Source organism: Melopsittacus undulatus, chromosome 4 (assembly GCF_012275295.1).
Source record: "Melopsittacus undulatus isolate bMelUnd1 chromosome 4, bMelUnd1.mat.Z, whole genome shotgun sequence".
Taxonomy (NCBI): Eukaryota; Metazoa; Chordata; class Aves; order Psittaciformes; family Psittaculidae; genus Melopsittacus; species Melopsittacus undulatus.
Window position 1 is genome coordinate 61401422 of NC_047530.1, and position 144179 is coordinate 61545600.

At 40.2% G+C, this 144179-nt stretch overlaps 6 protein-coding genes across 10 annotated transcripts in view; 2 read left to right on the forward strand and 4 right to left on the reverse strand.

The window, feature by feature from the left end:
• Positions 1-7933: 7933 nt before the first annotated feature.
• On the reverse strand, positions 7934-35750 carry GPRIN2 (G protein regulated inducer of neurite outgrowth 2). 2 transcript variants are annotated; one of them, XM_031053488.2, is made up of 3 exons: positions 35662-35750; positions 33031-33115; positions 7934-10540 (listed from the first exon to the last, which is right to left on the reverse strand). In XM_031053488.2, the coding sequence occupies exon 3, from the start codon at positions 10522-10524 to the stop codon at positions 8731-8733; it is 1794 nt and encodes a 597-aa protein (XP_030909348.2). In that variant the 5' UTR covers positions 10525-10540; positions 33031-33115; positions 35662-35750; the 3' UTR covers positions 7934-8730. The 2 variants fall into 2 exon arrangements, with proteins under 2 accessions (XP_030909348.2, XP_030909349.2); XM_031053489.2 differs by lacking the exons at positions 33031-33115; positions 35662-35750 and adding an exon at positions 21529-21552.
• On the forward strand, positions 35565-45567 carry SYT15 (synaptotagmin 15). Its single transcript, XM_031053490.1, has 9 exons — positions 35565-35642; positions 36064-36190; positions 38845-39037; positions 39706-39848; positions 40396-40694; positions 41626-41796; positions 42310-42430; positions 43816-43995; positions 45261-45567. The coding sequence occupies exons 2-9, from the start codon at positions 36184-36186 to the stop codon at positions 45395-45397; spliced, it is 1251 nt and encodes a 416-aa protein (XP_030909350.1). The 5' UTR covers positions 35565-35642; positions 36064-36183; the 3' UTR covers positions 45398-45567.
• A 2077-nt stretch (positions 45568-47644) lies between these two features.
• Positions 47645-80416, reverse strand: SHLD2 (shieldin complex subunit 2). Of its 4 annotated transcripts, XR_004081215.2 has the most exons (12): positions 78238-78305; positions 76456-76535; positions 65288-65421; positions 60370-62854; positions 59248-59355; positions 58163-58357; positions 56151-56285; positions 53315-53521; positions 52067-52301; positions 50301-50380; positions 48591-48706; positions 47967-47985 (listed from the first exon to the last, which is right to left on the reverse strand). XR_004081215.2 is itself a non-coding variant. In XM_031053283.2 (11 exons), exons 4-11 carry the CDS (start codon positions 61874-61876, stop codon positions 47813-47815), a joined length of 2676 nt encoding a protein of 891 aa, XP_030909143.2. In that variant the 5' UTR covers positions 61877-62854; positions 65288-65421; positions 76456-76535; positions 78238-78305; the 3' UTR covers positions 47645-47812. The 4 variants fall into 4 exon arrangements, 3 of the variants coding, with proteins under 3 accessions (XP_030909143.2, XP_030909144.2, XP_005153697.2); XM_031053283.2 differs by lacking the exon at positions 50301-50380 and having other exon boundaries at positions 47645-47985; XM_031053284.2 differs by lacking the exons at positions 50301-50380; positions 76456-76535; positions 78238-78305 and adding an exon at positions 80392-80416 and having other exon boundaries at positions 47645-47985.
• Positions 80417-80641: 225 nt separating this feature from the next.
• On the forward strand, positions 80642-113480 carry GLUD1 (glutamate dehydrogenase 1). Its single transcript, XM_031053349.2, has 13 exons — positions 80642-81186; positions 92965-93045; positions 93868-93923; positions 94803-94866; positions 96542-96636; positions 103204-103383; positions 105003-105140; positions 106239-106376; positions 106487-106567; positions 107427-107550; positions 108813-108904; positions 111340-111402; positions 112052-113480. The coding sequence occupies exons 1-13, from the start codon at positions 80775-80777 to the stop codon at positions 112169-112171; spliced, it is 1644 nt and encodes a 547-aa protein (XP_030909209.2). The 5' UTR covers positions 80642-80774; the 3' UTR covers positions 112172-113480.
• Positions 113481-126005: 12525 nt separating this feature from the next.
• Positions 126006-128983, reverse strand: LOC101871470 (adipogenesis regulatory factor). The gene is made up of 3 exons (XM_005153642.2): positions 128865-128983; positions 126986-127048; positions 126006-126491 (listed from the first exon to the last, which is right to left on the reverse strand). Exons 1-3 carry the CDS (start codon positions 128923-128925, stop codon positions 126385-126387), a joined length of 231 nt encoding a protein of 76 aa, XP_005153699.1. The 5' UTR covers positions 128926-128983; the 3' UTR covers positions 126006-126384.
• Positions 128984-136832: 7849 nt separating this feature from the next.
• The window catches only part of SNCG (synuclein gamma), a 16136-nt gene continuing 8789 nt past the window's right edge, over positions 136833-144179 (reverse strand). Inside the window, exons 4-5 of the mRNA XM_005153643.2 lie at positions 138313-138387; positions 136833-137205 (exon numbers count right to left, since the gene is read on the reverse strand). Of these exons, the coding sequence (XP_005153700.1) occupies positions 137185-137205; positions 138313-138387 (96 nt within the window). The 3' untranslated portion in view covers positions 136833-137184. The remainder of the gene's footprint in view (positions 137206-138312; positions 138388-144179) is intronic.

The window sequence follows — 144179 nt, forward strand, 5'->3', positions numbered from 1 at the left end:
CAGCACATAAAGAAATACAGCACACTGATGTCAGTGCAGTGAGCATCGCTCAGCTGGAGGTGAAGCCAGATGCTGAGGCAGACTAACAAGCTGAAGCCTCTCCTGCCATGGTAGGAATCATGCATCCATGCAGCTCTTGGAGGCATCACCAGTTGCATCAATCTCCACCGCTGGAAGCCGGCTGTTTTCTCTTTGTTCCTTCCAGCCCGGATGCATGGCTCTCCCTTGCACATATCCTCTCTGACATGTGTCCTTGGTCCCCTTCCAGGCAGGCTGTGACCTGGCACTCGGTCCCACAGCTGCACACCAGATCCGTCCCTGCGCAGCTCGTCCTGCCCATAGCCGGAGGCCGACCTTGCAGCCACCAACCAGCACAAGAAGCAGAGTGGGGCAGCAGTCGGTGATGCTTTAAGTCCACCTTAAGTCCCTGCAGGGCTTTATTTCCCCGCAGGGAATATTCAAAACTCTATGCACTGTATTTACTCACCTCAAATCTTTGCTTTTTGTGTTGAGCAACCCTAGTGCCAGAGATAAACTAAGTATTTTTTAACTCCTTCACAAACTGTTTCATACATAGACTACAGATGTTTTAATAACCTTTTCCTTCATGCCACACTTGGCCTTTTCCCTTCCCCTAGCTTAAGGAATAGGTACTGCAACTCACACATGCTTAACAAATGTATGTCCATGTGTGGTTTTGGGGTTACAATAGGCTTGACCATATCTTCAATGACAGCAGGAATGCCCCGATAGCTACACAAAAATGTGCCAACATGAAGTGCTGTTCATCAGTGTGTAACTGACCTTAGCAGCAACCTCTTCCAAGACAGTGCTATTCATGTCACTGACAATATTGTCATGAAGGATGTGCATACCTGTAACAAGAATTGTCAAGGCTAGGACTGGGGTTTGGCTGAAAATAGCCTCTGCCACAGTTTGCCAGCCAGTCTGCAGTACACAGAGAAACATTCAATAAGCAAAGTCACATCCCCACCGTAGTTTATTGATCGTAGGCTTGGTGGCTCCTACAACTTGAAATACTGAGAAAGGAAATACATATTAAACATGAAACCTTAGTCATGTTCCTCATACACCACACAGTCACTTTTTGAATAGCTGCCAGGCACAGCGGGGATGTTAAAAATGCTGTAAATGCAAGAGATCAGAACATCCATGCAACAGTTTCCCATGGAAGTGTAGAGCTCATTGTTAAAGTTTCAGGGACTTCTAGTTTCCCAAAGAAATGAGTTTTTTGGTTAAAAGCTGCATGCCTCTCAGCCTGCAAGTAACTGGCTTTTGGGACAGGGCAAGTGCTTTGCCTTTGGCTACTTGCAGGATAGCTCAGATACAGGCTAATGGAGAGCATCAATAACTGGTCATGGAACTAAGTTTGAGTTGATTTTGAGACACTATCTGTGAAAAAACTGTTTATTCCTAGGGCCTCACTTTGCATTTTAATTAGAAAACAAGGTCTTTGATCCTGCTAAATCTATTTCTCCAGATTGTTCATTGCCTCCTGCTTATTGGGGCAGGGTTGAGGAGATGAGCTCTATGAAAGGTTATTATTAATCACCTTTGGCAAAAGACAGCTGGCTTCTCCAACACTAGAAAGGTGGGAAAGGGAGACAGGAAAAAACTGGTGTTCGGTGCAGCATAGGAACTTCCAAATTCAACATCCCCAATAGAGAGAAGTACTTTATTTCATTAAAAGGCACAGAATACCCAGGTATTCTATGAGGAAAATAATAAACAACTTTACTAACAGCCTAATGAGGAGAAAATGCCCAGGGAAGGCACAGACCTGGTGACCCAAGTGGGGCTCTGGCCCCGTCACAAACACCTGTACTGTCTCATGTCAGCACTGGGGCACAGCACAGGTCTCACACTAGGAGGGAGGCAGACATGTACACAGTGTATAATTGCAAACAATTGTAATTAAAGCCAGTTTTACAAAGCTTCAGCCTACTTCAAAAATATTATATTATCCCAAGGAGCTGCAGTTAAACAGCTGTGTGATTTTGGTTACTGAACACTGAACTGGTTTTCCCCTATATCTACATATACACGCACACAATTCCAGTCAAAATTGGAGCAAGAAGGGACTCTCAGTGCAGGCTTACTGCACAAGGGCTGTTTTATTTGACAACTATGCTGTGTTAGGGCTCTCCTGATTGCTCTCATGTAAGTGAAGTGGGTTGTTGAGCAACAGGTTTCACACAATCAAACCAGGTTTCTTTTAACTTTCTTAGAAACACTTGTCTTTTTCCAAGGCCCTTTTAAAGAAAGCAGCTCCAGCAGCATGACACTAAATTAACCCTAATTCTACTGTTAGAGTGAGGTCAATGCTGAAAAAAAGGTGTGAAATTGCACAAACACACATCACTATGAAAACAAGGAAGAAATTACAGCATAAGCCATCACACCATGAATTCAAATTAATGCACAGGCTTTCCTGAAACTAGATTATCCGAAGCATTGGCTTTTGGTGTGTGTTCCAGCATTTAATTTACCCAGATGCAGGAATTTCTGCTCAATCCCAGTCTGGGGTGAAGCCATTTGCTCTACAGCCAACACAAATTACCTATAACCATTGCAAAAAGCAATTAGAAGAGATGAAAGGACTGACTTCTTATGCATGTGTCATTCCTGAGGGTGTTGTGTCTGTGGCAGGGGAAGGACCAGAAGCTCCATGTCCTGATGTGGTTTAAGCCCAGCAGTCACTTGGTACCCCGCAGCCACTTTCCCACCTCCTCTCCAGGCATGGCAGGGAAGAGAATCAAAAGAACGTAAACCCCATGGGTTGAGATGAGAACAGTCCAGTAACTAAGGTATAATACAAAACTACTACTAATAATAATCATAAGGGAAATAACAAGGGGAGAGAATATAAAACTAAAAGGAGAAAGGGAAAAAAACCAATAAACGCCAGTGATACCCCATACAATTGCTCCCCACCCACCGACTGATACCCAGCCCAACCTGAGCACTGATTAGTCCCTTCTAGGTGACTCCCTCCAGTTTATATGCTGGGCATGATGTGCTGTGGTATGGAATACCTCTTTGGCTAGTTCAAGTCAGGTGTCCTGTCTCTGCTTCCTCCTGACTTCTTGTGCCCCTCCTCACTAGCAGAGCATGAGAAACTGAAAAGTCCTTGATCAGGGTAAGCGCTACTGAGCAACAGCTGAAAACATCAATGTGTTATCAGCACTGTTCTCAGACTGAAGCTAAACCACAGCACTGCACCAGCTCCTAGGAAGAAAATTAACAGTACAGCCAAAACCAGGATACTGATGTTGCTACCAAGGCAGCACAGTGCAGACCAGATGACGGTGCCAAAGAGTGGATGGTGTTTCCTGCACTGGGAAGAGCTGCCCAGCAGCAGCTGTGTGATAGAAAGCACAAACAAAAGGGTGTTTTGGAAATGGTCACTGTGCAGGAAGCTGTGACCCCATCTCAGCTTTACAGTACAAACTGCAGGAGGGAGCAGGGACCAGAAGATGCTGGGGGGAAAGAGCAGGTCTGTACTGTCAGTCTGTGCTGTGCACCAGGCGCTGAGCACCAGGTGGAGCCAGGAGATGGGATCCTGGCCAGGGAAGTGCACAGGTTCATCATGTTACACTACCTTTAACACCAGGCAGACAAAATCTCTCCTTGGTCACACCACTGAGCCACCACCAACACCGTTGTTGCTGGAGTTGTCTTTTCTGCCCATAGGTTAGCAGGAAGGAGGTGGCTGGAACAGCAATGGAGGTCCACAGTGTCATCTCCTTGCTTATGATTCTCCCCTTTGTTTTCTAAGTTTCCTTCATATGTCATCTGAGTGGCATAGACACTTTCAGATATACTGTAGCCCACAGTATATTGAAAGGCTGATAATAAGATAGATGACATCTGTTTAGGTAGTAGATAGGACTGATGCTTCTAAACACAAGCTACAGCTTAGTTCTTTGCTATCGGAACACATTGGCCCTTGTACATATGGTGGCAGTCAGCTCAAGACTCGGCACTTCCACAGCTTGAGAAAGATGGAAACCAGCTATCCAAGTGACCACTGCACCATTCCCTTCACTGATGCAGGCCGGCAGTAAAGGCCACAAGCAACCATGTGCTAGGTCTTGTGAAGGACCTCCTGGAGGAAGAACCAATGCCACAGCACTGGTTTTGCCTGGGACAGGGGTTCTGCACCACAGAAAATAGATACACTCATTCCAGCTTGCAGAGGTGAAAAAGGAGCACACCGGTTTTATACTGGGCAGAGTTTCTGGTTGCAGGTTTTGAGTGAGAAGAGGAACTAAGTTCTCACTTACCCACACATCACCTACAAAGCCTACTGAGTGGCACTGCAGAGCTACCCCTGGTAGAAGAGCAGGGGAGCGAGATGCCCTGGACCCTAACATCAGCAGAAAGCACACAGGACCTGCAGACATGAGCAGCCCAGGGCTTTACACACAGGCTCAGAGGCATTAGATTCTCCTTATTTGCAGAGGGTCAGCTGGATCCTGTGACCTGTGTAAATAACAAGGCTTTGGAAAGAAGCTCAAGAGGCACCTTATGTTCTTCATTTCAGAGCCATAGTTCGGGATGAAGGGAAAAGAAATACACTTAGAAATCAAACTTGCTTCACTCTTGAGAGTCTCAAAGTCCCCTGAAAGGGAAAGACACAAGTCACTGACGCAGCAAGTCCCACCAAGTTATTTAACTGGTACTGTGGGAGCTGATAGAATTATTTGTTCCCAACTCACAGACCCACATTGCCTCTTTCCTCTTGCCAATTAACAGTATTACTTAGCATTAATAGACTGCTTTCATTTTCAAGGGGCTTAAGAACACAAATTAATCACCTCAACATGTCTGAAGGGAACAGATGGCGATGGAGTATTAACATTGCAATTTCACAGTTGGAGCAGCTCCGCAGGGACGGGGCTATAGCAGTGTCTGGGGGGCACATGGCCCTGTTTGCAGTCAGGGTTCCTGGGTCTCACCTCTGCACCAAGATCCTGCTTTATCCCAATCTCCATTAATTTTCCTGAGCAAAGCTGTACATTTTCCTTATTCCATCTTTAACAGAGTGTAACATCTTTCCAGAAGGTTTCTTATCCCAGCACGTCTCCAGACAGGTCATCACTGCTTTGGATTTAAAAGACTAAATGTCTATCCAATAATGTCATTAGTCTAGCTTGCCACTGTTTCTTACTGGCCATAAGCAGAGAAGTGACCAGGGAGAAACACATTCCCCTGTCCGTACAGTGGAGATGCTTTTACCCTGGAACACCTTTGGTTACAGCTGGGTACAGAACAAGAGTGTTTTCCACCTCAGTTACCCCTGTCCCAGAGGGCTATGGGCATGGAGCAGTGTTGCTCCATGGGGCCTTCTGGCTCAGCTGCACAACACACCATTTCTTAAGCTGCATGTGGAAAGATGAGCTTACTCTAGAGCAGGGGTTCCTACACCAAAACTTGTGTATGAAGGGTGAAATCTGTGGCCATCCTTAGGAGAACCAGCTCAGGATCCAGGCTGTAGCAACTAAAACATGAATGAAGCCAAAGGCAAGTGATCTGCAAACACACTGCAGACTGAACCAGGGGTGAGAGAGAGCCTACAGCACCCATTATGGGGCTGCCAGCTTCGGAGACCCCCTCAGCTGCACACCCCACCTCTGCTGCTGTCTCCTCATCGCCCTGGGGCTGCAGGAGCCACTGGGAAGTTTGTTATGGGAGCACCCATGTTTCTGAACCTGGAATGTATTTGGTTAGGTGGCTTAACGCAGCCATCAAGCACCTGCCACCACCACCACTGCAGAAAGCCATCTCTCAGAGCATGCTGACATTTGCAGGAGAAGACCAAACAAATAAACACAATTATTATAGAACTAACTGATATGACACTGGCCAAGCAACTTTTCAGTGTTTTTTTCCTTTAAAAATTGACCTATCTATGGAAGCTTTTATTTACAACATAGAGATAATATTGTCTGTCTCGGTATTTAACCCTGCAGTCAGAGAGCATCTCAAAGTAAAACTGTGCAATCAAAATAGTCAGTCAATGTCAAATGTCTGACAGGTTTTGGCCTCTCCTCCCCCTTCTTCCCCCCCCCCCCCCCCCCCTTTTTTAGGCACCCATCATATAAGTGATGCTAGTATTCACATGAGTATTTTTTCAGCTCCCCATTAATACACCTTGTATTTTAATTCTTTCCAAAAGCATAGAAAATCCTCAAACACAAACACTATTTGCATTACCAGCAGCAACTCCAATGAGTATTCTAAAGACTCACAATGCCTGTAATGAGTGAACATCTATTTTCTTGGTTAGTAAACCATTAGTGTCCTTTCTCCTTGCATTTCCTCACCCAGGAATGATAATCAGTGTTTAGTGCAAATCCATACCAATGCATAAACCATAAGCAATTCACAACAGGGTGGTATGAAATCTAAGACTTGTTCTAGCTTTTCTAGTATGCAACAGCCAAAGCACCCAACAGACTTTGCCATATGGTTGCAGTCCCTTCTGCAGACTCTGAGCAGTTTGATACCAGTCCTATTTTATCATCTTCCTATAGTTGGGGACTTTACTTTGGAGGGATGCTCGGTGTGGCAGGGATATGGGAAGGAGAATCAAGATTATTCCGCATGTCAAATAGCTTAAAAGCGTGGATTGTGATGGTCATGGGAGCAAGGTACACTTACTATTTTAAAGCTTTAGTGTGACTGTTCAAACCTTTCATTCTCCTGCACAGCTGAGAACAAGCTAACAGACAACACAAGGTTTTAGGCCATTATACTGCTTAGCATTTGTAAAGTGTACTGTTTAAAAAAAGGAACAAATCAATGTTTCATACTATTTATGACACTCCAGACCATAAAATAACCCCCTGTAGAAACTGTTTAGATAAATGCTAAATAACATCAGAAGTGCCTTTTGTCAGTTACTTCTTCTCTTCCAGTACAGCTTTAATAAAAGGAACTTTAACATCTAGGCTTATTATCAAAACTTGGATACTTAAAGCTATCAAGGCATCCCAAATAAGGCATCATATTCCAGTGGTTTCAGGCTTGGTTTGCATAAAACTCGTATTGACTTCAGACTGTGTTGAGGCCAAAGCCCCAGGGCCTGAGTAAAGCTTCCTGAACTCACAGTGAGTTTCACAGGAGCAATCTTTGTTTAACTTCACTTTGTCCAGCAATGAACATTTGATCTTGAACTGCTCTATGTTACTGAACCATGCACCACAGCACGTTCCAGACAGCAGGTCCTACATTCAGGGATGTTCTAGATGAGATTTTAAAGCTGTTCTGGTCACCAGGGCCTCCTGTCCATATACAAAGTTCAGCTGAACATGATGTAGACAGCCTGCTAACTTACTGGGATGACAAACAACTCGACAAAGCACACACATTTAAAGCAGGAATGGGTAATTCCGCAGCAGTAAGTCCTCTGCCACTGCAGGTTTTCCTTTTGAGACAGAAATGAGTGATGTTCCTCTCTCTGCACCAAAAAACATCCCTAGTTTCCTGAAGAATCTCAGACCAAATGCCACATGACACTGGAAGTGACAGTCTCACGTTCCTTGGCAAACTGCTCACTTCAGACAGGCCCTGCACTACAGCTGCATTGCAGTATCATTAAAGGCTTCTCACTGGGAAACTGTGTGCAAAGTTGGTTTGTGGGATAAAGAAAGATTTAAGCTGCCCATAGGACCAAGGTACTGGGGACAAATAACCTTAGAGCTGTACCCTGGTGAAGAAGCAGGGCCTCAGGTTCAGCAGATGCTTGACATCAGGCCAGAGAGGGAAAACAAGATGAGCAAAGGTTACATGCAAACAGTCACCTTTGGTTTATGCAACAACAAAACAACCACTGCTCAGGACAGACACACATAGAAAACAACTCACTGGAAATCACTTTTAATATAGGCAAACCAAGACTGCTTATGATCTGTGGGGTATGGTAGTGTGACACTAATCTGAACAGCTTTTGTTTCATGTCTCTAAAACAAGCATTCACATTACATGAGTCATCTTTGGTAATACTGTACATTTCTGTCAATCACTTTGTAAACATCAGTTCTTAGTGTCATTCATCATACCTACAAACTAGTTTGAGAGTTGCAGGAGGATCCTCCACCTGTACATCAGCTTGCAAAGGGAAGAGTTCAGACTAGCAATACAGACATTACTTCACAGAGTTATGTAGCAAAAGTTACAATTCTTCGTCATAAAGCATTACACTAGTTTGTCATTTTGTCTACAGTTAAAGTGGGCTTATCCTCAGCACTATTATAAATTAACAACAAAGTAACTCCTGAAGCAAATTGAGGGAGTAGGATTGAAAGCAAAGGACTTTGATGAAAGCATAATTTTCTAACTTTGGTTTCTAACTCTAAATTATTAAAATCCAGAAAAAAAGTCATCATTATTTAAAAAAAGATGCATCATTTAGAAAAGAAGTCTCATTCCTTACAAAACGATTTAAAATTAACATAGAAGAATGAAACATTGCTACAATACAGTTAAGAGCATTCCGATGGCATGATGTAGGTACACACCTGTGTGTCCTCTGTTCCATGGCACAACCATGGGTTTTAACTTGCTTTGATGTGTATTTGACAGTCAATGACCCTTTCTCACTTATGTTGATGTGGGCTGTCTGCACGTACTGTGTTAACACTTGACTTAGCATTTCTTTACAGTTTAAAAGCAGCACAGCTGTGCCACCTCCTACAGCTGCGCTCACTCCACTGTGGTACTGGAACGAGCACAGCAGCTCGGGTATCTCAGGGAATGTATCATTGTCCTGAATTGCCTTTTTTTCCCTGTTTTATCAGAAGGTGGCTCCTCATTGTTTTTCTCAGCCAGCTGTGCAGGCTCTGTTTGGAATTGTTCTATTTGAATCTCCAGATGTTTTTGAATGGCTAACCCAAGGACTTCCGGATCCACAGATGCCCCATATACTTCCCATGTCATTCCTTCATCATCCCATCTCACTTCACGCACTGGAGATTTGGGGGGCTCCATGTTTTGCTCTAGGTTCACCTCTGGGAACATATGTGAATGGCTGTCTGCTGCAGCTGCTGGGCTTGTTGCCACAGATTTGCACTCCATGATTGGAAGAGTTTGTACCTCGGCATCTCTACACTCAAGAGCTGCTTTCAGTCCTTTGGTTAAATCATTCATAGAGGTCATAGTCCACATATCCTTAGTTGTCATTACCATGTTTGCACCCTGCTGGCTACTAACAGCAACACAGACAGCATTTGTTTCTGGAGGAGCCTTCTGCTGAGGACAGTGCTGAGCATGTTGCGGTTGTTCTCCAGGAATGCTACAGCACTTCAGGACTCTTTTGGCATCCAGGCCTGATTCACTTACTGAAGACACCAGCTTAGGATATGTCAGAATGTCTGAAGTCAAAAAGGAATGAAAATAGCCAGGTGCTGCCTGCTCTTTTCCTGACTCACTAACTGAGCATACCATCTGCGGAACAAGTTGTATAGATGGTATAGGCAAAGAATGGCAATAGGCAGGGACGGTGGCATCTACCTTCATACAAGGGTCCTTCCTTACATTACAGGGCCCTGCAGAATTGTTATGAATTGTCATCACCATGGGGGAATATGCAGAGTTTGGAATATTACTGTAAATCAGACCACTATGAATAACCCCAGTGGCTTGATTGAACACTGTCCTGTTGGAGAAACCATTTCCAGGCACGTGGGGTCCTAGGACAGCGGTGTGAAATGTTCCAGGATCTGTGTAAACAGTAGTGTTATGTGGCATACCACTGCTGTCAAAGCTGTTTGTGGGTACTTGCTGGTCTCTTGGTAGAACTGGAGTCACAAAGTTTTGATAGCGAGGTGCATTTTCATTTGTTTCTGATCCATATCTCTGTGCTTGGAAAGACATCCTAGCCACAGGTGGACCATGCCTGCAGCTAGAAGAGCTTAGGCTGGAGTAAGTAGCACTGGGTTCTATGTGAGTGACACAAGTCTGGTGTTTGCAACTGCAGGTCAGGTCTGAGTGGCTTCTCTGAAAGACAGTTCCCAGTTCTTCCATTTTACACATGCTCTGCTGATGGACAACACAGGCTGAGGAAATATTCTCAACAGTGCTGCTTTTTACATACATTTTAGTGTCCCCCACTCCCCAGGATGCTGGGGACTGTTCAGTGATAAGAAAATGATTTGTAGTCTTAGTTTTGCTCTGTGAATTGTCATTGACTAACTGGTCGCTTCTGGTTTGGACCACTGATCCAAGTCCCATCATCCGGGTCTGTGAGGACCATCCAGGACTCTGCACACTCCTTGTATCACTCTTGTTTCCCAGAGTATGACAGACGGTGCTACTATGGCTTTTCTTCAGCTCCTGCTTGTTGCTTTGTCTTTCCTCTAAACTTGATTGCCCAGTACAGGCCAGACTCGAGGAGCTCTTTGACAGGGGGTGACTGTTGACGTTCAAGAGACCATGACAAGTAGAACTCAGTGAGTCCTGGTAGGAATGAGTGTGGAGCTGGTGCCTGTCAACTGACATGGCAAAGGAGAGAGATCTGCAAGAAATGGTGGAGAAGAAAAGAGAGAACTTCAGTAAAACATAAATGCACTGGAAACTGTATTCTCTATTGACCTCCTGCCTGGGCTTCTTGCTTTTCACAGTTCACAAGTACTTCTAAAAAGCAGTCTCTGTGTACTCAGACCAGCCAGTTTCCATTTTCAGTTTCCACAGTGGGTTTTCCCTGGATTAGATTCAGAACTATTGAAATTCTGGGTGGTTTTCATTTCATGAAACACACAGTTGTTAACATTCATGTTAGCACTTCCACACTTAAGAGAAGCTGTCATTGAAGATTTTTAATCTAACCGGATTTAGTGATCCATTTTTGTTGATCAAATCAGAGCTTCCATTGTTTGACTACACACATTCCCTTGGTGTCACAGAGGTGGTGCAACATTTGTATAACGAAGTTATTTTAATATGCTCATATATCTGTATCTATCAACACATACACAAATAACCCTTTCCTAAAAGAACCCATTCTGTTGAACAGAAAAATGTAGAGCACTTATTCATTGCTTCCAGCTCAAGTACTACAGGGTATGTTGTGCAGTGCAGTGGAAGCCACAGTTCCCTGTTTTAGAGAGCCTTCCTTCAGGTGCATTCTGTCTCCCTAGCAGGACTCACACAGAAACCTTCACAATTCCTTGTGAACCGGATCACTAAACTAAAAGTGAATGTGTGGAACCAGAAAGGTGTGTACATGTGGTGGACAAAAGCACTCTGTAAACATGAGTGTTCACTCATAACACCAAGAGACCAGTGACTGCAGGGGCTCACATCCAAACCTACGAGTGAGAAGCTTTTAGTATGTGATACTTTTAATATGATGCTTACAGGCTCAAAGAGTCATCTACCCACATAACCAATAACCAGCATGCCTTTTACTTCATCCACCAACCAAGCAGCTCGACTGCTGAGCCTTGCAGTTATCAATGCTTACACTTGTAATTTCATTTTCATTGGTAACTTTGGCAAGCCAATAGTTCAGGTTGCAATCTTCGTATCACCTAAAACCCATTTGTGTTGACTGTGTTCCATAATTAAGCTAAATTGAGCAAGACGATATAAAAACAACAATCTTTGCAATCACTTCTTTGAGAAGCTTCTCACTGTGGCTGTGTACCAGGGACTTGGTATTGGCAGAAATATCCTCCAGCATTAGAGTTTGCAGAAAGAGGCAGTTTCCCCTCTTTCATATGTGCTGATTCAATTAGGAGTTAAACTCATTACAGACTCCTCACCAAGCCTGCTCTGTAAACCACGCAGCCTCTCTGGCCCATAGGACTCCACTGTGGTGGCATCTAAGGACAACACAAAAGCATCTTTTCTTGCAGGAATGGTATTTCAAATTCCTGGGTGAGAGACACTGCTGAGTGCAGCTGCAGTCAAAAGCAACCACTTTTTGCCATGTATTTCTGCATGGTTTTCAGAAGCCCTTATAAAATCTCACTCAACATTCTGAAGAGAAGCAAAAATTGGGAAAGTGACAGTTTTAAAACACTTCACTCATCTCCTCCAGTGTTATCTATCCTGCAGCTACTTACGCGTACGGGTATAGTCTGCCACATACGAGTCAGTGGGATTAAACACCAGAGCATAGCTGTCTGCAAGGTGAAGATCTTAAATTTAATCTCTTTAGAAGATAATACCTACAAAGGCTCTCACAGATTGGGATGAAACAACATTTACTAATGGAAACCCTCAGCCACAAATGCTGAGTCTCAGCTGAAAGGAAGCTTCAAACAGATGGCATAAGGCTGCAAAAACTGAAGAGTTCTCTCACAAAGTTTACAAGATTCAAATATGTGTGTATACACAGATACCAGGGCCTCTATTTGCTTTCTTTATGTAGCATTGCTGCAGAAAGCTCTGTAACTGGAAGAAGTGATGCAATTTGAGATTGATCCATCACCTGAATGTGAAGAAACATATTCAGATAAATGACACGTCCAAATATGTTGACATAACAGAAAACAACTTGCATTGTAATGTTTGCAATGAAACCTTCAGAGGGAGTTCTGAAGAGATTTATTTTTGCCCCACTCACATAGACTCCAACTGCAGCTGAAATCAAGACCAAACATGGACCAATGCCACATGTATATGACACATGTACTAATACATATACAACATTATAACCAGCAACTATGAACAGCATTTGAACATCTTTACTCAGACCAGTGTTCCATGGTAGCATAATTGTAACAATTACCCTGTGACTTCTGGGCTTTAAAACCAATGGGAACAATTATCAGTTAACAGCATCTCACCTGACACTTTAGGACATAGTTAAAGATGGGGGAAGTAAAAAATGCTGCAGCCAAATGTCACCACAGCATTTCACAGTAGCATAAGTGAGCACACGGGTCTGCCACACACACTGCATCAGCCTGTTGGTTGGTTGGCTGTTTCTCAACTGGTTCAGCTCCTGCGCACTACATCAAACCATCAGTCCAGCCACACCAATCACTAATGTCAGCACAGGGAGGAAACAGAACACCAGTCCCCTCTGCAGAGCCACGAATTCAGTAGTGCACATAAACCCAGAGCAAACCTGCACACACAGTGTCTTTCTTCCTAAGACTTTGGAAACAGCTTGTAATCCCATACTCACCTTCCCAAACTCTACATTTCACACATGCAATGTTGGCACTGATTCCCAAGGTACACAAATAATCTTACACATACATAGACACCCCTATAGAAGTCACGACACTGCATGAACACATGCTAGAGGTGCTGTACTTCCTACATGAGCTCATGCAGACTGCATCCAGCTAATGACTTCTGAGCAGGGGCAGAAAGCAGAAGTGTCTGGGGGGTTATACCAATACATATATACCACAGAGGGGCTGGGGGCAGGTACCGAGAATGGTGTGACAATCTTCTTAAGAAACAACCATAAAACCTAAATCCAGCCACAAGATATGGAACCTGTGTGATTGCAGAGCTGTGCAATGCCACTGCAGTTTGTGAATCAGCTAATCAGGAACCTGGGTACAACAAACACAGCTAACTCAGGTGGTACTTAGGGACCTGAAACAACTCTTTCTCTCATGTTGAGGGGAGAAGACTGCTTTGCTTAAACTTTGCTTTTTAAAAAGTAAAGAGCTAATTTATAGGAAAGTAATATGGATATTTTATTAAAAATTAAAAAATAAAATTAAAAAATGAAAATTTAAAAATATTTTAAAAAATATTCAGATTGATATTTTATTCAAAAATACCCATTGTAGATTTTGAGTTGATCTGAGAGATTTTCATTTGGAAATCCAAAGGGAATCTACACTTGAATACACAAACCAGAAAGCATGAACTTTGAGGTAGATACCCTGCTATGAGTACGTAGAAAACTGTTAGTCAAGCAGAGAAAGGATTAGGATAGAAATGGAATTAACATCCACTATTTTTGGCTTAGCTTCAGATAGCTTATGAGGGGATCTAGGCCGCTTTCACTAATTCCACTGAACTACTTTAAAGCAACAAATGTGTATTTTGCTATGACTTATGATTAAAGTTGCGACCTATTTAACGCAGTAGTAAATTTAGTCTCAAAATATTAAATGTCATGTGTGTTGTCAACTGAAAGACATTTACTGGTAAATTAATGATGATTCCAAAATTCTTCAGTATTTTTGTTTTCTATGCACGTACTTTTGATTACAATTTTGGCAACAAACACAAATGGATATTAAATGGAGTAAGTCCTTGCAATCATATCAATATACAGAACAAGTTTTCATATAATATAAAATACCACATGATATTTCAATATGATCGCACTTAGTTCCTCCTTCATGTATTTGCTAGTGATTGCTTTCTTCCCTGCATAGCCAGGCTTCAAAGAGTGGCATGATAAACATGATATTCACAAAAGAACTCATAGTTTTCATAATGAGGACAGTAATATGGGATACTAACATAAGACAATGTGTTAATAACAGAACAGGTACAGCCACACTTGCATTTCCTCCAAGTAAAGAAAACACAAAATGCCATAAAAGTAACACAGCTGATGCATCCTTTATCCCAGGAAAGGGCTTTTTAAGTACTAACTCAAGCAAAAATCTGCACCATAACATAGCAATCACGCTGCACCGCGTGTGCTCTTTTGTAAGCACTCTGTGCCTACAGTAACTAACCAGATTATGATGCATTGTGAATTACCTAACACATCAAACAGTACAAATTAGTTGCAAAATTTGGGAAGAGACAAAGAGAAATTGAAAGTAATAAGTAAGTTATTTAATTAATATAATATATTAATAATATATAATTATTTATTACAAGTTTCACTTGAATAGAAGGCTACTACTATATGTGGGTTCTTAACTTTATTTAATAAATACCTTATTACAAATGCAATGGTTATAAATTTGAACAGGCAAGAGCAGTTTCTGATTAAAATGACAGAACTTTAATTACAACCCAAGGGGCAGCTGTCACTTACCATAAACACCGCTGACACCTGCCTGGGACACAAGGTGGCACACACAGAAATAGCTGAGTTGCTGCCTAAACAGCCAAGTTATCTTGTGTACCAGAAGCAGTGCAGCATATTCACACTGTGCTCTCTTCAGGCACGTCTTTTTAAGCAACGTGTGCTCCTTACTGGCATCTACAACTGAACTGCATTATGAGACCCTATGGCCTGTCCCTAACTACACTCCACTGAAAGAAATAGTCCATTAACAGTAATCGCTAACATCTACTGTTGGGCAGGGGAGTCAAGCCACTTGAAAGGCACTGGCAAAACAGGATTAGCCATGGTAAAAGGCTTAGAGATTCAAGGCTCTGGGATTAGGAGGGTTTTGGTGGTTTTAATTGTTGTTTTATTTTGGTGAGCTATAAGGGAAAGGAAGAAACAGAGGAGCTACAGTAGGGGAAAAGGTATCACTCATCAGGGAACATCAAGGGATTTCTCTAAATTCTGTAAATACAACTATATCAATGCAACTAGATTAGTATGGAATCAGGTTGAGACCCCAGTTACTTAACCTGTAATCCATCATCTTCCTTGAGGCTTTCCATTTGGGAATAGCAGTATACATTGACTATGCCTTGGTTTAGTTCAATCTGCTAATGCCTTCTTGTAAATATTTTGGGTCATCTTGTATATCCAAGTATCAGACAGATCTACAGGGCAGACTGATCTGGACATCTACAAACACCACCAGACACACACAGCAGACAAGAGCACACTGTGTATGCGAATGAATGGAACAGATTTTCAGTTCTGCACCATTAGAAGCACTGGGGACAGTGGTGCTTATCACTGGGATCATAATTCACTTGTAGGAAGAGAAGGTCATTTGAGAAGCTAGAAAATATGAGAGAAGTTATGACGCTCAGTGTGCAGCACAGCAAAAGCATAAATCGTGTGTGGTTTATGTCACTTGTCACAGCTTTTCTTCATTTCTGTTACTTATAACTTTGTCCATCAGGCTTTTCTAAAGGACTTTGTCTTTCCCCTATCTGAAGCTGAGCATTCTAGACAGACATCTCTTTGCATTGATTGGCAACAAAATGAAAAACAGCAAGTCTCCTTTTTATTGAGCATTAATGAACCTCAGCTATCTCCTTACTGAGGACCCAAGCAGAGACCTCTTCCCCCAAATGCTGAAGTTACCATGGGTAGCCTGGTTATCAGTCATCTTACCAGGGGATAATATAATAGTAGCCATGTCAGAAAGTGAATAGATTCAAATATTTGCCGATACATTCACCTCAAGGCTAAATGATTGGGCCATTGTGCCCACAATTATCCCAACAGTATAAAGAGTCATACAAAAGGATGAACATTCAGGTTCAACAAACAGCAGGGGCAGCCCACAGCTGTGTTAGAGCCTGAGCCAGGAAAGAGGAGCTGGGAACTCTACATTCTGAAATGGAAAAGGCTAAAATGAGAGTCTCAGAAGAGAAGAGCCTGAGAAGGATGAACCAAAGGAGGTTATTTTAATGACAACTCTAATTGAATTCCCAGAAAGGAGAATTCACGTGGGGCTGTAAATTGTTGAGAAACCAGAGAATGTATTGGGAGGTAGTCCTGACACCACCACGTTATGCACTGTGCAACTAGGTGTCCTCTTCACCACACTTCTGTATTTAATCATCAGTCCCAGAAATAACTTCAAAGATCTCTTAGGAGTTTGATCTTTTGTTAGAAGAAGATTGTAAGCAAAACATTACTACCACTAAATCTCCATGTGGAGACATAGACCTGCCTCAGTGTACAAATGGCCTGACAATATAACCAACAGAGCTAAAAGATGAGATATTGCACAGTCACATTTGATGCTCACTGCTAGTATTTGACAGCTCACTTTAAAGCTCATCTCTTCAGCCAGAAGACTGGCCATTTAATCAGCTGTCTTCAGCAGCTGGGGCAACGCTGACCTAGAATCATACTTATGGTGAACAGTGTGTGCCTACAGAAGTGGTACATTAATATAATTGCCTTTCTGGTTTCAGCAGAGCAGAATTATGCAAAATGAAACTGTTAATTCAGCTGCCCTGTTTATGTCATTAGGAACTGCTGGCTTAACTGCTTAAGAATCCACTGGCAGCACAGAAGTCCTGTGAGAAAAACATGTCATAATTCTGGAGGAATTAAGCTTCAATGCACAAAATTTCCAGTGACTTATATACATTTGGGTTTATTTCAGAGAGCAAACCCTTTCCTTTTCAAAGCAGAGGGTCAAATCCTGTTCCATCACATGTACCAATTTGGAGGGGACAGGGTCACTCATGTACTGAACAACTCACCCCCCTCAGAGCTCCCTTTCTGGGTCCACTCCAGTTCTGAACAGACTGCTCCCAGAGCAAACCTACTGATGTGGAGCTCCACAAAAACACATAGTCGTAGTTCACTCAGCAGAGGCCAGAGCTTGCAAATGTATGAATCACAGAACTTAAAATCATACAGAAACCCAAAAGCTGGCTTAGGGCTTGCTTCCCATCTCACAGCGAGGGCAAACAACTGCATGTTAATGCAATCTTCACAAGAGAGCAGCAGTTTGCACATCCAACAAACTTCACCCAAACCAGCTAAGTGATTAAAATATCCATGTGCAAATACATATGATTTAGTAGAAAATATTCAAATCATTGTTTTTGCTGTTTGCTTGAAAGCTTAATAGCAAGAGTTAGAGGGAAGATACGAACTCAGCTTGGCTTAGCCTCCCTGCCCTATGGATACCCTAGCTTTAACTTCAGGATTCAGCACTCTAGTTAGTTACTTTTGAATACAAGGGCAAGGAGATACTCCACCCTGACAAGTGAATGGGTATCTGACACCTAAAGCTCTGTCACACTGGCTGTGTGAGCCGATGGACAGTTAGCATGCATGCACTCTGTGCTGACTGGAAGGAGGTGACCAAAACAGCAGAGCCAAGCCTCAGCCTGATGCAACCAGCCTCCCAGAAACACTCACTCCCTTAGGCTGTTAACACCAACCCAGAGCAAAGCTTTATAACCAGTTACAGTAGCAGACAAAGCTAAAACAGTACTTATATTTTTCCTTGACAACATTTCAGGATGTACTTATCTGCCCTGTTCAGTCAGAAACACTGAGCTTTCCAGCAGATTCTATGCAGAAGGAAATTGTTTTAAAAGTCAGTAAAAAAACCCATAAAATCCAGTTTTGAATAGTTAGGGTGGCTTTGTGCATTCATCAGCTCTCCAATTTGCAAGTCAGGTTTGCTTAGTTTGAACTGAAAAGGAAATCAAATCTTTCTATTCAGCTCAGATGAACTGGGTTCTGTCACCTACATGCACTGTTGACAACAGTAAAGCTCTGCAGTCTTACAACAGCTCAATCCCATTAAACTTCATTTGCACACTCAGGTGTGCCCTTGCTAAAGCTTAATTAGTAAATTTCTGTAGATGGAGAAATACTGCTGCTCCTTCCTCTATTTCGTACCAAATCCGCACTACACAAGAGTTTAGCCATCATTGTGGGAGACTTACTACTTTAAAGATGCACACAGGAACAGGCCAGTTGAAAGGTGATCTTTCTTATGATGGTTCTCTGGTGCAAAATGATGCTTGGATATAATTTGTGTGATTAAGGCTTATACTCAACACCAGGCTAGCAAAGACCTGACTGATACCAACTTAATTTAGTTAGCTTGTTCCTATTCCCGTGTTTTTAGTATCTGTATCTATGCAGCACCAAAGTGACTTATTTTGTGGTTTCTTTCAATAAAGATAATTTCTCTAGAGTGGAACTTTATTCTGAAGAACTTCAACAGCTGTTGTAAAGGAAACAGACCACCTTCTTCCCTACCATCCACTAATCAGACAACACTCCTGAAGGACAGTCCTTAAAATACATAAAAACTATCAGCTCTATAGCTTTAGATTCATTCGCTAGTTAAAATGCAGACATAAGAAATATCACATCAAATGCTGTTAACCAGAGAATGGCTCATTTAATATGTCTCACTGCATTGCACTGCAAACCTTCCCGACCACTGTTCTCCAACACGTATTTTCATTCCCCCTTTCTGCTTTCACACAAAAGGTATATCCCTCACCACTGGAAAAATGACTTTTAAGAGTTTGGATGATTCAGACCTTCCAGAATGTTAACAGCCCAAAAGAGGAGAGTTTTCACATAGGACACTGTACCTGCATACAGCTTCACAGTTCACACCAGTTAAAAACATCATTCCTGTATAACAAAACCTCAAGAATTAACGAAACACCAGTGCCCATGAACATTATGGTGCTGCCCAGTCACTTACACCAGAAGCGTTTGGGACCACAAGCAATGAAATGTCACATACATCAGCCAAAGATACAAACTTGTTTCTTTTAGGAAATGAGAGAATTGCCCAATGACTTGAGGGACATCTGCAACACTATAGCTATGGCGTGTAACAACAAAAGTTCTATTTTTCCTGATTCACTGAAGAAAATACTTGTAGAACAAAGAAAATTAATAAATAACATTAGCAACTCTCTGACTAGTTCTTGAGCCTCTGAAAACATCTTTCCTAGGCTGTATTCTCCTGCAAATTGTTTAACAGCCTGCAATATCCAAATAGAAGGGACCAATCAAGTATACTCCATCCTCATTATAAAACATTAACTATAGGAGGAAGGAATGGAGAATTCAGCCTCTTCGCTACCCAGAGAGTTGCTGAAGAAGGAAGAGGATTTTGCAGCACTAAACAGCTGCAGACAGGTATAATGTTACCTCACTGGTACAGCAAATACCTCTGCTCATCTGCAGTGTTTCAAAGCTACCAGGATACTCTTAGTCATTGCCCTTGAAAACTTGATAAGTACAATGATCATCAATAACAATTTGTGCCTGTTCCACCTTCCCTAATACAGTCATATTTTTCAAGTGCACTTTGAATACGAATAATTTACTATGGAAGGAAAAATGTGGATTTGGGATGGTTATCTAATGGGGAATTATCACATCTGGTATTATAAACCAGCTCAGATATCACAGAGCTATATGCAGTTTATTGCCCTTCTTGTTTATGCAGCCCTATTTAATTGTCAGTTAAACTAAACAGCAATTGCAGCTCTCTCTGGAGTACAGTTAAGATAAAATTACTGGATGGTAAAAATCAACAGAAGCCCATAGGCAGAGAATAGTGTTCTACAGAGTAACTGAGCCATGACATGCAAACATGAAGCCCTCATCTAATCCACCCTCACAAATGAAACCTTCCCTAAACCTAATTCTTTTACACAAAGACTCCAAGCAGAGGTCTTTGTACTTGGATCTTACTGCAATCTAGGTCCTGCAAACATTCAGACAAATGCTTAACCTTAAACATGCAAACAACTATTTGTGAGGTTTAATCAATGTCTTGGTGCAAGGAAATCACCAATGTTTTTGTATCTGATGATTACTTTGAAGCATGAGTCACTGGAAAAGAGGTACATTTTGATTTTCATATGGTACATTTTATTTATGCACAAAATCAACAACTTACAAAATATATTCACCCAATGGCTATCTTTTCAGTCACCTTTCATGCTTGGAATGCTCTAAACAAAAATAATTGCTTGCTCTCCACCTCCTTTTTAAAGCTCTTCCCCTAAAATCCAGGAGTGCAACAGCACAAATTCTTACTTTTGATCATAGGAGGTTATAAGCTACAATATATGCACAAAACACTCTTCTACTGTGGTCTCGGATTTAAAACATTTATTCTAATGACAATAAAAAGCCAAACCAAAGCAAATATTTGACTTTACAAAAGACATGTTTTTGTTCAAGAGAACATTTTGTCAGTCACTAAATAGTGCTCATTTATCTAGGAAACACGGGTGTAAAACTAAGCTGATATGCAGAGGGCACTGAAATATCCCTAATTTTTCTCTAGTGTTGGATATTAACTTCTTAGGAATTTAAAAACCATGGTACAGGTGATATTAAAAACAAGGAAACCCATTCTCTGGCAGGTAAGTACTAAAAGGTGACAGTTTGAAGCAATAGGTAACAGTTTGAAGCAATACAATTTATTCTCTTTTTTCCAATACCAAAAATCCAACATACACACGAAAGATAATTGAAAAGCATCTTCATAAGCTTGCATGTGTGCAGATAAATAAAGCCAAATGGGATTAAGGGGGTTTTTCTCCTCCAGAGAAACAATGACAAATATATTCTAGGAACACTTGCTAAAAGACAAATACACATTTAAGTGAAAGACACCAGCATAAAACCACCACCTTCTGCAGAACTACATTAAATTCCATTTAAGCTCACAGCCATAGCTCCTACCATTTCCTAAAAGAGAAAACTACAATTTCCTGGGCTTTTCAGCCCAGCTATCAACCCCCTGCTGCCAATACAGCACTTACAGAAGCCTGGGTCTGCCTCTGTGCGGCTCCTCTCCCTTCCCCTCATCTGCTTTGTTACCCTCAAAGACCTGCTGGCAAAACGGAGAGAGCTCGGTGTCCTTACAGGAGATGAGAGAACGGGCAATACATGCCTTCCGTGGTCCTTACCTTCCCCCTATTCAGAGACTGCACATCCAGCTTCCCTGTCCAAGTTACTTGGAGGGTATTTAAAACAGATGCTCAGAAATCTGAGGAGAATGAAAGCCAAAAGCGTTCGGATTCCTTCTGGAGACTGGGATTCCTGATCAGCCCGATGCTGTTGACACCAAGGTGAACATATGATAAGGGGAAGGAGGAGGGATTGTTAGAAAGCATCGAAGGCAGGGAATGGGAGATGGGTCTTTCTCTGCCTAGACGTGACGCCCCTTCCTGCCTCCTGCCTTGGCTGGAAGGGGAATGAAATGGAGCCTAGGAGGGAGGGAGAGAGATAATCCTGTGGCTTCATCTAATTAGAGAAACTGGGCCTGTGTGAGCTGGCGATGCTGCCAGGGAGGCAGAGGAAGGGGAGGCAAAGAGGGGCAGGAAGAGGAGGAGCAGAGGGGGAGGAATACAAATTATAAGGGAAAAGGGAGAATTATAAAAGGCATACAAAGGAACTGATGCCTGGGCCAAGCCACCCTGGATGAGCTCAGTTTCTAACCTCATATAAAGGTGAAATCAGTAGGAAACACTCATTGCTTCTGGCAATCGGGAGGGACCAGGAAAAATAAACAATAACACCTCCCCTCCCACCTCCAAAACCAAACCAAAGCAGAGTGCATCAGCTGTATAGGCATGGACTGGGAACATGGATATCCCAAAGGACTGGAAAGAGTGAGACTGTTCTAAGCAGGGAGCAATGAAATAAACCCCAGTACACTGCAGGTAGCTGTCTAGTGTGTCACGGAGAGGACACAATTTAGAACATATTTTTCTCTTGGCAAATCATTTTCCAGAACCTGTTTCTGCTTACTGAAACACATCTTAGTTGAACCAAAGTGACATTAAGTACATAGCAGCACACACATCTGTGTCTGCAGCTGTGGCCTTGGTTGCCCTCCCATGGGTCCTACACTCTGGCCACAGCCCCACAGTCATTCCCACCCTCCTAAAGCCTGGCACAGGCACTCCTGGGCTCACAGCCCCCCACCTAAGTGTGACCACCTGCACCACTGTGCTACTGTGCCCCATGGGGGATCCTCAATGTGCAGTCAGTCTGGCCCTCACTGCACACAAGTGTGAGGGCAGCTCCATGCCCTTGCCCTCAGAATGACATGGGAGCTCACGCGAGCTGCACTGGCAGGGTCTCAAGGGTACTGGTGTTGAGCATTCAGGTCCCTCTAAGCCACCTTGAGATCTATGGTGCACTGGGGACATTAAGGACAGATGTGGCCAACGGAATCTTGTCCCCATTCATGATGACCCATTTCTGTAAGAAATCTCCCCTTCTACTCACCTTCATCACCTACTACACCAAGTTCTTTCCCAAGTACCACTTCTTGCCTCTGCATTTTGAGCTGGTTTTATGTCTGTCTGGCCTATTCCCCTCAATTTAAAGCTTCACACAAGGCAGGCTGGCTAGATCTCCGATGGGGCAAGCAGAAGGATGCTAAAGCATCAGAAATAAACACCTTCAAGTCCTCTTTCTTTCTGTTCAGGAAGGAATTAATATTTTTTCCCAAGTAAAACACTTAGAACACATTCTCACTTTGCTCCTAAGTCTTCCCTCCTACCCTCCCATCACACCTAGGTCAGCTGGGAGATGGGGACCAAAACCCCCTTCCTGATGCTTTTAGGGACACAATATTGTTCCCCAAGTCTTCAAAATGGGCTACAAAACCAGTTATTTTCTATGTGTTCCCAGGCTTTGCTCCTAAGAGGAGCATCCCCACACACTCACTGAGCAATTACTCCCTCAGGCTACAGGTCAAGAAGTATTTCAGGGGTTAACAACCATGCATGCATCATCAGCAGCTTTCTGGCTGCTTTATTTTACTTGCTGTGTTCATTATAGCAATGAAGCAGAGCAGGGACTTGAAATCAGCTGTTTGTGTTGACCTTGTGTATCCTTTCTGCAAGGCCTTGTTTCTTATTCCAGCAAAAGACCTTTGGCTGATGTGCTCAGACACAGCTCTTGCACTTGTAGCTATTACAGCATCATTCTATGGGTGCCAGTGGCCACCCATGCGACAACTCAGTGTACAACTCTTCCAGTCAAATGCATCTTCCAAATTTGTCCCAGGTTGCCCAAAGAACATACAAAAGACACAATGTAAGAATAATGGATTTCTCTTTTTCTTTAAACCCTCTACAGGAGGAAGTTCCACAGCTCTCTTGTTCTGGATCCATTATGTCTAGCAAGGTTGACTGTTTTCACTAGAAGTATCAAGATGTGCTTACACATGTCCTGGTTTGAGCAGTAATTTTTCTGCTTCTTGGTAGCTGGTGCAGTGCTGTGGTTTGACTTTCGGGCTGTGAACAGTGCTGATAGCAAATATGTTTTGAGTTACTGCTCAAATGTTTGGTTTGTCCAAGGCCTTTTCTGAGCTCATGCTCTGCCAGGGAGGAGGGGAGGCCGGGAGGAAGGAGAGACAGGACACCTGACCCAGGCTAGCCAAAGAGGTATTCCATACCATAACATGTCATACCCAGGAGGTAACCGGGAGAGAGCCGGAAGGGCTGGAGCTCTGGGGGGATGGAGGAGGTATCGGTTGGTGCTCAGTCGGGCATGGTGGGGTGAGTTATGGGTCAGTGGCTGGTGAGGTGAGGTGTTGTATTCTCTTCACTTGTTATTGGCTGTATCATTATTATTGGTAGTATCAATAGTGATTTATGTTATACCTTAGTTATTAAACCGTTCTTATCTCAGCCCATGGGAGCTACATTCTTTGGATTCTCCTCCCCAACTCTCTGGGAGTTGGGGGAGGAAGGATGGGAGTGAGTGAACGAGCTGAGTGTCTGGGTTTAAACCACAACAACACATCATCCCTGGAAGTGTTCAAAAACCACAGAGATGAGGCCCTCAGTGACACGGCTTAGTGGTGGACTTGGCAGTCCTGAGATAGTGTCTGGACTTGATGATCTTAAAGGTCTTTTCCAGCCTAGTTCATTCTATGATACTGGTGACCAGCTCACACCTCAACAGGTGGTGTAAGCACAGCTCATCTGAGCATCCATAACAATGATTGCCGTACAGCTTTTTCATTTTACATTTAATGAGAAAAGGTGTAAAGATGTTTCAAATCCAAATTCGAAGGATTTATCATGTATTTTTCTTTAACAAAGTTGACAGTTAAAGGAAACTGTAAAGTCAGTAGCCTACAGATACATTAGGCTAAATCCAAACAATGTTGATGAATTTCTGTTGGGAAGAAGGGACACACTGTTTTTCAACAGCGTTTTTGCAGAACAGTTCTGCCACTGTTCCTCAGCCTGACTATCACTCATGTTTCCCATGAACTCCACCAGGGTTTAAACATGTGAGAATGTGTTTAGTTTAATGACATTATAGTCCTATGGCCAGCCATGGAAACAAGATTTCAAAATGACTATTTACTGATTTGGGTGCTTGAAGAGCAGAAGCAAGCAAGCAAGCCACCAGCCCCATGACTTTGAGTCACATCATGTGAGAAAGGGCAGTTGGCTCCACTGATGCCGAGGGGCATCGCTGCACAGAGCTGCCATACCCACAGGCCAGTTTTTGGCACCACAGCCTCCATCCAGGCAACCAGGGCTTCCACATTCAAGAGAAGAGAAACCCAATCCAAGCCCAGACACTCACTGTCTAATCTAAAACTCACTGGCCACATGTTGACCAGCTACCCCACTTCAGAAGAGGGTAGGGGGTGGGAAAACCATCCTGATCTCTTGGTTCCTCCCTGTGGACCTAAAAACTTGTACTGAAGGCCTCCTCTCACCCCTTCCCATTTATAACCCTGTTCTTAGATTGCGTGAACTGCTGTCATTCATTCACAGTAACATTTTCATGCCAGGTGAGGGGATTTGGACCTGTCCAGACTGTGCTTGCTGAGCTCCTGCATCAGCCTCAAACCTCCCAAGCTCTTGGAGGAGGCAGGTTCAAGTGCCCCCAGTGAGAATGTGCTCTGCTGCAAGTGCACATTTCTTTCTGAGTTGACTCAATAAAACGCTGCTTGCAATTAGCTCATACGTCTCTCTCTGGGGGCTCTGTATGCACACCCTGGCAGGCTGGTATTTGCTGTCTGTTGATTCAAAGCCACTTAAGGCAGTGAAACTGCACCTGCAACCAGGCCGATTTTAACTTAATGCATTTCTGGAATAGGTTCTAGTCTACCACAATAATGTAGCCCTCCAGGAACAATATCCTGTCTTCTGGGTAACACTGCTCACTTGCCTGAATGGTATCTGCCATAAGCAATTTGGATCAGGTCTTGGATATCACCACTGTAAATGACTTTTGAGTGTTTCTGAAGAGTAACATCACTTTAGTGCAGTCTGAGAGAGGCTGTAAGATACCAACTAATGCACCAGAGCCAAACTTCTACTACTCCTATAACGAGTCAGAAGCTCTCCACCCTAGACACAGCTAGCTCCTTATTGAAACTGGCATCCTGTATGCAGTGGCAGGTTTGCAGTTTTTGCCTGTGCTCAGGTACCCGAAATAATTCCAGTCAGCCCAATATAGGAGTTAGTTTTCACACATGCTTCGGGCAAGTCAAATGCATTTAAGATTGTTTGAAAACATAAAACTGATCATCACCTTCCATTTGACATAAAAATCATAGAATGGTTTGGGTAGGAAAGGACCTTAAGGTCATCTGGTTCCAATCCCCCTGCCATGGGCAGCGACACCTCACACTAAACCATGTCACCCAAGAGTCCATCCAACCTGGCCTTGAACACTGCCAGAGATGGAGCATTCACTACTTTTTTGGGCAACCCATTCCAGTGCCTCACCAGCCTCACAGTAAAGAACTTCTTCCTTATTTCCAGCCCAGACTTCCCCTGTTCACTACCATCTTTCCTGCTTTTTGATACATACATAGATATCATTCCCTGCCATCCCTCTAAGATGTCTGTTGAACTCATTTGTTTATAAACACTCTGTAGAGGGGGTTTATATATAGCAAGTGGCATGACAACTTCTGCTTCTTCTGCCTGGGAGAAGATAACTGCTGGTTAGACAGCCCAATTATAGCAAGTACAGTCTATGACCAAGCCTCTGTTCTGCAATTTTGTTTTCCTGTGGAAAGGAAGATGATTTATTTGGGTTTATCTCATCTGTTCATTTCATAAAGTTATGAAATCTACATCCACCTTTCCAGGGAATAATGCCATAACACCACTGACATGACTTTCTTCAAGGAGCAACACAGATGTAGTACTCTGTGGGATTAATCTTTTTGAAAGCTGTCAGGCTTTTTAGCACTGTGAAAGCGGGTGGTTTGGAGCTGTGTCATCTCCCCTCTTTTTCATCTTGGATTTAAGAGCAGCTTGCTCAACAGAGCAGGCCAGATCTTTTGCCTTTATTTTGCCGTGGCAGCTTGAAAGGCAGCACGCTGACATGAGCAATCTCATACATTTCAAAGACTTAGCAAATCTCTACACAGCACCAATTCTTTTTGTTCTATTCATTTGATAACCAAACAACAGCTGATTATGGAAAAGGCAAACAAGGTCCCTCTTATGAGCATTTTTTGTTATAAACCAAAGATTTCATGACATGAAACCTTAAATCCCATTTTAAATCAAGGGACTATCACATGGGCACTCTGCTCTCACTTCTCCTTTCCCAGATCTCATTTCCTCCCATGCACAATCACCAGAATGTCTCCCCTGTTCTCTACTGTTGCTCAATACCCAGTAGCAAAAAGCAATAAGTAATTGCACCCAAAAAAAACCCAAAACAACAAAACAAAACAACCCTTCAAGCCAGTTTTGGGGTAGCTGTAATGTGCCTTTCATGGAATAAGGTCTTTGGCCCTTTAATCCCATGTTTAGCTTCACTCTGCATTTCATTGCTAGTGTTTCATTACTCTCAAGTGGAAAGGATGCAATCCAGCAGGGCTCCCAGAAAGCACACAAAAAACCCCAACAAACCCCCCCCAACAAAACCAAGCAAACCAAAACCAGTACAAAGTGTTACACTTCAGGAAGCCACCAGTAATTCTGTCCTACGTGGCTTACCCACCAGCAAATTTGGATCTGAACTCTACAAAACCACATTCATGTATACACTAAACCTCCTTAGTTTATGCTTGCAAATTCTGTGATTCAAAGAAGTGATTTGGTCTATGGATAACAAATGGAAACAAAAGTAGTGGAGTCTCCTCTAGCCTATAGCTGCGCCTAGGTCAGAGTGCGATGAACAAAGCCTGCTGTAGAGCTAGCATCACTTAATGGGAGTCAAGCAGCTAAACAAAGACTTAAGTTTTGTGCTGCCTCAATTCAAGGATGTAAAATGAGGAAATGTTATCAGCGAGAAGCTGGGAAAAGAACAAGGAAAACACTGTACAAGAGGAAAGTACTGCAGCCTGGGAGCATGATTCTGACCCTGATGCACTTGCAAAAAGCACAGCTCTGCGGTTCCAATAAAGTTTTGTTTTGCCGTATGACCTGGATAATTTCCAAACAATTTAGACCACAAACATCATAATGTAATTGCCCATTAGCCCCATGGGCCTGTGGACTGACTCCAGCACACACAGCATTCCTAATCCAGCCTCCCTTTCCCTGGACAAATGCTTTGGCAGTATATCCATTCCCATTTCTGCCCCATGCCTACACTGGAATCTGACTTCTCTCAGATGAGCTGGGAGGCTCGTCCAGGATATGCTGGGCAGAGAGTATGGTGGAAGAAAGAGAGACAATGTTCAGAGGCTTCGGAAAAGTTGGGAGAATTTGAGGATCTGGATTTAGTCCCTGTGGCTGACCATATAGGACCACTCTCATAAGAGGCATAACCTTTGGTTAAATGAAACAGAGACAAAATTATTATGCAACCAATATACTAGGGTGACATTCCAAATTAGACACAAGCTGAGAGCACCAGCACTATGTATTAAATAAGGCTCACATAAATAAGACCAAAAAAGTAGTACACAGATTTCGGAGCAGCCCCACAGCAAAGGAATAATGCTATTTCAAGTGTATCCACTGCCAGAGGCAGTGCAGTGAGATGGACTGTAAGCCCCAGGCTAGCTCTGCCTGCAGTAATCTGCAGGGTTGACTCTGTGACAGATTGAAAAGCACTAACAGTGTTTATGCAACTAAATCTTGTTCTAATCTATTAGTTTATATAACTTTTGCTCATGGACATACTGACTCATAGGTCTCAGGAATCTAAAGAAAAGTCTCCCCTTTTTAACTCTCTCCCATCTTTAAACCGCAGGTTGGCAAATAAACAGATTGTCAGAGGTCTCATTCAGACTCTTTAAAGAAAAATTAAGTTAGTAGATGAAAATAAAGAAAAAGGTATCAACTAAAGTCCTAAAATCCAGTTCTCTGCACATTCAACCAAAGTTATATGATAAGATAGCTAATAGCAGGCAGGTAGCCTTCAGGGTAGCATTTTCAACCACAGAATGCATCATTTGACCCCCAGGCTGGGAAAAGGACAGAAATTGCTTAGCTAGTTCCTAGGATAAAAACCTTGCTTTCTAGCATTCAGATGCTACCTTCCTGAGTAAAGCAAGGCAACAACATCTGAGGGAGTTACACTGATGTTTCTTAGGTCAAAATGTTTCCTTTCACCCTTGCCACATTTCTTGTATCTCCTAGAGCATTTTCACACATATCTCAAGTGAGGAGCTAGCAAGAACAGGGTGCAGCATTCTTCCTGCAGCGCTCTTAGTTCTAGTGATTACTACATGCAGCATGTCCACATCAGCATATTTGGCCCTTCCTGGCTAGGCTTTAACCTAGATTTGTGATAGGATTTGAGTTAAGATGAACCTTCTGGGGGTTTTGGGACCGTGGGGGTTTGCTTTGTTTATTTTCCTACCAACTGAATAGTTCACATAGCTGTTGCCAGTGTAACACTGGTTATCTACCCTATACCTGATCTAATTTCTAACCTTTGGTATTGAGGATTCATGCACAGGCAAAAGCTGATCAGTATCACTTGGAATTAATGTATTTAGAGCCAAATCCCACTGTATTACGTGTATTCAGGAAAGGTTATTATGCATTTCTGATGCACACTGTCACTGTCAGTACTAAACAGATATTCTGTAAATGGATCAGATGTTCCTTATTAGTAATTTCAAAAGCAGCAGAAGAGGCATAGTGCCTGTTTCTGCTAAGTCCTTTTACATATTAGGATGGTCTCCTAGTGGGTTCTGTGATCATATTGAACGGTTTACTGTGGCAGAGCCAGAAGCTGGGCCTAGATAACACCAGTCATAGCTTTGTTCTGTGTGGCAATTCCCAAAGGAAAGCCCCCAGAGGGAGCCCAAGGATGGCACCTGCCCTGCCATCTCCTGCCTGCTTTGAAAAGAGAAAGGGAGATGAAATAGGACGTAATTATATGAAAAGTTTACTGTTTTTCCCTACACTCAGGATTCAAATTTCTTTTCTTACATCCTTGACCCCCAAGATCTCACTACATTCTTGCCCAAAGCCACTAAAACATACAAAAATATATGGGGTGGCATCTGTAAACCTGTTGCTACAGATGGAGGAGGTTGAGGTGTATGTGCCTGCAGAAACAACCATAAGTTAAAGCAAACAGATCTTCAGCTTTTAGTATCTCATTCCAGCTGTATATACTCCCAAAACCAAACACAATTTTGCTTTCAATTAGAAGTTTGCATCCCTTATGGGCTACAGATTTAGGGCTATATTACATACAGGGTAATATATACATTTTTGCACGTTCCTGCACTTCATTCAAATCTTCAGATGCATTTCTGTCTACAGATCCATCTGCCTGCTCAGCAGTCCCTTCATGTTTGTCTTATAGTGCTCATACCTTACTTAACATTGTGTCTGGATTAAATCCATTATCTGTTTCAGAGGGAGGGAAAGTTAGGAAATACTGCCTAAAATACAAACTGGTCTTGCCTTAGAGCGACATTTGTTTTCCATGGCTACAGCTGTGCAAACGCTCACTTTGCATGTGTACATAAGTAATCTTGCAAGGCCTTGGCAAACTAACAGAGTTCAGATTACCATTGCCAAGGCTAGGTGATGTGCAAAGCCAGAACAAAAAGTCAGATAGTGCTCCTACAACACTTTAAAGCCATGAAGGCCAGAGCTTTGCAAGTAATTACCTCTGCAACAATCTCTTGTGCTTTGCCTTATGCAAATCATCGTGAACACTGAGCTTATTAATAAAAGTCATTTGAGAGGAACATTTTGTGCTGTTTTTCCTTGAAGCAGCACCAGCTGCTAACTTTCTTAATGCAATTTACATTAGCAAAAACCCCATGAGAACATTATCCTGTTCAAACAGACTTGGTATTTCTGAAATTCCTATTGTAAAACACAGGGAGAAAAAGTCAACTGAAAGGAATAAAAGTTCGCATCCTCTGCGTTCTGTTTCATAAAGAAAAATGAAACACTTTTAAGAGAACTCAGCCTACTCTGTTGATTCTTAACAAAGCCCAACTTTGGACAGGAGGTGGTGCTATAGCTCGCATACATTTTATTATCCAGCAACACCAACAGTTACAGTGTCCTGAAAGCAAAGGTAAAAACCCAAACATTTTGAGGTCTGCAGAAATGCTGATATGCAGACTACCCATGTATACTTTCATGGCAGTAGATATACTATAACAGTGCTGAAACGATTTGTAAGAAGGCCCTAAAGAGAAAGCAAATGCTTCATGCGTTCAAGTCTGTCAGGGATTTCCAATACCGAGCAAAAGATGAGTACCAAAGCATGGAGGGGGGAATCCATCTTGCACAACATGCTCCGTGCAAGCTGTCACAGTTTTCTGTGTGCTCAATGCTCCGTGGACCAGTTCTGTGCCAGAAGAAAACTGATGGGACAGATACCCACAGGTTTGCACAGGTCCAAAAGCATTCTCCCTATCTTTCCTTGAGGAGTATAACAGACACAAACAGTGTCAGGGGTTTTACTGGCCTAGAATGAAATACCAAAGCAGGAAACCAAACCCCTTAACTAGGTTAAAGTTATCTTCCCCTTCCCCCCTTTTCTTTCTTTTTGCCATCTTTCTCCCTAGGCCCTTTGAAGAGGCACCAAACATGGCAGCTTTTGAAGGTTTTTTTCCTGTTGTCCACATTGGCTCTGTCTCTATTCCATTTCATACCTGTAATTTTAGCAGGAGAATTGTTCTGGATTGTAGCCCTAGGCACTCAGAGTGGTTAAGGGCAACTACCATCAACAGTAAAGCTGAGAGAAAACAGTTCTAGCAGACTCATTCCCTACTGGATGCACTTACTCTCCCATTCCCATCTCTTTGTTTGAAAGGAAACTAACAAACAACACCCAAAATGAATCCAAAGGATATTTCATGACAGAGTAGATATTTCTTTCACATTTTCTTTTCTGAAACAGTCAATTATCCATAACCTGCTCAAGCTAAGAACTGTATGTTAGTCCAAGGCCAACAGTAGATTGTGGGAGAAATTCTTATCTCAGCTACACAAGTGTGACTCTGGAGGAATTCCAGCTATTAAACAATCTATAAAATGAGGATAACAATAACTATTATTTCAAAAAGCTTTTGTGATGGTTAACTACCAGTAATTAATGCTGGTCCAGAAATCAGGAGCATGGGAATGAAAGGCTTTACAGAACTTCTGAGAACTCATTATTTCTGCCATTCACAATCACACTTCTTAATGTAATCTATTTGTTGTAGTTAGGGCACCCATCAGTGCTCCCTGCAAACCTTAATCTCTAATGTCCCTGGCAGATTCACCAGCCTCAATAAAACTGGCCATGTTTTAACTGGGGAAGAAAAGAATCTACCTCTTTTTAAATGACATTCTAGCTGAAGGTACCACCAATGTGAAAGTCAAAATTCACAAACACAAGGAAGTGGGATGAAGGCAGAAGAACTTGAATACATTTCACTTACAATACCTGAATTTAAAGATCATTCTAGGGCTGCTTAAAACAAACTCCTTTTATCAAAGGAGATCCATTGTATCTTCAAGATTATTAATAAAGTACAGTAAGAATTAGTCTTTAGAGGGAAACTGTCAACTGGATAAAAATAAGATTACTTAAGGATCTACTGATGCTTATAATTCTGCAGCTGTATCTTAAGTATTTCTCTATCCTCTGTCATGGGGTGCTCCTAAAAAGCATTACTAAATTACTGATTACTAAACAGCATTAAGTAATTACATGCTTTCAACTTGATTGTGAAATGTTTGCTTGTCACCACTTATTCTGTTTATAAAGATATCCCATTTAAAAAATACATGCATTAAATTTCATTCATGCTAGTGGAAATTATGAGAATATCATATGATAAATGATGAAACATATTACTTAACTTGGTGTCTCACAAGCAATGTGACAGCAGTGTTCTTACATTAACTGCTTTGTGACAGAATATTCTTTATCTTGAGTGTTCTGACTTTTAAATAAATTCATTCAGAGCCTATAATCCATTTCAAACTGTTTCTATTTTTCAGAGATTTTAAAGAAACATTACAGAGTATTTTCAGTCTTACCTTTTCTATACGTCTCTTCCAGAGACCACATCTGCCTTTTCAGCATCAGTTTCAGCTTTGCCAAAGCAAGAAGAAAGCCTCCCACCTGAGCAACCATAAAATGGTATGAACATTTCAGCATTCAAAATGAGATTACTACCACAAAAGCAAGGAAATGGCCTATAAGCAGAGATGTGTCAGACATATACAGTAAAAACTATACTATTCTGTATCTCCACGTATGATCATCTATGTAATTTCATGAGAATGTATGTTTTAGAAAACATGATAGGAATGTGCCACCAGAATTAGAAAAACAGACCACTGAGAAAAACATAATCAAGAAATATACATTACTGTTCGGGGCCCAACTCTTTACTTTCATACTACAAAAATCATTTTGGTGAGAATCACACTGGTGATCCAAAGAACTGCAATAGTGAATCAAAGTGGTGAGAATGCAGCATCCTTTAGCCTGTATTCTAAACTAGGATATCTTGGTAATTATCTTGAAATATAGCAAATATTATTTTGTAGTTATAAGGGAATTTTTATGTGGTCTTTTAAAGGCCAAGGTTTTACTGTAAGAAGCAAGACCTGGATATGCACACTAAAGAATGTATATGTTAATGCTACAAAAGAAATTAACCAAAAACTTCAAATACTTATAGTACAATATCTATGTCCACAAAACATAAAACTCTCAGCTTGCTCTCAGCTGAGAATTTACTAAATCCAGATATTTAAGCTAGAAAGCAGGTTAGTAATGAGAAATAAAGAAGGGTAAAATTGAGTTCCTCACATCCTGTATTTTGATTTCCAACCAGTGCAAAAACTCAGCACAGAAAGACTAGAGAGCAGAAAGTTTGTGGATGCAGCACAGAATCAAAATTAAAGCTCCCAGCTTAGCAGCTTTGTCATTAACTCCTTTCATCCTTGGAGAGGGTGAAATCTGCTCCTCCAAGCTCAACCCATCTCATCTACTGACACACTGAAACAAGCTGAATCAGCAGATGGTTAATGCTTCCCAGAGGTAAGTGCTTCACAAACAGCACAGCTTGTATGGGAGACGGTGCATCTGACTAGGATCATTTTAACTGTTCAGCAGCACTCTATAAATCTGTCAGATGTTTAAAGAACATTATCACTCCTCACACAGCCATGAAGGTGTGCTCAAGTGAAAACACTGTCATAGAAAGCAGACAGTTGTTGGTCTTGCCACACAACACAAAACTTCAGTTGTCTCAAACAGACATTATCCTTGCAAGTGCAAAACTACTGAGCAAAAAATCTAGACTGCAATACTGATACTAATTCAATGTAGAAATAAGAATAACAAAAGTGCTGAGTATTCAGTACTTACTTAATAGGTACCTATGTTAAAGTGCAAAACTGAAATATATGTAGCTTTTTATTTTAAGACTAAAAATTTGCTCAATACTTTTGTACTTATGGAGAACTCAAAAATGAATAGAAAAATAATAGAAAGAGCTAAACCATACCACATCAACATTTTAAATTAAAAGAATTCAGATTCCACACAAATGGGGGCTATTCCATTAGACTCTCACTAGTTTAATTCCTATGCATTTCTTTGGCTTTTAGATTAAATCACACCATGTAAATGCATGCAATAGCTGTGAACAGAACAAGCATGTATAATACAAACAACTATTAAGTGTTAGGTGTATATTCTTGTCACACTGGCTGAGAAAGAAGCAAGCATTAGCAAACAAGAAGTGAAGATGAATAATTTAGTTTCTGAAGTATATGTAATTTTGTTAGTTAAGATCTGTTTGGTTATATTTACTACACACACATGAGACTGAAAATCATTACATTAATACACATAAATAGGAAAAGCTGTAATTGCAGTTTTCTAAGTAAACTTTCCGTGTTTCTTTGTGCTTATGCATTTTGGTTTGAACAAAGCGCATGCTCACTTCTTGCTCACCTGAATTTCAAGAACTAAGCTACTACTATCAAAGTCACTTTCTGAGCACAGTCATACTTTAAAAAACTATCTCGTGTAGGTGGTTAGAGCTGGAAGGGACCTTAAAGCTCGTTCAGTTCCAACCCCCTGCCATGGGCAGAGACACTTACTAGATAGACCAGGCTGCTCAAAGCCCTTGAACACTGCCGGGACGGGGCATCCAAAGCTCCTCTCCGCCACCTGTTCCAGTGCCTCACCACCCTCATAGTGAAATACTTCTTTCTAACGTCTAATCCGAATCTACCCTCTGCCAGTTTAAAGCCATTCCCCCCTGTCCTATACGTTGCAGAGGGCTTTTTAGGGCTGACAGAAGATTTGCTCGGCACAGCAAACTACTACTTCCCTGCCTATTTGCACAGCTCGCTCGCAGGCAGGACGGCTGACGAGCTGTCTGAAGCCTGCAGTGCCTGTCCCCGCTCCCCAGCTGGCCCTGCACAAAGACCCTAGGTAAGGCTGCACTTCCGAACGTGCCCCTCGCCCTTCCTACACAGCCCGAGTGTCGGAGGGCCGGGGAGGAGCCGGGCAGACACCCGCAGGGCTGCCGGCAGCCCCAGACCGGCACGGGCAGGGGGGAGCTGCCGCCCGTTACCGAGGCCGTGACTGCAGAGGTCCGAGCACCCGTGAGCATCGGTGAGGTCAGGTAAGGAACGGACTCAAACCTGTCTCTGAGCTCCACGGGCTGTAGCGCTGCTCCACCTTCCGAGGGGGCCGCAGGAGGAAGGGCAGCCCGCAACCTGCGGCTCGGGTGCGCACCGCCGGTCTGCATGCCGTGCCCGCAGCACTGGGATGTCGGAGGACGAGCTGGCTCTGCGAGACAGACACAGCAAGTGCCAAGGCTTAACCCCACCCCGGGTAATTTGGGTTTTACTGTACTTACACTGTAACTGCTGGTAAATCTGAGGACATGTGGATTAAAGCTTTTGATGGATAAGTGACTGGTCACAACTCCCAAAGGCATGCTGCAAAGTGTAAGAAAAGCTTATTAAAAGCATGTCATTGGACATTAAGCAAAGTGGGACCCAACACCAAAGGTAATGACTGTCACTATTTCTCTGTGCTAGGATAAACGTGATACCTGTTAACAGAGGACACCTGGAGATTAAGTGATCCAACACGTCTCATCCATCTCCAGCTGCCATGATCCTGGATCACAGAACAATACAATACATCAATTCCTCACAATGACAGGTACCTATTTTAAAAGATACATATTTTTCTCCCTGCAGACTCAACTCATTTCAGTGGTTGATTTTGTGACTAGTACTACGTCATGCGCTAAGCTACTGGTTCTGCTGCTTATCCGATCAGGTAAGATGAGCTAGAGGTGTGCCAAATTTTCCACATCTCCTGAAATCATAGGTAGCTTTGCTGAAATGAGTAAAACTTTACCTTCTATATACCACTGTGTAAAAATACATAAACAGAATTCGAGACAATGGCAGTAGGTGGGTCATAAATAGCTGACAATTTCCAGTAGACAAATTCAATACATTAAACTCATTTAATCATGAGATTGGAAACTCATTATCTTACTCCAAAAATCAATGCACAGCTGTTGTACTGTTCATTGCTTTACAGTGCACCTCAGCTTACTGTCCTTAATGGGAAATGGTGACAAACTGGTTTGGGGGGGGAGGGGAGAGGGAGCACAGGGTTGCTGCTGAGAGCATTAAAGACTTTGGAATGGAAAGGACAAGTTAAATAGGCTGTTGAGCTTGCTTGAAATGTTAACCTTTAAGATACTTATGTCAGACAGTAAAACCACCGGCCATACAAACATTTGTATTGTTGATAGTGCACCTGCATGAAGTGAACCATTAATTTCTATTATGTTCATGGGCATTAAATTAAAACAGTTTTCTGCATCTGGCCTTCTAAACTGCAATAAGATGGGAATCTGACTGAAGACACAGTCAAGCATGCCCTAAATAGTAAGAAACTAAGTAAGACTAAGAGGAGCACACATTTTCCATGCTCAGGACTGCATCTATTAATGCATTTCCTCATACTGTGCATTCTTATAAAACAAAACTAAATGACCAGTAATAGTACAGACTTTTCTTTGCATTAATATTAACCCATACCAAATAGGTACTTGTTTCATGTTCCTCAGAACAAGTCTTGTACTGATACTGTTATACCAATAGCCTGACTAAATGCTGAAACCTTTTCAGTCTACCTTCCAGTTGCAAGGATAGCAAAGTGCCTGTTGCATGAGCAGGGTGGTTGCTCCATGGTGCTGGGAGACATGAGTGATTATATGACTCATGGGGAAGCAGCCAGCCAGGTCCTGCAGAGAGCAAAGGCAATACACCTGGAGCAGAACTGCGAAAATAAGTTGGCTCCTGTGACTGTACCAAATGCAGGATAATGAGATAGGATCACATAAGGCCTTTGAGGCACTGCAGCCAGGTTAATTTTCTAGAACAAGGTATTTACAGAAGTGTTCTGTAGCTGCTGGACACTTCACATCACTTACAGGAACATGGCAACCATGAAAAAGATCAATAATACACATATTTGCAACTCACTTCCTATATATTTATAGCTCTAATCAACAAGCTAAACTGTAGAAAAATACTCCCGAATTCTTAATCAAGACTGTTACTAGTGTCGATTGATTATTTTGTGCTTGTATTGATTTTACTTACACCATTATATAGAGGTGGCTAACTGCAAGGTATCTACCAAGCAGAGGCAGATAAAAAGGAGAAAGGAATAAAGCATAACCACAGTTACCTCTACCTAAAAGCAGAGAAGAAAAGAGTAGCAGTTATGAGAGAACAGCAGGTCACTTTTCTGCTTCAATTTCAGGGGAGACCCCCAGAAACGGCAGTACATAAGAACCCAGCTGATGGTAGACTGCCTCACATAGCTGCAGTGAGTAGTAGTTCTGCAGTTTGGGCTCAGACAGACTGATATTCTGTTAAGACCAGTTCTCAGTTGAGGCCTAATCATGTCTCAATGCACCAGTACTAGTTAGTGGTAGGCCAAGACGGGCTAGGTATCAAGTATGTTGCAGAAGTGGCTTTTCCAGACTTTTACTCTAGCATACTCAGCAAACATGAGAAAACAACAAACTGAACCCACTATCAATCATTTATCTTTCATCTAGGGAGAAATTTTCATAACAGCATTCCTATTAATTCCTATTATTCATATTAAATACATTTATTAAGTTTTATTAGTGTGAAAAAAAGTCCCAAACCCCAAATTATACAAGATCTGTTTTTATCTGAAGTAATCAAGATTCAGGAAACAGTGTTTAATGGATACTTAAGTTTGATGTTACAGATCAGGAAACACATGCATCCTTAGAAAACAACAGAGCTTTGCTTTGTTTCTTGTGCCAGGATCTAGTTCCAATTCAACATAGATGAATAGTTGAAAGAACAAACCAAACAAAAATAACGGTATCTTTTGTGTTAGGTACTTGGTATCTTTTGTGTTAGGTACTCCCGTGTTTTCTTTTTCTTCTGTTATAAAAGCTCTAGCTCTTCTGCCATGATAAGGTAAATGTTTATGCTAACGTAAAATAAGAGCCTAAACAGCTCTTTGGGTTTGGTCCCATGTTGTGTCCCCCCAACATCTATAGCCTTCTACACTGCCACCATTGCCTGCATATCTGAACAGTTTCTTATCTCTGTTGATGTCATATATCTTCAAGTGTTGCATCATGCTATAACCAAAGACAAACAATGTGCACATGAAGAGAATGTTTCACTTAAAAATCATTTTGGAATTTAAATCAAATAAATATTCCAGTTTTAATATCCCTGTCTATCCTCAAACCATATGTAACTTTGATCCTCCTATGCTTTATATACTCTGTGTTTGAACAGAACAAGCAGTTGCTGTTGCTGGAGGTATAATAGGAGGGATCCTTTTATTTGTTCTCATTGGAATAACTGCATACCTGCTCTGGAAGAAATTGTGTTGGTTCCATTCTTATGAAAAGCTCACCGGTGCTGTCAAAATGACAAATGCAAATGCTATTTTTCAGGATCAGCCTGAAATTCAGCTAAAAAGCACAAGGTATATATTTTTGGTTTTTAAAGCATACACTAATGGTACTTTATATAAACTTGTAAAATCCCAAATGAGGGGGTCATCTAAATATATTTATGTTCATAAGTAAATGAGACCCCCTAAATTGTATAAAAACATCAGTCATGCTCTGTTTTGTTCCTGCAGGAAAACAGTACTTTCTTTATCTATGCATGCAATTATTATTTCTGATTTATGTAAGAGACAACAGATTCAAGTGTAACTGGTGCATGGATAGCTTTATCTGTTACCTAGACAGATTCATCGTGTTTTCCAGTCTTTCCTGGTGGTCTCATAATGAAGCATCTGAAAGCTAAACAATAGGACATTGGTTCAGAAAGGAGACTCTCCTAGAAAGTTAGTCAGTGCAGAGCTTTGGGGCTCTAAAACAGGCAGCTGCAGTTAATTCATCTTTTCCTTTGAAAGATCAGTTCTAAAGAAGATTTAAAGGCAAAAGTGAGGGATCTGTCTGAAGAATTAAGATCAGATGGACCTTTAGGCATTATACAAATAAAATTAGTTGCAAAGCAATATCTTTTCTACCTGTGCATCTCCATATAACTCTTACAAGATTATGAAATAAGAACAGTAAACTTATTTTGGTTACCAAGTTTGGTTTCCAAGCAGAAGTCAGTAGCTGTTGTTGTCTTGAGCAGATCCAGAAGCATTCCATTTATCATTCCACCAACACTGCATGAGCAAGACTGGATTAATCTGACGAATGAAGAACACATTCAGGAAGACAGTGACCCCCACATGATTCCTCAGTCTGGGCCCCGGTCATCATTTCATTCTTTGGGTATGGCACTGCAAAACCAGGACTCTTTTTAGTGGTACTCTTATAAAGAGTAACTTTATTATTGTGAAACATGCTTACTGGGAGCATAACAGACACCATTAGACAGTACAAGCCCTAAACACAGTACGCATATGTATTTTTTTATACATGTAGAAAATGGGCCAGGGTATAGCCATTCTGGCTACATCCCACAGCCATGTGCTGTGGGTCTTTGTGTGTATGGCAGACAAAGCAATCTCTCCTGTGTTTTGTAAAGGCATAAGATGAGTGTAGCTCAGAAATTGCCTGTTGACCCCAGAAACAGTAGTGACCAGCTGCAGACTGCAAAAAACTATCAAGGTACAGTCACGTGAATAGGAAAAAGAAATGTGTCACAGCCTACAATTACTCCTCCAAATTTGAGGGAAAAGGAATTAAAATACCAGGTTGATGGGAAATTTGTTAATATAGAAATTAATGTGATTTCCCCAAATACAGCAGTGGCTATAAAAATGCCTACTGTGGTCTTGAGACTAATCTGAGTGTTCTTGCTTTTTATCTCTTGAAGCTGGAGCTTACGTTGTAGGGACCATTAACCCAGAGCTGTACAAATTTCCTGAAGACCAAAGTGAGACAGATTTTCCTGAAGGGAACATTGGCCGCCTCTGGTTCTCCATAGAGTATGATCAAGAGTCAGAAAGACTTCTCGTCTCCTTGATCAAAGTCAGGAAACTGCAGCCTCCTGCTGCTGATTCCTGTAGTCCGTTTGTGAAGATCTACCTGCTGCCTGATGAAAGAAGCTACTTGCAGTCCAAAATGAAACGCAAAACCCTTAACCCGCAGTTTGATGAAAACTTTGTTTTTCAGGTACTTTTCCTTTTGATGAAACACATTTTTGTTTGCAAATACTTGTACTTGTCAAAGTACATGTTTTGTGAAAATTAGATTTCTACAAACTTCTACCAAGATACCAGTCATTCCTACTGGAGATAAGAGTTATTACTGGGGCTTCTGGAGATCCTGTGGCTCCAGCAAAGATCTTGCTTGTTGTCTACACCAAAGTTGAGGATTCTAGAACTTGCTCTGGGAGAATGCTCCATCCCTGGCTGGACCAGACTGGATGAAGCCTTGGGTGATATGGTTTAGTGTGAGGTGTCCCTGCCCATGGCAGGGGGGTTGGAACTAGATGATCCTTTCCAATCCTAACTATCCTATGATTCTATGATAAAAGCTCCAGTCTGAACTATGTCTGAGTAGTTCAGCTGAGCAGCTCTAAAGTCCAGAACCAACCAATAGTGAACTAATGCTTTCATGGCTTTTAGTTTCTTTGCTGTAGAAGTAGGCTAGAAACTAGAACTCATGAGCTATATGGTATGCTACTTGTATAGAGCTATAAAGCTAGGAGCTTGGCTCCCTAAGCTAAGAGGCTTTCACAGCAGGTGTCACAAGACAAAAGCTTTAAAACAAAAACAGTTTGTGTTTCAGACCAACTGAAAAATGAGTGTTTACAGATTTCTGCACATTTGCATCTGGAAGCAAATGCATTGTATGCCACTAGGTCTCTACGAGTTACAAAACACCAGTTAATTGCACGTTTTTCAAGACAACTCATTCTATGTTAGCTTGTATCCTTAGACTTAGCATAGCTAAAACTTTAGGGACATTAAGAAAGTCGACTTCAAATAATCAAAGGAAATCTCCACCTACCTTTAGCTCACTTTGAAAAGTTCTTCCTCTGAAGTCATGGTAGTGTTAGATGGTTTATAATTATTAATATATTCTTCCTTTTCCCATACAGGTTTCCAGTAAAATGTTGTTCCAACGGACTCTGAAGTTTTTGGTTTATCATGTTGATAAACAGAAGAAACATCATCTCCTAGGCCAAGTTATCTTCCCACTGAAAAATGAAATACTAACTGATGACAACAAGCTAATCATATGGAGAGATCTGGAGAAGGAAAGCTTGGAGGTATGTGATGGCAGGATGCTTGGCACTGTGGAACTTCTGCCATCTTACAAGTACTAGAGAGGCACAGCTGAAGTACTTGATACAACATATGCCTACATCAAATGCAGAAGTATTTGATAAGCATTTGGAATCAAGATTCCAACCTGCAGATCCATAGCTGTTGCATAGGGATTACCCAACTGCCCAGAAACAGTCACACAAGCTAGGAAATAGTTAAGAACACACTTCTTGTTCTTTGCTTCTGTTCTGAATTTGTGAGAACAGAAAAAAAGGCAGAAAAAGCATGGAAACAGGCATCACCTGGAAGAGATAGTAGTTCAGAGGTTCCAGAAAGCTGATTAATTTGTTCAATGTCACAACAGAATAAAGCCATTACAATTTATTACTCATGTGAATTGAGCCCTAAGTGTGGCAGAAACCACTAGTACAAAGGACAATGTCCCCCCTTCCCCATTTGTCTGTGTGAAGAGAAAGTCTGAGATATATTTGACAAGTGTTGTTCTGCTTCCAAAGCCTCCTTCAGAGTATGGTGATATCCAGTTCTCCCTCAGCTACAATGACTACCTAGGCCGTCTCACTGTAGTGGTTCTGAGGGCAAGAGGGTTAAAGTTCCAGGAGGAGAGCCATGCTATCAGTAAGTACGATTTCCTCTCTGCTATCAGCTCCAGAATTCCTGTTTTAATTTGCTCCTTCCTCATCTGTCCACCCAGGCTTGCACTGAGTGACTCTGAAAAGAAAAAATAAACATATGAGTGATTTAATTTGTGTGGAAACAACCCATGCTTTATTACTGGGGTAATTAGATTTTGATAGCTTGGTTCTGTTATGGTTTGATTTTGTTTCATAATAAGTGGTTTGTCTCATGCCATCAGAAGCATTTTTTTTCTCCTGCTTTAATACAGTGAGCAACTACCCTGCTACAGAGAAGGCAGCATTTCAGGGGATGCTGACTTTAACTGAGTTGCTTCAAGGCAAAAGCCCAGAGGTAACAGCTGCAGGACAACTGCTGACACTGAACAGCTGTCCTGGGTAGCACTGAACTGGGAAAAGAAAACCCATTTTAGGACAGCCTGGCCATTTTCCAAAGGACCATAGCATGGACCCACAGCTTTTCTCCCTTACTGCAGTGGGCATTTTCCTGGTCCACCATGCTCTTGTGTCCCTGGCCTCAGAGTAATAAACACAGTAGCAGCATGGAATCTCTTACCGCTTCACTGGAAAACAGCAAATCTTTAGCAGTCAATTAAAATGAATTTTCTACATGCTTGTCTCTAAATTTTGTAGAAGGGCAGAGAAGAATGGAAGATTTCAGGCTGCTTTGGATCTTATTGCCAGAGACCCCCTGGATAAGATCACAATGCAATACACGTCCCCTTCAGGAAGCAAAGCATTTTGTTGTTGTTGTTCTTCTTCTTCTTGTTCCTACACTCACATACCAATTTTCATAGTATTTCCTAGAAGAAAGAGCAGAGATCATTGATCTCTTCCTCATTTTCTTCCTCAAATTTTCTACCAACCCTCTTACCACAGGGCTAGAAGTTACAGTGAAACCTTTTGTCTAAGGTTTCTTCTTCGACCAAGAGACTCTACTCCCCTGAATTTATCCCAACACAGTCTGCAGCATTATGATGTGGCTCTTCCCTCACAGCCTCTCTGTATGGATCAAACAATCATGTGATCAAATATATGAAATTAACTACTGACCAAACAAACTAAGCCTTCAGAAAAGTCTCCATCAGATGAAGGGAAGGACTAGAATATAAGATCAAGGATGCAGGGTAAAAACATGACTGCTCCTTTTAACAGCCCTTAAATTGGAAAATACACTGCAAAAGTGGCCCTTAAGTACTTTGCGTACTCCTGCTTAACGTTCTGCATTGCTGTGCTGCTATATATGTTTCACAAATCAGTCATGATCTAATGTTATACTTAATATTGTCACCTGAAAGCAAGAAATTTCTTAAGCCTTCTCCCAGCTGCCTCTGATTTATGTTCCTCTTATATACCTTTTTCTCCAAGGTGTGTATGTCAAAGTCTCGCTAATGAACCATAATAAATTCATCAAAAGCAAAAAGACAGCAGCTGTCCTGGGATCTCCCAATCCAGTGTATAATGAAACCTTCAGTTTCAAGGCAGATCAGACAGAGCTGGATACAGCAAGCCTAAATCTATCTGTGCTCCAGAGTATCAAGGGTGAAAGTAAGCAATATAAATTATTACAGTTAAGATATCACATATCTCTTAAATACTGTAGAGATACTTAAACCTGGGAGGAATTCCATTTCAGCAATACTCATAAAACATACAAAAGGTTTGGGGTATATCATAGGGTGTTTCTTTAAAGAGCAGAACAAAACTTATTGTTAGCAGTAAGTGTACGTGTCTCTTTCAGAGGCCAAAGATAAATTTAATGGAAGACAGGAATAAAACAACTGTAGGCTAGTCACTATCAGTACAAGGGGCTGTACTTTTGTTCCATCCTGGTATCCTATGAAAACAAGCTTTTGCAATTATGTTCCCTTCATGTGCTTTTCCCAACCTTCAAAATTTTGACGCTATTCACTGTTCCTAACCAACTCTGAAAGAAGAATAGCAATTTTAATTATCACAGCAGTTGATGCAGTAAGAAAGATTACAAACATCCCCATTCCCTGAAAGAAAACCGATGCTTGAAGTTGCCTCTCACTATGTCAGAGAATTCATGAAGAAGTTCTGCTTGAAGAAGTGAATTAGAATTTCCTATTTCCACTGTTCACAAGAAAACACCTTCCCTGCATTGCAGATATGATCTTAATAGTGAAGCATTAATACCCTCATTTGGATTCATATACTTCTTTAAAACCTCCTTCAGGTGAATTCTTGGGCAGGTTCTTTGGCTTTGAGGATTGACAAGAACTGGTCTTTCACCATTTTCACTTGCAGACAAACACTTTAGAAACATTCTCAAGTTCATCTAAAGGCAGGTTTTAACTATTTTTCTCCCTCCACAGCTGGCAAGTTCAGGCATGAACGAACAATCTGCTCATTGGCAGAGGGTGGCCATGGCAACCCGCATAATGCAACCCACAGCTGTCCCACTAAAACTATTCTTTTCCCAGCTAGAATATCATATGAATCCTGCTCAGGTTGCTGATGTCCAAAAAACCACTTCCACAGTACACCTGAGGTAGAGGGTAGATACAGATCTCTGTGCTTTTAAACTGATTCTAGTTTAGAGTGCAGGCAATAGGGTAGGCCTGAATTGACTAAATACTCACTTACTGCAGTACCTTTTAATGCTGAATCTTAGCATGTAAAAACTACGTAACTTGAAATCTAGAGTTAATTCCTTGATGAAAATTCTGGGTTAAAAAGAACTTTCAGAACATGCATTAGAGAAATACAAGTTAATTTTCCAATTTAGGTAAAGATTTTGAAGAAGCAACTACAAGTGTTAATCACAAACTGCTTTCTTTTTTTCCCAGAAACACATCTACTAGGACATGTAGTAGTTGGGCCTTTCATGTACACCCGTGGCAAAGAACTAGAACACTGGAATGAAATGATCAGCAAGCCCAAGGAGCTGGTTAAGCGATGGCATGTTCTTCGCCACAGCACATAACAGCATGGATAAGAAACCCCCAACTAACCTTAAAATGGAAAAGCTCTCACCAGTATCTTTCATAATCCAAAGGGTACAAAAATCTTTGACCATTTTACGCTCTGAAGTAGACAAGAATAAAACAAGTAAATTCTTTCCTTGCCCAAATGCAAATAGAAGACTTGGTCCCTAGTCGGCTGGAACTCTTATCTTTCCTCTCTCCAAAATATATTTCCAATTTAATTAATACGTACCAGAGTAAACAAATCAAACATGGTATCACTGTATTAGTTATTCTGAATAATAAATTCTAGTTCTTGGTCATGAGTTCCATGGCCATCATCCATCATGTGGACAGACCCAAGAATGACCTAAGAATTTTTAATGATGACAGCAGGCCTAACTGTTCACTGCATTGCATCACCATGGACAGAGTAGTTTCACCAAAAGGGATGGAAGCCCAGTAAACATGCCAGAACAGGCAAAGCCCAAAAGATGTTGACTGACTACTAAGTGTACAAGTGTAACACAAGGGACCTGACCTGACATTATGTATCACATCTCTGCTGGAGACAGCACTGATTACAAGAACCTTGGGTTTGACCTAGTATGACCACTCTTACACTGAAAACACAATTAGCTTAAGCCCCAGGACATATGCCTATTTTAGTAGTAGAGTTTTCTTTGTTAACTAAATTAGTGTTCTGCAAAATAATTCAGAACAATTATTTTAATAAAGTAAGACATTCTTCTATTTTTGATTATTCTCTGAGGACCTGAACTCCGTACCTTTCAAACCATGCAGTCATAAACCAGATAGTCTATTGCAGCAAAACATCTTGTACAGTTATGTTCCAAGGACAATAATCTCTGCAGCTGAAATAAAGCCAACTTGCTTTCAAACAGGATACAATAGTAATTCAATATATTAAAAAAATTAGGCTTTTCTGGGGAGATGAGAACACTTTCCATTTTTATATTATTATCTAAAGGAAGTATTATGAATGAGAATATATTTGAGAGGAATAATAAGATAAGAGACTGTTTCACCTGATCCCTCATCTGAAATGGTACACACTACCCACAGTCTGTCTGGCTAACTGCACCACTGAATAAGAAGAGCCTAGACTCACTAAATTTAACTGAATTTTGCAGAACACTCAACTCTCATACGTGTCTTTCAAATGCGTAATGCCAGCAGCCCCAGCCCCAATGTGCCATTTTCTAATCTTCCTCCCACAAACCCACTGAAACCCCATCTAATAAGCTTAACCCCATGCACATGTTCAATCTGGGAATGAAAACTACATATGAACTCTGTGATAACGACATTACTATGATAAAGCATATTTACCAAATACATTCTGTCCTCTATGATTTAAATCATACCAATAAACATCGAAGATCTTAAAAGTACACTGTTAAAAATCTTTCAGACAGGTTTACTAGCTTATGCAGGAAGATGTGTGTAATTGTACAGTGTTTATTAATGTCAATACCTCTAAAGTGGGAAGTCACATGTCTATGTACACTACAGTCTGAGTAATAAAACAGTGCATTATACTAATGTGGTCTCTTTTCTTTGAGCTTCTTATATATTAAAGTACCAAAACTTCCAGCTTGTGTATTCAATAATTCCAGCTAAAATCATTAAGAAACATATTTAAATGCATTTACTAATGTGCTTGACTTTGCTCAAGGTCATCCAAGTGAAGTAAATGAGAAAGGTCCTTTTTGACTTTTCCTGAACACAAGAGTTACTCCAGTAAAGCAAGAAATGTTATTAAATAAGTGGTTACAGTGACATTGTCACGTAACAAAGCAACTTTTTTTACCTGCTGCCTTTTAGAGATCACACCCCTTATCTTGTGCTTGAGAGTTATATTGAGATGAAGGATGAAGAATGATACAAGACCTCTCAGTGCCTAACAGTGCTTCTTTTCCTCTAAAATATTTAAAATGTTTACCCAGATATATAGCACAAATACTCCCATCCAAGAAATAGATACAAGATCATACAAAATGTGACACATTCCTCAATACTTCCCATTACTATTGACAAATACAGGAACTTGTAATCTTAAAACCAAATTATTATCGAATTATGGCAGATTAGAGAAAGGCATCCACATCTGAGAAAAATTCAGTCTCAATACTAGTGAATTTTTCTGGAGAGGAAAGGAAACCAGATACTAAGTAAGAGTTTATTCAGATAAAAATATATTTATAAAAATATACTTTATGACAATTTTTCAAGTATTACAAGTATATACATTTAGCAAATATTCCATACCAGTCCTTTTTTTCTTTTTATAGGTTAAACCCAAAATCCTTTCTTGTATGTTTAAAGATATTTGCTTCCTTCAGTTAATTCAGTTTTCTTCTGCTTGCCATCTCTGTATTCCCATGGTCTCTGTTACTGCAGAGCTCAATGCTTCAAAGATCAGGATGAAAATCTAGCAGATGGAAATCCTTTTGCAAAGGATAGCTGTTTTCATCCAGTACAAAATGGCTCCTAATTTCCAACAAATAGGATGCTTCCGTATCTGATAGCAGCAAATGGCACAGATCTGCTATTATTGTGCCATAGGTTATATCTGAAGAAGGTACTGCAAAAGACAGAAAAATCCAACTTACTCTTTATTTTCACAATAGCACTTAACAGTCAAATTCCACTTTTATGAAAGCTACACTGAATTACTGGAAGTGTAGCTCAATATTCAAATGTAAAATTAACTTTTGTTTTTAATATTTTAAAACCAATGTGCTAATACCATCTCATTCAACTAACACCTGTGAATCACATAAAACACCTATCAAGTCAAACAGCATGTATTAAGGAAAGTTTGTCTGAAACATTGCTCAGTGATTTACATCAAGAAAGCATGTTAGCTATTTCTAGAAACTGTAAGAGTCTATTTTGCATATAAGGAATCCACGTAGTTACTGAATACTTTGCTATATAAAGTACAATAAATGTTCATACCATTTGACCTCATCATTGATACCACAACTCTTAACTTCAGTAGCTGTCTGACAAACTCAGAAGTGTTCTGAGGGTTTTTTTGGGTTTTTTTTGTAAGTCTTCTACAATATGAGCAAACATCATTCAGTACAATCTCGTCCCACTTCTAAATTGTCAATAATTAAAAATTTTACTTCCATTGTGAACTTTATTCCCTGTTTCTATCACAAGCAGTTTATGAAACAGTACCTACTAATCTCTTCAGCCAGTCTGCAGGGATATTCAGGAAGATTTTTTCCATCAACTCAGATACCACATGAACACAAATTTCATATCCTCCATCTTCTACTGTCATCAAAGCAGGTCTAAATCAGAAAACAAAAGACTTCAAAGTTAGCTGCTATGCTTTTTTTGAAGCAAAGTTTTTGAAAGTAATACAACATAATATTACCCTCCAACATAACATCAGGAACTAGAAAAACTAGAAAATCTCTACACACTCATGCCTGTCAAATCTGTAGAGCTGGAATGAGTTTGAGATATATATATATACACACTGAACTTACTATTCAATGTTAAAATAACTTAAAAGTCTATCAAGTAAGCTTTACTTTCGGACAACTGCAGAAAACAATGCTTTAGCAATGGTCATTTCCTGGAAGACTAGAGAACTGCATTATTATGAAATATGTGCTATGTTGTTTATGGCTTTGAACTTCATATAATTAAAAGTATAAAATAACTTATTCTATTGGGTTTTGCTGTGCTTCTGCAAGATGATGATACCTTAGTAGTCCTCTAGAGTGATGTTCAACAGGTAGTTTCTGCTTGCTTTCAAGCTTGAGCAATTTTATTAAGCCTAATCACTTACAGAGCTGATGCAGCTTCTACCCAACATATGCTCTTTGACTGCCCTGAGACTATTTAGAATTTGACATGTAACATCTGCACCATCACAACCCTCACACATCAGAAAATCTGCACTGCTCTGACCAAAAGAGGATCCAATGCTTTTATCCTGACTATCCCACATAAGTAACTAAAATACTAAACACCAGGACATACCACAATAATGTAAATCCTGGTTATAGCAACATTGGAACAGTACCAAAAGAGTGTATGTTAAATAAATGAATAAAATAAGGCACAGTCATCTTCAGTGCAGAACTTTTCAAAGGTAGATATTCCCAAGAGGATATAAAATGTGCTCACTGCAGAGGTGGTAGAAATGAAAGAAAGTCACTTCAAGAGACTAGCAGATCCGCACTGTCAAATAGGGCAGTCAGTCAGTACTGCAGTACACTGACAACTAGCAAGTGTTATTAACAGACTAATTTAGGTATATTCTGCATCGTGCTAACTAACAGCACTAACTGAAATGCCTGCGAGGCATGAAGGCAAATGACTGCAAATACATTACTTTCCCCATAGGTAAATCATATGACTTGCCATACATTAATCTAAAAGCTACTGCTAAATTTCATCATTTCAGTGATTAAAAGAGGTAAGAGAACTCCATGTCTGATTATGTATGGGATTATTTCAAATCTGTCGGTCTAGACAGAAACCAAGGCCTAGACTACTGTAGTTATTAGAGACTGCTGGCTCCCTTCATGAGAGAAAGCTGAGGAATACACTTATATGCTTATACACTGGTAACTACTCAAATAATTGTGGGCAATTGCTATTTTGTCTCTGAAGAAATGTATTTTGGTTTAGACAATTTATGCTGATGCACATGAAAATTACTGACTTCAAGAAATACTAAACATTAACATTTTGGAAACAGTATAATTAACTTAAATATGTTTGCAGAGAAAGGTACTAACAGAAGTTGCAAAATTTAAAGCTTTCAAAACCACAGGCACATGTGATCTACAAATGTGATGTGTCACAAAACAAGCAATACAGGAGAAAAAATTAATTTTGCTTTATTCCTGATTATTATACTCTGACTACCTGTTTCTCAGTTCATACTCTGTTCTCCAGGTCATCTAAGTCTTCTTTCAGATAATCTTACTTACTTCAACAGGAATTAACTGTCATGGTGAGAAAGAAATTTCAGTCTTTAAAATAGAGCCTAACACTTAATTTTCTTTCACTAGTGCACAGAAAATGCCATTTTGTCATTAACTTTATTCCTTTAAAAACACTGTTTTTAACATGGTGAATTTAAATTATTGTAAACCAGTCAGAAACATATTTAAGCATATAGCTAAATTTCTCTAAAGGCATAAATAAGCAATCTTTAGAGGCTAACAAGTAAATAGTCTTTAGTACCTTTATACTAAGCTGGTCAAGCATGCCAGTGAAATGGGCTTTTCCACTAGCAGAGAAGGGTTAGACTCAATCCATGCTTAGCAGTGAGTACCTAAGAATCTCTCATCTCATTACTACCACTGTTAAAATGTTCAACTTTTTAAAATACAAACACTTACTGGAATGGACTGAAACAAATTATCTGAATTGGATGCCAACATCATACAAAATTCCAGGGAAAAGATGCCAGGAAACCAAGTTTGAGCAAAAACAGATGTAAGAAACAAGGACATATCTGTAATATCTGACATTTAAGAGGTGAGCTCTGAAATACAGAGTTATTATGTTCAACATTCTAGGTATCTAACTTTTTTAAAAAAGAAAGCTATGTAAGCATATACACATGCATCTATCTAAAGCTTGTGTCTCTGGCATCTGAAGGAAAAGATGAGTTTCATTACAGTCACAGCTGATTAACAAAATTGGGCTCTTATATTTCAAAGGAAAAAGACAACAGGGGATGATTTAATTGACCTACAGTACAGAAACCAGAGATATAAAGACTTCTAAATGCCAAGATCCTGTTGTAATACCTATTTTCTCATCACAGTGCCTACTTGTTAAATGTTCACACTTTTAAAATAAATGTTATAAGTTATTACATTCCCTGAATCACAAATAATGCAAATCAAATTATAGATTAATCTTTTGTTTTAAAAACTCTGCAGGGCTGAGTATTATTAAATTTACTTGTACTAAGTAGAAAACAATACATAGATTTTACCATGAAGGAGATGCTGGTACTTACTGCACTGCTAAAAACAGAGCATACTGAACTTACCATTTCCTTATATAAAGGGATTAAAAACAATCTATAAAGGGACACGTTGCTACATTCTAGTTACTACATTTCAAAAGCCCAAAGATAAAAGAATTAAACAATCACTTAATAATGTTGCTCCTACACCAACTCGATCTGTTTATTTAGTCTAAGTAAATGTGCATATTGACAAACAGTGCCACCTGCTGATACCTTATATCTCTGCTCTGAGACTGTTGATTGAAAACATGTTTATATTATTTCTGCAAGGCTATGGCTAATTAATCAGTTTAAAAATATAGATGTGCATTCACGTGATTTCAAAATTTGGCTGAAACAAGGCTCTCAAGTAATCTTTCTTTGGTCCTCAAGCTTCTACTCCATCTTAGCTTACTGACACAGTATAAGGTAAAACTTGTCACTCTGACATAGTATTCAAAGAAATTTTAAAAACTTATTTAAACAGAATATTATTTATAATATAATACAATATAATATATTAAAGAACAGGTCTTTAAAAATCCATTAGAAAAATAGGAATTGCTAAGCATACATACCTTAAAAAGAATTTTATATGAGGGAACTTAAAATGGAGGAAGTTGTAGTTTACTTCCCTAAGAGTGCACATTATTTTAATTTTGTTTACCTGTAGAATATTTTTACTTTGTTGTATGGCAAACATCTAATACACTGCTTGTAGATCATGTTCTCGTCTGCCTGTAGTTCCAAACCACATTTAGCACAGCCTGAATACGTAATCATAGGCAGAGAAGCCAAAACACACTCCAGCGAAGTGTCAGCACGAAAGATGAGCTGCTTGTACTGATCAGTTGAAACAGTAAACATCAGTTCTAAGATACGGGCTTTCACTTGAATCACTCCTACAAAAACAACAATTTCAATCAAAACTGCATTCAGTTTTATTTATAACTGAAACCAAAAGTAAGGGTTACAGCTGATAAGATACCACTCGAGAAGAGCCTGAACAAGAGATCAAGGTATTACACTTGTGCAAATAATTTCCAACTGCTTTTCTTCCACATTAATTCAGAGACACTGAAAATCACAGCTTTAACAATTTAGCTTTCCACTAATTAGACATAATAAACTAGAGTTAAACATTGCAATACCAACTCCATTTAGTTACTTCTTAATGTTTAACACTCATCTTGGCAATCTTCTACTTTACTGGATATGTAAAACGTGTTCTTTTGTAATATGTTTTTGATAGCAGTAGCTATTTTACTCTCACTTTAGAGAATTCCAGTTTTGGAGAAATACTATTTGACAAACTTTCAGTTATTAATCGCATCATTGCTAGACTGGTTAGCATGAACAACAGAAGGCAGCATTTCTTCCCATACTCCAAAGCTATCTTTGTATGGTGCCACATACCACACTTATCTTGCCTCTGGCCTCACGGAATGAGGCTGCAGTCACAGTCTGGCTGGGTACTGAGCAGCAGCAGTCTCCAGAATAAATTCAGACTCATAGAACTGTGCTAACTTTAAAAACAAACTAACAAACAAAAACACCAAACAAAAAAAAGCAGTATTTAATTTGATCAACAGAATATCTATTGGACAAGGAGTAATCGGTTCAAACTTAAACAGGTTCAGGTTAGACACAAGGAAGAAGTTCTTTCCTGTGAGGGTGGTGAGGCACTGGAACAGGTTGCCCAAAGACATGCTAAATATTTCATCCCTGGCAGTGTTCAAGGCCAGGCTGGACAGAGCCTTGAGTGACATTGCCTAGTGTGAGGTGTCCCTGCCCATGGCAGGAGGGTTAGAACTAGATGATCTTAAGGTCCTTTACAACCCCAATAATTCTATGATTCTGCAATTAGTTATGCACTGCACAACAGACATTACAGGGTTATGAATAACAGCTTTACCTGAGCACTTTTCCTCCAAATGTGCTGAGAGCTTTGTCACCTGCATGAGGGATGATTTGCTCTTCTGAAACTTTTCCTTAAATTCAATTGCCCTTTTGTCATCATCAAACAAGCACTCACACGATGACCACGGAGTTGTGTGTAGTTCAAAATCACCTGAGACAGAACTATGTTGCACCAGAAGGTATTTAAAGTCCCATATGTGATCTACAGGAAAAAAGAAAAAGAATAAGCAACCACAAAACCAACAAAGCAAAACCAAACAAACAAAGAAAAAAACCCCAAACCAACCCAAATAAGCCCCAGAAGAGTTTACTTTTTATACCTTAATTCTCAGAAAGCCAAGGTTACTTATAAGACTGAGAAACAAATCAGCAAGACATTCTCATACGGTCAGCTCTGTCAACTTCATTTGAAGCCTGATGACATGTAGGGCTTTTCCTTTCCCTATACACTTTACACGAGTCTTCCCATAACAGAATGATGCTTTTATTTCACCTGGACTGAATCCAGCTTTCAAGACAACTCAACTGTTTGAAAAAGAAACCAGTTACAAAATTTCTTGTCAGCTCTAATAAGGAAAAGTTGTCAATGGTTACAGGAAGCCATCTTTATGTTACTAATCAACTTCCATCTTTAATATGTCCCTGGTTTTTAATCTTCTATCTCCATAATGCTCTGACGTAAAAATAATTAATTTTCCATCTTCCAATCAACTCTAAAGAAAACCTGCTTAAAAACTGAGATCACAGAGGAGTAATTTATTTTAGGTTGTCCTTTGTTTTGTTGTAAGAATCAAGTATTCACCTACTAATCAAATCTGATAACTATTCAGGCTGCTATTTTTTCCCATGTTTGCTCAAGGTGAAAACTGCAGCCAAAATAATTGGGTTTGGAAGTATGGTCAGAAAAATACAGATTCATTACTTTTTGTTTAATTTATTGAAGTGTCTACAAGTATTTTATTAGCATATATTAGTATTTTCATATTTTTGATTAGTTTGATTTTTGGTGGTAAACTTGTTAGAAGTGCAAGCTCCTGAAAAATCTGCTGCCAAATGCAGATTTACAGTAAAATACTCCAAAATATCTTCTCCTCTGAGCAGCTTCATTCATCTCGTATTTGACTAAAGATCTTACAGCCTCCCAAAACTGAGTATGCTGTAGTCCAAAGCAAGGCTCAGGCAGTAACACTACAGCAACAAAAAGCAAAATCTAAACAGGAGGAAACAAACAGGCACTTGGCAAGAGTGGATACATGGAAGTAGAGGACAGTTTAAATGGGGTACAAGATTTGGTTGAGACCCAAATTTAGTGTGTTATTCAGATCTTTGATATTACTCTGTTGATTAGAAAACTGATCACAAAACATGAGTAAACTGCAGGTAATCAAGTTTAGAGGAATGTGTGATATCAAATACATGTTTCCTTTTTGGTAATCTAAACCAGATAAGCATAAAACGTGAACTGAATGTCTGATGACTGCATACTGGAAGATCGGACTGATTTTTAGCAAGAGATGAAAAAATAAATATAAGTTATCAGGAACAATTTTTAGATGCTCTAGAACTGCATAGTCTTATGCACTTTAAGTACGTGGACAGTTCAAAAGTTAAAAGTCAGTACACACATACACAACTAGTAAACACAACACAGTCTGTGATTAAGAATTTGAACAGCTGAGAAATCACTCACCTTGAATTTCAGATAATCCTTTAATCATTAAAATGCTACCTCCTAGATACACAGTACACTAGTTGGAGAACAGGACACAAGCTTTGCATCAAATACACTTATTACTACAGAGCTCTGTGTCTTATACTTTCCTGCTTTAAGCATTAGAGAGTATTGTCTGAGAAATTACCTTTGGTATTTATTAAATTCCGTATCTTGAAAAGTCTAATATTATAGCATGCTAAATTCTCTAAGATTTCTAAGCATCTAACAAACAGTATACATCTGCTCATGCTGAAGTATGCATGAAAATAAGGTCCATATAGGTATTCTGCATTAAAGTCAATTGGTTAATGCTTAAATTGGACCATCTTCTTCAAGTAGCTTAAGAGGTAGGTATTGCAGTTAAATGATTACTCATAAATCAAAGTGGAACTGGTAGTATTCAGACTGCCTACATTTAATAGGAAAAGATTCACTATGAGATTGTTTAACTTTTCTGGGTTTTATTTTGCACTATACAAAAACTGGCTTTTTAGGCAGGCACATTCAGCACTTCAACTAATACAGCAATTTATTCGTAAGTGTATCGATGGATCAGAAATACAAACTCTTCAGTTAGCAATTTGACAAAAGCCTAAGTTCATGTATTTTAAAAGAACAAAGCCAGGAATAAAACAAAATTCAGCGGTTGTCACTGCTAAAACACAGGCTATGTAGTTCTTGCAAGAGATGCTTTTAGTCTGTTACAGCTAGACTTGATAGCAACACCATTAGGATATAAAGCCTGACACTGTAGTCAAATGGAAGACAGCAAATTAAAATCAGAAGCAGAAAAACCAGCAATTCATGCTAAACCAGACTCAGCAGAACTTGTAACACAGTTAACATTCAAGGGGGTTTTATAGTTAAATAATTAGGCATCCTGTATCTAGATTCAAGTTTTAAACACTCAGCTTTCTGTCTTCTGAAGTGAGTGCATTCAAATGCTATTGCTGATGGCACTGCTGAGCAGAGAAAACATGTTACAATCTGTATCAACTATGTTGTCCTTCCAAAGGGAGTATTTAAAGCTTGCATGGGAAAATGTTACCAGCTGCACGTTTTGAAGATATTAATAGCATCACAAAAATCCTTTTACCTATAGCTACAAGGACTTTACCTTTTCTCCTTTGAAGTTGAGGGCACCAGGCAGCCCCTGCTCCCCACAGCACCATCCTATAGTGTCGATCTCTGTTCTGTTCTACTGTTAGAATAATTTTTCTTTGGTTGCCACCTCTGTAGCTGTACACTGATTCTGAAAAAGTATGAAATTATATGACTTCTACAGTAAAAATCTTGTAAAACCAGAAAATCCACACACCTCTATTAAGATAAATTCATGCTGCCATCTCATTTTGTAGTATAACGGAAAAAAATACACCTAAAATTTCTTCAGGCCAGAATGAAAGCAATCTGATTTCTTCAGCAAGATTAATCTAGGCTGAAGGAATGCATAAAGTGTATTCATTTACCTTTATCCATCTAAATACTCAGCAACTGGACACCTCCCTTTGAAACAGCAGCTACGTGAGCATCTTTCAGCTCCCACTCATCCTCACCAGTGTAAATGGAAAGAAATACTCCATCTCCCAGCAAGAGACTGTCATAATTGGAAGTTAAAGTGCCTGGAACTTCTGTGGAATACACTAAAGCATTTCTCTAGAATTTTCACATGAAAGAAAAATAGTCACATACAAGCAGATCAAGAGGATTAGTAGTAGTACACAAATTGAAACAATTAAGATCTCTACAGCATTCTTACACAGGATACTGCCTGAACGTTTTGGCTGCACACTAAAACTACAATATTTTTATAAACAAGTACATTTTTAAACAATAACTCTTGCTTTAAGTACCTAACAGTTCTGGTGTTATGTACAGTAAAATGAAGATTTAAATTTTCAGAATTCTCCATTTATAATGAATAAACATGACACTGATAGTGTGGGTGACGCATGATGCTAGTGCAATACAATCAAATTTATGTGCAAAATTTATTATGCAACAGTGGTACTGTAAAGGAAAGATGATGCAAACAGTTATGCAGGGAAAAGACAGGAAGACTCCTTTTCCACATGGGAACAGTGGTCTTTAACTCTTAAAAAGCATGGCAGGACACGGCATGAAATGCTGAGAATGGCCCAAGATAGTTTGGCTTTGTTCATTTCAGAAGTTGGAGAAGATGCTAGGAAGCAGCTGTAGGCCCTGATTATGGATGGAAACACATTATAAATTTTAATATGAAAAACTGCTTCAGCAAGAGGAATCCTGAAATAACTGCATTCACTATTAGAAAATAAGGGATGTGTGACAGAAGGATAAACCAAAAAAGAAACATGTAATAAAAACAGTACATGGACTATTGGCCACGATTCTTTGGGGGAGAGGAGCCTTTACAATAAAAAGATACAGGAAACATAGTTCCAAATCAAATTATGTTAATGAACTAGTTCTCTGTTGTGCCTATGCAGAAGAAATGGGAGTATCACAGTAGGACATCCTAGTGTCACACTGCGCATTTTCCAACACTGAAATCAAAAAGAACTTGTACAAGGGCACACAGCATGGAGTATTAAAGAAATATTGCATGTATTTAAGAAATCGGGAATGCTTAGCTTTAATAAACCTATTCCAAATAGGAAAAAAACAGATACTGTGAATAAAACATTATAAAAGATCACAATTTCATTATAAAATAAGAAAGGCAAGGACATCCTAAAAACATTAAAATAATAAAGAATTTATTTAATTCTGAAAACCACATAATTTCTAAGTGCTATCAGATATTCTTTTAATGACAGAATGCTTACATGGAAGGTGGCAGGTCAGCTTTGACTGTCCCACATGACATTTTCATAAGCTAGCCCCATTTCTAGAGCAGCAGTCAACACTACTAGTATGCATTAAACTCATTTCAGCAACTGACTACAGCCATTATTCCCTTCCTCTCCCTAGCTCTATTTCTCTAACTGCTATGCCCCCATGAGTGGATCATTACAAAGGTTTTACTTGTGACTCCCATGTCAAACACTGGTGTACTGAATGGGAAACAAACAATTTTCCAAGGCGATTCTGATCAAGTTTTAACTATTGTTGAAGTTTCAGAAGCTGAAGTCCATCGGATGAACTTACCTGTTAATACAGCAATGTTGATAATTCTCAAGATCGAGTGAACTACTGTATTTGGCTGGAGCTGGTCCAGTTGCATATACTGAATACTATCCAACATCTGAACTTGTCTTCGTGGAATGTCTTTGAAGTGTGGAAATTCTGATGCTATGTATGCCAGTAAGCCAAGGAGAACATCACAATTGACTATGGGATAACCTGAGGAAAAAAAACCCAAAAAACCAAACCAAACAACAAACCAAAACCAAAGTTAGAGGAACACATTTTTTTTAAAGCTTAGAAATATAAAATGTAATCAGTTGGTACATATTTACATTGATGAAAACAAAACCATTTCACAGCAATTCTACTGTGAAAATTCTTGAAATGTGCAACAGCTCATCCAAAATCAAACTGTCCTTCATCTGCCTCCTCTTGATAATATCCCAAAGTTAAGCTAAGTACAGTATTTTTAATTACACCAAAAATAGGAAAGAAATCTTCTATCATAGTTGGGTAAGAATAACGGTTCTTGATCTTTTTGGCTCAAAATCTGCCTTAAACAGCTGGCAATAATGGACAGAAGATGACAGTACGAACAACAAAAGTTTATGGTCATACTTCTATTGTATTTTCCCTTAGTTGCCAACCCTCCATGGCTCAGATATCTTTAAAGACTGTGCTTAACAGCCTGCAGTCAATTACTTTCCCTGAGTGGATCTACTTATTGATTAAGCCTCTACAGTTTTTAGCAAAAAAACCATTAATCCTCATGAAATCTCAGACATCTTATGGTTGAGTCCTGGGATAACTACTCACTCTTAGGTCAAAAAAAATCAGTTTTCTCCAAATTCACAGTTTTGAATGGTAACCACCCAACGTTACCATAAACTCCACATACCTATCTGCTGTCATCATGTCCACAGGTATTCCTGTCATATTTTCCTAATGTTTTGTACCTCTCAGTTGCTCACATTTCCATTTTATCCTGTGCATGAGGCATTGCCAACAAAAAGGAGTACTATATATAAAATATAATATATAAATTAACTGTATAGTACAGCTATTTTACTGTGATTTTCATGGAAACTTATGCAGTATAATCTTACATTCTTCTGGATTGAGGGCTGAGCAGTTCCCCAGATTCAGTAACTGACTGGTAAAGGTAGATTGCAGCATGATTTCACCACACCAAAGATTCTCATACATTACTATATCTGCAAGAAAAAAGCAACCTTATCAACTCATGTACCAATAATACTGAAGTGTGTTATACTTTTCCTGACTGTTATCATGTACACAGGTGTGAAACACATGATAACATGTGTTATCATGTACAGAGGTGTGAAAGTTCAAAAGAGGGCACTTGGAAACAAAGTGGTATTTTTTTTATCTACCAACACCATTTACAATGAGTTAATAAATTTTCTGAGTAGTTTGATGCAATTCTTCAATTCATAGAAAACATTCAATACCCTCATAGCAGGACAAGTGGGTGACTGTATTGGGTAAATTATTATTGCTCTATGTTTCAGAATGAGCAATAAAGTAGTAGGATTACCCAGAAACACTTTTGATGTATTTTGAGGCAAGAATGTCTAAGCAGAAAAGAAAAATCCCAATTTATCTTCCACCTCTTTATCTACCTTTGTACCTACCTATGAGCACTTATAGAACTCTTAACGGAGAGCAACAGGCATCTTAAACTGTAAAAGTATTCAAACAATTTTGTGGTGGGGCACAGGGGGTGTTTTTGTTTGTTGGGGGGTGGTGGTATTCTTTGTTTAGTTTGGTTTCTGGGGGTTTGGGTTTAGGTTTTTTGCATTTTGAAAAACCTAAATAGCCAGATCAGTATCAATTCCAGCTCTAAATTAGGTACAATATCATTCTATAGTACTGTGCTCTCTTACACAAGATGTGTTCTCTTCAAGGGAACTTTGCATCTGTTGGGTTAAAGAGTACAAACGACTTAATAGGACAAGTCTTCATTATTAGCAGACAACAGCATTTTATATTTCTCAGACCAAAGACTATACATAAGAAATGGGCAAACTTCTATGGGACAGTTGATGTTCCACTGGAAGGATGAGTGACAATTCAAAGTGCTGTTGAATGACGCAAGTAATGCAAGAAAGAGACCTACAAATGCTTAGCCATGGTTACATATTGCTCTACTTTATACAGGCATTTTAAAGATCCACATATTAAAAAATGCAAATAACAATTCTTACCTGTAAGCAATACAATATCCCCAGGAAACACAGTGAGTGACCAAAACGCAGCACCACGCCACAGCACCACTTTTCGCTCAATTTCTGACTGGTCAATAACTACAACTGTTGCTACAGGAACTTTACATGAAGATTTTGGTCTAGTCTTCACCTGTATTTCTTTGATATGACAAGGATGTACAATTGCGACCAAAACATTGTACTTCTGATTTTTGCTGCAGCAATTCTTAAGTGCTGTTAATTTCTTTTGAAGTTTCTTGATCTCTGTCATCCTCTCTTGATTCACTCTCATCCCAGAACCAGCCAGACAAGAATTAAGTTTTGCTCTCTTAGATTTCAGGTGTCTTTTAAATGCTGAGTGAAAATTATGAAAGGAATCTTCACACCTGTGGCCTCTTTTAGAAGAACTCTCATGAGAACTGTCTGCTTGAGAGCACAATATCCCTGAGCTCAATGGTTCAATATGGATTTCATTTACAAGTTGTTCAGCAGGAACATCAAGTTTGTGAAGCTCCGCTGTATTTTCCTGAGCATTTCCTTCTTGTTTTGCAGCTTCCAAGCAAGTTTTTTTTCCATCACCCTCAGAAATGAAAAGTTCAGGGAAACCTGTACACACCTCCTTGTATTCATTTTCAGCTACAGTGAGACATGTTCCAATATCAGAATCAAGTCTGAAGTGATCATACTGCCTTTTGTCAGGATTTTTGCCTGCTTCTATTTCCAGTAGTTTTATGACTTGCTTCTGCATCTCATTCTGAGCCTGTGCAAAAACAATCTGACTTGAAGTCATTATACTATGAAATTCAGTATCTGTCGACACTGCAAAGCCTGGACAATCACTTGGTTCTCCTTTTGGCTTTGACGCTTGATTTTCAGGGAAGAACATATCCAAATATTGACTTAGATCTTCGCGGTAATCATTTTTACAATCTGATTGAACACCTTGTCCCACAGATCTTAGATGTATATTGATCTGCTTAGTACTGGCAATCAAATCAGAAATGTCAGAGCTGTTAACTTCTAAATGACCACCTTTTCTTTCAGTAAGGTGTGAACAACAGCCATGTGATATCTTATCTTGTCTAGCTGATTCTGCAAATTTTTGTGGAAGGTGTGGATCTGCAGCCTGATTTGCATTTGCATCTGTGCATCTAAGTGTAGATAACTGACAATCAGAATAAATGCAACTTTCGATCCTTTTAGGTGTGCTGGTACAAGTTACTGCCACAGCTTCGAGAGATACCAAATGTTCTTCTGCTACCATTAACCTCCCCTGTTCAGACTGCTGAGAGCTGTCATGGTTTGTAGGAACTGCTTTTTCTGCCTGAAGCACTAAGCAGTCAGCACCTTTGACTTTTTCTGAAAAAAGACCATGTGTATCACACAAATAATGGAGCTCTCTCCATTTTTCAGCAGCAGGTGCTGATCTGCTTTGTTCTGACACTTCTGGTGGGCCTGGAATACTGGGTGCTCCCACAAAAATGTGAATTTGAGGTCTTTTGGGCATTTTTGATCGCTGTGTAATTCTGACTTTGAACAATGTCCTGTACCCAGGACAATGCAATAGGCACACCACTAAACATTAGTAAATGCAAAAAAAAAAAAAAGATCTGGCTTTCCTTAACAATTTCTTAACAATAAAAATACCCAACATTCAAGGGATCATTTCAAAATTTAACTGGTAAAAACACTACTGCTTAAAGCCTATAAAACTGAACGTAAAAAAAAGGAAGCTATTTGTCGAGTCAAACTTGCATAAAAATATACATTTACAAGAGGGCTTAATATCTGACTCTGATACTTGAAAATATAGCAGATGCAGAATTATAGTAAAGTTCAATTGCAGTCTAATTATTGAGCAGACTTATCGTCACTTGTTATTGCTAATTAAACAGCCAAATGTGAACTCACCATTCACTGCTTAATTTTAATTCATGTGAAATAAATGCTTGTTAGGAAATTTCACAGCATAGTTAGAAGCCAATTTTCCCTCAGAAAATTACAATTTCAATTAAATTATTAAAAACACTAGAGTTATTTAAAATTAGTTTAAAATTTGTTAGAAATTAAATATATTATATGCTATTTAGCATGCAAATACAATATTAAGTGATTATTTCATGATATGGAAGGTTTCAGGATACTGCTGATGAATTATAATTATTTAATAAGCACTAAAAGGTCAGTGAAACTTGAGAGGATGATTTAGAACTTGCTTTAATTAATTTCTGTAGTATCATAATACCTAAGAAACTACTAGCTTTCCTAGCTAGTTAAAAATAAAAACACCTTACACAGCACAAAAGGCTGTTTGTGTTTTATGTAGTATGATTTTAAAATACTCAGCTACAGTTATCAGTGTTCATTAAAATGCAGGCACCTAGCTATATGTTCTGGGAGTGGTGTTAATAGAAGTTGCTGCAATAGGCTGCTCCGCAGAGGTAGCAAACAGAGCTCCAGAAATTAAATTCAAGAGCTCATCCAGCTGCAAACAGAAGAAAAAGAGCACTGAAATAAATACAACATTGAAAAAGATTTAAATTCTCAATTTAGCCCTTATCAAATTAACAAACATTTTCTATCAACCCACTAGAGGTCGGTAAATCTGCACATTCATAAAGCTCCTAGTAACATGGAAAAACTATAAACATCCTGGAACACTGACCAAGAGGTCTATTACAGGTATAACAGGAAAAGCAATATACAAACACCAAATTTAAACATACCATGTCATAACACAAAGAAACTACAAACCACAGTATCTTATCATCCAGTTTTATGCTCACTGCAAAACAAATAATACGTAGAAGACTGCTATATCCAAATATCTGCAATTTTATGTTTAAATAAATTTAGGCTCACACAAATAAAACTTCTAAAAGACAATTCCCGTACTTGTGAAAGACTTAATGTTATTTAACTAAAGAATGGCAACACACAAATAACCAAAAGACAATGTCACCACTACTTTAAATGAACTTTAGAAATTAAATTGGAAATTATACCTTATAGATGAGATTAAATAATTTCTCCCATTTCAAAATGTTTATGTCTAGTTGTAGCTTTTTCATTTGTTATTACCATGGTTACAGCCAGTACAGATGGGTAGCTTTCTTAATTACATAGTCTATAGCATAATATAAATGTCTCTTTATTAAGAGATTCAAGTGAATAAAAGGCTCAAATGAATTAAAAAAGACTTATCTTCCACATGTGTGCTATAGTACAAAAGACACTGAACAGCCAAATTCTGACACAAGCCCATGCCACTTCTAAAGAGCTTGCATACCAGGCAGACATTAATGAAATAATCAGTCATTTCTAAAATGGGTTTTGGTACAGCGAGCAGCTCTTTCATTTCAATCTTCACCTTTTCTACAAGGGATGAATACTAACCTGTCACAGGTATAAGATACCATCTTATTCCAGTCTTACGAGAATAAATACACATTAAGATCTGTAACTAACATTAAGGAGTACTTTGAACATACTTTGAACATAGTGCTTGTCCTAAAAAGTATTTTATAAGCACACCTGATACCCATATAGTGTTGACATGATAAAAATGTATTAATAACAAAAAGTGACTTACCACAGTACTAAAAACCCACCAATGCCAATGAAAAAATCTGAGCTACTCATATTAGCTAAATGTCACTGCAACAGAACAATCTATTTTTGTGCTGCAGTTATGTATGGATAGACAAGGGGTTAGCTACTATTAGCTACAGCTCGTAAAGGTATAACTGAAACGTGAATGCACATGTCCATTATGCCTGTTAATTATTACACCATTTCTTCATTTGTGGAAACGTGCTCTACTCAGCCAATGAAAGCCTAGCTTTTTATCTCTGAAATGGTCAGAGTCTGATCTACTAAAAAACAGTACCTACATCAGCAGGTTTTACATTTGCAAGACACTGCAGCTAAAGTTTAATATACCTATTTACACGAAATGCATTATGTACGGTACACAGTGTATTTCCCCTGACCTAAACAGTAAGACAGGAATTCTGAATTTAAAGGTTTTCAAAATGAACAACTAAGCCATTAGCAGTTTGTTAATCTCTAGTCATTTGCTATGCACAGGACAAAACTAAAAACGGCTTTACAAATCCTCCTCCAATAGTTAAATGCTCTATGAACATTGTGTTATGCTATATACATGGCCTTAAATTACCCCTAAAATACATTAGAAGTATTCATCATTTTCATTCTACATTTCACTATTCACTCATAATGATAATCAGTTAAGCATTAGGCCAAAGTAATTTAAAAAGGGTGACACAGCTTCAGGTTCCTATCACTCCTGAATGTAATGTCCGCCTGATGCCTAAATCCCTGGTTTTAAAAGTTACAAATATAGTTTCATCAAGTCTTTACACTTAAGCCCTCTAACACTGAAAGAAACCACACTAATTCTACCTCTGGTAGTTTCTTTATGTAAGTTTCTTTATGCCTATTAACACACTATAGCTTCAAGCTACAAACAAAATTACAGAAGTAACAGACAAGAGAGGACAAAGGATTAGAACAATATAATGCAAAAGTGTAACTCCTTTTCCCCTCAAGAATACTCACACACCCCCTACGCTGAAGTTTTGGGGATAAAACCAGTATATTCTTCTAATTTGCAGCTTTGATTTAACACGGCTTGGTGGTGAACATCCTAAGCAGTAAGTAGTTACTAACTCGATTCCTACAGTATGCAAAAGCAATTCTATTGTCCTTTACCTGCTAAAGAGCTGGCCCTGAAGATAACAAATACATAAAGCAGTTTATCCTTTAAATTCTAAATTTTAACTTTTACTGTGAGCTTTCCTCTCCCTCATCTGCACACTTGACTTTATACTTCTATCTCTAATACAAAAAAAACCCCAACAAAACAAACAAAAAAACTAAGCAGTGTTTCACTGACCTTACAACAGAAGAAAATGAGTTAATAGCCAGGTTCAGAGTATTTACTTTCAGTTCAATCCAAGCTGCAGGGCTGTTTGGTTGAGGCTTTTAATTCTTCACATATATTGGTAGAGTAGCACATCCAGTAAGACACTTGCCAAACAAAAGAAAAAGAAAAGGGAAAAGAAATAATCCTTTCTCTTGACATCTCAGGAAACCCTTCTGGCACTTTTACCATGCTACCCCAAAATTCAACTGTCTTTTTAAAAGCCAGGTACTGTAGCTGTACAATAACCTTGAAAAATGGAAGAAACAGCAAGCAGTGTACTAACAGTTTCATATACGTGGAATCTGAAACAGCTCTGGGATGAAGTGAATGCATTACACGTTTGCTTGCAACTTTTGCCAGAAAAGAGAAGGATGATCTTTATGCCAACAGCTCATGCTGGCACCAGCAATATCACCTATCCACCAAATCAGTAAGAACTTGGTCCAAAAATGTAGAGTATTAAGAGGAACCCAATGGAAAATAAAAACTGCTAGAAATCAAGCTAAGCTACTTGTAGTTAAAGCAATCTTATATTCTACATAAGACAGAGGGATGTATCATATCATCAGGCTTAAAAGATCATACCTGTAAGTAAACGGCAGCTCAATGAGATTTATGTGAATTGCTTTACACTAGGCTAATGGAGCTAACAAGAAATCAAGAGAACACACAGGTGGAAGAAAGTACATGTACATATGGGCAAATGGGGAAATGGACAGGGCAGGTAGCAACAAGACTTATTTTTAAGCTTCTGTTTGGTGATGGCAACAATCACCAAACACCTTTTATCTACATTTTAATACAAGCTAAATTTTAATACAAGCTTTTATGCAAAGACTGTAATCCCATTTAACCAAATATAGTTTTTCAAGATTGTTACTTGGCTCAAATAATAATGCTTTTGGAATACTGTGTACAGAAACAGTCGCTAGCCAGACACAGTGGTACAGTAAGAATCCCGTTAATCAGTATCTAAATGTATGAAAATCACAAGCTTTCACTTGCCTACAAGAGTACCTGTAATCATTAGCATAAAGTTATCTCTAAATGTTATCTGAATGTAGATCATTAGTGACCATAAAGTAATTTCTATTAGTACTTATTCTGTATATTAAATAGCAGCAATAGTAATCCATTCAGTATTTAGTTCTTGTCAATCGCTATTACAAGGGGACTACAACACCTGTTGCCCTCAAGACAGGTACAGATGGTTTACAAATACACAAAAGCTATATTCAGCAATAATTAGCCATGAAATAACATGTATCCAAATTTCTTTTATCAGCAAGGTTTTCAGTAACAAAGCATTTCTGAATATGAAACACCAATGATTTAGGCATTGCAGTAGATCTTCCTAAATATTCCTGCAGCATAAGCAGTGAGATCAACAGTTTAAACCAAAATCAGTGTTTTGAGAAGTTTCATACAGCCTGGCACTTTTCAGAAGCTATATCAAAATACTGAATGAAAGGCTAGAAACACTAAGTTGTTCTTCATAACTATTAAAATAAACTATTAAGGCTAGCAATTAAATAGCATTGTTAACATTGAATGTGTACCTACTTTCCTGCAGGATCGAGGCCTGTGGTTTCTGAAGCTGTGCTCTAACTGGAAATTTTTTTCCTTGATCAGAAATAAAGATATTTCTTCTGTAAAAACAAGCTTGGATCACATGGAATCATCCACTCAGCAGCTGCATCAGCAATTCTACTTCGAAAGGATTATTTTATGGAACCAAATGATGCAAAAATATGAACACAGATGATACATTTTCAATTCAGCCACTCAGATGGTCTTCATTGTGTTTGAAAATTGAAGCAAAGGTAGCAGGCTTTTGTGATTAACTTCATAATCCTTTTCTTACTGCCTTTGTGCTTTGTGACATCTCCTTTTAAGTAAATTCTATTTATTGATTTTTGTGTTGCAATATATAAAACCACAATTAAAAAGATCTGAACATACAGTGGCTGCTACAAACTAAAAGTTTAAAGTTCTGAGGAACAGCAACCTTTTGAGTAGGAAAGAAAAACAAAGGTAAAAGGTCAAAGATAGACAAAAGTGCTGTGCATGGGTTTTTCTGAAAAACACTCAGTCTCCAAACCCTTATTTTTGAGAACATTTTAAACAACTAAACTTCTATATCTGCTGGTAAGAAAGATATTCTTCCAGACATTTCAGAATATTCAAAAAACTCAATATTAGAATGACTTCATCATGGCTTTTTTATGAAAAATGGTTAAGTCTGCAGAAAATTAACCACAGGTAACATTTCCAACGGAGATCTATTTTAGGACTTAAATCTTCTGATAAAAAGAGGTTGATAAAATACAGGACCCAAGATGAAAGTGAGGCAACTAGTCAAAGAAACATGATCAGAATAGCCTTGTTTCCATTGAAAAGCCTGCAGATTTGATTTATTAGGATCAGAACACAAAAAAAGGTCAAGTTATTAGGTTAGCATCAACTTTTATTTCCTTCTAGAAAAAGTATTTTCTTAAACTGGTTTGTTGTTTTTTGGGTTTTTTTTTGACCAATCATGAAAATAAAACTTTCTAAACCAAGCAATAATTCACTGGGCTTTGATTGGATTTCTGAAAAATCTATTTCCAGAACAGCAAATACCTTTCAGCTTTGACTTAGTAACACAAATGCCAGAACATCACTGTATGGTACAGCTCAACAGGTACTATAATACTGATCAAGCACATCTTTCTGCACAAATCCAATGTATTTTTCAGGAAAAAAAAATTAATTAAAAAAACAAATTTGGGGGGGTATTACTTAGGATGAAATCATTCTGAAAGTTATCAGAATCCATCTTCCACAACAATTGCATACATCACTGGGATTAACTCATTATAACACAGAAGACAGCCATAATCAAAGGCTGCTCTCAACTGCAGTTGCTTGAGTGGTTTAGGAAAGAGGATTTACTCTGCCATATTGTATGTGGCTTCCACAGAAAAAATATTTAACACACAAAGTCATCACTATTACTTTCTCACCTTTACAAAAGCCTCACTCAAAAAAGTGAAGTTTTGTAACAAAAAATAAATGCTAACTGCACATGACAAAAAAGGGGTATCATTAATGTTTTGGACAATAGCTGTAGGTAAGACTGTGCTTGTACTTTTTTACTGTGGAAGACAGGGTGTTGAAAAGGTATCATTCATAAGCTTACTTGTGTGGGATAAATCAGTAACACTAAATAGTAGCATTAGCAAGATGTCTTTCACTCTTTGTAAAGTGAACATGTTAGCAGTACACTTTAACAGAAACCACACTTCCTCTCCCAGTTAAGGCAAGTTGGGTATTGTTTCATTAACAGCCACCCACTCACGGAAGTCATACTAGGAGCACACAAGTTAATACTAAATCAAAAGGTGCTCCAAGGCTCTGCAAGACTGGCAAACACAGGCAGCTCCAGAAGCAGCCAGATGGCCTACAAGTCCACAGACTTTAGATTCAATCAGGTGTTCATTTACCTCCTCAGTCTTTATGCAGTATCTCCCCAGAAAAGTAAGGATTTTTCGATAGGATTGGCACAAGTATGGCACAAAACCTTTTCTATTCTTCACCCTGAGTCCCATTCCGCACATTTTATCCATTTCTGCAGTATACAACTATGTACCCCATGTGGTATCATTAGCATATTTTTGTGATGTTTGAAGTAGCTGGTGATCTACTAAATACCTGATCTCCCTGATACTTACATATCTCAAGAAGATGAACCCTGGCTTCACACTTTTCTGTAAATCTAAAGTCTCAAAAGGTAAGTTCACCACATGCTTCTGATGTGAGCACTGTATTTCAAATAAAACACTTGACAGACATTAACTATGTGACAGTACTGAGTTTTATATCTGAATCTCTTGTATTTCTGTTCTTGAAAATGCAAAGAATCTGAGGTTAAGATCTTCCTATTGCACAAACTAGAGACCACCCCCACCCCCAGCCTTAACAACTGCAAACAATATGCTATTCTGTCTAGAAGTTGAGAGGTTTATGGGTTTTTTCAGAGATAAAGCCCCCTTAAGGAAATACAACCTTCAGACTTGGGCCAAGCTGGCTCTGTACAATAGGGAATAGCACTACAAAGATCACAGATGGTTCACTGCACACACTTGCTCTTTATTGTGGCTACAGAAGCAACATACCTACAAACTTTATAAAACTGTATGAATGTCAGCCAAGTAAATGTTCTTTCACAAGTACTATGTCTAAGCAGTAAAGTTGTTAATTTACCAGATCACCACAGAAAAATCAAGATAAAATGTCAGAGTATTTTAAGTTAGTAAAAACTACAGCAAAACTTCTGGAAACAGAAACTTTTAAAGTCCTTCAGTACTTACCTAGCAAAAGAGTAAGATATGATATACAAAGGAAATTAGCATTAGCTTTTTAATATACAAGACTTTAAATTTTAATGGTTTAGATGGATGCTAGTTTAGCAAATTGGTTAAGCTTTAACAGAGAACAGGTGACACTGAGTAACTATCAACACAGCTGACTGAGCCAAATGTGCCTTTTAGATGCAAATTTCCCTGTGTCAGATAACTTTTTTCTCAGACTTTAAGGCAGCAATGCACTTAGACTACTCAAAAATATATACTTCAAAATTTGTAGATCGATTTCTACCCACAAAAATGAAATCATCATAACTTAATAAAATCTGTGAGCAAAACGCTTGAAACACTGATTTATATGGCATGCATATTCATCTACCCTTTTCTATTGTAAGCCAGTTATCTGAAAACACCTCAAGCAGAACAAAAAATAAGTATGGTGCTACAGGCCACCTTGGGTCTCCTTCTACTGTTTTAAGTCACACTGCATAGCAGCATAACCACCAAGAAAATTTTCTTGTATATATGTTTTCACTAAAGATTAGTATTTTTCTTCATTGTTTTTATGTTAGAGGCAATACCTCAATTATTTTCTGTACCATGCTAGTATGACTACTGCTGTGTACCTTCACTCAGTTGTGTCTTTAATTCATAACCTTTACAAATGATTTTATTTCTTGTGGTACTACACAGTACTCATTTTTGAAGTGTATCACACTAACGGGTTGAGACCAGCCCCATCTGGTGACTCACAGCTAATCTGAAAAGACTTCAAGATAAATTATTTCCCCCTCACCCATTTTAATACCGAGGAACATTCTGTCCACTCTAACTCTTCCATCATGTGCTCCAAAAGTCCAGCAAAGTACATGCATATTTAACGTGTTCACATACACCGTGAACTTACTTAGAAAATCCCTTTCTTCAGAGAGATACTGGTACTCTAGGTGATCCATCTTATGATTTTTGACAAAACCAACAATACAAAATTGTGAAGGAACCACGAAATTTTAAGGTGTGTAACTTTCAAAGCCTCTGAAGTGTGAAGAGTTAAGGATGGAAACAGAAGGGTTTAACTATTTATTTACTTGTCTTCATGAAGAAGCTGATCCAAGCCTAAGTATAACTATAAACTGCATCTAAGTCAATATATCCTCAACATAATGAAGAAAAACTAAAGATTTAAGAAATGCCCACCTCGCAGTGTACTTAATATTGATGCTCCTACTGTGAGAATGAAAGTCTCATGACTGAAGTCAGACCTCTCTCCATTGGGGTTACATTGCTATACACAGGAAGACAGGGGAATAACTAAACTGCAATATCTGTACTCCCAACAGATCAATTCCATTTAGCAGTCCATGGAGTTACAGATCTGATAAAAGTCACCTTGGCCCACGTAATCTATATTCTTTTATGATCTAGGATAGGAAAACAAAATAGAAAAAAACAAGTGTGCACAAAGTTCAAGAAATTAGACTGTGTTAAAGAAGCTGATCTGATAGTCTCAGCAAAAAGGCACAATCATAGCTACACTGACACATTCCCAAAGAACTCATGCCAATCTAAGCATCCAATTCCTTTGCTGAGTAATTTCACCTTACTTTGCAGTTTAGAATTTTTTATAACCAGTATAGTCATAGGTCAAATTATATCACTTTCTCTTCACCTGTCATCATCAAATTGCTGGATGAAGACTTGCTGAAAGATGATTTTTTTTTCCAGACATATTAAGGACATAGTGTGGAAATAATTTAAATAACCTCTCCTTGAAAAACACCCATATGTTATGTATTTGACAATAACTCTGTTTATCCAAACTGGTGTATGGAAGTAGCATACGGATTTTATTTCAAGAGAACTTCTGTTGATTTCTCTAACACTAATTTTTAATTTTTATGGATTCTTTTAATCCAATAGAACCTGGAAAATACTATATATCTTTATTTTTCATTGTCTTCAACATAAAATTAATTAACTGTAGTTCCATTAGAGCTTGCTGTTTCTTTTCCTAACAAGGAAAAAGCTGAGTAAATTTAGTATTATCTGATAAAGGATAAACAATCAAGACATGAAATATTTTACTTACAACTCAGATTACAATCTGATACTATTTCTCTATTTCTCGAGAAATTCTTTGAGTTTCTTGTTAAGAATAAATACTGTAATTTCTGACATTCAAAAATTCCATTCAGATATGAGGACCATAAAAGTCTGTATAACCATCTCAGTTCCAAATGATAGTGTATTTTGTTGACCTTTAGAGAAGTAGAGAATAAATTATCATTTGTTTTCCTTATGGGAACTGAAGCTAGGAAAGTTTAACTCACTTTGGAGTACACAGTAAGCTGAAACAAGTGGAGAACTCTGCGTGAATCCTTCATACTCATACCTTAAAACTGCACTATCATTCCCCAGTGTGTAATACTTTGTGTTAAGTCACAAAACTATCCTTTTCATCTCAACTTTTCTTCCTGCGATATATTTATTGTCCTCTATCAAAAGCTTTTATTCCTTACTTAAGGGCTCAGGTGCTTACTTACACCAGCATAAAATAATCCAAAGATTCAAAGTTGGTATTTACACAGGGCATCCAGTATTACTTTTTTTGTTTAGTTCTTAAGCATCATATACTATTTGAAAGAGGTTTTCTCTTACCTTATGTATCATGCAGAACCTACCCACCACATAAGCCTTAATTATAAGTGCTGTATTCTGATGTAACTTTAATACTCATATGCTCTGGGAGAAAAAAGGTGCTGAAAATACAATGTTTTGCCAAATAAGATATCTTTCTTCTTTTTGTTAACAAGACATGGTAAACCTAGAACTAAATAACACTAATGGACTTGCACTACAGGTATGGGTTGTAGTAGGTAGGTAAGGCATAAAGTATACAGGGGGAACAGAACAATGAAGAAGACTGGCTTCTTTTTCCTTCCTTCTCCCTCATTACCTTCATGAGACATTTGTTACATAAGGAAGAACCTAAATTTCTGCTTATATAGCCCAGTGTAACATTTATTTATAACTACCATAATGCTCATGCAGACTATAAACCCCAGATGAACACATAGCATATGCTGTTCAAGAAGGCTGATCTGTAATGGTAATGGTACAACCTAAAAGCATACATTATTTAGACAGCCAGTTAGTTTCCCTTCGCCAAATTAAAGACAAGCATCAGCTTATCTGAAAAGCTGATAAGACAAAACAAAAGAAATCAAGATAAGCTTTTACAAATTCCAGGACTATTTTAACTCAGTCAGATGACAGCAATATAATACTCCTGAAATCTGAAAATCTGTTAATGATGTGTAGGGACTCAACAGGATTTCAGAAGAAGTCAACTTACCCACTTTCAAAGGAAAAAACAGAAGAGATAATGTCTTATTTACCTGTTCTGCTTTATCTTGTCAGCATTGACAGGATTAGACAACAAATATAATCAATAAAACCTTAAACAGCACGGTATCTTCAGCTTGTTAATCAAAAGAAATGTTTAACTAAGGCAAATTCTATGGTAGCGCTGCAAGTTTATGGCAGCAACTGCAAACTGTTCTCATGTCAACTGACATGAGCATTCCTTGGATGCTCATCATACCTCTGGACACCACTAGGACCATCCCACCCTTGCTCCTTAAGGCATCTACTGTTCCCACACCAGTACCAAGTAACAATGACAGCAACAACGCCTCCAGAAAACATTCCAAGACAGATAGCTTTTGTGCACACAGATTCTGCCACAACTCCATAAGGGGGTCATTTATGTCTGGCACTGCATGCCTATACATTAAACATGGCTGCCATATAGGCACTTAAACACCACATACAACATGATTAATGAGCTCCAGAATTTCCATAGAAGGGCTGTATTAATAAACAAAGCCATTTAACTGGAAAATAGACCAAAGAGTGCAAAAATCTAACTTTTTTTTTAATACAGTGTTTTCAAAAATTTTTCATAAGTGCAGTTTAATTAAATGGACAGTTTAATTAAAACAAGTATTTTTCATTCTGACCTAATTATAGCTCATCCCAGATTTCTCTGGGTTGAGCTATTAATAGTGTTTTATGCACTTGATACCTGCATCTAGTGGGCACCATGAACAATCTTGAAGTTTATTGAAGATGACTAAGGTACCAGTCAATATACTCCTGGGCTTTTCTTATGAACACCACCAATTTTTTCTACCAACAAACATGAGAGGCAATTCTTAATTCTTCACCATCTTTCACAAAGGATTAAGCATTCAAACATAGTTTAACAATATGGATTTCCATAACCAGTCTGCCAAAGTGAAAAAGGATAAAGTTGAATCTGTTAACAGAAAAGCAAACAAGACCACTGTGGAAGACTAGTATTCTCTGGTTCCTAAGAGCTTTAATGTTTTTTATTTAAACAATACACACTGTGTTTATGCTAACAGCTCTTGGTTGCCAGTTAAGTATTAAAGCAAGAAAAAACTGGTTTGCAGTCCCTGATGCTGTGATTCCGGGCTGTTAAGATCTTGGATATATTTTCAGTCAAGGCCACCAAGAGTTGCAAAAACCCATCTATTTCAATTGTTAATATTACTTTCAAACAATACTCAGTACACTCCTGGCAAATCATACTTTCTGCTCCCTTGTTTGTTGTGTTGACTAAAACAGACAGCAATTCTTTAAAAAAATTGTATTTTTTTATGCCTGTGTACCTGGTCAGACTTCCCATTAGCTTTTTCATCAGCTAATTTCAACACATTTAGCAGTTAGACAGGAATCTCAAATATACTGGCTTTGGTAACTGTATCATTCCCTCTTTTGTCTTTTAAAGTAGAAATGAGTTTAAAACAAGTAAAAGCTAAAGATCATTCCACAAAGACATGAAATAGCTGCTTTAACAGATTCTCACTGATAAAGAAGTAAGAAAGGAACCACCTTCACAATCACCAGCAAAAGCCATGCTAACTGAAAGGTCACTGAAATCAGATTAATTTGTTACTGAGTTCAGTAAGTTTCAGACCAGACCTGCAGACTCCAGAGAAAGTTACCTTTTGTCCTAGCCATCTGAAAACCAGAAGTAGCATTATGGGAAATAAGTGTTATAAAAAGCATATTTTATATTTCTTAGTCATATTATCTGAAAATGCCTATTAGCAATACATTAGAGTAACAGTACCAAAACGTGACACACAAAGTTTCTGCATACCTATAGACTGTCTGAATAAGAGATAAGGACATTATCTCCTATATACATGAAGAGCTTTTTGTATCTATTCTGCTACAGACCTGAAGTAATCAATCAGTTGGCAACATCAGTCATCATTCACAGCAGCAGTATAAACAGATGGAGACAGAAGGTCTTTAAAGCTGATAAACACAAGCACCAATACTTTTCATAGCAATGAAAACTGTATTTACTCATGAGGTACTTATTAGAACTTATTCAATGTTTTCTGATTTCTCCAGTTGAATTACTAACATTTTAAAAGCTCAGGACTGCCCTCTGACACTTGTTGAGTCCACTTACTGAAGGTTTTTCAAGTGCTTTTCACTGAAAAATTGAGGAACCCCTGTCAAATTTACATTCTGGAAAACAGCCCAAGAATTCTATTGCAAGAATTATGAAATAAGAATTGCATCTTGTTGCATAAGTTCTGGAAAGGTAAAAAAAGATGATTGTTTAAATAATAAATATAAATATTAATTTGCTCAGCTACTGATTTTTGTTTTGTAGGAATGCCTCAAGTAAAAAAAAAAAAAAAAAACCAAATCTCTCACTTTAGACTAGTATTTCCTAAAGAAAATAATTTCTAGGTTAAACCTACCAACTTCCTACTTTACTTGTACACTTACAAGTTTTATTCCCTACTTTTGCAGTGCTATAGATAAGCAGAAAAGTTACTCTTTGCATATGAATAAGATATTAGCAGCTTATACTTAAATTTAGCAACCATGAAAACACCTAAATTTAACACAAAATAATACATAATGCTAAATAATCAGACCACGGGTACTTAAGCATCTCACTAATAAAGTCTCTATCTCAACAGGAAATTATCTAAATACCTCTCCTCCAACTCTGCAGTATTACAGAAAACACATCTCAGATTTGCAGCGTATGCAAATCTACCTTTTGCAGCTTGCCTGGAAAAACATCAAATTCAGATTCTTCTGTATTAAGGCAAAGGGAGCAAATAAAGAGAACCTGCCAGTCTGCTCTCCAGCTCTGGAATGGCTGAACACAGCTGAAGATCCATATAAAGGAAATAAATCATAATTAAAGGAATTCATAGTTCTTTACCACAAATTTTAGCTTGCTCCCCTTAGTCTCCAAACCAATCAATCTTAAGTACTGATACCTTATGTCAGTGAAGCAGCTTTTCATCAGGTTTCATCTCTAATTGTTTAAAGAGATGACTGAAATGAAGATTTCTAGGCAAATGTTCACTTTGTAAAAGTGCTTACGTAGATAGACATGTCACAAATTAAAGAAAACTTCTGGGATTCACCTAATTCATGTTTTACATGTAACAGCATCTTATAGAGCCAGCACTCTAGCAACACTGAAGCTTGACAACTGTGCCACACTTCTCATTTAATTCCTGTCATATCATGTACTGTCTTGGCATAAACAGGGAAGAATATAAGCAAAAAATGTGACATTCTGAGTATACTAACTTATTCACAAATTTGGAATTAAAATTAAGCTTGGATCATGTTAATCATTCCTTAGATTCTTTAGGTTATAGTATATTTATTTTATAAAAATATCCCTATTTAAAAGAACATATGCTTTATCAACATTACCTCCCATTATTGTGAGAACTGAATACTGGTACAATATCTTCACGCAGATACAGAAACAGCCATCTCTACTTTCATATCCCCTGTCAAAAATAATATATGATATATGAAGATTTACTTTAAAGCATTGTGAAGGCTGAAAATATGATCCATAAAACTTGAGAATCTCTCAAACTAATCATCAGTAGATGGCTATTTTGTAACAGGCAGCTCCAATGCAGGAGGATTATTGTGAAGTCCTACATACTTGCTGTATACCCTCTATTTAACAGAAACACACACTGGGTTTCTATGGCTAGAGCTACAGTTAGCATTCCCAACAGAATCATACCCACCGATTCTTCCAGTAACAATTATTCAACCATGAAGAACTGAGCAGTTCTTCAACAGTTTGGGATAAAACAATAGCTTTAGCTCTCACCTACTTAGTCACGCTACCAAGATACATCAAGCTGTACAGCATACCGCTTAAGTCCAAGAAAAAGAAGCATTTTCTTGCAACTTCTGGTGAAATGAGGAAGAGAAACATAATTGCTCATATTGGCAAATGCAAAGGGGAACACCAATTTGTTTCAACTTGTACAATATTCAAAATTCTCAAATTCAGCTAGAACCTCAGTTTTACAACTTTCCACATTACTTCTGGAATCACTACAAAAAATGTCTTCATATGCAAGTGTTACCAACATTTGGACATTATCTCAAATAATTCTTTAAGCAATGGGCAACAACTGCCACATGCTTCATGTAACATGGCTGACAGCTTAAACTGAAGGTTGCTGAAACAAGTGTAATTGCATTTGCAGAGTATTTCAAAATCCATTTCTGTTCCCCCAAAAAAAAGTCTGTTTACCACAGAAAGGAATTAGTTCTCTGTTCACTGTATGGATCAACTTTCCTCCTGAACATGGTCTAATGGATGTCTCCAGTTCAGAGACTTCAGAGTCTGGACAATCTCAGAGTTGCCCTGTACTTGAAGGAGACAATCTCAGAGTTGCCCTGTACTTGAAGGGACTTAGGCAGACAACAGGCAGAGTTATTCCAAGTCCTGTGGAGACCCCTAATTTCCTATTGGGATAACTAGAGTAGCTTCTGAAACAATCCAGTACTAGTACATCCTAGGAACATTTTAGCCAAACTGACAGACTTTGGTAAAGAACACAAAACTGAACCTGACATTTTAACTTTAATACAAAAATATTTACCATTTGTGGCACCATTATCAATAATGTTAAGACACAGGAAATAGATTATTCTGCTCATCTACATATTCTCAAATAGCTAATACTCCAAATAATGTAATGGATTAAAGCACAGTACTGGATTCCTGCCTTAGATCACTTTTTTCCAATAAAACTTTAAATTCAACACATAATAAATTTGACTCCACTTACTATGAAATTGATAATTTCAAAAAACATAGATTGCTTCAGGAAGGCACAATACAGTGCTTATTACTGTTCTTATATACCACAAAAATAATGTTAAAATTATGTATAAAGATGATTTAGAAGAAGCTTAGAGAATTAATCAACTTGTTTGTTGTCTCCCTCACCCATACTTCATATATTTTAAATAAAAACTTGCACCTATCATGTATACACACTTGAATATGACCTTGTTGCAAAGTCCATGAATCACACAGTTCCTACCACACGGGTATTAAGTTTTCTCTAATTATCTCTCTTTAGATGCAGGTCTACAACCAACATTCAATATGAAACTTTCAGTATGAAACTAGTAAAATTAGCGCAACTTCTGGTTGTGAAGATGACAAAAAGTTACCTTTGAATGCATCCAGAATTTTTTTTTACTGATGTTACTCAAATATGACTCTCCTGATGGCACCCCATCTGCTATGCAAGAACAAGACAGTTAACCTTTTATTATTGTAATTGCCACTTTCATATCTGCTAGAACTCACTCATTGCATGCAAACTTTTATTTCCTGCAACAAACAGATTTTGCTTTAACTGCTCACCACTTACTATATGAGAATACTGGAATGGGGTATGTGAGTCTTGTTCTTACTCTTCTTGAACACCCTCAGGCAGCATGGCCACTCTTGCTCCCAGAAGGGATTGAAGCGAACAAAATTATTGCAGAGAACTGCTGAGGCTAGTAAAGTGTTTGTAAACAGTACACATGATTTCATACATTAAAAATTGCAAACAAAAATCCCCAGTTTTCATTCACAATATTTAAAGACTGAGAAATTAAACATACTGATTTAGTTGTTCTTAGCATTTTGCAGGCATATTGTTGGATAGTTTCCTGAAATCCAGCCTTGTTTAGAAAAGAGGCCAGCTATGGTGCTACTCCAAAGACATCCGTGTGACTGAACAGATGGAAAGACCCACTTTGGTCTCACACTGCCATGTCCCATGGTTGGTCTCAAAAACATTCCAAGTATGTACTGCAAGCACTTGGCAATTGAGTAAAGTGAAGGCAAGATAGAAACTAATTGCATTTACCTCATTTTGATTTAAGTCTACACACTTGAGCTATTTTTCATTCAACTTCTGTCTGTGAAATAGTGTTCTAGCCTACAGAACAATGTGAAAATAATTAGCTGACAAGGACTATTTACCACAATACCTTTCACCACCTCCTTTCCTGCATATTTGAAAAAGTTAAGAACTTGTACAGAAGTTAAGTTTCAGATAATGGAAACCTGCAAATGACAAAAAGCAGCACAAAGCTGACACAACCACTGAAAACACTGCAATTCTGTGAACTGAAAATTAACACAATTGAAGTTACTTATGAACCACCTCCAATAAGGGGAGAAAAACAAGTCAGTAAGGTTGCTTCTAAAGCCCAGTGGAAACACCCAAATAACAAACAGTCCTAGGAACAAGCTCCTTTCTTGCTTCTGTTACATCACTTACTATCAAGGATCTTTGTTCTCTAGGTTAGTTATAAACCATCATTACAGATAAAAGGCAACCTTATTAGTGGTCCTTATGACAACTTTTTAGGATAGGAACAAAGTTACATCAAGAAAAAATCTGAGTATCGATTTCCCCCAACACACCTAACACATACACAAACAACCCACAAACAACAACAAAGTCCAACCCAAACAAACAGCAAAACAAAATCAAATCTGTATTTTCTAATTAGTAGCTCAATCCTACAGAAAGTGAAAGTTTATTTCTTCGGAAATGAACTTCGTAAAAATACTGCCACACACACCATCTCCCATGTTCTGAATGCAGACCTTGTATAGCTTAAAGCTGCAAGATGCACTCAAAAATCTAAGCTACATAAACCCCAACCATCTTCAGTGGCCCAAGACCCAGCAAAAGGCAACATACTACCAATATAACCCGAGCAGACAAAGCAGCAGTGTTAGCAGCCTGGCTTGAAGCTACTATTTTCTTTCTTGACAGGGCGTTACTCAAACACGTGTGGATAAACTGGGTTTTCCTAACAGGTTCTCCTCAAAAGGGGTCTTCAGGCAAAACACTTCCCCTAAGGAATTTGGACACTGCAACTATCTGGAAGTACCCTTACTTGTATTTGTACTTGCCCGAAGAGAAACCATGTTTTACTCAGCTAAAGGGCAGCATCCACCAGCCAGGCCAAGCCTCCCCCTCCCAGGACACTGCCATGCCCCTGTTCGGAGCAGAGCAGGGCGGAAGGCGCTGGAAGCTAACCAGAACCTCACACTGGTGCCTTAGTGAAGACTCCTTGCCCCACGCTCTTCACCTGCAACGGCTCCTTCCAAGCACAGCACAACAGGGCTCAAGAGGAGCAGCACCTCACCAGCGGGGGACGGCGGAGCCCTGTACACCCCATCCCTCCGCCCGGAGAGACGGAGCACAGCCACAGGCCGGCACACAACCACCCCGGCCAGGCCCTGCCAGAAGAAGAAGAAGGGATGCAAGGGGGGAAGAGGCCGGAAAGAGCCGCCCTCCCTCACCGCCGACCTACCGAGGCCTACGGGAGAGCCGCCAGGGCCCACCCGCGCCCCCTTCCGCTCCCTCCCCGCTGCAGCGGCTCCCAGGCGGGGCGGAGTGCGCATGCTCACCACACCCCTCCCCTCCGCCCCGCCTACAGCGAGACTCCCGCTCGCCGCGCCTCTCCCCCTCCGCGAATCCCGCCGGGGGCGGGGCTGGGCGGGGCTCCGCGCAGGCGCAGTGGGGAAGGGCGCCGTGTTCCGTTCTCCCCCCTCCCCCGAACCTCCCCTGTCCGAACCCCCACCCCGAGGCCGTTTAAAGGCGAAGGCGGCGGCGCTCGGTTCCTGTTGTGGCAGCGGCAGCGGTACCGGTACCGAACCGGGGCTCGGTGCTGCCTCACCGCCGGTGCCTGCCGCTATGTACCGCTATTTGGGGGAGCTGCTGGTGTCCCGCCTGGCCGCGGGCACGGAGCCGGCCGGGACGGCGGCGGCCGCTGGTGGGGCAGCGGCGGTGTGGGGCGGGGGCCGGTGCCCGCGGCGGCACTACTGTGAGGCGGAGAAGAAGGAGGACAACCCCAACTTCTTCAAGATGGTGGAGGGGTTCTTCGACCGCGGCGCCAGCATCGTGGAGGACAAGCTGGTGGAGGGGCTGCGCACCCGTGAGAGCATGGAGGACCGGCGCCACCGCGTCCGCGGCATTCTCCGCATCATCAAGCCTTGCAACCATGTGCTTAGTGTCTCCTTCCCCATCAAGCGTGACAACGGCGAGTGGGAGGTGATCGAGGGCTACCGGGCGCAGCACAGCCAGCACCGCACCCCCTGCAAGGGAGGTGAGACCCGCCGTCCCCTTGTCCCCTCAGCACGCCCCGGTGTCCATGGAGGCCCGCAGAGCCTTGGCCTGGCAGTTGCTTCCCTCGCCCTGGGATACTGGGGAGGTGACGCTTGATTCCTCGCTGCCCGGCTGGCTAGTGACCGTTAGCAGCCGTTCCGGTGGTGACAGTCACCTGCAGTATGTGGTATCTGAATGGAAGACAGGAGCAGGGGCAGGGTGGTTCCTACGCAGCCCTTCAGCGATTGTTATCCGAGGTGTGAGGTCTCACAGCGGCCGGTCCTGTGGTCTGTGCGGTAGACACCGTTGGCCTGGCCTTAGGCAAGGCGAAGGGTGCGGGGGCAGCCTGCGCAGTTAGTGTGACTCAAACCTCACTAGTGTTTGTTGGAAAACATGGAAACACCATGCTTAAAGTGCCCACTCTTGAGGGGGAGCGGGAGAAGCCATCGTTTAACACACCGCCTGCTGTGTTCAGTACAGACCAATGCTCACATAGGAAACGTCAGTAGAGAAAAACAAGTTTTCCCAGCTAGCGGCACAGGAAGAGACGAAAGTAATTTTTCTAGGGAAAGCTGACTTAGTATAGGTGAGGCCAACACCATGGCTGTTGTACAAGGGGACTGGGAGGGTCAGTCCTAGCAGAGCTGAATTCATGTGGCACCGGCTCTGATCTCAGAGGAATCAAACTCCCTTTTAGGCCAGGATAGATGTCATTTCCTTGAAAAACAAATACAGATGTCCTTTGCCATGCCTTACTCAGGAGTTCTGGTCTTTGTGGGCAGTTAAGTATTGGAGGCCGTTTCAGGACTGTGTCTCAAACTAGGACTTCTGTGATCTACAAACACATTTATTTTTTCTTCAGCATAGACAGTTTTATGGCGAATAATGGTGGTTGCTGAAAGCAAAGATTTACTTGTAAATTCTTATCAGTGAATTTGAGACTAGAGTAGGAAAGGTGTTCCTAGGTTAATATGTTCTTGATAATCAGTTTGGTGTATATGACATGGGACACTTTCTCTTTGCAGCACAATTAGTCTGTCCTGCTAACGTTTCCTAGCTTTAAAAAATGAAATATGTAGTGAGAGTCCTGTGACATGCTTAATTCTTAGCCAAAAGGGACTAACTCAATTTCTGGTGCTTCCTTACAACAAGAGTTACCAGTATCAGACTTAGTTGTGGCTGAAGTCAGGTATGGTTGATGCTTACTCTGTGTGGACCTACTGTTTCTCTGCCATTGCTGTAATCTCCTTTAAAATAGTGATGAGTTGTTAAGACTGCTGTTTTGTCACTGCTTAGGTTAGGTTACTTTTTGCTGCTGTTTGCAGAAAGTAATTTCTGTACAGCCTGTGTTTCTTGTAAGATCCCCAGTTGTATACCAAAATACAGTTCAGTGGTAATTGAAGTAACAAGATAGTAGTTTATGTATGATAACGTCTAATATTTCACATTAGTATTGCTCAAAATGGAAGGAATTAATGTTTTCACAACAGAGGAGTAGAAAAGACTTTGTATATGAACAAAAAACACCGATTGGGTGCTGGATACCATCTGTTCTGATACCTGTATTTCTAAATGCTCAACAGAATTTCTTGATTTTCAGTAGCATTTCATAGGTCTGTCCACACTGGAGCATTTCTGGAAAGTTACAACTGTAAATTTCAAGGCAATTTTGAAGTGCCAGCCAGAGAAGATATAAAGTCTCAATAGTATGTAATTTTCTTTCTGTGCTGCTCTCTACTCCGGGTGGGCTTAGGGAAGGAATTGCAAATGTTATTTCCTTTCCAGTCTTTTCAGTGTAGCGATCATTAATGGTTTTTACCTTCTAATGCTCTATAGGGATTTGCTCCCTATCAGATGACAGATCTGGCTTTGTAGTGAATTTAAATGGGATGTGAGATAATTGTAGATGGACTGTTTGAAACCTGCTGTGCAAAAAAAGGTGGGAAGTATTAGAACACTTCTATTTAAATTGGAAAGAACAAGAATGTTAAAGATATTTCTGCATTTGTGATATATTAGATCCACCCAGAATACACCAACAACTTGACCTTTTGTCTAGAAGTGATGTTTAAACTAGAATCCTAGTAGATTCCAAAGGGAAAAAACCAAGAACACCTACCTCACTCCCCACCAAAACCACCAAAAACCTCCAAACAAAACAGTTTTCCCTCCCAGAAAAGACTAGGTAAATATAACTCAGACTCCATATGGTTATGAAGTGGAAAAACTTGATGAGGTGGGTGTCCCATACACTGTGGAGCCCAGAGTCTGATGAAGATAATTCACTCCAGCAAGAAACAGCAAGGGACATAGGGCACCTTTTAAAAGAAGGTATGAGTTGGCATCTGGAAGGCTTGCAGAGCAGTAGGAAAAGCACAGCTTCCAGATCTTTTCAGATGCAGAATTGTGAACTTTAAATCTGCATTTACTGAAAAACAAAGTTTGTTAAAATAAGGCTCCCCATATTGTATTTTTTTATTATTTTTAAGGATGTGTATTTGGTACTAAGATAGCATTTAGTTTCTGCTAGGTAATCACTAGCAAGTAGGGATGCATTGTCATCTCATGTCATTTTCTTAAGCATTGTACTTTAAAAGTTCATCTCTTGTAGGTTTTGAGTTTTACATAAGCTGAAGAATAAGAGATCCTGTTTAGAGAATATTAAATACTGTTCTTTATGCAGATTAGACAAATGATCAAGGTGTACTTTAAGATTCAAGTGTGGAATGCAGGAAAACAAATGTTTTTAGGTCTTAAATTCAGCTCCTCATTTCTTTTGTACATCCATACCAGAACACCTCATTAGCAACTATAAGCTACTTTCACATACCTTTTTGTTTGTAAGATCATCTGCAGATTTAACTGTGAAATAATGAAGAATTTTTACCGTAAATCTAATTTAAAAAAAAAAGTAAATGCTCTAAACTTGTAGACATTAATTTCTTGAGGAAAGGGGGACTAAAAACATTTGAATTATCTCCACTCAAGGAGACCTTCTGTTTCTTCTGTTTCTATTAAATGGCTGTAAGGTAATATTATAGTAGTTAGATTATATGCCTTCTGTCACAGATGTCAGCCTCAGTTTCTTTGCCTACTCATTCTCTTCTAGGATGAAACCTCAACCCCTGCTCAGTAGTCCAGCCCAAATCTGGAAAGTGCCAAACTTCTTAATGCAAGATTCATCTTTATGAAGCGAGTTTAGCACTTGCATGTGCGTGTCAATGATACCTGCCAGTATCTGCTTCCTCTACTAGTAGTCCTTCTGTACCTCCTTCTCTGCTGGCTTCTCTCTTGCCTGCAAGTAGAAATAAATCACAGAGTGAATGCCAGAAGGGGTCTGCTTTGAAAACAAGACTTCTGAGTGGATGGACGACTGCAGAAATGGAGTGGCAGACCACATGGATTGGGCTGGGTGAGGGCAAATTTAAGATCAGTCTTACGTGTTCTGCGTAGGTAAACTACATCTTGGTTGGGAACATGACTGTCTTATTTCTATTCAAGAAGCTAAATACTCTTATTACCCTAATTCTAGTAATCTAAGGCATAGTTAATAACAATAGGAAGTTATTTAATGGCTTATCCTACTCTCCTCTCTCCCCCCAAAACAGGTGTAGAAACAAATCAACTTGATTTTTTGGACACAGTTGTCACTACATGGTAGTGCAGGTGATTCTTCACTGAGTCAAGAGAAGTGCTTTTCAGGAGAACTGGCACTAGGTACTGAAACATGCTTTCTTTCCAGTTTATAACTTGTGGGTTTTTTTCCCACCTCGTTGAGAGAATCCAGAAATGATATTTCTTGTTGTATTTTGCGGTGCTTACCTGTTTCATTGCTGTAGAAATTAATCCTTAATTCCTACTCTGGGGGTTGCAAAATTTTACCATTCAAGAAGGTGGTGATTCTTTTTCTTTCGGTGTGCTTCTCTTCTGTGCTTTAGGAATCTTTGCAGAACGGTCATGAATATACCCATTGAACTGGTCAGTATGTCCAGCACACAAGTCCAAGTTTTAAAGACTCTGTTTTCTGAAATTTAACTGTTTGCTGGAAATGAAATTTGTTAGATGCTTCCTCATCCCATTGAGAACATAGGAGATAAGCAGTTTTCTTTGTGTGTTGGAACTCAAGTTGCTTATGATCCAGACTTAGTATTTATACAAGTGGGCTGATGCTGCATGGTAGCTGAAGTAATGCTGAAGGGTCAGATCACTCTTTCTTTTGCTTATGTGATGACTTGCATGCTAGTGGCCAGCACTAACAGGAAACCACAGCTGCTGTTGTTCAGTGCACTGACAGCTGCCTGAAGAACTAAAACATACCAAATAGGGTACAGGAAATGAGATGGCTGAATACAGATGACTGTTGAAAAGAACTCTGACAGTCCCTACTTGAATTATTTACAAAGATTCATTATTTTATTAAGTTCTGTGAAAGGTGTAAAACTGATTAAGCTGCTTTTTCATGTGGCTGCTGACATCTGTTTTCATTAGTAGGACTGTTTCAGAAACTAGAATAAGCTTATTGAGCTATTTCCTGCTTAGTAGTATGGAAATGATTCCATATTTGTTAGGCAGCATCTACCGTTGGGATAAAGCTATTAAGTGGGTTTGAATTTTTTTGAAAGCCTTTTCATGTTAACCAACTGTCCAACAGGTCTGTTATCAATGGAAGCAAATGAAGCAGAGCTGGGAAACAGCCTAACCTTTTGTTTATGTTCACCCAAACTGCCTTCATCAACTCTCAGCTCCTTCCTTAGTTCAGCAAGGCTTTTTAAAACCATCTTTAGTTCCAGACTAGATTTAGTCTAACTTGCACTTAAATAGGAATTTTGCAAAACTTTGCTATATATTACTGTGGAGTTTTCCATCTGTATGCAAAGACAAATGACTTTATTTATTAGTTGATTTGGAGGTGAATTAATCTTATTCTCGTGTGGTGCTGCCTTGGCTAGTTAGTGGAAGGAGCTATTCTACATTACAAAATTTATGTCCTGGTTTTGGCTGCTTTTCTTCTGCCTCATTTGACTTACGAGTTTATGTTAATGAGTTTCTTACTGCATAAGGTGACATTTATTCATGTTACCTTAGCTGTGTCTTTTCCAATTGCAGAGATCTAAGGCTGATGCTAGTCTTGGTGCCCAGCCATCAAATAGTCTCTATTGTATGCATTGTCTTGTCTAAAACAGTATACACATACGTGCAAGAGTTGGACCAGTACAACCCCATGTGCTGCCTTGGCTATTGTGACATTGTTTATTCCCTTTTGTAAGTGAGGAAAGTAAGAAGTAATGCTGTAAGATACCTTGACTTCAGCAAACTCTGTTTATCCTGGGGTTGTATTGGTGGCTTAGCTTTTATAAGTCATGCATGGATAAAAGCCCTGAGGTCATGTCTTTGGCCTCGGGGTCTTCAAGGATAATACATGGAAATGTACCTAGGGACCATGGAACAGATGGAACTATAACATAGGCCATCTGTAACCTGAAATAAACCATGGAAACTGATCAGACTTCAAAGGAATAAGTTTTACAGAAAAAAAAGGGTAGTTAGCTTAACTGTGATAACACTTGCTAGCTAAAGCTTATACGAATGCCTTATTTTACAGTTTCTGTCCTTCCTGTAGCTTACTTAACTTTACAACTAGTTCAACAGTGGTTATATGTTTAAATTGCAAAGTAAAAAATAAAGAAGGACAAGGAATGGGTGTCCTGTGTTTTGCTGTCCTTTAATAAACTAGTTGCAGTTCTCAGTGAACTCTTCTCAGTTTTGTGGTTTTACCTGTGGTACTTTTGTAGGAGAATATTCCTTGCTCTTCTAGCTATTAATCTTTTCAGTCTCAGGTTTCTCATATAATCAGCTCATACTGTTTGTGCTTTGTCCTTGATCTTCTATAGTTGTTTTCCCTTGCTACTGTTGGCTCCTTGTCTATTTATAGAGATATCATACCGCTCTCAGCATTGGGCTTTCTGGATAAACATGTGTTGGAGAGGGTGAGAAGGGGAATCTCTTGTGTGATAATCTCCCTCCTGTTCCCTGGGTCATCCTAGCAGGTATTCTTTGTTGCATGAATTGCAACAGCTTCATCTTGTTAGGAAATAAACTCTTAGGAAGAGCATGGAATTTGCCTGTTTCATGTCAGCACTGTGGTGGCTTTAGCTTATTGTTTTGTGGCTTCTATGGTATTTGTACTAGCCAGGGCCAGCTCATGTGTTATTTCCGCCCTCTGCACACACCCATGCACTTGGTATTAATATCTACATGGAAGTGGTGTTACTGCATCTGTCTGTATCAGTCCTTGTTACTACAGTGCTGAGTGCAGTTTAATGAGGAACCTAATTGTTTAGGTAGGGTTGAGGTAGTTCTGTAAGTGAGACTCTACTTTGTAGGCATAATTAAGTGGATATGTTCAGGTAATATGCCTAGTGGTAATACTGAATATCTCATATTTGCATTTTAAACACAAGGTCTTACTAATGCATTGCACTTTATTTTTAATAGGTAATATTACTATTTTTTCCCTGTATGGAATGAAATAGACATGTGTATATGTTTAAGTATATTTCAAGTGTAAGTATAGCTTATGAAAAACATTCAGGAAGTGGTATACTGAATTGTTCTGTCTGGTTGACTGCCTTATGGTCACTGAATATGTACTTTTGGTTAAATCAGAATGGGGGTATGTTCATAGGGGAATCTTCCCTGCCTCAGGTTATAGCTGGCTAATGCTCTGTGGGAAAAAATAAATATTTTTCTCTCCTCTTATGTCAGCTAGTGAATTGAATTTAGGAATGGGTAGTTCTTGTTGCCAATTGGTATACAATAATCATCATTTTCAGCACTGAATTACTCATCTGGCTTTGTTAGGTTTGTCTGGAATTTCTTTGTCATCAATAATTACAAACTTGTCATTGTGCTGTTTACCAGCATTTCCAAATGGTTAAATAAGGCTAAGCACTTTTATTCTAGGCAAGGCTAGATTTTATTTTTTTCTGGATTTAGATAAATGTGCTGAAAGCCTAGAGATTGCTTTGAAGGTCTGTTCCTGCTGGCTTAGGTATCAGAGATTACTTAGAGTTTGATAGTAGTAGTATAATCACAGTCTCAGTTGTTCACTTCCTAAATTTCATGTAAATGAAAATTTTATACCTAATCCAGAGTTAAAACATTGAGAAACTAAGGCATTGCAATAATGCTGGTTTATGGGCTTTGGGGGTTTTGATGAAGAGTTTGAACAATATATGCATCTTTACTGAAGCTCCTGCCTCTCGATATCATGTCAGCCTTTGGACAGGGTCAGGCAAGCTCTTAACCCACAGAGCTGCTGCAGAATCCAGTGTTGCTAATTGGGAGGTTAATATAGCTGTAGTCACTTGTAAAACCTTTCAAAAGAGATAAGGAAATGTTTTGCTGAGTACTGTATGGATAATGTAGGTTAGCTGCTGCTTTGGAATGCTTGTTTGATGAGCAAGCAGTTTGCAAATAGAGGTGAGCAGAACAAACTGCACCATCTTAACAAGAATTGTCATCTGTAAAGGACCCAAATTAGTTTCAAAGTTCCAAAGATCTTCACAACTAGAAGAAAACACTGAAGTCAAAGCAGGACAAAAGCCTTGGTTAGACATTAATAATTCAGGCTGAGGTGCAAAACTGTTCCAGGTTCTGGGGAACTTGAGAAACTTGCAAGATATTTAGCTCAGGAGGAATAGTTCACCAAGTGTTTTGTCCTGAACTGTTACTATGGCTACTGTTTAGTTTCTGAGACTTGTCTTTGAATACTTCACGCTGATTAATGTTGAGGGCATCCATAGATATTACCCTTAAAGATCACTGCACTTAGAAAATCAGGTAATAATGACAGCAACTACTCTAAGTGTAGATTTTAAGTGTACTAAAAAGGCAATAATCATCCTTGAAGAGTGGCTGGTTTTCAATATCATAGACCACTGAAATCTTGTAAAAATCTAGTAAAATTTTATACCTGGTTTTCTTTGAAATAAAGATACTTGTTACATGCTGTTAGTACACTCTGTATTACAAACTAGCCGAATTAAAGGGTAACCGACTGCTCTTCTTAGAATCCAAAATGCAACCGTACTGATAATTACTACTTTGATATTTATTTGAAAAGTGTTTCAAGTGTTTTACTGTCTTTGTTTGGAAAAGTGAAAATTAATCCATAAGCATCCAAGAAGCTAAACTTAAATCATGAGCAAATTTTACTCTGGCCACAACAATTACTGAGCTCGGTGCAAGAGGTAACTGAGTGAAGTATAATATATCCAAAATGCAGATAATTTAAAAACCATAGATACTGCATTGTGATGATAAAGCCTTCTCTTTATACTGAACAATAGTGAAACAAAATTAAAATGAAAACATTTCCTCATCTAAAAGGTCTTGTGCATAGAAAACAAAGTCGCTTAGCATGCTGTTTAACTTCTTGGGGTGTGGCAAGCAAAGAGAATGCTCAACTTGAACAGGAATTCGTATGTTTCCTAATGAAAAGTATTTTCCATGGTAGTGAGTCATACTGTAACTTGAGGCTTTCTTCAAACTATTTTTTGTAGCTAGTTTGCTGTAAAAGTCACAAGTTTCCAGAGACTTACTGTGTGGTACTTGCCAGGGTTTAGAAAACTTAAAATCTTTCTGCATAGCAGTGACTTTCATTTGCTTCTGTATTAAAAAAAAAATTAAAAAAAAAGGTCTTGATTATTTTGTCTGTGTTTATGGTCCATTTTTAGATTCAGGCTATTGAATGCATAGTAGCACTGCCAAAAGAGCCATACAAATGCATGGCAATACTCTCCTGCCAAATTAGGAAGCTGTCAAACTAAATTTCACTGATGTACAAATAGAATAGAAATTAAGTCTTTTATCTTTGTGCATCCCCTTGCAGATGGAATGTACAGCATTCTCAGATGCTTGCTTCTCATCAGTCCCAACAGCTTAGTAAAAATAACTTCCCTGTCAAGAGATGGGCCTCCTGTAGAGTGATTTCAGTTCCTGAAAATGGTAATTGGCTGAATTGTGAGAAAGAATGAAGTGTTAGCACGTCTTAAATGTTATCCACTCCTGCCACAGAAAGGAAGAAACATGGAGGAAACCTGGAATCCACACTGAATTTTGCCTTACAGTGTAATGGAAGTTTTTAGCAGATAAACTGAAACAAAGTGGCTTGTGAAGTCAGCACAGCTGTCAGAATTGACTAGTCTCCCAGTCCAGAAGATAAAGCCTACAAACAAGCCATTCTGATTAGAACTGTTAAAAAAGGCTAGAAAAGAACCTAAGTCTTGCTCAGAAGTATGAAGTTGTCCAGAAAAAGACAGTTACAGCCTTAAGTCTGAAAATTTTCCCTATTTGGGTACACGGACATGGGTGACAAAAAGGCAACTTGGCTCAAAGCCTTACAGTGCTTGGCTAGTCTTACAGCTTTTTCCGTATTTTCCTTGGAATTAAAGTTTAATATTTATTACAATAAAGTTTGTAATAAGCCATTACTGTAATACAAGGACACTGGAGATAGAACTGTTTAGCATGTGTTTGAGTGTGCTAGTTAAAGTGCTCCTTGTTCACCTTTTCAGATCCCATCTCCTATATGATGTGCAGAAGAGGCTGCTTGCTCCTTTCATACTTTTCTTTCCTGCCAAAAAGTATAAAGTAACTATTCCCAACTATTTAATCCCCCTGCTGCTTTTCATATATCAACAGATAACATTTGGTGTGCCTGCAGGAGTATAGTTACAGCAAAACTACTTTGTATGTGCAACTTGAAGTTTTAATAAATATATGGCTTGAATAAGTACACAGTGGTCTAGTTCAGCTGGGATGGAGGGGCAGAGTACATTTTTGCCCAGCATAGATTATGGCTTCAGCATTGGCTGCCTTGAGCAATACTCAGATGAAACTTGTCCCCAGAGTACCCACTCAACCAAGAGGGAGCTGCTCCCCCAGCAGGACAGTCAATGCCATCAGTGTTGTTTTCTTGCTCGGGGCCTGGCCAGAAGGACAATTGCTCTTCTGAAGGATCAGAGTAAGACATGTTAAAAAAAACCCATGTATGTTGTGACTGTGACTGGTCTGTTGGGCTCTGATAGATTCCACTTACATTTTGAATATTACTTCTGTGAGAATGTTCTTGAAATCCCAGATAGGAATACCTTACAGCTATTTCAGTCAGAAACTAGTTAGTTTGCTTTTGGAGACCACCCTTCCCCCATATACACACTACATTTAAATTCTGTTGTGCAGAGGCATGGTACTTTCTTTTACCAATTGAACTCGCATAAAGCAGCACTTGGCCCTCAGCTTTATTTGAGCAGCACTCAGTTCCTTTGAATCTGGGATTGTTTCCAGAGCATTCAGGAGCGGCTTTCATAGCAGCACAGTACTTCAGTTTGGATAATGTATGCTGGCATTTTTTCACTCCTAAGGACCTGAATATGGTCTTCCCTTTACATAATAGGAAACCTGTGGTGCCTGTCCTGACATCTGAAGGACACTCTGTGCCTCCTACAAACTACCATGCAACTTGGCACAGCCTACAGCCAAGGATTTGGGGAGCAGGGGTGGGGATGATAAATTCTTCATGGCTCTGTTAAATGCTTAGTGATGTAGGAGAAGGTTGGATAGAATATAATATATAGCCATAGGGTTTGTTTTTATTATCAGCGGCCACATGATTTTGGGCACTGTGTTGATCTTAAACATCATGTTTAGGGTTCTGTATATGTGTCCTGTTTGGTTAAATGTTTTCTGCTCTGCAACTGCCTCCAGAATCCATGAATTTTAATTTTGAATGCAGTCAATTTATTGCACAGCTACAGCCTATTTCTTTAGAAGGCTGGTAAGAGTCAGGCAGGTGACACATCACTTTATGTGGTCAATGGCTCAATGTTCAGCTGGAGACCAGGAACAAGTGATGTCCCTCAGGGATCGGTGTTGGGACCAGTCTGGTTCAATATCTTTGTCGGTGACATGGACAGTGGGATTGAGTGCGCCTTCAGCAAGTTTGCTGATGACACCAAGCTGTGTGGTTCGGTTGATATAACCCACTGTGCATCCAAGCCATTATCAGACCACAACTACTTCAGTTTGCATCTGGACCACCTGTCAGCAGGCACTTGGAGTTCTGCTGAATGGCTTGGAGCAGAGAATGCAGGCTTGGGCTGGCTTCTGTGTGGGTGCAGGCTGGGTGGCCCTGGTCACACAAGCTTGCTACTGGGACAGAGTTACTCCATCAAAATGTTTGAATTAATGGAGTGGACTGATGGTTTCTGTTATGTGACTGTGCTTAGCAGCTAGAGCCTTGAAGCTACATATGGCTCATAACAGGAGATTGCATTACCCTAGCGAAAGTATCTTGATTATAGCCTGTACTGATAAGTTATGTTAAGGAATAAAGTTCCTCTTGTATGTACAGTAGATGAAGTCCAGAGCTAAAAATCTTACAGAATGCTGATGAGCTTTATCAGCCTCTCGAAAACTGTACTTCTAGTTACCTATCAGCTTGTCTCACCTTCATCACAAGGAATCCTCACTTCTCTTCCAATGTTGAGTACTGCTGTTAAGCTGCTTAATTGAGAACTACTGACGTCTTGAATTTCTGCTAAGTAAAAGATATTTAAGTATGAGAATGAGGAATTGTTCTTCAACTCTAAAAGCAAATAAGTTGATAAATTACATTGTATGTTACAGGTGGCTGGTATAGAAGTAACCTTCCCAATTTATAAATACCTAAGAAGTTGTTCAGTGAATTCCTTTTTTTCTCATGTGTCTCTTACAGGTATTCGTTATAGTTTGGATGTTAGTGTGGATGAAGTGAAAGCCTTAGCATCTCTAATGACATACAAATGTGCTGTCGTTGGTAAGTGATAATTTTTCAAGCAAGGATACAATCTGTAATTTCACTTAGTACTAATGTAATTTGCATTTAAAAAATTAAAAGTGCTAGATCAGACACTGATCTGCCTAAAACCTGTCACAAGGTGGGAAAAATACATAGTGACCAAAATAATAATGCATATTCCCTCTGCTGTTACTGTAAATGCTTGAATAAAGTTGCGTTTTCATTTGAAAAGTCCAAATTCTGCTAGGTACCACCTCCTTTAAAATGCTGCATCTTGAACTCAAATCAAAGTATGACAAACTTGGATTAGGAGGGGGCTGATTTTAGGGGGAACAGATGGAGCTGGAAAGGACTCAGGGAGGGAAGCTGTGGGGAGAGAAGGGTAAAGTTCCTGTATGGGTTATAAAGAAGTATATTTCATACATGACTACTAAACTGTAGGGGAGTTTGGAGAGAGTCTGCATATTATGTATAAGGAAACAAAATACTTTTTGTTCATAAAGACACTTATGACTTCCAAAGTAAAATTTTTTGAGCTAAATCAGTAAAATGTAAACTGTAGAACTCACTGTTTCTACAAATGCCAAATACAAAGGCTTGAAGTGTAGGAAATTTAAATCATGAACTTCTGAGTTTTGAAGACCATTTTCAAGCTGCCCTTGAAAGATTTCCCATTTTTATAGGAATACCTAAATCATGTAGCTTAAACTTGTGAAGCCCTAAATGTGGCAAAACCAAATTCACTACTAAAATCAAAGATACAGTTATTCACACATATTACTGATGTGTTCTGCCTTTATTGTTGAAAAAGTAAAATGATTTTCCTTTGCATTCTTGTAGATGTGCCATTTGGTGGGGCAAAGGCTGGTGTCAAGATCAATCCCAAGAACTACACAGTAAGCTTAATCATAGATAAAATCTCAGTTTTCTGCAGTACCGAGGCCAGCCAGTTAAAAAAGCTCTCCTAAGGGCATTACTGACCACTTAAAACTTCCTGCCTCTTCTGCCTCTGTAAAGGCTGAATTTACCTTATGCATGGCCATAGGTAGGAAAAGAATTCTTTAAAAGTCTGTGTTTCAGAGGTGGAATATTCAATATTCAACTTACTACTTTTTTCCTTGAAGTCAGGAAAATACAAATAATTTAGAACCTGAACTTTTAGCAGGTTGATACTCTTAATAAAGGCTTAAATTAAATTACTCTTAGAAAAAAAGTAAATCTTTTTGTCTATTTTGACAAATAGCTTTATGCTTTATTAAACTTTTCTATGCAGTGTTCCATGTGAATAATAACTAATTAGGCTTATAAAAAGTCTATTGCAGGCTTGTCACCTTGCCCTAATTAAAATAACTTATACAGAAAGGAATACTAGAATATGTAGCAGATATTCTAAGCTCAAAACTGCTGTAAGGATTTGTGTGAAGCTGTTTGACTGTGATGGTTACACAGCTGGCAGGCCAGCTATTGCTGGTTATAAATCTCTCTCATAGGATATCAGATTTGGTTGCTGGAAATCTCTGCTACAAGCACAGCTTCTTCCTGTACCACACTCCCGACTTCTTGTGGATCAGAATGTATAGAAAGAAAGCTGAATGTGTCCTTGTGCTGCCTGAATACTAAGGGTCTGTTAGGGAGTGGCATATGAATTATATTAATATATGAATCATCCTTTCTTCTAAAAGAAAAGGGCATCTGTTTATACTTGGACATAAGTTCTAGCCAATATTCATAAACACTAACGATTTCTTGTTATATTTATTGCATCTTCTCTATAGGACAATGAATTAGAAAAGATCACAAGAAGGTTTACCATGGAGCTGGCAAAAAAAGGCTTTATAGGTATGTTGTGCAATTTTACTATTAAAAATTAGGAGTCTGATTTGTTGTGCATTGACAGCACCCACTGGATAGTGTCCTTAAATAACCATGTTTTTGAGAGCTGTAAATAATTTGGGTATAGTACTTTCAGCAAAGAGCCACAAAGAATTGAGTCATTACATCTTAGTGGATTTTAAAGGGAGCTGTCTTAACCTTTTTCTTGTGGCTGTTCTGCTATGAAAAGCCACAAAAGCTGAGCTCACAGGATCTGAAATGAATCACATTTCTCTTAGAGACAGGTTATAAAATAGTGACAAAGTCTGTTGCAATTTTAATCTCCGATATTACTCTTCACTGTTACTGTTTCCTGTAATCTCATTTGAGGCTTTTGGCAGATATCTGAGGAAACACAGGAAGGAAATAGAAGATCCACCCCAGAGAAAGTTGATGGCTTCACCCATGGCAACCACAGGCTGCAAGGATAGGCAGAAAGCATAGGTGCCCATTCTAACAACCTCAGGTTCTGTAATGTTACTAGGTGTTTGATTCAGACTCTCAACCCACAGTTGTTTTGATAGCTCTCTGTCTGGCATTGCTATCTGGAAGTCTCCTCTGGAGAAAGCTGAACGTTACTAGCTCAGCTTGTAATTAAATGGAGGATTTTACCTGAAGGAGATTCTTATTCAAGGGAATAAGAAGGCATGTAACTAGTTAAAGTTTTGTCATGTATTCCTGATGTCTGGGAATGTATATCAATTTATCTGCATTTTCTTGCTCTTTAACCAGAGTGTTTGTCATATGCTCTTCCAGACAGAGTGTTTGTCATCTAAATTAAGCTTCTGTATAAACACACTTATTGATGTTACATGTGACTATGGTAATACTATACGCTATGCCAGCTATGGTGATTGTTAGTTCAATGGCAATTAAAATGGCTTGGCTAAATCTGTCTTCACTTTTGATTCTATGGTAAGCCAAAGCTTTCATAAACTGTTTAAATATACTTAAGAAAAAACTTGGTAGAGGCAGAGTTGCACTTAAAATCTTGCTGAGCAAGTCCCTCTTACCTTAAATAGGTTGGGCCCATGCTATTTTTATTTATCTAATAAAAACAGGCAGAATTTGTTCCTTCAAGGGTTTATTTAATCAAGAAAGATGTAGTGTCTCTTTCTTGAAGTGGGCAATAAAATCAAATACATATACTAGAGTACTATGACTAGGAATAGCCTATCGTCAATTTTTGAACACAGAAACAAAAAGGAAATTCTAATTAAAAAGAACAAACAAAAAAACCCCACCAAACCAAAACCACACACCACCAAACAACCAGTTGGACGAAAAAACCACAATTAACATGATGATGTATAGAAATCATCACCTAGATAGTGCCCTTCCTGTTGTTACAGCAACAATCATCAAAAAACCCATAAATGCTTTTGATGCATTACTTTGACATTTTATTGACAAACTGACTTTCATTTTACTGAATGGCTTGTGTGAAAAGTTGGAGGTTTTGACAGGAGTGTACAAATACATGATACAGCATCTAAGACTGAATCTGGTTGTATCTGTTGCTTGCATAATAAACTGGGGATAAAACAGGAAGTTATTCTCTGCCAAGGCCTGCACAGTTCCCAAGGTAATAATGGTTGAAGATGTTTGATCCTTACAAAGCCGTTTTCACTGTTGCCAACAGGACCTGGTGTTGATGTGCCTGCTCCTGATATGAGCACAGGGGAGAGGGAGATGTCCTGGATTGCCGACACCTATGCCAGTACCATAGGACACTATGTAAGCTTTGAGCAGAGGCTTTGAAGTAAAAGAGCTTTCTTGGTCTTTGCAGAAATCCTTTTATCTAGAAATCTATTACTGTTCTGCTTAACCATACAATTTTATTTCATTATGTGGATCTAAAGGTATTCTTTAAAGCTGTAACCACTGAATTGGTATGAGGTAAGGAAACCTCAGTTTACATGGATAAGGAAAAATAGCTTTAAGGTTAATGTGTTTACAGGAGGCTTAAATTAAGTTTGTCTGATACAGTACTGATTGCAACTGTTCAGCAAAAAGAAAATGCACTGGTTTTAAACATCTCATACATAGTCTAAAGTTGGTTTCTATTTCTACTATTTCCTTCATTTTTTCATAATATATAATATATATAATGAAAAAATAATATAATAATAATGATGAAAAATATAGTACTGAATATATATATTATATAATTACTAATTTGACATTCTTAAACAATTAGATCATAATACTTGGTATAGTCTTAAAATATGGAAATCTTTGAATTTCAGACTTTGAGTTAACTAATGCTATTACATAAATGCTTGTGGTTTATTTATTACATAAATACTTTGTGCATTCAAGAGACCATGTAAAGTAATTAAACACTATTAGTAAAACTTGTAAAAATATTAAAGTTCTCTGGGGTCCCCTGAAAGTAATAAGTAATTAGTGTGTACTTCAGCGAATTCTCCAAAATGTATAGCAAACAGACATTCATATAAGTTGTTGCCCAGAAGGCAATAGAAAAGTTAAAGTTTGGTGGGTTTTTTTAATATTTTTTAGTAATAGCCTTTAATTGGGCCTTTGTCTTATATTGCTGGGGTTATTTACCAAGCCACTCTCCATAGTGTTTGAGAAATCATGTCAGTCAGGTGAGGTCCCTGGTGACTGGGAAAAGGGCAATATCACACTCATTTTTAAAAGAGGAAGAAAGGACCCTGAGAACTACCAGCCTCTCCACCACACCTCTGCCTGAGATCATAGAATCATAGAATAGTGAGGGTTGGAAAGGACCTTAAGATCATCTAGTTCCAAGCCCCCTGCCATGGGCAGGGACACCTCACACTAAACCATATCACGCAAGGCTTCATCCAGCCTGGCCTTGAACACTGCCAGGGATGGAGCATTCACAACCTCCCTGGGCAACCCATTCCAGTACCTCACCACCCTAACAGTAAAGAATTTCTTCCTTATATCCAATCTAAACGTCTGCTGCTCATGGTACAGATCCTTCTAGGACCTGTGCTAAGGCACATGGAGGAGAGGGAGGTGATAAGAGACAGCCAGCCTGACTTCACCAAGGGCAGGTCCTGCCCAACCAACCTAGTGGCCTTCTATGATGGAGTTACTACATCAGTGGATAAAGGAAGGCTATGGATGTTGTTTATCTGGACTTATGTAAATCCTTTGACACAGTCCCCCACAGCATCCTTCACTCTAAATTGGAGAGACATGAATTTGATGGGTGGACTGTTCAGTATATGAGGAATTGGCTGCATGGTTGCATCCAGAGGGCAGTGGTCAATGGTCCAATATCTGGGTGGAGATCAGTGACAAGTTGCATCCCTCAGGGGTCTGTACTGGGACCAGTACTGTTTAATATCTTCATCAGTGACATAGACAGTGTGATTGAGTATGCCGTCAGCAAGTTTGTAGATGACACCAAGCTGAGCGGTGCAGTTGATACACCCCAGGGCTGGGAAGCTATACAGGGGGACTTGGACTCGAGAGGTGGGCTTTTGTGAATCTCATGAGGTTCAACAACTCAAGTGCAGAGTTCTGCACCTGGGTCAGGGCAACCCCCAGTATCAGTACAGGCTGGGGGATGAAGGGCTCAAGAGTATCTTTGAGGAGAAGAACTTGGAGGAATTGGTGGATGAAAGATTGGACATGAGCCAGCAATGTGTGCTTTCAGCCCTGAAGTCCAATTGTATCTTGGGTTGCATCAAAAGGAGCATGGCCAGCAGGTCAAGGAAAGTGGTTCTGGCCCTATACTCAACTGGAGCTCTGGGGTCCTCAGTACAAAAAAGACATGGACTTGTTGGAGAAGGTCCAGAGGAGGGCCACAGAAATGATCAAAGGGATGGAACACCTTTCCTGTGAGGAGAGGCTGCAAGAGTTGGGGTTTTTCAGCCTGGAGAACAGAAGGCTCTAGAGAAACGTTACTGCAGCCTTTCATTCTTAAAAGGGAGAAATCCAGAACCACACAGCCACTCGCTCACTCCCCTTCCTCTCCCTGCTCCTGGAGGGATGGGGAGGAGAATCAAAAGAATGTAACTCCCATGGGCTGAGATAAGAACAGCCCAGTAACTAAGGTATAACACAAACCACTACTGCTACCACCAATAATAATAATGATAAGGGGAATAACAAGGGAAGAGAATACAACCGCTCACCACCCACTGACTGATACCCAGCCTGACTGAGCAGTGAACTAGCCCTTCCGGGTATCTGCCCCCAGTTTACATCCTGGCCATGACGTGCTGTGGTATGGAATACCTCTTTAGCTAATTTGTGTCAGGTGTCCTGTCTCTGCTTCCTCCCAGCTTCCCATCCTCCCTGGCAGAGCATGAGACTCAGAAAGTTCTTGGTCAGAGTAAACATTACTGAGCAGCAACTAAAAACATCAGTGTTATCAGCGCTGTTCTCAGGCTGAAAGTCAGAAACACAGCATTGCACCAGCTACTAAGAAGGAGAAAAATGACTGCTACTGCTGAACCCAGAACACTTGTCCAGAGAGGTGGTGTATGCACCATCCCTGGATATATTCAAGAATGTTGTTCTGGGCAACCTGATTTAGTTCAGGATGTCTCTGCTCAGTGTGAGGGGGTTGGACCACATGAGCTTTGAAGGTTTCTTCCCACCCAAACTATTTCTGATATTTATACCTGTTTTGACTGCACCAAAAACATGACTTCTGACCAAATACGTTTGTTGTGTGCTTTTGACAGGTTGCATGAAAGAAAAATGTGTTATGGACAACTTATTTCTTAAGGGTCTACTGCCTGTGCTACGCAAACTTTCTGGTTTCTCTTTCAGATGTTGTGAGCTATACCAGCTCCTTTTAATTAGGTTTTTTTTTTTTTTTCACTTTCTGCAATCCTTTCCAACAGTTTCTTAGGAAAAACAGCGGGGTGTACAGTAAAGCCACCCAACAGCGGGGTGTACAGTACAGCCACCCAACAGCAGGGTGTACAGTATAGCCACCCAACACTTGTTTCTCTCTGGCATGTTTGTTCAAGATGTGCCTGGCTTTCCTGACAGTCTCTTGGAGAAATACTTGTTTTGTGCCTATAGCAATAGGAGGATGTGATGGCACTGGTTATTCTAGATCTGAAATACAGTCTAAGGTATCTTAAAGGGTGAGGGAGAAAGAAATGCTTGAGGGATAGGTTGCAGCATGCTGATTAGTTGAGTTAAATTACTTTTACACCAAGTTGCCTGTTAAATAGGGATATTGCTATACAACTTTATTTTCTCTTATTCACAGACATAAATATTTTATTTCAAACTTTAAATTTGATAAAAAGCCAAAATGATGACTTCAACACACAGAATGTCAACTTGCTCCCTCAGTCTTAACTTAAAATTCCAATGTTTAAGAAAACTACTGCCTCAAAGCATTTTAAGTTTCAACATTTAACTCACTGCACTGAAATGCATGTTTCACTGTGATACAAATGCACTGTTGTACTACAGTTGACACAGAGGGCTCACAACACATGACATGCTTTAACATTTGCTGTATTTGTTAATAGTTCACATACAGCTTTACACAGAAACTTCAGAGTTTTTAATAGGTGGAAAACTGAACACTGGTACAGGGGAAGATTTTTAAATGATTAATTCTTTATCCTTTCCCCTTCCCACCTCAGCTTGTTGTGTAGTCCCACATACGCACATACTTCAGTGGCAAAAGAAAACAAACCAACAACTACTGAGGATAAAAATGCAATATGAGCTATGCCACAACAGTTTCTTATAATCCTAGACTCTCTTTGCATGGCAATACCCTATTCTTGAAGACTAAAAAAAAACCCCAACTAACCCCCCCCCAGAAAAAATCAACACTCCAAGAGGATTTAGATACATTTCTGAAAAGTTAATTAAAGACTTGAAATAAGGAAAAAAATCACTTAATTTTGTTGGATTGTTTGTTTGTACATGGAGGAGAGAATAGCAGCCCTAGTGGAACTTTTGAACTGGTGCGGCACAGAGAAGGAAGGTGAGAACTCTGGACAAAGGGAGTAATCTATCAAAACCAGTTTGTAGAGCAAGATGTTCCAGGTAACTGTCTGGTTGGGACACCAAGAACAAAACTAAAGGTGATTAAGGAATACTAACTATACGAAAGTAACCATGGGGAAAGAAGGGAAGGGAATGACGAGCAGAAAATGACCATGGAACAAAAGTGAAACTAACTGTAATTCAGAAAAACAGGTGGAAGCTGTGCAAGGGACTACATTCAGATTAATGGGAAGATAGCTCATCAGTGAAAGCAATCTGTCTGAGAAATCTACAGGCCTGGTGAGCCAGTGTGGTTGAATACAGATGTGTTCAGGGAGGTTGATGTGGAAAGGATAAGTCAACAGATATAATCAAATAGGGGAGGTCTGCTTGAAATCTAACATGCAGATCCAGGAAGCTGGAGAGACAAGGAGAGTATTAGTGCAGAGTAGAAAGAAGTCAACAAACAAGCAAAGGTTCAGTGTTACAATTTTGACAACTAAGTTCTAGTATAGAAGTCTTTAATGCTAGCCATGAGCCATTTTACAGGTTTCTCATTAAAAGCCATGGTCTTTCTTTTTCGCCCAAGGTGTGTTAAACCTCTTTTGATTGACTTAATACATTGACTGTGGTTTGTATATGTGACTTTAAGAAGACCCAGACCTGCCCTCACCTCAAGCTTTATTTCCTTACCAAACCATGCAAGTCTGTAATAACTACCATGTTAACTGTTCCAGAAAATCCACCTTAAGTTGCTGGATCACTGAATTATATATAGCTAAGTTTTTTATTAAATTTGTGCTTTCCACTCTATTGTACTTCCTGACATATCCAACTGACTTTTGGGACATGTGAAGGAACTTTAATAAATACAAATTATATATGGTGGAAAGCTGTATTTCTTCAAGTATTTATAAAAGATACTTCCTTCTTTGTGAATGCATGAAGGCTAAAATGCAGTTTAAGTGTGAAACAGAATGAAAACCTAAAAGTAACACCAAAACACCAGGCCAAATTGTTCCTAGCAGACCACCACCACAGATGTTGTTTATAGTTGGTACACCACCAGAGGGAGCATACAGCTTAATGAAAGCAATGCAGCCATATTTTGGGAAATGGAATTAGGAATACTGTGGCAAGCCCAGCATCATTTTTATTGTTTTTAAAGAGGGGTTATCTTTGGCTTTATATGTGAACTCACTGCCATTTTCAAACAGTAAATAGTTTTCATTTCCATTAAGGCTCTAAGTATCTCTTGTCATTCTGCCTCCACTTACTTTTGTCTGCTCCTTTCCTTCCTCTCACCAAGCATCTTGCACTCACACCACAGGCATGCAAATGCATTTGGCATAAGTAATTGAGAGGAGGGAGCCTCCCAGTGAATATGCGGTTGGTGGAACAGAAACCCATCCGGCTGCTGGCAGACTCATTTCAGTGGCTTCTCTTTCATCCCTAACCCTCTATTTGTATTGGTGGCCAAGCCAACTGTGTGACTGTGCTCCCAGGGTGTGGGAGCATGGGAACCAGTGGTGACAGAAGAGGGAGACCCAAACAGTGTCTAGTTTGGAAGTAGTTTTTCAAGTGATTAATTTCAATTTGAAAAATTAGCACTGGTTTTAAATAGTCTGTTTTATCTTGGCTAGTTGTCTAGCATATGGGAAGTTTAATTTTATTACCACCAAATTAAGGATACAGGTTTGATTTCATGTAGCTTTTCTGAATAAACATACTAAATACTTCTCTAACTTTTCCATATGACCTTTGTATTGTAGATTTTCCTCTGATATCCAACATCCCTGTATTCTGACAACAGGATTGTTGGCTAGTTATTGTTGTTTCAAAACAACTGAACTTAGTATAAAGGAACACTAAGCATTTTAAAGATGATTAAAAACCAGTCAAGTCTGAGCACTTTCAAGGATTAAAATATCAAGAAAAATGATGAAAATCATGCCTGTAACAGGAGCTGACTTTGAGAAACATACGCAAAAAGCTTTTTCATTTGTCAAGTCTGCTTATTGCTAACAGTACAACATAGATATTACCATAATTAACTGAGTACAGGCTGAAGTGGACATGTACGCTTTAGTACAATGAAAAGTTACAGAGCATATCCAATACTGCATTACTCAGATTTCCTGACAGCTACTAGAGTACTTCTGAGGTGTTTGCACAAAGTGAGGAAGGAAATAATCTTTACAAACTAAATGTATATGGACTATAACATGTTATGACTCATGATTCCTGTTTTTCCTTATCTCTGAAGTGTACAAAACTTCTAGTTCTAGTTGTTCATTGATTAATTTCACAGCTTACAAGTCCTTCACTGTTTTACAGGATATTAATGCACATGCATGTGTAACTGGTAAACCCATCAGCCAGGGTGGGATCCATGGACGTATATCTGCAACTGGTCGTGGTCTCTTCCATGGAATCGAAAATTTCATCAATGAAGCATCATATATGAGCATACTAGGAATGACTCCTGGATTTGGAGATAAAACATTTGCTGTTCAGGTAACTTTTTTTCCTCAGTCGTTGGGAAAATGCAGTAAACAAACTTCCAGTAGAGCTGCTTTTAGAAAGGGCTATAGCAGTAAATCCTGTTAAGATTTTACAACTTCCAAGTTAACCTTTACTCTCAGACTTTGAAAACACTTTTCAAACAACACAGGTGCCCTTTATTTTGGACTATTTTTAACAAAACTGAACTTCCAATTGCGCTCTATAGGCACAAAGCCCAAGTCTCCAGTCTTTATAAATACAGGCTGCAAGAACAAAGTGAAATACTATTACAGGAGCTCTTTAAACTAAGGCATTGCATGCATTTTTATGAGCTGTGACACTGTTTCTGTCTACACACAATTTGTTGCACTGTTTTGTAATAAAACATTTTAGGGAGAGAAGGAATTGAGGGCTATGTTTTCATTCCACTTTGAGATGAGCAGCTGGAAAAGTAGAAACCAATACCTCATCCTAAGACGTAAGTCTTTGGTGTTTATAAGACCTCAGGATTTATGTAGTTGAATTTTGGAGGGGTTTGGTATTCAGTAATATGTATTATTATTCCTAAAATGTCAAAGAAATAACTTTTTCTGTCCAGCTTCAAACAGCATGTTAAATGGAGGATCTGAGAGATTGCTTTGTTGATTTCAGTGCACTGTCGGTTAAATACAGTAGAGTAGTTGTAACCTCCAAATTGTCTTCTAGTTGCCCAGTGGGCTGAGACATCTCTGCCTTTCACAGACCCATCGACACACTCATCTCCCTGCACTTTGGCATTTTCACGCCTGGCAGAGGGCTGGCAACAGGCACTTAGGCATAACTTACACTGAAGACATGGCCATAAGAACAGCTAAACATAATTGGAGCTGTGTTATACAGGAAGTTAATATTCAGCTTTTTTCCAGCATAGAATCTTACTACAAACTTTTGACACGGATCGTATGACCTTTTGGTCTGCCACCTGTGTTCCTTTACTTTCAGAACATTGAATAATGGGTTTTCTACACCTGTGAAGATGTAAAACATGCTGATGAAATGCAAGATTATCTGAATTTAAATTTGGGAAATATGTTTTGTACAGGACCATTTCAGAAATGTATTAGAAATTACATAGCTTCCTACTAGTTTATATGATTTAATGTGAAGAATTAATGATATTCTTGTTTAATGCTTTGCATTGCTGGATGGTTTTACACTTATAAGCCCCCATTACCCAAATTAAATGAATATTTAGTTTATTTCTTGGCCTGAAAACATTAGTCAAACCTTTGAATCATCATACAAAAATCCATGAATCCCTCTGGAACGGTGCTTGTTATGAAATATACGTCATTTTCTTATGTCAATAAACATCATAGTTTTGGCACTTTCATAGTGGTATTAGTGCTTCCTTTCTGTATTTCCAGTATAAAAAACATAGCACAACTGTACATTGCTGGCTACAATGCAGAATTTCTACAATGATATTTAGACTGGAATAGAATGTGTGTAGATTTCTTCCATCTTTCTTACGCACATCATCTGATGCCAAGTGAACTATTTAAAACTATTCAAAGCTATATAAGCCTTAGCAGTAATCATCATTTTAGCTGAAGGGTTAACTACTTTTCTCTTTCGCTTTCCACCTATAGGGATTTGGTAACGTTGGCTTGCATTCTATGAGATACTTGCATCGTTTTGGAGCAAAATGTATTGCTGTTGGAGAATTTAATGGCTCTATCTGGAATCCTGATGGGATTGACCCAAAGGAACTAGAAGATTACAAATTGGTATGAAACTTAACTGAGCAGAATTTCATTTTTGTCGGCTTTTAAACACATAGGATGAGTGTAGACAGGCGTTAATTTGTGATAGTTAAGTCATGTTGCAATTAGTAATTATAAAATGGCTTAGGAATGCTGATTCTTTTGGCTTTCTCCTTATACCCAATACGAATGCCTGTGTTACTTTTCTTTACCCTTTGACCTGACCCTCAGAAAAATGGCAAAGGCTTGCATATGTGCAGGCTAATGACTTTGGTTTCAGAATTGGAGTTCATGGTTATTTTGCCTTTCTTATTACTAAAATAGGAAGGATGTCTGCGGGATCCAGAGCAAAAATGTTCCTGAAGGATTCCTGACTGAGAATCACAAGCATATGGACATTAAACACTTCAAAGTGCACTTTTACTGCTTCTTAGCTATTGATTGTAAAAAAAAATGAAAGCCTGTCTGTCAGCATGAACTGTAGTTTATAATGAAAACTGGATATGGTCTTTTTATTTCAGTTTCAAAGTGAAGCAGACTTGAGGGAACAGTTCACAGGCACTAAAATGTGATCTACTTAGTTTCTAAGGGGCTTATTTGATGCATCTTCTTTCACACGTCTTTATCAACCCTTTTCTCAAAAGAATTAAAAGATTCTGTTGCTGAACAAAGATTATCATTGTAGTACTGAATTCTAAAATGGTACTTTTGAATTTTATGTGATGCAACTTAGCCTGTGTGTAGCAGACTGGTGAGTCATTCCAGTTATTTGAAAACTATTGTATTAGCTATGTACTTTAAGAGTTGAGGGACTTTTTCTTTGTTTGCTTGATTTGTTGAGGATTTTTGTTTTGTTTACGTAATCCAGAGCCCAAATAGTTATCAGTGTCTTTGGCCAGAGAGCAGTTACACCTCCGTCATGGGAACTTTGACTGTTATCCAAGCTTTGTAACTTGCTTTTTTTATGTCTAATTTAAGTAAGGATAAGAATTACTTTATATGCTTCTTTCTAGTACTGTTGTTTCTCCCTTCTTTCGAAAAAGAAAGTTAAAAGAAGGGAAGGAATGCAAACGAGTACACACACACACACTGAAAACACTCTGGTTTGTTCTCTTCAAACAGCAACACGGGACAATCATGGGCTTCCCTAAAGCACAAACACTTGAGGGCAGTATTCTGGAAATAGACTGTGATATTCTTATCCCTGCTGCCAGCGAGAAGCAGTTGACTAAGGCCAATGCTCACAAGGTTAAAGCAAAAGTAAGTTGGAGAATTCAAATGCAAATGAGAAATAGAGAAGGTCTGTTTAAATACTACTATTAAATAATTAGCATGGTCAGAAACAGTTACTCTGCTGTGATTCCTTTCAGATTATTGCTGAAGGTGCCAATGGGCCTACAACTCCTGAAGCTGACAAAATCTTCTTAGAGCGGAATATCATGGTTATCCCTGTAAGGTTCTATTCTGACCTTTGATTTTCATTACGAGGGTAATATTTTTGTGAATTGTAGCAAGATGGTGTTTATTGAAGACTTTTATTAATAGCCATTCATTCTCTTACGGTGGTTTTTAACAACTGATGTCTACAAAATGGGTATCAGTGTTGCTTAAGATTTCTGCTGCTACTTAAAAATCTTACTGCACCTGTAAATGACCAAAGATAGCTATTACATGAAGCCTACACATTCAGAAGAGAAAATAACCCACAAGTAATTCTTAAATCTGTTGTCTTGCATTTTGGAGTATTAGCTGACATTTGATCAACTAGTCCACCAAACAAAGGGAGAAGGCAGAGTAAAAACACTGAGCAATTTGTCTGTAAACACTGTGTCTCTGGGTGATACTCTGACAGAAGTATGTATTGTAGATTGTGAGAGTAAATGTTACCTGTAGAGATAATTTGGAAGAATAAGACCTATTCAGGTATAATGATAATATTTTCCCAGAAAGAGTATCCTGATCAAGCAATATTACTAGGAAGAGTGGCTGATCTTCAGCCTTTACTCACTGAGATGGCCCAAGAATGCCTTAATTTTCTTGATTAAAAACTTGTGCTAAAATAAAAGAAAGCAATCAAGCACACCTGAACTTTGTGCTCTAAAGTCAAGTTCTCTATTAAATAAGTAGAAGTAATCCCTGGGCTGCAGAAGAAACAAAGGGTAGTAATGTAAAAGTAGCAACTGGATCATCTTCTGTACTGAGGTTTAAACTAATACTTTGTACGTAAGACTTCTGTTTGCTTTTGCTTAACACAATAAAGCTGTCTTTGTCACATGGTCACAATTCAAGATATTTACTGTTTCTGTGCAGGATCTGTATCTGAATGCTGGGGGTGTAACAGTATCCTATTTTGAATGGCTGAAAAACTTGAACCACGTCAGTTATGGCCGCTTGACTTTTAAATATGAAAGGGATTCAAACTACCACTTACTCAGTAAGTCCTCAGTTCCACTTTAACTCACTATTTAATTAATAGATGGGACTAGCAAACACCAAATGTGGGAGAAAGAAATACAGAACTATTTCGAATTCACTGCAGTTTCTCACAAATCTCTTGTTGCTGCATACTGAAGAGTAAGATTTCACAGGTTAACTGACTTATAACTCTAATGACTTAAGTTAAATGCATAATTTTTCAGTCATCTTTTAGTTAATAGAAGTGATGCTTTCCTCAGTTTTGTGAAAATATTGAACTCAGGCCAGTTATGTGAAATATTTATTACTTCTTATGGGATGCCTTTGAGCTGTATGGTTGGTATTTGAGATATATTTGAAGTTTGAGTGGGTAACATTGTTCTGCATGTATAACAATAGAGGGTTTCTATAAATGGCAATAATATAATTGGTACAGCACTGTAAAAATCTGCTTTTGGCCTATAGCTCCACTTAAGGTCATTTTGTGCTTCCCGGTTTCTGGGCTGGAATACCAATTACATGGCTAGAGGAAGCTTAACGGAAAAGAACTGCAGGATATAGCTCTCTTTTAAACAATATTCTGTAGAAAATACGTGAGAATCTTGGGATACTGGACGTGACAAAACATACATCTGAATATTCTTTTAATATAACCTTTTCTTATAAATGATACCTTTCAAGGTGTTTCTAAAGCAGTTGAGGGTTACAGTAATTCTCATTTAAACCGCTTTCTTACTTTCAGGATTGTGTCATCTGAAATACTCTGATGTTGTTTAGGAAACCATACTAATTACATTTAATGGATTGAAATAAATACCAATTAAAAATATCAAAGCATGTCCCAAGGAAAAAAACTAAAATTGTGCATCGACTTTTTCCTTAGCAAGTAGTGTGTATATGCAAAGTGCAATAGGAGATAATTGATGAATCTATAACTTCAAGAATATTTTGTCTAGTGTTGTCTATCAAGTTAGAAAGGTTAATCCAGATTTCTCTATCAGCTTTATAACATTAGCGAAGTGGGATCAGTAAATCCACAGTTGTTTGCCATGTGACTATACTGTAGCTATAATACTTCTACTATTCAGCTATATAAAGACAAATCAACATCTTTCCTTTTTCTTAGAAAACAAAAATAAGATTACTCCCTTTGCCCCTAGTCACTGTGGTCTGCATTTCATGGCATTGAATGCTGAAAGTTCCCGGGTCAGCTTCTTTATTAGGAAGCACATTCCTTTCTTTGTCAGTTAACTTGCCTCTGTTTTGTTTTTTACTTTCTAGTGTCTGTTCAGGAAAGCTTGGAAAGAAAATTCGGGAAACATGGTGGAACTATTCCAGTTGTGCCTACAGCAGAATTTCAAGATAGGATATCCGTAAGTAGTAGCTGCTTGGGTTTTTTTGTTATTGTAGATGTATTCTGATATTATAATCGTAATCTAAATTTTACCATGACTTTTATTACCATTTATGTCCTTTTACCATAGCCATCATGGCGGTTTTTTCCTCAAGCAAGGCATTAGTACATAGTTAGCCTAATGACAAAACAAATAAGCAGCAAACAATCTGAAGTGCTTAGGAATACTGGAACTAAGCTATTTTTTCTTTCTTTTACTTGAGGCCATGGAAAGCAGTCAGAAGCACTGCCTCAGACATTACCAGAATTTGTTTGGAGATCTTGTTGATGTAGTTTGGCTAGATTTCCAAACAACTTTCAATAGGATCTCACACTACAGACAGCTTCATACACTGTTTCTGTAACTCCACGTTAATACAGATAAGAGCTGGGTGAAAAATTGTAAAATGTTCCTTTAAGACTGAGTTAATGGAAAAAGAAATGTCAGGTAAAATTCATTGTTATCTTAGAATCATAGAATAGTTAGGGTTGGAAAGAACCTTAAGATCATCCAGTTCCAACCCCCCTGCCATGGGCAGGGACACCTCACACTAAACCATATCACCCAAGGCTTCATCCAACCTGGCCTTGAACACTGCCAGGGATGGAGCATTCACAACCTCCCTGGGCAACCCATTCCAGTACCTCACCACCCTAACAGTAAAGAATTTCTTCTTTATATCCAATCTAAACCTCTGCTGTTTCAGTTTGAACCCATTACCCCTTGTCCTATCACTACAGTCCCTGATGAAGAGTCCCTCCCCAGCATCCCTGTAGGCCCCCTTCAGATACTGGAAGGCTGCTCTGAGGTCTCCATGCAGCCTTCTCTTCTCCAGGCTGAACAGCCCCAACTTTCTCAGCCTGTCTTCATACAGGAGGTGCTCCAGTCCCTGATCATCCTCGTGGCCTCCTCTGGACTTGTTCCAACAGTTCCATGTCCTTTTGATATAATATCTTTATACATATCTTATATGTAACAATACATGGTGAGGAAATTTTCATATAAAATGTTGGGGTTTGAGCTCATCTGGAGGTAATGATAAAATACAAGCTTAGAAATCCATAGCAATCAAAAAGTAAATCCAGCATTAGGAATGGTTCTAAAGGAAAAAGAATATGACTGACTAACAATGCCACAATATAAATACAGAGCATATCTGCCTTTTGAATACTGCATGCGGATTAAGTTTCTGTATCTTCTAATATTGTAGATGTGGAAGAAGTTCAGAGCAAGATCATAGAATGATCAAAGATACAGAAGCTGCTCATACATGGAACAATGAACTAACCTAGGCCCTATTGGCTGGAAGTAGTCCTAGGGTGAAGACAGTAATCTATAGAATGAGTGATGTGAAAATAGATGGATACAGGTAGATTCTTCATTGTAAGGAATGATGAACAAGAATGAGATGTGTTCAAACAAGCCAGCAAAGTGAGGTGCAGAATGACAGACAGGGGATGGTTTCTAGCACAGTGGACAGTTGTGTAATACTCTGTCAAGGGGTATATGGCAACTAAAAAGATCTGTAGCTTTGGTTCTTTAAACACAAGTTCAGGAGATGGAATGGATGATTGAGGGGAAAACTACAGTGAGTTGTGAAAAACATTAACCCATGTTTCCTCAGGAAGAAATCAGGGGAAATGCATGTAAACTCAGACCACTGTTAGATGATAGAAATAGACTTTAGACTAACCCAGTATGATGTTTTCATAAATGTTAGGCTGAACAAATAGCATGGTAAATAGGTTCTGTGGCTTAAAGTGGTTGCTGTGATCTCTTAAGCACAAGCCATAAAAAACTGGTCAGGTAATTTCTATATCCAGTCCAAACTGGTATTTGAGGGAAAGCGTGTATTTTGTGAAGCCAGGTCTCAAATTATGATAAATTATGGCAATTGCCATGATGGAACATTTAGACTGATAGTCATCCTAATACAGGTTATCATCAATTATTTATTGTTCTGTGTTTTTACATTTTAATGGGAACAAAATTATTCTGGAGTTGCTCAGGGCTAATACAGTGTTGAGTATATGAACTAGGGATCCATGTGCTTCTTAAAATATGACTGTCTTCAAAACAGTTACAAGTAGCCCTTATAGATTGTTGACTCTTGGGAGCTTCTTTGTTTAACTCTTACTGTGTGTTCTGAAGGCTGAAAACAGTAGTTATAGCATCAATAAAAATGCTAGCAGTATGGATCTAGAAGCTAGATATACAAAAGTCTTCAGTGCTTGCTTGTGAGGTTTTAGGATTTAATTGACCAAAATTAGCTCTTCAGATAACACAGTAAAGGCAGTTCTTACACCAGTCATTAGAAGAATATGGGCAAACAAGCTTCAGTAATTGTCCCTAATACACAACTAGTGCCTTTTTGTGTTTTGGATTAAACCCTGATTTTCTTCTCTGTTGTTTAGGGTGCATCCGAAAAAGATATTGTCCACTCTGGTTTGGCTTATACAATGGAGCGTTCTGCCCGGGTAAATATTGCATTAGTATATATGCTTAATAGGAAAAAGAACTTATTTACATGACTTTGCATAAGTTTTTGAATGGATTGTACAGACTGTTTTTGCCATTAAAGGAGTAAACAGTTCATGATAATGGAAGACATTGTGAGTATTAGGTAGAGATATTTCTGCTCTGCGTTGGGATGATCAACTTTATCTGGATATATTAAATATTAGAGACTAATACATGAAATCATGAAATATATTCTAGTAGAAGCTGTAGCAATTAAAAACTTTTTCACTGTTCTCTTGTACCTGCCTAAGCGTACCTAAGACTGCTTTACTTTACCATCAACAGTTTTAGATCAATCCTTTATGCAGTATTTTTAGTTAGCGAGGCACAGGCTGCTTGAAACACCTTGTTTCTCCCTGTATCTGAGGTACACATGGATCCAAGACATGAAAAGGTGCAATGTAGTAACCCGGAAAAGATTTTCTTCCCCTTCATATCTCAGTCGTAAGGGTAATCAAGGAATTTTAAAATTGATCCACAAAGGATCAGAGCTCTGATACCAATCTAGCAGCTCCTTATACTCATAACTTGGATCCTCCAAGCAAAGTCTAGTTTAGTTCTTATGGAGAAACTTGCAGAAATCACAATTAACCTTTTCTGTTTCAGCAAATCATGCGTACTGCCATGAAGTACAACCTGGGTCTGGACCTGAGAACAGCTGCCTATGTCAATGCAATTGAGAAGGTCTTCAAAGTGTACAATGAGGCTGGCCTGACCTTTACATAAATAAGCCATTACCGCTCCTTGTTGTATCCCATCCCTCTTGCTGTTAATGTACCCTCTTCTTGAGAAAGCTTATCACAAGTTTACATGTAACCACAAAATTTTCTTTTCTTCCGACATTATAGTGGATTCTATTCTCAATTAGTTTCAGTCCAAACTAGTCTTTTTTACAATAAAAATCCATGGATTAGGATATTGTATACAAGTATGTATCTGAAGATAACAACTCATCTGCGCTTGTGGGGGCCATTCTGGGTATTTCGCCTACAAAACAAAATGGTACATTTCATGTATGAAAGAGTGGTCTTGCCACCTGAGCCACTTGTCAGACTTCAGATCAGATACTGTACTAGATGAGCACTTAGCTCATTATTACTTCATGCACTTTTGTTTAAGGATGTAATTTTGGCTTCGGCACTTTCAGTAAGGCCTTGTATGATCAATGCTGTCGCATTGTCAAGTCAAAAATGGGCCTCTAGCAGGGATTAACTTTGATAGGAGTCTAATTTTTATTTGTAGTAAAGCTTCAGGCCTGATTCTCTTTAGGCAATGTATTTTCTTTAACTGTGCTGCTGTTATAGGACTGCCTTTTATTGCTTGTTCAAACTAGCTTGACTATCACCATGAAGTACATAGAGGTGACAGACTAATATTTTTATAAGCTGAAACTATTGAGCAACTTTAGTTACATTTTTTAATCAAGTATCTACGTAACTGTTCTGACCATAGGTTTTGGTTTCTTTATTGTTTTTGGGGGTTTTTTTGTTGGCTTTTTTTCTTTTTTAAGAAAAGGGATAGTCTGAATTCGGTAAGCAATCATACTTAGGGTTTGGGGAATTCTTTTGGAGTCTTCAGGGCTTTCGGAAAATTAGATACTGCCTCAGTGAACAACTAAAGTAAAACTGAACCCAGAAATCATTGGCTAAACTACAGAGGAACTAGAATGCTGCTATAAACTTCATCACTGTCTTAACACACACAGCCTGTTTTGTGGGTTTGGATTGTTGGGTTTGTTGGTTGTTTTTTTTTTGTCATCAGGAGGTCTTGAAGGTATCGACCATATTAGAGTACAACAAAATGGACCTCAACACAATATTGGATCAAGCACAGTTTTTAAAGTGTAAGGCTTTTGTCCTGTGGAGTCCCCTTGAAGTGCCAGATGTTATTTATGTGATGAATATGAATGTTTTTTTAAAAGACAACTAGTCCCTCCCAGAAACTCATGCTTTTTTTCTAACTACTTTGTAACTGCATGACATAACCTGGAGAGAAGAGCAGTTATTAAAAGAAGTTGATCTTTCCAAACCTCCTATGCTGGTGTATTACTGTTTTCTGTTTCATGCAATAGCTTTCTGTAGTTACAATCAGTCTTCCCAGCACACTTGTTTATTCATTACATGCCTACTGATAAGATACCTTTTCTGAGTTATCCTAAGAGGCTCACTAATGCAGATCTCTGTCTCTTAAACTTGCCTGTCAGAAAAGCTTTTGGATATGTTTGGTAAATCATTCCAGGTCTTTACTGTGTCCTCTCAAATTTGTGTGAAGAATTATTCTAGTAGCTAGCATGGAGCAATAAACCTGTGTGATGCATTTAATTACTGGCTTACTCCATCATATATGCTGATAGCCAGGGTTATAAAAGTACTGCAGATCACTTAAGTGCAATGTGTATATATGCTGGCATTTATTTAAAACAAACAAAACAAAACCCCACATTTTGAGAATGAAAGAATTACAGTGATCAAGGTGTGTGGCTCTAAACATGAGATCTGTATCTTGGAACATATTTTTCAGGGCAGTTTTTATGCAAACATTTATTAGGTAGTAAAATTGAACCAAGATTTTAAACAATTACACTGACAATTTGTAACCTACTTCCACCAAAACTTGGAGGCTAAAATCTAACAAATAAGTGTTTGTATTATTCAAAAGAGAAAGAATCTTAAAAGCTGAGCCACATTATCTGTCAGTAAAGTTGTCAAAAGCCAAGTGCAGTAGCAGTAAAGAGACTTGGATAATTAACTGTTCTTCCTCTCTGTAGCTAGTAAAGCACCTCTGTTACAGCTGTGCAGACCTTAAAACTGGGACCTTTTCAGTGTCAGAGCATATTGGAAAGCCACCATAGATAGCTAACTGGGACATTTTTTACCTCCTACCCACTTTGAAGGGGAAAAAAAACACAAAAGCTGCACAATGCTTGAGTTACCTAATTCATTAACATCTTACGTTCTTGTACACCCACAAGCTAGCACTTCTTTTCCCAGGATCTTTGAAAGCAAGCAGGCCTGCCACCTGACATGATTTTACCTAATCCAGAGATGAGCCCTTAAGGTTTACTGAATTTCTCAACCAACTTGATTGCAATGGTTAGGCCAAACTACTTGGGGAATGCTCTCTTTATGTAGACATACCCCTCCACAAGTGGTGTCTTCCAGCTGTGAACACAGTCACTGCTTGTATTCACTTCTATGCCAATAGATGCTCACCAAGCTTGGGTGCTTGTCAGTGAGCCAGTCAGTACCAGATGTTAGATTTGAACAGAGATTTGAAACTGCTCTGAACCTACTACCTAGAGCAGAATGCATGCTTAACATAGCAGGTGTTTGTAATCGCTCATGCTGATTGTGTAAACAGTTTGTGTTGAGCAGGATCTCCACAGGTACTCCACAGCTGCAACTGAATTCTATAAGAATGACAACTGCAATGCTCAGGGTTACATGCTGCCCACAGACTACTAAATGCAGAATATCTCTATTATACAGAAGAACAAGTAGAACAATCACTTCTTTTATCCCAGCAAGGAGCTCAGTACCATGCCTGTATTCATTGATGACAGATAAAAAGAAATACATTGGAAAGAAGTGTTGGAGCAGCAGTAATTCTTGCTGATGCCAAGTAAATGGCTCTAAATTATTCTATTAGGAACTGGTGAGTCTGAAGTATGATTCTAAGATCTCATTCAAAGCCAATGCACACACAGGGTGTTTTTGATACCTCAGCTTTTTTGTTCAGTTGGGGTGGGGTTTTCTTTGTTGTTTTGTGTGGCTTGAATTTCTGTTTGGTTGGGGTTTGTGTGTGTGTGTTTTGGTGGGTGGTTAGCTTTTTAACAGCCCAGACTTGCTCAGTTCTCATTCTTTCAGCTTCTGCTTGATTCAGTGCATCTGTGCCATCTGTGTGTTTAACAGAAGCCTTGCAAATGCCATAAATGACTCCATTGCCATACTGTGTGCTTCATTACTCATCAGTACCTTGCTGTGCTGCTGAAGTTGTACCAGTGATCCAGCTCAGGCAGTGTTAAGCAGTTAGTGGTAAGCTAAGTGCTCTGCTGTTAGCATCAGTTTGAGTATCACAGTGCTAGCGTTTAGCAGTTATGTGTCCCTTAAACACACTTGAGTCTTCATCAGCACAGTAGCTAATTGCAACTTTACAGATAAGACCAGAGGTAGAAGCATGGTCACAGAAGTTCACAGGTACTTACCTTGTCCTGAAATGGGTGTTGGATGCTCATCTTGAGAGACTTACACTCAATGAAAAGATGAGAAATACCAGCTGTGAAGTCCTTGACTTTACATTGTGCTTACTCTGAGCCACCCCTTACCTCATCAGAAAGGGTTTGTGTTAATAGCATAGTACAACTTTAGCTCTCTTCTCTCTGATGTAATACAGTCTTTCTAGGCCAGTGATTCTAAATGTTTCATACCTACAGCCAAAGATTCCCAAGGAATACACGTGATCCAGGTAGAGTGGAAGTATTTTTATTAAGAGTACATGTAGTAGAAACTTGTTTACAAAAATGTCAGTAGTGTTACACTTTAATCTTCATTGCCCAAAGCTTTTGCCCCACGAAGTTGCTTGATTCGCTACGTTTTTAACAGCTTTTTCACTGGTTTCAGCAACTTTGTAGACTTCATCAAGAGCTTTTAAAACAGAAAAACAAAGGTAACTGTAGTATCACTGCAATACCTTCCCCTTTCCCACGGGGTGTGGAACAAGGAGCAAAGCAGGGTTGGGGGACAGAGCTGGGTTTTCACTGCCATGACATCGTTGAAATAAACAGAAACATACCTTTCTGACCAGCATCCTTCGCCTGTTCCACTGCTTGCTGCACAGTCTGGCCCACAGCGTTAACTGGAATAGGAAGAAAAGGTGTCAATTAAGCTATCTTTACCCTTGCCCTAAATTTCATAATCACACATTAGAAGGGTTCTCTAAATGTTTCAGGCCTAGAAGGTGAATATTTATTCCACAAGGATGGGCACCCTGATCTAGTGGAAGAGGTTCTGTTAGGACTCTGGCTGTAGTTCCCCATGCTGTCCATGTGTCTTGTACATACGAAGACTGTATGTTACAGTGTGTGTCACCTACAGTGTGAAGCAGCATGCTGGAAGAGCAAACATCAAAATCTAGTTATTAATCTAATACTTTATCTTGTAGCTAGAGAAAGTTTTATTCTATAAGAGACCCATCTAGTTTTAAAGTAATGGAAGTGTTCAACAGAGGAGACTTAGACATGAGGAACAAGAGAAGGTATTTTCTCAAAGTGGAGGAGCTGCAGCCTAGAAAATAGTGATAGCTATTTGGGTGATCAGCCTCTAATACCTGCGATCAGAGAAGTCTTGCTCACAGGTGTCAAAGTTTGGGGCAAATAGCCTTCACTTGAGCCTGTATTTGTTTCATTCCCTCCTGGCTCCAAATACTACCTTTTAAAACAAACATATATTCTGCAGAGCAGACACTGAAGGGGATGGATTTAGCAAGCCAGATTGCTCATGGACATTGCATGAGGGAGAAGTGCTGAGGTGAGGAAGGATATCTGAATGGACTGGGAGTGTCACAAACTTCAAAGATCTCCAGGCTTTGTACTGAAGGGCTCTTCAACAGTAATTGTTTCATTAAGTGCCTTGTAAAAAACCAGTGACCCATTTCACCTTGGACTTGTAGGACACTTTCTGTTGCTCGAAAGACATGATCTTCATACACCATCTTTTGCTGTAGTTTCCAAACATGAATGATGTTCACTGCTGCCCATAGGGTGCAGCTAGGGAAAATGCTTCCTATAGCAATCTTGTGTCACAGCCAAGTTCATGGCTCCTTTCAAGAGCCATGGAGTAGTTGCTAATTTTAGGTACTTCCAAAGCCCAGTTGTGCCATTCCACGCTTAGCAACAGCTCATGGGATTAAGCCTTTGGGGCACATGCAGGCACAACATAAGTAGTTCAGAGACAAGGTAATTAGTAGTTGCAGAACCACCAGTAGGACAGTCTTGTTTTAGTTGAACTAGTGTAAAATCCATCTTTATTTTCATTGAGATGGGGATTTAGAAGGTACTTCTATAATACTTCCAAAAGTTGGTAGTACAGGCAGTGGTGTGACACAAGTTTGGTGTCACATGCTGTGTATTTACTGCCTGTCATCAAGGTACATGCTGATGGCACAGAAGTAAGTAGCCAAAATCAGGCCAGTGCCTGGGATCTCTCATTGTTGCCCCAGGATCCAACACCAGCTAGAAGAGCCATGCTGCAGCACAGGACTTGCTGGGAAGATGTCTGCAGGGTTCAGGCAAAGGGCTTCAGACTGGTTCAGCCTCAAGTGTTTGGGACAGAAGAGGAACTACTACTACTGAGAAGACTGCTCTTAGAGTTTGTTGACTGCTAAACAGTTCAAACAGCTGAATATAGAGATTACTACTCAACTCCTTCAAGATGGCAAATACCCCTTCTAAAGCACCCATATCAGTGTTCCAGCATGGAAAACAGTAGATGTTTCCCCAGTGTTAAAAAAAAGGAACATGAAAAAGCCTCCACAAAATATGTGTTTCTAGGGCTGCAGAAAGAACTCTCCACCTGAAAACAAAGATTGATGGTTACCCTCCAACTGATCACATTCTGGTGGTTTTTTCATGTTTCACCATAAAAATAGTTCGTTTAGACATAAACCCTAATTCCCTGGAAGACGGGACAGTGGTGTCCTAGCAAACTGAAGCAAAGGTACTTGGTAAACAAGTAGCAGTATTTCCTCTTGCTTCATTAGGCACATCACTTGCAAGTAATATTTCTACTGCATTTGAAGTTGGAGACAAAATGTCTGGTTTCAGTTTATCTAAATGTCATGTGAAGAAAATGAAAGTTTCCAGTGCTCGTGTTTATACTGCACACAAACATTTCAGGAATGGCACCAGTGTAGGTCTCTGTGTTAAAGCTTCACTAACAAAGGCTCAAAGCGGCATATTATGTAAATGCAGGGCTGATCCAGCAAGCCTCTCTGCAAGAGTAAACTTGACCATGGTCCCCTTGTGCTTTCAGTGGGGTGAGTGGCTGCAGCACCAGTGGGGCTGGAGCACTGACAGCAGAGCAGAGCTGCCTTAACTGCATGTATTTGTGCAACACCAAGCTGACCAAAGACCTTCAGGAAGTTAATCCACTACACTATTACAAAGTTCGCATTTGTCATGGCTGTTCTTGTTAGGAAACAAAGCTCTGAATAAGCAACCTCACCTCCCATCTCTGCTTCCTACTCTCCAGAGTGGAGAAGTGGTGGGAGACCAGCAGTTACTATTGGTCCTTCATTTACTATAGTGTTAGAGGCGTTGGAGGTTACAGGACATGCTGACCTACACCCCTGAGGACACAATCTGTAGGATTTTGTGCCTAAGAGGCAGATTTGTTCCCAGCTGCGGGGGTGGGAGCAGGCACATATTTAACACCTAAGGCACAGGAGGAGGGAAAAAAGCAATTGGTATTTACCTGTCACCTGTGCAGCGCTTTCAGCTTGTTGCACAGCCTCTTCAGCAAGCTTCTTCCCAATCCCAAACATGGCTGTACTCAGTCCTTTCTCTCCGCAGCCGATGGGTGAGTGAATGGCTAAATTCAGTTCTGTTACAGTGTTTGGCAAAGTGCAGTTTTTTATAGACAAAGCAGGACTCCTCCCAGTAGTTACAGGGCAAATGCAAAATGGAACAGGGGAAAAGCCATGAGCCCTTGTCAGGTGATTAATACACAAGGCATAAAAGGGTAAAGAGGCATTAGTGTTTATTATGTTTTCCTCCCCAGAGAGAGGGCGTGGATTCATTGGCAGCAGTTTTCCATAGCCCAGGAATGAGAGCTTTGTTTTTCCATACTGAGGAGCTGGTAAACAGCATGCATGCCACAGCTGTCCCCACCAAAGGGGGGGGATACACGCAGTGCACAGCCCGTCCTGGGCAGGAAAACATTGCATCGTGAAACACTCAGCATTGCTTAAATCAACCCTGGCATTTCAAAACCTTACATAGAAAAGTATCCAGTTTCGGACCAGTCTTGCTGACATTTTTTCTCCGCCCCAGAGGGACTTAAACTTCGTGGTTATAAAAAGAAGTGGGAGGAGCTAACCCTGCTGTTTGATGAAGCCTTTATTGTGTTAGATGAAGCCAATAAGTTTGTGGTGTGTCATAATTAATACTTTAACCCCTGGTTTCCACTGCCTGGCACAGGAGAGAGAGGAGGTTTGTGTCCTTCTCTGGCCCCAGAGAGAACACTCGCAGGACCCAGCACAGCTTCGAGGGCTGGTGGAGTGCAGCCCCATCCACCTCTTCCTGCCCTTATCGGGGGCAGGCAGTGCTGAGCTGCAGCACCAGGCCCACAGTGACAAGGAGCCGATGGGGTGGGATGCAGCATGGGGCCAGCTCGCATGCAGGGCTTCAGGATGGTGGGGAGCAGGCTACCAAGCACACGGTCCCCATGCCGTCCAGGTTCCTCTCACAGTGCCAGCCAGCCTGGAGCTGCTCTCACTGCAAACAAATAGGCTTATATTTTATCTGGCATCAGCTGCTTTCTAGCAGAACCATTTCTGTACTCCTTCACTCTGTTGATCAAGCAGTTGTTGCTGGGAAGGCAGGGGGGAATGTAACCCAAGGACAAGGGGTTTATTCATCAAACTTAATCTGCACACAGTTACTGCCACAGCAGCTCTAGGAATGCCTCTTTTGATCCCAGGCATGTCACTTCCATACACAAGTTACCTTCCAGTATAACAGCTGAAGTTCCATTTTCTTCCAAGAACCACAGTTTTTTAATGGCCACAAAGTCCTACTTTATGTCAATTACACATGATGTGGAGGGTTTTCTAGGGGTGGGGAAGGGCTTTGCTGCATCATTTTATCTTCTGACAGCAGGGAAGGGATTACTCAACCATATCAGAAAGCTAATTCTACCAGGATATGCTCACAACTAAAACAAACCTAAACAGAACACAGAAGGAAAGTACCAATCTTGGTTCTAAATTGATGTCAAGTCAAGGGCATTGACAAAGTTCAGAACTGACTTACAATGCAGGAAAAAGCCCTGCAATATTCCAATAACTCAGAACAGCATCCGAGCCATGGAAATACATTGCACAGCAGTGGAGCAGTAAAATACACCCATTGTTCCCTGTGACATCCTCAATTACCCATGGCTGGCCTTGGTCACAGGAAACAGGAGTTTCCTAGTCCTGCTCTGCTGCTGCTGGAGTAACTGACAGGGAGAAATGTGTGAAGACACTAAGACTTGGAGTCAGCAATGCGATTGTATATCTGCTGAGGTGACTGTTTACATTATCATGAGGTACTAGAAATACCTCTCTTCACCCTATTTTGATCACAAAGTGAAGGATGGGTCATCTCCCCCCTGCTCCAGTACTGCAAATACAGCTCTTTATTTAATAGCCACATCATCACCAGCACACGAGCAGTTTCCACAAGAGCAGATGGGTACAGCATTAGCACTGTGCCTTGACTTCCCAATGAAGACGAGGAGTGTGGAAATAGAATTACTGAAACAACCCCAATTATATTACACCGACGCACTGCAGGTACATATTAAATCGTAACAGTAGACAGACTACGTGCCATTGCAACAGTCCCTACAAACAGGTGAAGGTGAGGTTTGCCCCACAGGAGTAAAAGCACACAACATTAAAACACACCAGTTTTCAAATGTAAAGACAACCTATTCTTTGTTACTATGTACAGACTAAATCCATAGAAGATCAGTGAAGACCTGTAATTCTCCATAGATACCAGTATTTTCACATACGTATTTAAACTGATGCTACATTGCACTCAGTGCTGTAACTGTTGCCATCCATCATCACAGCAGCACGTTCCTAACCTCACATAAGCATAGGCAATAGAGGTGCATAACACTGCATCATTCTGTAACAGGAGCTGCACCATTGTCACTGCTTCTCTCCTCTGCTCCCTCTGCCCTGAGGGAGAGGGATGCTCAGAACAGCATCAGTGACACATCCCACTGAACTCTCCTTGTTAGTGGACATGGGCTAACAAGAGCAGGGCCTCAGCTCCTGCTGTCTCCACAGGGCTCATCTCCATGCACAGACACGTTCCTCCCCACATTCCCTCCCCTCTTGGTGCCCAGCTATCAGCCAGCAAACCCAGGGCTCCCCTCAGAGCCAGCCATGCCAGGACAGCTTGCTGACAGCACCGACTACAGCTGCCAAGGCACAAGTACATACAGCCCCTGAGCCCTCCCACCATGCACAAGCACACAGAGCTCAAGTGCAGAGACAACACCTGGCACCCTTTGCCACAAGCACACGCTGTGGGACACTCGTACCCCAGTCTGGGTCGGCATCACCAGCACTGACCACCATGACCTATCAGCCTCTCCCATGGGTTACACCCCACCACCATGCAGATATCACAGCACTGGGGGCAAAGCCACAGCAATCACAGGACAACAACCCCAGCACCAACACCGCATGCCACTGGCCCCCTCGTCCCTCAAAGCACACCCCACACCTACCTGACCACCATGTCTGCAGCCATGAATCCACCCCGCTCCCTCCCCTCCTGCTGCCCCATCATAGCCTCCCCATTCCCTGCTGGGCACAGCTGGGATGCAGGCAGGTTTCGGGCAGACCCCCCTGCCCCAGCTCAGCCCTGCAGTGTTTCAAGGCAAGGGGCAATGTTTGCAATCGGTAGGAGATGGATTTAAAACATGAAGTTCACTTTTGTTCCATGGGCAGCAAACCCCAGTGAACCCACTGCTGCCATGGGCTCTGGGAGCAGACAGTGCTGGCAGCCCCGAACAGGAGCTGGACGACACTACAGACAATAGATCCATTCATAACTGGAGGCTCCAGGAGCGGCTGGGATACACCTTCCAACATTGCTAACCCAACAGTCATGGTTGCTTGGAAGCCTGAGGGGACTGACAGTTTGTTCAGCACTGGGTTTCCCCATCTTTACATTTAGGAAGGAGAGATCCATTCCATTCCACAGATGTGCTGCCCCATCTCATGGCAGGCGGTTTCCCCACAGCTTGGCCTGTTCCTGCACTCACACAACATGAGCCCTGGCACCACTCACCTGTGGCTCCTTCCTGGCATCCGCCAGGCTCCCATGGCAGCCACCCATGTCCTGTCCATGTCCCATCCATGTCCCCAGCTGTGGCTATACAAGGAAAGCCACTGCAGCATTCCCTCAGCCCCACCAGCCCTGGGGGGCTGCCCTGGAGGGACAAAGGAGATGTGGGGGAGTCTGTGGTGGGGACATGGGGTGGTGCTGCAGGGGGAGTGAGAACCTGACCAGCTGCAGAAGGGGTGATTTGGAGGAAGAAGTGACATCTGGAACGTTATTCCTGAAGGACAAAGGAGACCGTAATTGTCACTGCTGCCCGAGGAGACATGGAACAAAATGGCAGCTGAAGCAACAAGGGATGAGAGGGGAACCCAGGAAGAAACTGAGCTGACACTGGCATGGGCTGCTCGTGCCAAGGCCAACCAAAGAGCAGTAAGAATGGCTTTCTTTATGAAGGGCTTGGTTAATACTCACCTCTGCACAAGCAGCAGGTCAACCCGCTGTGCTCAACAGCTGTGCACCTTCTGCATGGGCTCTGCCTGCTTTCTGCCTTTTACAAGTAATCACAAGGGCTAGAAATGCTCAAAGGGTGCTCACAGTCTGGGAGCTGTGAAGAAACAAAGAAAATGTTACTAAAGAGGAAGAAGGACCCATGTATAAAAGGGTTTTCTTTGCATGGAATTCCTCCTGTTTTCCTACCCAGATGCAAAAGAGAACCTAGGATCCCTTGCATGTGTATGTGTGCATGTGTGTGTACCACTGTGGTGCCAGCAGTGGCTGAGGGGCTGACACAAAGCTGGAGAAGCAGGTATTAGTGCAAGACTTATGAGCAAAATGAAAATGGCTCATGCACATCCCTTCTGAGGCTGTTGGCCCCAGTGCATGGGGTTGTAGAGCCCAGCCCCTTGGCTCTGTGCATCGACAGGCACTGGGCTGGAAACTACATGGGAACCTGATAAAGGGCACCGGGGTAGGGGGGCAATGGGGATTCACAGAAAGTCACCTTTTCATTCTGGCCCATGTTGGGGAAACCATGGCCACAAAGACAGGTTGTGCAGGTTGTACAAGGCACAGGCTGTCAATAACCGTTGATCACAGCGTTCACCTGAGGTGAGGACTCACGTTTCTTGGGCAGAGCAAGGAGCTGAAGGTGGATTTTGGGCAGTCCAGCAAAACCTGTGCCCCTTGTGCCCTCCCCTGCTGAGCTGTGAAGGGGACATGGGATGTATCCTTGCCCTCCCAGCCACCCTGGGGAGGTCTCTGGTGCATTGGAGCAGGCAGGAGGCAGTGATGCTGATGCTGGACAATGCAGCCAGTCTAGCACATGAATCCCCTTTGCTCAGCATCTCATGGCTCAGGAAGCTGAGGGCACACACAGAAGCAAATGTTAGGAGCCCTGGGAACGTGGGTGCTGGATAACTTCCCCTGTCCAGGCTGATGGCACATGAGCTGCTATGGGCTTTATGCAACATCTGGAGCCTTCAGGTGGGCACGGTCCTGAGCTAGGACACAGCTCCCTATGCGATGTGCAAGGGAGAGAGAGCCCCAAGTACTTTAAGGCCAAAGAGCACTGTGATAAAGACAGTGTCCTTATTTGTGGAGCAAAGCACTGAAGTTGGCCCTAGGAACACTTGCCAGCAAGTGACTCAGCCTCATGGGTGCCTGTGGCACAGCATCCACCCTCAGGATGAAATAGATGTGAAATATTCCCTCTGATCAGGCTCCTGGTGCTGAAGCAGCAGGGACATTCCTGCTCTGGAGACCAGGAGTCAAGCACTGTGTCTGGCTGTTCCTTGGCCAGATGGGGAAAGGTGCTTCTCCTCCCTTGACCCGGTGGAGGACCTCCAGCAGTCCCTCCAGCCAGGCAGTCCAGTCCAGGCAGTGACAATTCATGTGGTTACACTTGGAGACATCGCGTGTGATTGGAATGATAACATCTGCACACCAGCAGTTAGGATCCCCATGCACAAGGCATCAGAAATAGCATCATCCATTTAAGGTGATAACAGGCGTTGCTGATGGAAAACCCCACAACCATTCAGCACTTTTTGTAACGTGAACTAAGAAGTGGTTTGCAGAAATAAAAGGTTGTGGTGGAAAGTGGTGTGTGCACCACTGTCACCCGCAGACATAGCACTGGTGTTTGAAATGCTGAGCCTAAAGAGCTCGTTCTCTGAAGATTTCACCATCAGGGGGGTAACCATGGAAAGTACTAAATAATTAAGTACTATCAAGGGTTGCCCAGTAACTGAGAGTGCAATAGTCTATTGCTTTTTCTGTGAGCTTGTATTTGGGTAAATATTTAGGCTTTTAAAGCTTTAAATAACAGTGGACATTGCGCAGGAACACTCTGTGCAAAGCCCTGGACTATATTTACTCACAGATGGTCTATTACTTACAGGGTCCGCTAAAGGCATTTCAGTCCATGCAGCCCTTGTGCAGGTTGCACACAAGGTAGCCTTTGGGTTCAGTGGTGAATCAGTCTCTCCTAGGACTGCATTTGCAAAGACTGGCTTCTAAAACGCCTCTGGTCAACCACTGCTCTTGTACAACAGGTGTGAAGCAGCGGTACCTCAGACTGGCTTGGATTGCTTTGTTTCATCACAGCCAGATGCTTTTACTCATGCTTTAGTTTTCTTTCTTTTGTGAGGCCCAGATTAGACCTCCACAGAATTCAGGCTGGTTAGGTTTCAAACCAGAAGGGGGGAAGAAAAGAAAGAAAAGGAAGAAAACATTGCCTAGCAATGAGAAACCCCCAGAGGCCAAGGTAAGAGTGCTCACTGTGAGTAAGTGGGTATTAGTGCCTTGTGTTGACAGAGCAGCACTAAGTGGGTACCCTGTCTGGTGCAGCAGCCACTGATTGCCCAGCAAGCAGCAATCTAGACCAAATACTTCAATCTCTGAGGCACAGAGATTGCCCCTCATGCCTCCCCCTCCAGCTCCATCCCTGAGCACCACTGCCCCTATGAGCAGGTAACTGCTGTGCAGTGTGTCCAGTGCTGCCCCGAGGCACTGCACAGACCCTGCTGCCTCTCACATCAGCACTACCAATTGGGTTTGGTGGTAGTGCTGCAATGTGCACTGGGATACAGTGTCTGACTTTTGTCCCTGGGAGATTAACAGGAGATATGTTTTAGATAATGGGAACATGAAATTTAGATGGGCGATAGACATGTAAGAGAAAGGATGAGGGGGCAGGCACCACAACTCCTGTTCACTCGCAGACACCACAGGGCTTCATTGTGGTATGGGGCTATTTGTGTCCGTTTGTCTGTCTCCCAGATGGCAAAATGACTTGGTAATCACCCACCCGACAGGATGGTCACTTACCTCACTGGGCTTTGAATCAATGAGCAAAAGAGGTTTGCAAGACATTGAAATTCACTGAGAGCCCCAATAAAACAGCGCAAACACATAACAAGGTGATACATTTCTGGCTGCTGGATACACCACCTTTTATTTATCTTAATCTGAAAACACAGCAGATGGGAATAAACAAAAAGCTGAAAAGAAATATAGCCCCAGCTTAACTTCTGGTTATTGGAAGGAAACTCAGTTTCATCATACAAATGTTCTGGTGTCCTGGAGTATGAACAATTTCATTGGATGTGTAAATACACTCAGCAAATGTGGCAATAATAATTGTGCTGTCGTAAGAGAAGGGCAACAGTGTTGCTGAAGCCTTACGAGCAATGTTGAAGATTGTTAGCAGATGTGCTAAAAGATGTATTTTTCCTATATAAGAGATGAGGGGGGCCTTCTGCCTTAAAATGTTGTATTCAAAAAGAGAAATTATCCAGACACCAAACACAAAGGAGCAGGGAACTGTAGACCAAAGAGATATTTTTATATGCAATACTATTTGCTTAAATGAGCATCATTTCTCAAATCCACATTTTTTCCCAAGGCCAGATAGTGCTTCTGCAGCGTGTCCGGTTGCTTTTTCTACCCCATCTTGTGCCACCTTGGAAGCCTTGTCAATAGCTGAAAGAGAGGGGAAAAAGCTGAAAGCTGGAAAAATGCAACATGATTTCACCTTTGTGATGGAAGGGGAAGTGTAGAAATGATTAGACTAAATATTAAGAGGTGTATCTTTTGGAAAGATTTTGGTGATTTTTCTGCCTCACCATGTAATGTCAAAAGGTGCCCAGCCCTGACCTTCTCATCGTGCCCATGGAGCTGTAGAGAGGTTTTCATGCTTTTCACATGAGCTTTGTAAAAAGAAAGCCAGAAGGTGAACGCCATGCATGAGACATGGTGGCCAGGAGAGTGTCAGCTTTTGTCTGCTAGTAAATGTATGGAGCCACTAAGCAATAGATCCTGGAATACTTTCCTATTAGACTTACAAAAGGCCAAAAATTGTCACTGAAACCAGGGAGCTTGAGGCTAAGAATGGCCTGGGGTAGAAGGGAATGAGCGCTGCCTGCTACTGGCTTGCTTGCTCCATCGGTTCTTGATTTGAACACCATTGCTCTTACCTTTCTGGCTTGCACCTGTAATCTGGTTGACTGCATCCTCAGTAGCCCGTCCCAATGTGTTTGCTGTAAGTAAAGAACAAAAAGGACAAGTTAATTTCCAGCTGATCACATTTATGCTTATTGGAATTCCCTTTGACAATTGGCTTTTCCATGTGTCTGCAGAAAGCGATGCCCCTGGAAAGAGATAAGGCTGGTATGGAGCAGACTGAGGCTGTGTGCTTTGCTCGTGAGCTCCCTGGGAACTGTGTGTTGCCACAGCAGCTTGCTATGAGATTAGCATTCACCTAGCACCTATGGTCAGCTGAGCAAATCAATAACAGATAAGAAGATAAAATAAAGAGAAAGAAGCAAACGTTAGCAGTAAGTCGGAATTATGACATTTAGCTGCAAGTTGCTTATTTTACACTACACCTGCTTTTATTGACTTTTCTAGCTTATTGTGCTTGGCCATTTAGCATGCGTCTTCTTTGCAGGCCATTTGGGAGTAGTGCCTTTTCCAAAATGGAAGCAAATTAAACAAAGCAGGACAGGAAAAGGAAGATTTTACAAACAAGATACAAATAGAAGAAAAAGAGGAGCAGAAGCTAGAAACATAACAGATCAAATTCAGAATATAAAGCATTTAAAAGGGGAGAGGCCACGTAATTGTAAGATATCTGATCAGTTATGAAAGAGTGATAGCAATCTATTAATCATTTTTGCCAGAAAAACTAGTAACCCCTTAATGGCATGAATGTATTCAGGCTGCAGTAAAGACTACTTTATTTTACAGAACAGTATCCTTCATGTTTCTAGGTCTACTACACATTTGCTCCCAGGTGTATGGAAACTTCCAGGAACTCATGAGGTTACTCATGTATTTCAGTTATACAACAAAGTGCTTGTAGGGTCAAAATCCAAGACTGTGTCTGATACAAATTATTCCATGCTAGGAATGAGCTGTGCAGACAACACTCTAAGGAATATACTATAAAATGCTTGAATAAGATATGCACATATTTAAATTTTTCATTTATGGGAAAAGCTATTATACTTTGCGTTGAAAAGCTGGCTTCCAATAATAATAATAGTCATATAGTGCCTGGCCCTGCAACATGGGCATAGCTGTGACAGAAATGTGTGCACAGGGTTTCTTTACACCCTACAAAGTGTAGTGATCACTGCTGGAGAAGAATGCAACAGAAACAACCTTGTACTACTCATTACAAACAGTCCATCACAGTCAATATAGTTATTATCAGAAGGCATTGGTAGTCAGGGCAAGTAGCAAACATTAATCAAATGTTGATTCCAACTTCAGGTATAGGTACATTCTTCGCAGTTATTAGAACAGGCTTCCCAGGGAGGTGGTGGAATCACCATCCTTGGAAGTGTTCAAGAACCACACAGATGTGGCCCTCAGTGATATTGTTTAGTGATGGTCTTGGCAGCCCTAGGGTAATGGTTGGATTTAGTGATCTTAAAGGTCTTTTCCAACCTGGCTGACTCTATGATTCTGGAAAGGAGAGCAATTTAAACAACACTGCAGAGCATGAGAAAAGATCACCCTGAACAACATAAATGCTAAATACAAAAGGTTATTACTACAAAAGAGGCTTCACTTCTCTAAAAACACTAAGTTTAAACGACTGTTTCAGGAGTGATAAAAGCTGGTCAATGCTCAGCACCTGCTGAGGGAGCTGTGGGTGGGTGGATGCCCAAGCTGAGCTGAGAGCTGTGGCCTTCTCCACATGAGACAATGGTCTCAGGAACTGAAGGAAAAAGAGGAAGCCACATCCTGCTAGCACTGATGTAGTGTAACTCCAGACTGTGGTTTCTATAAGCAAAAGCAGCAGCTCAGCCTCCCACCCCAAAACCAGTGAAATTTAGTCTTTCTTACCAGCATCTTTAGCTGCACCTTCAACCTGTTCCTTCAGTCCCTGGAAGTTTTTACCTGACATGGTGGTTTCTGACACCTGTTAAACACTCCTCTGCTTCAGTAAGATGATGTGCCTGGTAACGTACAGCACACTGTGAGGGGTGTCCAGATGTGTCCTGCTTTTATATGTGTGCTGGGAGACCTGCTGGTGCTTTTTGGGGTGACTGGTACAATGGGTGGAGTTTGAATGTGAGGAATGAGAGCTGAAAACACACACAGAAAAGCCGTTTATTTACCCTCCCCAGTGAGAGGGTGTGCCCAGGTAGAGACTTCTGCTTCGTTGCACTGTCTTTGTTTATCAGTTTGTTCTATGTTTTAAATCAAACCCACAAATGAACTTGTTCTACCATCATAGACAGAGCAAAAACATTGAGCTGAGCTTTAGAAAGAGTGTGGAAAACTACTGAGGTAGAATTGCCTGGACGTGGCCAACTTTCGTCCCCACCAGGCAGGATTCTTCCTTCTTACATCCCCTGTAAGCTGAACCTCCTGGGAGCAGAAACCAACCCAAACTCCTTTCAGTTTCCAGCAGTTTTGATCAGTCCTCTCTTGCCAAGTGGGACATTGTCACATGGTGAGAGTTGATGTTTATACATATTTTTATAAAAAGCTTCTAATCTGGTCATTTTTCCAGCTGCCGGCTCAAGGTGGATTGCAAAAGCCCATCATGATTGAAGGCCTTGCTTGGGTTAGACAGTGCCAGTGCTAGCAGTTCTCAGGGGAAGGGAAAAAAGAGGCCAAATCAGCAAAGCTGCCTTTTCCTAATGTGGCTTTGTAGTATGGATTAATATTTTAGTATAGAAATAATGCTTGAAATACTTTCCTTACCTAACACCACTGCATTAATAACTGTTCTGGCTTTAACCTCTGGCATTTCATGGGTTTCCGCTAGCCTTTGGAATTTATGCTGTCTGCCACCAGTCCCCAGTACAAAGAAACTTAGTACAAATAAACTATTGGCAGAGTCACGGTCCAAGGGCTCACCAGTTTTGTGGGGCTTGGGCTCCTCATTGCCATTTTCCAGTGTACAAAGCATCCTGGTTCAGACGCTTACACTCATACCCATATTCATCTTCCTGAGAAAAGCTTTGTGTTGAGAAATAGACACAAGGAAAGATGCCATGGATGAACTATGGGGGGAAGGAAGTGGCAGTTCTCATGAGTTGAGTAGTTCATTAGTACCCAAGTGAGGACGAGTTGCAGAAAACAAGTTAAGTGTATTCCTCCACTGCTCCTATTCAGCCTGTCATTTCAAAGAGCTCTTTTCAACTTCAGGACCACTGGCAGTGCTCATTAACTATTTCAAACAGAAATCCTCTTTCCTCCTAGACAGGTCAATTAGCACTTTAATTATATGGATTCATATCAGCTATCTTTTCCTATTCCTTGCTGATTTCTTTTTCAGAATATTTTTCTCACTTGGATTTGCATAACCTCAGATATTAGACCCCCATTATTGTGGGACTCCATTTTTTGGCCAAAACCACTAGTTTCTTGCCAAACCTGAGAGCCTAGCAACAACAAAGCTGTAACAAAAGGGTGGATTTCAGCTGTTCTCAGCCCCTTAGCCAGATCACTGCCACCTCAATTAACCTGTGCAGAGCATTAGTTAAGGTGAGGAAGAGGCTCTTCAGCACCCACCAAGCAGCCTGTCCTGGCTCGAGAGAGGACATGCCCAGGCTCCAGCAGCAAACACCTTCTGGCTGCCCTCTCAGCTCCTTTCTACTGCTGGTATTTCCAGCTCGTGGAATGCTAACTAGAGTAGTCAGCTTGAAAGGGAGGAACAGAGTTTAGGACAACATTAAAAACTTATGCACATTTACCCCGAGCATTAAACGTGTACCACATTATAGCAATATTTTAGAGACTCCTAAGCAGTTGAGATAAATACTGTTCTCTAATTCTGCTCTGACACCCACCTAGATTTTCCCAGTTCCAGCTATTATTCTTCCAAGTTGAAATCTTTTTTGGGCCCTTTGCACCCAATATGGGTGTCTGATATGTGCCACTGCTTGCTTTGCCTCCTGCTGAAAACATTAAGCAGCACAAGTCTGAGTAAAACCTACACCACTATCAGCACGACAGCATGACTCCTCAGCTAATGTAATCTTATCCTTAGCATTAATATCTTTATCTTGATTCCAAGGGAAAAAAAACTAACAAAGAAAGCAAATTACTTTCCCAGCAAACTGGTATGCTGTGATCATTATAATCCAGCCCAGAGTAGAGGGAAAATGGACCTTTGGTATACTATGTATTTATCCTGTATGGTGGAACGTATAATCTGTGCATCAGGTGGCTCACAGTGTTACAAAGCCACATCAGAGAAAACTGTTTAAGGCCTAGAAAAAGTAAAATAGCAACTTATTTCTAATCATTGATCAATGAACTAAGTGAATTAACCATGTGGCTTTAAATGCATTCCTGTCTTGGTCCTAGCTATACTTTTTCTGACTAACGCTTTACTGCATCTATCTGCTGACACTAGGTATTTGTGATGGGCTTCCATCTCTTACAAGTGTCATGGTGAGCTCGTGATAAGCTGATGTCCCACTTGGGCATAGGCCTTTCCTGTGACTTGGGAGTAAAATACACTTGTGGCTGCCCTGGGAAATGAATGGTTATGTTTCCATGAAAGCCAGCTTTCAAATGTATGGTCTTCTGAAATGCTGTGTCTCAATTATTCTGAATATCTGGGTGAAAAAATTAGCATTTTCAAGAACACTTCCTCCTTGTGAATCCCAGACTTTGCTTTGACTCTTTTGCATGCTTCTTAATAGTCACCACCATCAGAGAGTATCTAACCATCATCTGATAGACCCGGCTGACAAGTATTGTGGGATTGTTCATCTCGATATTGTCAGTTCTCAACTGTGTTGTCTCATGACATGAAAAGGTAGGGGTAGGGAGGGATATTATGGAGTATTTTGAAAGCTAAATGCCAAAACACTACAGCTGCTTTGCTTTTTGTCTCTTGACATCTCCACAGTATTGCCTCAAATCTCCAGCCTATAAGTACCTCTGCAGTTTCTAATCCTGCTCCTCCCATGCATTACCTCTTTCCGAAAAGGCTTCCTGGTCTTTGATTGCATAATTCACTGTGTCCTAAAGTCACATCAAACCACTTACAGGCGGAAGTTACTTTGAACTTTTGCTCCATTCAGCTCTCAGGATCTGCTGAGACTGCAAGCAGCAGTCCTGGTTAATGCAGCTGGGGTAGGCACCAGGGTGTGCAGGCAGAACTACATGCCCAGGTGCCCCTGGAATTTCAGGCTATTCTAGATGTTACCCCAGCTGGTAGTGCCAGGGAGCATCACTGGCACCTCCTGGCCAGACCTGAGATGGGAAAAAGGGTCACCACCACAGCAGCATTGCCCACTCACCTCTGACAGGCAGCTTGTCTCACCAGCACCCTTCTCCCATATCCCATTCCTCTCTGTATTCCACACCTTCTCAACCTGCTGCCTGTGATGAGCAGTTAGTTGTGTTTGGGGGGGCAAACCCCCAAATTCCTTAATTCCTTAAGTGCTAGGAGGGCTCCACAGCTCTAGAACTAGTTGGCAACTTCAAACATGTGGTCCAAATAGTTGTGAGTTACATTTAAGCTGCTGCAGGGAAATCAGAAATTGTTCTGATTTTCTTTCCTTTCACACCTCTTCCATGGCATCTTTGAGCACCCTCTCCTATATCAGTAATATGAACCCTTCTGGTTTTATTACTTAAGGAGAGAAGTAATTGATCAGAGCAAGAGCTCATGTTTTACACATTAAAATGGGCAAACAAGGTTAATCAAATGGAAAGTGTTGAAATTTGTTTGTCCTTTGTTCAGTCATAATTTTACCAGGGTTGGGGTTTATAAATAGGTATGGTTTCCATCAGCAAGGTAAATGCCATGATGTGTCAGGGCTGTAAAGTCTTACATGGATCACTCCTGAAGTGTGAAGGGTTCAACATCCACAGCTGCTAAGAGAGCCTAACATTAGTGTGGAAGGGATGTGATATTTACATCAAGAAATATAATTGTTTTAAGAAATTGAGTTGTTTACTCATAAAAATACGTAATTGTCATAGGTCATGTTTGTCATTTAAAAGATCAAACTAAAGTTGTTCTCATTAAGCTAAATCAGCCTTTCAGCTCGAATACTGAAACAGTTCTGTGAGAAAAGTCAGTCTGACTAATTCTTCCTTTACATGGATGGTAACATTCTCCAGACATCATCAGTCAGCTCTGCTGCAAAGCACAGGCTCAAAATAAGGCCAGGATATGTGGATTTCTTTACTTCCTTGTTTCTGAATCTTGAGGCAACATCTAGGGGAAGTGTCCAGTTTCTACTATCTTCTGGAGCACCAGAGATTAAACCCGTGCTGAAATCCTGGGATTCTTGTGGAGCCTCATGATGTCCTGCAGCTTCAGCATTAGGAAAGGAAAACTGTCTGATCTTTAAATTAGAAGGTATGAATAGATGAGAAAAGCTTGAGCACTCCTTAAGATCTGGCACAGGGTTAGGGAAAGAAGGAACTGTTTCTATTCTGGGAGTCGTTTGAAAGCTGATGGTCTATACAGTGCTCTCCACATTGTATTTATTTCTAGGCACAGTGAGGAGTCACTGTGGCTCTACCCTTACGGTACACAGCGGTGCTGCCCACCCCACCTGGGGCTCAGCAGTAAAGGAGAGGTGGAGAAGCAGTTACCGAGGTTGCCTCCTTCCTCACACTGGGATGCACTCAAAAAGAGAGGTGCCAAAGCTTGACAGAGCACCTTTGTGCTGCCAACAGACCTGTGCAAAGGTGTGTAGGCTGGCGTTGGTCTCACATCTTAGAAAGCTTGGGTCTAATCTGAGGTTTTTCTGACAGGCTGCCAACAGCATGGGAAATCATCTTGTGATGTGGTAGGTTTTCAATGTGTTTGTGAAGCAGCTAAGCTATATGAGTGTGTAATTGTGTATATTTTTATGGAGAACAGTATTAAAAGAAAAATCATCCCTTCAGTTTTCATTTGGGTGATCTTTGAGTTCAGTTTTAGGGCAGGCATTATGCAGACATCAAACAGGACTTTCAGATGAAGTGGGAATTTGGGAAGAGTATCATTACCTGATTTGCATTTGAATCAGCAGAACACACACTGAGATATGCTGAAGAGTGTCACTGCTTTCTCTTCTGCAGCCAGGACAAACATCTTCGAGAAGTCAGGCCCTGCATGCCCTTTACCCCTTGGCTAAAACGTAATTGCGGGGGAGCTTTCAAAGGCTGTGAGCTGTGGCAGAATGAATCACTCGATAAAGCTTAACTGCAGTTTTACATGTAAGTAAGTTTTGCTGTTACAAGGGGAAAAAATCATTCTTCAGCGCTCTGTTGATCACTTGTATGGTCAAGTTGAGGCAATGCTTGACAGCGGCTGTTCTGGCTCATTGGATCACCAAGGTCTGAGTGTGAGCACCCACAGTCACGTCACTGGGGACAGACTATGGCCCTGCTTCACCTGGCACCAAGTACTGTCTCGTCACAGTGGGATGAAATTAACAGCTTGTAAGGGAGTGGTATCACATATACAAGGTCCACTTGAATAATTCACAGGGTGAGTCATGTAATAGAAACTCTTGATTGACCAGACCATGAACTGTCAGCAAAACAATTATTTACAAGTGCTTGCCTCCATCAGCTTTTACCTGGGGCAGGGAGATTCCCAGTGCTGCTCTTGAGAAAGAACCTTTTGCTATGGGATGTTTTCTGATGCATCTCCTCCATCCTTCCATTTTTCACCCTGCTTCCATCACCTGTCATTACACTTGTCTGGATACTCATTAAAACTTCAGACTTCTTTTCCATGTAGTGAAGCAAACAGACATACACCAAGGTTGAAATGAATAATTAACTATTAGATACTCTTCTGGCTCTTTTATGACAGACCCCTCTAATTCAGGAGAAACAAGTGTTCTTACCTTCAGCAAGTGCTCTCAGACTGGCAATTCTGCTCTCCCCACCTGGGTAGCAGCCAGTCTGGAGAAGGGATGGGGAGGAAACTGAGGCTCACTGAACTATTGCATAGGCACAGCAGTACCCTGTTCCCACTTGCTGATGCCAGGTGCTCACATGGGAGTAAATCACATCCTGGTCTCTCAGTCTTGTGATTACCTTGTGCAAGATGGATAAACACCACTCTGAGCTCTGACCACAATGAGACTAGAGCAGACCTAGGCAGGGAATGTGGCAGGGAAGTGCTGAATCCCCACATCCAGCCTGGGCACGAAATGGTACTAAGTAATGTGAGAAGAAGGCAAGTGCAGAGGCAGGACTTTAGGAAACATTCAGACACTTTTGATGCCTATATGTTATCCAATACTCAAGCAGTGTTTTTAGGCTCACAGTTCCTGGTGACTAAATACCAGTTAAACCAGTGTGGAGTGCTGCAAGCCTCTCTTAAGCAGGTACATAGCTTGGTACTGGGCAGCAGTATGCCTGCATTTTCAGCTCAACAATTACCATTCATTCTCTCCTGGTGTAAGTCCTTTTGAACCTTTCAAGCAGGGTCAAAGCCTGCTTGAGAGGTCAGCATTCCTTAATCAAGGAATTGATTAAGGAATTAATTGATTAAAACAAGCGGCTCAATCCTTGTTTTGAGTTACAGCCTGGCCCAGCCAATACCTGCCCTGCTTCCCAAGTGCTGTAGTTGGTGAAGGTGCTCACCTCCTCTTTTCCCTGGCTGGCACATTTTTGTTTGTATCCCCATAAAGCAAAGCTTTGGAGCAGTTTTTCCCTGTCTCTCTCTAGTGAGCACTAAGAACAGATTCCAGCCTCCTGCTGCTGGGTCTGAGTATCACATGGCCCTTTATGCCCTCTTACATTGGCCTCAATTTTAGTTAGTCTGTTTAATTGGCATATGTTTTGCAGGACATCAGAAAAGAGTGTGCACATATTGGATATAAATTCCTTTGAGGGACCTTGCTGCTTCTGCTAAAGCTCTTTTGTTCCTTTTGTTGCCAAGATCAAACATCCACTCAGATGGAAATCCTGTGGTCTCTGCAAAGCAAGGCTTTATGTGTATTGTTAATGGGTGAGAGAGGCTGGTATCACACTAGATCCTTTCATGCTACAGCATGTCTCTCCTGTAATATCTTTTATAGTCATCATAATGCAGTTTAACGAAGATTAACACTCTGATTTTGAAGCAGTTTAAATCTCTGCCCTTTACATTGACTACTCATGGGTTCATGAGTGTTCTGCCTGTAGGTGAATCAAAGACCCCATTTTTACATCCATATTTACTGACATACTTTTAATCCATGCTTCACTATTTACAGCAATGACCTTGTAGCAGCATTTTCTCATTCCCTATGTTTGTGAATGTGGAAGGTCTCTACCACTCTCACTCAGCAGCTTATCTGCAGGGTAACTGCTATAACTGATACCAGCCCGGCTACTGGTGTGGCACTGGTAATTCTCCTTTGGCACCTGCTAGTGAACTTACACATTTCACAGCGAACCTGCCTACCCCTGCCAGCACTGCTGCAGTTCTGATCTGACGGGTCAGTGCCCATCACCCTTGTTTCGTTACACCCATGTGTCAAGATGAAGTTTTCATGCTCTGGTGCAAGCAGAATTAACAGCAAAGAACAAATGCTAACCAAGCTCAATGTGACTTACATGTGCCTTTAAAACCTTTTTTCCCAATTTCTCCTTTTGCACTGTCTCTCAAGCATGGGGGAGTATTTAAAATGTGAGATCTCGATGTTTCAGCCCTAAGAGACAGAAAGCTGGCCTACTTACACCACTGACTTCAGAAACACAATTTTGCATTATTCCCCATCTTTTACATCACAATCCAAGGCCCTCACAGTCCTGAGATCTGTGTATTTTGTACCACACTTCTATCCAAAAAGTTCATCAGTTTGGAAGTATCTAAAATGTGTAAATGAAACAAAGAAAAAACCCTTGTTCAAACACTTTTTTATTAGTTAAAAATATTTTGGCAATACCTAGAGATCCCAAGTGCCAGTGTAGACATATGTGAGACACAGATCAGTGAGCCTGACCAAAACACTCAAAGCAAGCGGGTTGGGAAGCAGAGAAGAAGACACACAGCCTGGTACACACCTGTACTTTACTTACGATCAGAGGGGTTTGGCTTATACATATTGTACAATTGGTTTATGAAGCAAGTGAAAGACTACAGAGCTGAATATTTTTGTCTACAGTGAGCAGGGTTTTCCTGTTGTAGTGTCAGCTAATATTTCCATGTATGCTCTTAGAATACCATCTCTTGAGCTGGAAGTCCCTAAGTTGATTAATTGCCTTCATTTTCACCCTGTGAGAGAAGACAAACAGGAACAAAAGTTAAATATTTTCAGTGGAAAACATATATAAATGAAATCAGAAGAAAAATCAGTGCTGGAAGTCACTACATAAACCCCATAAACAGCTACGAAACAATGATGACCGTCTGTGGTGCAGAAAACAAATGAATTATCCATTCCTTCTGGGAACCAGGCACACTCTCGCTGTAACTCAGACCTCCAGGGAAAACAAGAGGGTGATTTTGTGTATGTGGTGGAAGTTGAGTTAACACAGGGCAGGGCTGCCACTGGTAGGAGCCTCCAGCATTCTGCTGTCAGGTCTACCTCCCCCCTGACAGCCTGGTGTTAGTACTTGTGCAACAGTAAAGTCAATCAGATTTGCAGGGCTCTTTTGGGGACTGTTAGCAGAGAGGATGATGGCTGGCCAAGGGTGGTAGGTGCAAGCTGGGGTTTCAGGGAGGTTCAGGTACCATAAAAACAGTCTGAGTTTCAGAGAACCTGAAAACTGTGGAGTCTGGGTACATGCAGCACTGCAGGGCTTGTGGAATGGGCAGCCAAAGACCTTAGGAGGAGGCAATACCACCTGAGAAGCCTTTGTCCTTTTAAAGCATCTATGTTGGCTGATAAGAGGTTGTTCTTCCTTGTTGAAGAGCTGAAAGAGCTTGGCCCAGAGACTGACATTTGCCTCAGGGCTTCAAAAAGACGTTACAGGTAGAATAGGTAAAAATTTTAAATAATTCATTTAAATAGAGGAAAACCTAAAGAAAAATCTACCTTGTTTTCTAAAGCTCTTTTAAAGCATGGCCACAACCAGGAAAAACTATTCAATGTGATGCTAAAATCATAGAAAAGCATTAACTATTATATGTGTGTTTCCAGCCCATATCAAAATCAGACCAAAGCAACCAGCAGATCTGTCCAGTCAGTCATTCATGGTCCCCAAACTCAAGTAGTGAGAGTGAAAACTGATGGGCTCAGTTTTTTGACATGAAAGTGTGAATACTGACGGGCTCACACGTGGCAGCTCTATAACCACAGAAGGCAAAGGGGAGAACACAGAAAAGGCCCATGTGTGCTCTTGGGAGCCCAAGGACAGTGGGAAGGTGACATCACCTTACCTCTCCACCACCTCCTGTGCCTGCCACGTCTCCTGCCACCTCCTGCTCCGGCGGCTGCGGTGGAGCCAGGTCCTCCTGCCAAGTCACAAGAGAGGTGTTTGTCCTTACTGCCACGCACACAGTCATTGCACTGATCTTAGACCATTTGAGCAGACTGTGCAACATGGGTTTGGGCATTACACACACAGACAAAATACTGGGTTTAATAGATAACAAATATAGCTCAAAATCCATTTTTCATGCACCTTGTTAGAGCAGATGTTTATGGAAAAGCAATTCAGTTTCTTGCAACCTGGTTTATGGTCTTTTTCATACAGAAAATCAGTTATTTTTCAGAGGTTTTCTTTCCTGTCACTGAGATCAGAGTTTTAACTTCTTCAGTGTGAAGAAATTTGTGAGGAACAAATGAATTTACCTAGAGTACAACAGATCAAGCCTGGCTTTTCCCACATTATTTTACTTACCCTAAGCACTCATTGCATAGACTGTCATTGCATAGATAGAACAGCATAATGATGGCATTAATGTCTTGCCTCAGACAAACTGTCATTATCAAAGAATAAGCTTTTCTGTGTTTGAAGTCCAAGCTTTTTCATGAGCACTTTGGGCTCTTTTAGCTACTTGCCCATATCTTTCTGTTACCTTCCTATTCAAAGAAGAGAAAAAGATTATTACCAGGCAATCCCTTTAAATGTGATTTGGCCACATGACAAAAGAAGACAAAACCCTGATCATCCTGGATGTGCACAAGGAACAGACAGAAAGCAGGAATGCATCTCTATGGAATCAGTCAGTAAGAGCAGGGAGAAACAGATATATCAGGACCTCTCTTTTCCAGCCCTAAGTGACCAGGGAACTCTGCTAAAGTCACAAAGCTTCTGTTCTCTTTAAGCACACATGCCCACCAGTATCCCTGAATTTTTACCCTTTTCCTACATGAAGTCAGGGCCACCATAGAGGGAACCTAACACATATATCTTACATGAAGACAAAGTGGATTTTGCAGGGAAGGGAGATATATCTATATCCAGTATTTTGGAAACATGAGACCAGTGCTTTCCCTGGTGCTGCTGTTGATGCAGTGCAAATCAAATGTCCCTGTCACACCTACTGTGAAGCAGAACTTTATGCTCTGTAAGTTCTGGGGAGCTCCACTCTTCATTTTCACACACGTCCTTATTTTCCTGTCCAGTCACAACTGTTCTCATCAGCAGAACACCCCTGCTGCTTTTGGGACTGAATAAGGGAAGAAGAGGTGATGTGAAATAAGAAAAAAACAGACAGATTTCACAGTTACATGGATATAAGGTAGACCCCATGAAAATTTAAGTTGGAAATTGGACTTCAGATCCATTTCTGGCAGGAAGGGGAGCCAGGAGATGTAGCTGTAACCTGGTTATACTCCCACAGGCTTCCTGCTGTCCATGCAAACTACTGTAGGGATCAATCCACCAAAGAAAGACAATGGCCAAAATACAAGCTGCAGTCCAGTACTGAAGTCTGTTGCAGCTCTAGGCATTCCCTTCACCTCCCTGCTGAGAGTCAATAGGTTTAAGAGAGCACGCCATGCACTGGGGGTGTCTCCATATGAAAAGCACAGTGTGACTGGGGTTTTTTTCCCTAAGAAACATGCCCTTAATTTGCACTGTGGTGTTGTCTGAAATGATTCTTTCCAGTATCAGCCTGACCTGTGTTAAGAAAGACCAGGTAACCTTCAATTATACCCACCACGGAGACCAATTTCTGGTCTCCAGTTCCCAGTGCAGTAGGGATCAGAGGCTGCTCAGGAGAGGCCCCCAGTCTGATGGACACTCCGAAATGAGTGAACTCTCCTGTTGTCAGCAGGACAATGTCAACAGAGCTTACTACTCTGAGGCTGATCCAGCCACAGGATCCTGTCTATGGCTTTAAAACACTTCACATGTGTATAGGGCCGTATAAAATGGCTACACCTTTTAACTCAACGATGCACACTAGGTCAAAGCATGTAAATTGCCTCAAATTGTGTTTGGAAGCCTTACAGGCAGTTTTTTTGATGATTAGGTAGAAGAACAGAAACCTGCAGTGCAAGGCAATGACAATAGCTGCAACAGCAGGCAATTTGTAGGAGTTTTGCACATGGGGTTTCCAGCTTCCATGTGAAATCATGAAGGTGAATCAGAGGTGACTGCTGAAGGTGCTGAGCTGCACTAGGAAAACTGGGGACAGCTCATAGGGACAAGTGCAGTGCACCTCATCTTTCTACAGGGCATGACCACCTTCCTGTGAGCAGGCAGATCAGCTCCGGGAGATGTGGATGGAAAAGAGGATCCTTCTTCAGGACTATTTTCAGGGCACTGCATCCAAGAGCGATGGGTGGGTTGAAGAATGCCTGGTTCAGCTATTGTTCTGCTTTATTATACCTCTTAAATTGTGCTCTCTGCCAAGACTCTGCTCCAGAAGGATGAAAGTGACTCATCCGTCTATTTTCAGAAAGGGAAGCAAGCACGTTTCTGGAGCCTGTTTCTAAACCGTGTTGGAGGAACCAGCACAATCGCAGGATGAAGAGGTGTCAGGCTGTGTTAGGGATGTCGTCTCACAGCCTTTTTCTCACATACTTCCCACCCTGCTCACAACAGTGAGCATGAGATGAGGAAGGGCTGCATTCTTCAGCTGGGTGTTAGCTGGCTGGGGATTTTGGTGACTAACCAGGAAAACAATATACAGAGAAGGACCATGTGATGTGAGGGTCTTCACTTTGGGTAAAGAGCCACAAGTCCCTGGGTACTGACCCCAGCTGTAGCACTGACTTGCAGTGTGATGCTGGGCAAGCAAGCAAGGCTGAAAATCCAGTTTCTCTGGAGGACAGCAGCAACTGTGCCATTCCTTTCAGTGCTCATCTCCTCATTAAAAGGGATAAAATGTTCTAAGGGAAAGGCATGTTGCAACCATGAATTAATTAGTAATGCTTCTCCTGCTCTTAACCAGCAAGCAGATCTCCACACACCTCCCCCCTCCAAAATCACATATTGCCTTAGAAAGAGTATTTAAAATGAAAAAAAAAGAAAAAAGAAAAAAGAAAGGTTTAGTTTATTATGGGCTGGTTTCTCCCCAGCTTTTTGTGTGTGTGTGTGTGATTTGGCTAGAGATGAGAGAAAACCAAAGTAGTTTAACATAGCAGCTAAGTGAAATGTAAGACGTTAGAGTCTTTACAGGAATTATATTACAGGAATACTATACAAGTTCTAAAATATTTATATATGTATAAATATGTTTGTACATAGAATATAGACCCTATATAAGGTTTATATATATATAAAATACAATATTTCACTAAGGTTATGAAACCTAGTTACATGTTCAGATGTTACTAATGAAAAGCTCAACAAGTTAGGACTTGCCATCTATAAAAATATTCCTGTGCAATGTTAAGAGATCTCACATAGAGTGCACTACAGGCTTCTGGGGCCAGGTATTTTAATATGCTGTTTTAAAAACAGATTTGAAAAGTCCACAGATTTTGGGGAAAAAAAAGGAAAAACAACCCCCCCAACAAAATAATTACACCTTGATTCTTCAGATTTCCTTATTTCACAGGTTCTATGAAATTCCCCTTTTCAGCTCAGCAAATGCATTGTATGCTCTGCTGGCCAAGTCCATACATGAAATGGAATTTATGTTTTTATCCATATAATGTTATAGGCCAGTGATTTTTTTTCCCATCCTCCAAAATTCTGAGATAAACACACTTATCAGGATTATCTTCCTTATCTACCAGAGAAAGTATGCAGTCTAAATGTTAGATGCATCAAAACCTCAACAAATTCAGTGGCAAGCAAGATTTCTCTGATCTTCTTCTTCTCATTATTATTATTATCACCATCATTATTATTTTAAGGCTGTACAACCAGAAGGATTCGCTGGAAACCTAATCTGCTACAAATTTAACAGCCCGCAATGGGACAATTGCATAAGGCAGAGGAAGGTTCAGCCTCCTGTAGTGCTCTTGACCTTGGGCGTTGGAGCAAAAGCAATGCTACTTGGCAGCATCCCCACACCACTCCCTTGTAAAGCCTCAGGCAACCTGACAGGTCCTATGGATGGGCTGTCCTGGACGGGTTTCGGGCTGAATGTGCCCTGAGTGATGCTGACAGGTCAACCCATGATTAAAGTGAGTGTACCCACTGACAGGACAGACAGACAGATGTGCAGGATTCCCGTCTTGCAGTACAAACCTGGTGGACTCTTGAGGTAGCTTTGTTTTCATCCAGTTCACAGCCAGGCTCTCTTAGGGTTTTTCCTGGGGCTGCTTTTACAAACAATATATATTTAATAATGCTTATTCTTTTATTATCCTACAGAATTACTGGGGCAGAAACCTTTAGCCATGAAGCACACACACAGTCTTGCAGACTTTAAGGCTTCACCAGTGCCTCTAACTCAGCTCTCCTCCATGTGAAAAACATACACCTGGAAGCACTGATGAGGCAGAGGGAAGCACAGAAAAAGGCTGAGTACCCCACACCACGCTGCTTTTGCAGTCTCCCCTGCTCCATGGGATGCTGAAGGATATCACTGGGATGCATCACCACATTAGTGAAGAAGCTTGAATACAAAGGCTGAAGCTTGCATACAAAGGAGGAAAGTTTTGACTATTTAGACTACTTAATTGTAAGCTAGTGCTGCTGTCGATTCCCCTGCTTCTCCTGCTTAGCAGCTCTGTTCTTGGTGGCCTCTCAGCTACCCTTGGCTACTCTCTCCTAGGGCACTTGCCCTGCCCAAACAAACTTAAATACGGAGGTCACTCATCAGTTTCTGCTTCTAATCCTTTAGTGTGACTGTCTTAGTGTCGGTGGTGTCGTGGGCTTTAAGGGAGCAGAATATGAGCATCAACCGTTCCTATTCAAAATGGGCAGTTGTTATGAAAGCAATAAGCCACGGCACGGGTGCGGTACACAAGCACTGGATGGAGCACAGACAGAAACAACGTGATCCAGTGAATGCGCCCAGCAGTTGCACACAGCTGACAACTGCTCAAAGAATTAATGAACTCAAACAAAGATTAAACCCAATTCAAAACAACAGAACCATGAACTGAAAACTAAACCATATAAGAACTGACACAGCAAATAGATTGAAGGGAAGATCTAGGTAGAGGGCATAGGGAAGCATCAGCTACTAGGAAACTTATTCCAGTCCCCAAGGGACGTGTTGTAAGTGTGTGTGTGTGTGTGTATGTACATGTGCTTGCTCCCAACCACGTGGTGTCTGCAATGCAGCAAACTTTGTGCTGTGTCATGTAGACAAAGAATTAATCCTCTTCTAAGACAGGAATGTTTAGTGGGTGGTTATATCACTAAAATCCCTTAATGTTCCCCCTTGGGACTGGGATGATTGCAGAGCCACAGACAAAACACATTACTGATGGGTCTCATTCCTTTGTATGTCAGAAAAATTGTGGAGGGTTCATAGTCTCCTGACTTACATATCTCTTAGTTTATACTTAAGAAGTCCTCTAAATGAGCCAATACTTTCTTGTACTCAGCAGTGACCAGGCTAGTGCCAAAGCCCTATTAGGTGATGCCAACACTACTTGAGGTTGCTCCCATCTGATACTTGTCACCCCTCCACAGGCATAGAGTTATTTCAGCCCTGTTTCTTTCTACCTGGCTCCAAGTGTTCCCACTGAGGACAGCAAGGAGCTGTCAACTAACGTTGTCCATGCATGTCCACATCTCAGTGCCTGCCACATCCTGCAAATGGGCATCCCTATGGCCAAGGTCACCACCTGATATACCCACAGATCTCAGCCACCCTGCGGCTGCTGCCCCAAGCTAACTTAATCCAGAATCCTTAAGAGTTCCCCACTCCTTGCTATTATGTGTCTG

Coding starts and splice junctions, on each gene's coding strand:
- GPRIN2 (XM_031053488.2), bottom strand. CDS start 10,524: ATGTCAGTTGACAGGCACCAGCTCCACACTCATTCCTACCAGGACTCA.
- SYT15 (XM_031053490.1), top strand. Junction 40,695..41,625: donor ATGAAAACTTTGTTTTTCAG/GTACTTTTCCTT, acceptor TTTCCCATACAG/GTTTCCAGTAAAATGTTGTT. Junction 43,996..45,260: donor CCAGAGTATCAAGGGTGAAA/GTAAGCAATATA, acceptor TTTTTTTCCCAG/AAACACATCTACTAGGACAT.
- SHLD2 (XM_031053284.2), bottom strand. CDS start 61,876: ATGCCCAAAAGACCTCAAATTCACATTTTTGTGGGAGCACCCAGTATT. Junction 59,356..60,369: donor GGATATTGTATTGCTTACAG/GTAAGAATTGTT, acceptor TTTTTCTTGCAG/ATATAGTAATGTATGAGAAT. Junction 53,522..56,150: donor TCAACTTCAAAGGAGAAAAG/GTAAAGTCCTTG, acceptor TTTTTCCTGTAG/ATCACATATGGGACTTTAAA.
- GLUD1 (XM_031053349.2), top strand. CDS start 80,775: ATGTACCGCTATTTGGGGGAGCTGCTGGTGTCCCGCCTGGCCGCGGGC. Junction 106,568..107,426: donor GGAATATCATGGTTATCCCT/GTAAGGTTCTAT, acceptor GTTTCTGTGCAG/GATCTGTATCTGAATGCTGG. Junction 111,403..112,051: donor CAATGGAGCGTTCTGCCCGG/GTAAATATTGCA, acceptor TTTCTGTTTCAG/CAAATCATGCGTACTGCCAT.
- LOC101871470 (XM_005153642.2), bottom strand. CDS start 128,925: ATGTCAGGTAAAAACTTCCAGGGACTGAAGGAACAGGTTGAAGGTGCA. Junction 127,049..128,864: donor AGGTGCAGCTAAAGATGCTG/GTAAGAAAGACT, acceptor CTTTACTTACAG/CAAACACATTGGGACGGGCT. Junction 126,492..126,985: donor TACAGGTGCAAGCCAGAAAG/GTAAGAGCAATG, acceptor CCTCTCTTTCAG/CTATTGACAAGGCTTCCAAG.